This window comes from Lissotriton vulgaris, chromosome 7, assembly GCF_964263255.1.
Source record: "Lissotriton vulgaris chromosome 7, aLisVul1.2, whole genome shotgun sequence".
In the NCBI taxonomy this organism is placed as follows: Eukaryota; Metazoa; Chordata; class Amphibia; order Caudata; family Salamandridae; genus Lissotriton; species Lissotriton vulgaris.
Window position 1 is genome coordinate 1,131,289,548 of NC_141695.1, and position 144,179 is coordinate 1,131,433,726.

A 144,179-nucleotide genomic window follows, 5' to 3' on the forward strand; every position below is an offset into this window, starting at 1 on the left:
TTTGAGACAGTATACTGCATAGGAAGTGTTGCAGGTAAGGTATTTATTGATTGTTTTTGTTACTCCTGTATTTGGTATCTCATAGTTTTTTACTCTTTTGCTATGTGCACAGGCTTTAAAGTGGTGACAAGGATGAAAGCCCTTCAAATCAGCGAGTGTATTGGATTTCCTTTCAATTTTCTTTAAGTGACTTTGGACCAACATGTCTTTTAGAGACCTGGATTTCTTGAAGGTTACCAAAGGATAATCAGGAATATCATCTTTGATGCAACTGTCAGTCTTTAATATATGCCAATTCTTTTGGAGCATACGTTTCAAGAAGTTCGCTTCCGCCGAATATGGAGTTACCAGCCGGAATTTACCCATTTCGGTTTTCTCATCAATGGAAGTACGAATCTTTTCTATCAGTAGATTTTGTCTCTGCAATGCGTTAACTTAGTGATATGCATTTTGTAAAGTGTCCATTGCATAGCCTCTCTTTTGAAATCTACCAATACATATTGATGCTGCAATTTTAAAATCTGAGTCCCTCGAGCTATTGCGTTTGAGCCTGAGTAGCTCTCCGTAGGGAATACTCTGTATTAATGCAGTTGGATGGTTGCTTGTGGCGTACAATACTGAGTTTCCCGCTGTGCTCTTGCGGAAAAGAGATGTTTCCATTTTGTTGTCTATTATGAACACTTTCAAGTCCAAATATTCCACACTAATATTGCTGATGGAGCCACTGAAAATTAAATTCTTATCATTTCTATTGAGGACGTCAATGTAGGCCTTGGCAGTGTGTTCCGATCCCTGCCAGATTATGAACAAGTCGTCTATATTACGACACCACTTGATCACACAGCCCCTCTCACCATCCACTTCCAGCGACCTGGGTACCTGCTCCTCCCACCAGCCCACGAAAAGGTTTGCGTAGCTGGGGTCAAAGCAGGTACCCATCGCAGTTCCAGATATTTGTCTGTAATAAACGTCCTCAAATAAGAAAATATTATGTTTCAGGCAAAACTCCACAAAGATTGCCAGCATCTGATTATGTTCCAAAAATCTCAGTTGTCTCTTTTTGAGGTAATATTCCACCGCTTGGATGCCTTTATCGTGGCTAATGCATGTATATAGACTTGTTATATCTAATACTAGCATTCTGTAGCTTGGATCCCATTTGATTTTTTCAATTTTGGACAGAAAGTCCTTCGTGTCTCTTATATAGGAATCCAATCCCTGTACCAATGGGTTGAGAAAGTGGTCGATGAAGGTGGAAAGATGTTCCGTTAGGCTATTTTGTGATGAAATAATTGGTCTGCCCGGAGGGTCAGTGTTGCTCTTGTGAATTTTTGGAATGTGATAAAAAGTTGGTGTTGTCGGATTGTTGCTTCTTAGGAATAAATATTTCTCTTTGCCCAGCATGTCTTTGCGATACCAGCTGTATATCAGTTCATCATATTGTTGTATGCTGGCCGCATAATTTTCCTTGGATGACAACTCATAATTATCTGCATTTTGCAGTTGTTTCATCGCTTCTTTGCAGTAATTTTCTCTGGTTTGTAAAACAACGTTCCCGCCTTTATCTGAAGGCTTTATAATCACATTCTTGTCCTGCATTAAATCCAGAATTGCTTTTCTCTCATCCGGATTTATATTATTCCCTCTATTCTTTCCATCTTTTCCACTTTTCACTCTGTATTTCAATAAGTCATTGGTCATTGCTTCTGAGAATACATCGATCGCATCCAGTGTCAATTGTGGGTTAAATTGTGATCTAAGTTTATAGCCGCTCTCCTCTCTTTCTTGTTCTATTCCCAAAGTTGCTGCTCTTGTTGCTGCTTCTTCGGTAGATGACGGGAGCTGGCTCACGTATTCCTCAAGTGCTAGACCTTGCAGGGTCTCGACCGCAGGTAAGTCATTTCCCCTTAACGCATCCGTGGCAGTGGCCCTCATATGAATCCCAATGGGGCTCTTCAAAGATGGTCTTGTTTTAAAGTCTTTGTGTAGTTTTAATTTTCGAACGAAGTTGAACAGGTCTATACGCTTTTGCGTGTATTCTAAATGGCTTGTTGGGCAGAAGCTTAGAACTCTGTTCTCAGTTTCATTGAGGACTCTCGGTGTTAAATTTATTACAGTGATGTCTTCTGCTGTATCCTGAGGTATAGTTATTTCTTCCGGTTCACCCAATTCGATCTCTTGGGTCTTCCGCGTCCTCTTCCGCCTGTTGCCCCCACCTCCTCTTCTCGTTTTTCTTCTTCTCGTTCTGGGGGTTTGTTCTTCCCTCCCCGTAGCCATGCCTGTTGGATCACCTGAAATTCGTCCTGAAAAGGTGTCATCTTAGATGTACTTGCTTGGCCTGCATCCCTTATCGTTGTGTCGTCTGCGGATTCATTCTCTGTTGCACTGGATTCTGAAGTTTCTGCTGTCCGTGCTGGTGCTTGCCCACTTTTCTTACTCAACTCCTTCCTTAGGGCATCGAATTGTCGAGCAAACGTGAGAATCCGACCTTGGGAATAGTCTTTTTCATCGCGGTCACATTTTTCTTGTTTCCGCGTTTTAATCTTTTGCTCGTACTTGCCAAGTCTTGTTTTCATCTGTATCCTCATATTCTCTATGGTTTCTTTATTCTCCTCCATTTTAGCCAATTCTTCTTCAATGGTTTTTATCTCAAGTAACGCCTTTTCACGATCACTCCAGGCGTACTTTATCAGGAGACCCAGGGTGCCTTTACAATAGTGAGATGTTAGCTCCTCCCAATCCGTTAATAATTGCGGGTCGGGGTTCTCATACGATGGAACCGTATATACTCTGAGCCCCCTTGGTACCATCTGTTCATCCAAGTAATGTTGCAGGCTAGTCGCCTCCCACCACTTTCTAACCTCTCTTTCATATAGTCTTTCTAGGACGATTAACAGATCAGTCAGTTTATTTGGTGGGCTTGCTTTGGAGGGTGGTGTTCCTTCTTTATGTTTCTTGAACATTCCTTTAACGGCTTCATGCCGTAACGCTTCACTGAACATAGCGCCATCCATTTTGTTTTAATGCGCTCAGTTTTTATACATTGAGAACGTATTACCCCTTTGTCTTGCCTAGTATGCTGTAGTATAAAAGGGAAGAAATCCGTCGTCTCCACACCGCTATATGGTCCGTTGACAGTCCTCCCAACGAAGTCCTGCTCCGGTCCAACAAGCTGCGGCAGAGTCGGTATCTTTATCCTTCTGTCAGCGTGGCGGTGCTCTCAAATTTCAATTTCGCTCAGTCCCCTGCAGATTTTGAGAGCACTCGCAGACGGGTGCGGGATGCGGCTACAGGATCCGCAAAAATATGCAGCTCAGGGTTTCCACCAGATTTGCCCAAGAAACCACGCACTCCGGGGGTAGTTCTCCGATGTTGTTTATTTCACAATTCGCAACAGACGCGTTTCGGCGCTTCGCCTTCCTCAATGTTACAAACATTGATGGTAGGCGCCATGTTTTTTATAGAGTTCTCGAGTGATTACGTGGTAAAAACAAACAAGGGACTAAATTATACGCCATATTGGATGTTGTTCACAATGCACATCAGGTAATGTTTTGGTACATTAGAGAAACTGTGGTAACTTTTCTTTTTTAGACTTCGCCACTATTCAGGGTCAATCAGTCACATGCACAATGCAATCGAACTTGTTTTACACAAAGGTTAAAAATATCGATAGCGCGCACAATTACCACAATAACATTTCTACGCCGTGTATCGGCTAAATTATTTCGGCATAATTAGGGTTTGTACAGTTAAGCATATATTTCAACGCGGCTACTCCGAAATTTACGGACCAAAGCCACCAGTATCTTTTCTACTGACAATTTTTTCGCCATCTTGGAACTGCAGCCCAATTGTAAAATAAGCCGTTTAGCCAGGTGCTGGCGTAACCATCGTACTTTAACAGTACCAATGATATTTCAAAATAATCTTGATTATTTTGAAACATCATTGGTACTGTTAAAGTACGATGGTACTTTAACAGTACCAATGATATTTCAAAATAATCTTGATTATTTTGAAACATCATTGGTACTGTTAAAGTACGATGGTTACGCCAGCACCTGGCTAAACGGCTTATTTTACAATTGGGTTGCAGTTCCAAGATGGCGAAAAAATTGTCAGTAGAAAAGATACTGGTGGCTTTGGTCCGTAAATTTCGGAGTAGCCGCGTTGAAATATATGCTTAACTGTATAAACCCTAATTATGCCGAAATAATTTAGCCGATACACGGCGTAGAAATGTTATTGTGGTAATGTGCACGCTATCGATATTTTTAACCTTTGTGTAAAACAAGTTCGATTGCATTGTGCATGTGACTGATTGACCCTGAATAGTGGCGAAGTCTAAAAAAGAAAAGTTACCACAGTTTCTCTAATGTACCAAAACATTACCTGATGTGCATTGTGAACAACATCCAATATGGTGTATAATTTAGTCCCTTGTTTGTTTTTACCACGTAATCACTCGAGAACGCTGTTAAAAACATGGCACCTACCATCAATGTTTGTAACATTGAGGAAGGCGAAGCGCCGAAACGCGTCTGTTGCGAATTGTGAAATAACCAACATCGGAGAACTACCCCCGGAGTGCGTAGTTTCTTGGGCAAATCTGGTGGAAACCCTGAGCTGCATATTTTTGCGGGTCCTGTAGCCGCATCCCGCACCCGTCTGCGAGTGCTCTCAAAATCTGCAGGGGACTGAGCGAAAGAAAAAAAAATAAAATATATATATATATATATATATATATATATATATATATATATATATATATATATATATATATATATATATATATATGTATATATATATATATATATCTATACTAGTTGTGGTCGCCACTAGGTAGTAATAATTCAGACTTTCAAAAGGAAGAAGAGTTTTATGTTTTGCTAATAAATTTACCGCTGTTTGACGAATCTTTCCAAACTTTTCACCCCAGCTCCTATTTGGGATGTTTTAGGGTGAACCGTAGATGGGGGCTGAGAGAAAAGGCCATCCAAAAACACAATAGCTGCAAGCAAATTCCCACAGCTCCTTTAGGTACTGCTATTGCCTATTTGGCAAAAAGCTAGATATTTACCCTGATAGCTTGTTTATTGGGATATGGTGTAAACCCAGTCAGTAGTTTTTGAGTAATGAAGTTTAAAAATGGATGGATATCTGAATGGCTGGGTACGCAAGACACTTATGGAAGTCTTGCAGGCACAACACTTCAAATAGTAGAGCAACCTGAATGTGTGACAGTTTTTTTTCATTGGCCACCTTGCTCCCACAAGCCTGTGAGAGCTCACTCTCTGATTAGCTGGCCAAAACACGAAAAGATATTTTGGGCCTGTTAGAAATGGGAGTTTTGGTTGGCTTGGGCAAGCGCCTCAGCGAGGCAGAAAGCATCACTCTAGTCAGGACAAGGGAGTTAAATGCCAAAGATAACCCCTGCTCACCCCCTTGGTAGCTTGGCACGACCAGTCAGGCATATCCCGGAAGCAATGTGTAAAGCGTTTGCGCAACATAAACTCACAGCAGCAACACACTATCAACACCACAAAAGAAACTCCACACAAGGTTATATAAAAATAGCCTTTGTATTATCCATAAAACACATTAGAATGCAATCACGTATATATATATACACTGTGCCACCTGGCACTATGTATTACTTTACAGGGGATTATATACATGACAGGGCCAATCGGGCCACTGTCATAACCATCACATCACAGAATGAGTGAAAACAACCAGTAGCTACTGGTATTAGTATGCTAAGCATAAACACATTCTGCATACATCCTAACCATCAGCGTAGCACATTATACCTAGATAAAACATCATCCCCAGTGCCCCATAGCAACCACTGGTCGCAGAGCGCATAAGCACCTTATGCCTACAAAGACTTAGTTACTGTGCACCACAGTATTGCTTGCTGTCCACCTATCATGTGCACCTCCTAGGCATGAATATCACAACATCATCATCAGGGAGGAACACCACAGGTATCTTAACATCTGGGCCAAAGCTGTAGGGGAGACCCCTAAATCGCCGGCGGCCCAGTACTATGCGGATCACCAGCATATTAGTCGTAGTGTCACTAAGCCCAAAACCCGAACACACCTGGGGCTTTAACAACTGCAATCCGGTACTTAGACCAGTCCACCGCATAGGTAGCCACGGCCTCACTCATGGAACAATCTTTAGTTCCTACCACAAAAAAAATGCCTCCGTTGGCTGGGAGACCTCACGCGGTCCTTTGCTTCTGCAACTGCCACAAGGCTCAGCTGCTATCCGGGATATCCTAATCCCCACAGAGGTACCCCCACCCAGTGCCGTCACTCTGCATTGGTCTCTCCTGTGAGACTGGACATCCTTCCTAGTCCACCTCTCCCTCTCTGAAAAGGGGAGGCAGGATGCTGCAGAGTTTAACCCACGAGGCTCTGGAATGCTCCAATGTCCAAAGGAGCCAGCGAGGCTCCGGCTCAGTCGTTCCGGCCAGCCCCGGCCACAACCACGCCCAGGAAAACCACTGGGCTCTCCACTCCCTCATAGGAGTCCTGCCTGGGATCAGGTGTCTTCTACCTGACTTTCGCACTCAGCCACTGATCGTACTGGCTGCCGCCCGCCCAGCCCTCCATCAGCCATGGGGGGATGCTCTTCACTGTGGTATGTGGTTTCTGCTACTTGATGTGAGGCCAGACTCCTGGTGGCTGCGCTGGTGGTAGTCCTGGTGCGGTTGGGAGGCTCCTGCCACCCCTGGCCATGCCCGCATGCAGGCTCTCTCCACTTCTTAGGCACAACTAGAGGTGCAGCAGAAAAACAGACACATAGCTATCTGGCCACAAAGACCATGTGAAAGTCCCAGGCTGGTGCGACTCAGCATACACGCACCAGGTCTCTCTCCACTTGTCAGAAAAATGTGGGAAAAGAAGCATGCAAACTTGGCAGAACAAGGTATGTGCACCATTAGTTCCTTACAACACAGTCGGGCCACAAAGTTATGTGGGACCACAGGGGGCAAACCAGCAAAGTGTCCCCAGTATAAAGATTCCTTTAGGCAGGGTGGTAGTCCCTCCAGCCCCAAGAATAAGGCAGGAGGTCAGCCCTTCCTGCAGCCCAGCTCCATGGCGGTTCCTCCTGGTCTAACGCAGTCTTCTGCTCCAGTCAAGCTCCAGCAGACTGCCAGCCGCAGGCTTTAACACCTTGGCTGCTAAGGTAATTCCCGCTGGGTGCTAAGCTCATATGAATACCATTGTTTCATGACGAACTCAGCTCATCATAAGCACACGACCAGTGTACTGCATGACGAGCTGAGCTCGTCATGAGCAGCGAAGGGGTTATGTAAGCACCCAGCAGCACATTTTCATGGGGTCACAGCCCCAATACTTATACCCCTTTGTGTCTTTGCTCTCCCCCTGCCACAGGGCTCTCAATCAATCAATCAGGCGTTTGTGGTTCTGGGCATAATATTATGCTACGCTAACGGAGCATGCAAAGTTTGTACTAATTCACACTTCGCGTAGTACAGTACCAAAACTGAGCTTAATCACCTAGCGTATCAGCTAAATCAACAACATCTTCAGATGCTTTGAAAAGCAATTTTACATGCTTAAAAGTATATAACCAAATCACAAAAGTTAACTTTTACAATGAAAACAGTAGGCAATGAGAGAGCTGATGATTTTTGGGTCCAACCTAACCTAGGAGGACCAAGCAGATGCCATGAACACAAAGAGCAGAAACAAAAAGCAAATTTTTTTTACTTCAGTGGTGGTCCCGTCCTCTTAGGACCACCCCAAGCACAGTTATTGGCAAAAAATCAATCCCAACCAAAGGCCCTGCAAAGCTTTATGGGACGAGATTAGCAGTGGGCAGTGAATATTATAGTACCCAATATCAAAATAATTCTACAAAGAGCTGCAGTTCACCTAGTCGTTACTAGATGTCCCTCACGAGTCAAATGCAAAGCATTGAAATTATTCTTACATCAAGCTGCAGTTCCACTAGTCGTTACTAGATGTCCCTCACAAGTCAAATGCAAAACCGTTGAAACCCTTTCATCAAGCATTTTCATTTGACTCATGAGGGAGGGAGTCTGTCGAAGAGCCAGGTTTTGAGGTTTCTTCGAAGATGGGGTGCGATGTTGTCTGTCTGAGGTAGAGTGGAAGGGCGTTCCAGGCTCTGGCCGCGAGGAAGGAGAAGGAGCGGCCTCCCGATATAGTCTTTCTGGTATGGGGGACCACAGCGTAGGAGAGCTGGACTGAATGTAGGATCCTTTGGGGTGCGTGGAATTTGTGTCAGCTGTTCAGGTATGCTGGTCTGGTGTCTTGGAGGGCCTTGTGTGCGTGGGTGAGCATCTTGAAGGTGACTCTAGCCTTGATGAGGAGCCAGTGGAGTGTGAGCAGGTGCTGGGAGATGTGGGAGTGTCTTGGCAGGTTGCGGACTAGTCTTGTGGCAACGTTCTGGGGCGAGCGGAGCCATGTAGACTTTGAAGAGCGTAGGGCTGAGGGAGGATTCCTGGGAGCATCTCAGGTGATTGGTGTAGGGTCCGAGAGAAAAAGGGGGGAGTCTAACCCGCTGCATTCTGCCGGAGAGGAAGGAGCAGATCTAGTCGAGGGCCTTGTCCTGGATCCCTGCGTCATGGAGTCTGCGTATTAGGGTACGGTGAGAGACTGTGTTGAACGCTGCTGAGAGGTCAAGGAGAATGAGGGCTACTGTTTCTCCTGTAGGGTGCAGATGTTGCCTGTTGCATAGAGGAGGGCAGTTTCCGTACTGTGTTTTTTTTCTGAAGCCAGATTCAAAAGAGTCGAGGATGTTGTGCTCTTCGATAAATGTGGTGAGTTGGCTGTTGATGGGTTTCTTGATGACTTTAGCTGGGAACAGGAGCTGGGAGATGGGTCTGTAGTTTTTGAGTTCGGAGAGGTCCGCCGAGGATTTCTTCAGGAGGAGGTTGACCTTGGCATGTTTCCAGTCATCGGGAACAAGGCGGTTACCGAAAAGTGGTAGATGGTGTATCAGAGCATGAGTGCAATGGTGTCGGTGGCTCTGTTGAAGTTGTGGTGGGGGCAGGGGTCCGGTGGGGCCCGGAGTGGATTGACTTCATTTTCTTCAGTGTGTCTTTGGTGGTGAGGGCTGTCCAGTTGTCAATCGCTGGCTTCAGGGTGTCGGGGTGGTTGGTGAGGGTTCAGTGTGTTAGTTGTCTTCGTCAAAGTTGTCATAGATGCTCTTGATTTTGTGGTAGAAAAAGGTGCTGAATTTGTCACAGAGGTGTTGTGAGGGAGGGATGTCAGTAGACTTGCTGGTGGGTTGGGTGAACTCCTTGATGATGTTGAAGAGTTCCTTGCTGATGTACGCGTGTGTGTTGCGAATCTGTCTTCAATCGCTTTTTTCCTCTTTTTTCTGATAAGTTGGTGGTGGGCGTTGGTGGCTGCTCTGAGGTTGTTGTGGGCTTCTGTGGATTTGGTGTTCCTCTAGGCATTTTCGAGGCAGCGGCAAGTGAGTGTGGACTCTTGAAGTTCGGTGGTAAACATCTGGCTTTCTTGGCATGGGAGTTGTTGTTTTTCTTTGAGGGGGTATGCTGTTGGCGCTGTCAGAGATCCATCTGTGCAGGGCTCGGGCTGTTGGGGTCATCGTTTTCCGGGATGGTTGGGGTGGAGTTGCTGAGTGAGGAGGCGAGCTGGTCGTTGGTGATTCTGGTCCAGTTTCTTTGTGGGAGCGGTTGCTGGTGTCTGTGGATGGTGGGTGTTCTGAAGGAGAAGTGGACGCATCGATGGTCAGTCCATGGGAGTTTGGTGGTGTGGCTGAAGGTGATGGAGTTTCCTGTTGTGAAGAGGAGGTCGAGGGGGTGTCCTATTGAGTGCATGGGATCGGTCACGATCTGGATTTGAACCCGGTCCAAACCAGTTCTAGGGGCATTCACACCTTTCTCTAAAGGTGCACCACCACCTCCTTTGTCAGTGTAGGCTCTGGCCCCAGACACAACACAGGGGGCGGAGACAGAATTGTAAAAGGCAGGCACAGTCCCATTCAGTCCAAGGTGCTACTCCTTCCATCACTCCAAAGGCAGATTGGCCTATTCAGCCTAGTGCTGACTCACCCAGCCCCTGTCACTCCAGAGCCAGACATGCAATGCACATCAGTCAGGTACAAAGACACATAGCACACAGAAATGCCCACTTTTAAATGTGGCATTTAAAAAATAGTGACAATAAACTGTGAACACCATTGTGCAGCATTTATTACCACTATTCCAAACATACCAAACTTGACCACTCTCCACCTCTCAGATCAGGAATTACCACTGAAGCATTTATCAGGGAATCCCAAATGCATTCCTATGAGAAGGCAGCCTCACAGTAGTGAGAAACCAAAATGGCTGTTTGTCACTACCAGGACATGCCACACAGTGAAGGCACATTTCCTACCTTTTACCTACAATGCACCCTGCCCATAGGGCTACCTTAGGGGTGACTAATATGCAGTAAAAGGGGAGTCACAGATGTGGCACCCGCTTTATATGCCACATCACAGCAGCAGTAAACGGCGTGCATAGGTCCTGCAATGGCAGAGGCCTGGGACAGCTTTGAAAGGCTACTTTGGTGGGTGGCGCAATCAGCGCAACAAGCCCACAAGTACCATTTAATTTTCTGGCCCTGGGTATATGAGATACCACATTACTGGGGACTGATAGGTAAATTAAATTAGCCAAACAGGTGTAGACCAATATTACCATGCTTTACCATAGCGAACACATGCACTTTACACTGGACAGCAGTGCTAAAATGCTTAGAGTCCTAAAACCACCAAACACCATGTCAGAAAAAATACTAGGAGGAAGGCAAAAAGTTCAGGGGTGACCCTGCAAAAAGTGCCAAGTCTAACACTGCCTGCCCATACAGGGCACGGGAACTTGGTCTGCATGTCCTGAAAATGTAAAAAGTAAGGTATAAGGTGACAGGGTAAGGGTAACATGACCATTGGGCCCTGCTGGGGATTCCCAGAGGGGCTCCCTGTGATCCAAATAGAAAAAGAAATGTTTGTGGGGTTGCCACGATCTTGTGGGATTCCCAGTAGAGCCAGGGTGTCCCTTCCCCCATGAGAGACATGTGGGATCAAAAAACAATTTAGAACAAAATGTGGGGCGGTGTCCCTTGGGGCAGGCCCATTCCTATGGCCAACTCCACGCTAAGCATTGTGGAAGGGCTTGCTGTGGGGGTTTCTGCCCCCAGGGGATGGGAGTAGTGCCTGGCCTGCACCAACCTTATTTTGTACATGGTCGATGGCTGTTCTCTTTGGGGAATTGGCACCTTACAGTGCAGGCTGTTAGGTGCAGGACCTCACCTTCGTCTGTACCCGGCATTGCATATGGTAATAAAATATTTTATGTTAAAATAACGTTAGAGATTTACTGAAAAAAACAAAGGTTAAAGTGACTGTAATATGATTGGTTATCCCCATTCACATATGGCTGATGAAAGAAACCAAGAAAAACCCTTGCAGAGTGTTCCAGAAGTACTGACACTTCTGTCAATTACATCAATGAAGGGAAGCAGAAAGGGCAGCGACCAGAGGATCTAGGGAGAGAGAGGCCAGGTGAATGAGGTGCATGCTTGTTGGGTGCCTTGGGAGGGCCACGCAAGAACGAGCAACGCACAGCAAGAGGTGCGTCAACAACCGGGAGAACGGGACCCCGAACACCTGAAGAATGGGATGAGAGGTGCAAAAGGGGCCTGCGGGACATCAGCCACATCCAATGCAGGAGAGGGCAAAGGAAGGAGAAGGAAGACCAGCAAGACTGCACCATTATTCAAGAAGGCAAGTGGCTCCGAGATACCACGGCTCTGAGTATGAGCCGTAGCCAAATGCAAGTCCCACACTGGGGCTTTTGGGGTCGGCGGTAGGGTTATCAACCTGAAGGGGTACCCTAAAGGAATAGATTCTCAATGAGTCTCTCTCTGTGTTTGCTTCTGAGGTACCCATTTGGCTAAACCTGAGCATCTAACCCAAGAATTTATTTATTTATTCATTAGTATTTTGTAAAGCGCATGGTTACACTAGCAAGTGTGTCCCCGCGCTGAAAATGCTAAAAGATGTTTCCAATCGTTCATGCTTATTTCCGATCTTAGTCTTTGGGGAAGAGGATTGTTTTCAGGTCTTTCCTGAAATGTGGCTCAGAGGGTTCTGTACGCAGTTTTTCTGGCAACTGGTTTCATGTCCTGGCAGTCTTGACTCTGAAAGATTTTCCGCCCATTTTGGCTGTTTTGATCTTCGGGACTTGTACTTGCCCTGTGCCGCATGATCTCAGCTGGCGGGTGGGTTCGTACCATTTCAGAAGGTCATGCAGATATCTTGGGCCTCTTCCATGCAGGATGCGGTGTCCTACACATAAGGCTTTAAAAGTTACCCGTTCCCTGATCGGGAGCCAGTGAAGGGTTTTCAGAGCTTTTTTTGATGATGCTCTTCTGAGTAGTTGTAGGATCAAGCGGGCCGCTGCCTTTTGTATTCGTTGTAGTCTTGTGAGGCTTTTTTCCCTGGCCCCTAGATACAGTGCGTTTCCATAGTCTAGCCTGGATGTTATAAGGCTATGGACTAGGGTCTGGCGTACTGGTATGGGCATAAGGTCCAGCGTTTTCCTAAGGACCCGCAGTATCTCTAAACAGGTGCCTGCCACTTGTTTGGTTTGGTGGTCGAACGTTAGGTTTTTGTCTAGTCAGACCCCTAAATTCTTTACTAAATTGCTAGGTGTGGGCAGTTCACCCAGTTCTTCCGGCCACCATGCTGAGGTTCATACTGATGGGGATTTACCTATGATCAATACCTCCGTCTTATTTCCATTTAGGCGGAGGCAGTTGTCTGCCATCCACAGTGCCACCTTCTGCATACAGGACGCGAAGTTGATAGCGCTTTGTTTCTCTGGTTGCGTTAGGGTCACAATCAGTTGGGTATCGTCAGCATACGATACTATTTCAACCCCGTAAGTATCTGTGATTCCTCCTACGGGGGCCACGTAAAGATTGAAAAGGGTGGGGCTGAGACTGGAGCCTTGTGGCACTCCCTGATTTAGTTTTATTTCTTTGGACCTGAACTGGCCCTGGGCGACCTGGAAGGTTCGATCAGTTAGGAATGATTGAAGCCATTCCCAAGCTTTTCCGCTCACTCCTCCCTTTTTAAGACACTGTAGCAATGTGTGGTGAGCTACAGTGTCGAAAGCGGCACTGAGATCGAGGAGAATCAGTGCCGCCGTCTGGCCCTCATCTGCATATCTTCGTAGAGCTTCTGTTGAAGACAGCAGTGCTGACTCGGTCGAGTGAAGAGCTCGAAATCCCGACTGTGAGGGGTGGAGCAGTCCATTGGTTTCAGCAAATGCTGAGAGTTGTTTGTTCACTGCTTTCTCAGCAATGTTTGCAAAGTAGGGGAGTAGGGAGATAGGTCGAAGGTTGTCCAGTTTTTCTATACTAATGTTGGGTTTTCTCCTCAGGGGAAGGACAGTCGCATTTTTCCATGAGATGGGGACATGTCCTGTACTAAAGGAGAGAGCCAGGAGAAGATTAATGTAAGGCTCCAGGGTGGTTATGCTGCCATGGAGTCTTTTAGGGGTTGCTGGATCGCTCGGTGATCCTGATTTAATGCTGTTTGCTATGAGACATATAGTTTCCTTAGAAGGTACTAGGAATGCTAAGAGGCAGTTATTCTCCTGTATCTGTATGATGTTGTCTTCCTGTCCCTCGCCTACTCTGGCAGTGTCTGGGAAGCCCGCGTAGATTTTGTCCACTTTGCTGGCAAAGAACTCGGCTATTAAGTTACACGTTTTAGCTGATCCCGTCATGGGGGGGTGCTAGTAGGGTGAGATCAGAGAGTTCCCTATATACTAGGAACAATTCCTTCATGGAGTTGTCGGCGTCTTTGATTCTCGTACAGAGGTAGAATTTCTTAGTTTTTCGAATGAGTGCGTGGTATATCTTTAAATTATTCTTGTAATCAGCTCTTTCTGTCTCGAGGTAATGTTTCCGCCATTTCCTCTCTAAACTTTTACATTTTGCTTTTTGGTCTCGGAGTTCAGTGTTGAACTAGGGGGCGGATTTGGATCTTCTTGCCGGAGCGTTATGAGTCCATGGCGCTGCGCAGTCTAGCGCCTTTAGGATTCGTTGATTCAATTGTAAGCAGGCGGATTCTGTGTCTTTGCCTTCGGTGGGGCCTCCTGATGTTATGATTTTATTAAAAGCCTCCGTGGAGAATTTTTCCCATTTCCTTCGTTTATTAGTGGAGATGGGTTCCTTCTGTGATCCATTATCCGGGACTGTTACCCGGAAAGTGACTAAGAAATGGTCTGCCCATATTACCGGGGTGGGGGGCTCTACGGTTAGGGTATCCCAGTTGGCAAAGATAGGATCTAGGTGATGGCCCTGACAGTGAGTGGGTCTTTCTGATTTAAGCAGCATCTGGATGCCGGCTAGCTCCTGTTAAATTTCCTGGGCTTCAGTGTTCTTAGGATCGTCAAAATGATAGTTTAGGTCACCTAGGAGGAGGAGTCTCTCATGTTTTAGAGTGGAGAGCGTAAGGGTTTCCATCAGTTGGGTGGAAAAAGTGGCTCCAGTTCCCGGGGGCGGTATGTTAGGTAGCCCCTGATGCAGTACCCCTGGTTAGGGTATCCCAGTGCACTGAGATGGAAAAGAAACCAGTTTCACTGCTACCAAGATCCCTTCCCTCTAAAGTGCAAGCCAGATCTTGTTTGTGAATTATAGCGATTCCTCCCCCTTTTCCCTTTGGCCTGTCTATTCTCTTGATGTCGTATCCCGGTGAGAGGGCCGCCAGTATATCTGGTGCTGATGTGGTGTTCAGCTACGTCTCAGTGAGGAATAAGGCATCCACCAGACCATCCATTAGGTAGTCGTGTACCTCCATCTTATGTTTTCCTAGGGAGCAACAAATTAGAAGAGCAAGATTCAGTATCTTACCTTTGTGTCTAGACCCCAGTTGTCAATTGACTATGAAGGAGCAGTGTGCACACTTTTTCTCTTCATTATTTATGTTTAGGCTGTGCAGACAGGGATTTTCTAAAGGGGGACATAATTTGCGAATTTCTTAGGAGCTATAGCATTTCGAGCGCATGCACAGTGCGTAAATTACAAACTTTTTGAGCCTAAAAGTCTAAAAATCGACGATCAGTCACAATACAGTTTTAAAAGCTATAAAAGGTTTAAAATTGACTGTTAGCCGAAACACACAATTTATGCAAGCTAAAAAGTCATAAAATCGACAGTTAGCTTTGAACAGCAATACACTACGTGCCCCTTTCCTCCCGGCTTCCGCCTCAAGAGTGGAGAGTTAGCATTTTACCCAGCGCTTACACGTGTGATGTTTTTATGGGATTCGCCACAGGGTGGGCGTGGCCAGGCAGCAGCACCGCTCCCCTCACACCTCCCCCTAGATGGCGGCTGTTTGCTTGTTTTTTCTGCCCCATAGCAGCACCTTAATCGGCTGCGGGGGGGTCCAGCAGGGGTCTGAGGTAAGTGTTTTTCGCGCGCATGCACAGTGCGTAAATTACAAACTTTTTGAGCCTAAAAGTCTTAAAATCGAGGATCAGTCACAATACAGTTTTAAAAGCTATAAAAGGTTTAAAATCTACTGTTAGCCGAAACACACAATTTATGCAAGCTAAAAAGTCATAAAATCGACAGTTAGCTTTGAACAGCAATACACTACGTGCCTCTTTCCTCCCGGCTTCCGCCTCAAGAGTGGAGAGTTAGCATTTTACCCAGCGCTTACACGTGTGATGTTTTTATGGGATTCACCACAGGGTGGGCGTGGCCAGGCAGCAGCAGCGCTCCCCTCACACCTCCCCCAAGATGGCGGCTGTTTGCTCGGTTTTTCTGCCCCTTAGCAGCGCCTTAATCGGCTGCGGGGGGGTCCAGCAGGGGTCTGAGGTAAGTGTTTTTCGAGCGCATGCACAGTGCGTAAATTACAAACTTTTTGAGCCTAAAAGTCTTAAAATCGACAATCAGTCACAATACAGTTTTAAAAGCTATAAAAGGTTTAAAATCGACTGTTAGCCGAAACACACAATGTATGCAAGCTAAAAAGTCATAAAATCGACAGTTAGCTTTGAACAGCAATACACTACGTGCCTCTTTCCTCCTGGCTTCCGCCTCATGTGTGGAGAGTTAGCATTTCACCCAGCGCTTACACGTGTGATGTTTTTATGGGATTCGCCACAGGGTGGGCGTGGCCAGGCAGCAGAAGCGCTCCCCTCACACCTCCCCTAAGATGGCAGCTGTTTGCTCGGTTTTTCTGCCCCTTAGCAGCGCCTTAATCGGCTGCGGGGGGGTCCAGCAGGGGTCTGAGGTAAGTGTTTTTCGAGCGCTTGCGCAGTGCGCAAATTACAAACTTTTTGAGCCTAAAAGTCTTAAAATCGACGATCAGTCACAATACAGTTTTAAAAGCTATAAAAGTTTTAAAATCGACTGTTAGCCGAAACACACAATTTATGCAAGCAAAAAGTCATAAAATCGACAGTTAGCTTTGAACAGCAATACACTACGTGCCTCTTTTCTCCCGGCTTCCGCCTCAAGAGTGGAGAGTTAGCATTTTAACAGAAGGAGTCAAGCTTAAATAGAAGGACTTCTGTGCCACTGGGAAACCAGTTGAAAGATTTTGTTTCTGAAGGCCTATGTTGTTGTCTAATATTTCAGTTTTGTCAGCTCCACATTCTTTTTATTATATTACTCCACAGTAAATAATATATAAATCCATCAAACCGCTTCTTGACATCCTTACTCTTTTTATAGTGACTTTATAGTTCAGCTTTAACATAATATTTTACATTAAAAAAATACATAAATTCATGTGTTATATTTTTTTACTGAGGTAACTGTCACTTGCGCTCTACCCATGTTCTGCTTATGACCTCACATATTACATCACTCATGACATGTTCTATGACATCATTGATAATATCACTGATGACATCATTGATAACATCACTGTGATTGGCAAGGGTGCAAGTTATAATTAGTTCAGTTACATTTAAGTGGTGAATTTCTGTTTTTTTACTTAAAATGTTATTTTTGAACTGATATTTTCACATAACTATAACTTCAGATTAGACTTTGATTTTCCCCCGTAAAAATATACATTTATATATATTCACAGATAAGACCGGTTATATTTAGGTGAAAATGTCAGTTAAAACATAATATTTTAAGCAAATAAAACTGAATTTCAGCAGTTATACTTTACTGGGCTAATTAGAACGTGTGCACCGACTATGCCCATTGTTTTCATCAATGATTTTGTTTGATAAGCTATCAGTGATATCATCAAAGATGTCATTTGATACATTATAAATGATGTCATGCAATGCCATGTGAGGACCACGCACGCAACCTGGGCTTCATCCTGGACTCCTCCCTTTCGATGACCAGACAAGTCAACGCCGTCTCGTCCTCATGCTTCAACATCCCTCGCATGCTTCGAAAGATCTTCCGATGGATCCCCACCGAAACCAGGAAGACGGTCTCCCAGGCTCTCGTCACCAGCAGACTGGACTACGGTAACACCCTCTACACTGGAACCACATCCAAACTACAGAAGCGACTCCAACGCATCCAGAACGCCTCCGCCCGACTCATCCTGGACATCCCCCGTCGCAGCCACATGGGAGGAAGAACCTTCTCATACCTGTTAGCCAAGAGGTGGAACTCGCTCCCCATCCACCTCCATCAGACCCAAGACCACCTCTCCTTCAGGAAGCAACTCAAGGCCTGGCTGTTCGAGCAGTAGCAGACCCCCCTCCCCCTAAGCGCCTTGAGACCCTCCGGGTGAGTAGCGCGCTATATAAATTTACTGATTGATTGATTGATTGATTAATGTCATTGAAGATGTCATGAATGAATTTTTAAACAAACAAAAACAAAAACATTACACATTAAATTTAAGTGAATCAATCAACTTAAACAAATAAATTAACAATTCAAAAATCTAATTATCAAATTCAGTGAAAAAATAATTAACAAATTACAAACCCATCATTAAATATTGTAAGAATTAAATAATGTACATATCTAATAATCTAAGTAACAATCAAAATAAATATAATTAACAATTTACAAGAGTATTAATTAAATAATATATCAATTAAACAATGTAAAATTTAGAAATGCAACAGATGAATAAATAATTATAAATATATTTACAAAAGTCTTCCCACTCTACTCCTGTTATAACATAACAACCTGCAAATAATTTAAAGAATTAACAATCACAACTAATAACACACAAAATCATTGTAATCATATTTACCACTACAAAATCCTAACACTTTGCAAAATAATAACACATTTATATTATAAACAGCTATATTTAAAAAAAAGATGTTAAACACTTAAAAATAAAATATTCTTACTGGCAATATTCTGTCCAGCGATATTCTTGACATAACAATATTTATTGACGATATATGTGCCAAGATCATATTTTTTACACTATATTAATGTTGTGCTCCCTGTGAGTACTTTTCTGATTGGCCTTTTGTGAATTGGTATTGGCAAAACCATGAGGTAGTGCTATTATAACACTATTCTTTATGAAAGCAAAATGCTTTGTGAATCAGCTGTTTCTCTTTAAGCTAATTCTCAGCACATTTTACATACTTGTTGAAAATAGCCTTTTTAAATGCACTGACAAAACATAACTCTACTTCATAGGCCTGACGTGACTGCAACTGCTGGCAAGATCTATTGTTACTAAATTCTGTAACATACACAAAGCATGCGCTTTGGCCCTACCAAGAGGAATTTTACACCCTCATCACATACAATTGATTATTTGGGATACTTTTCCATCTTCTAGTAAGTGCTTCCTTTAGAATCCACATGAGACTAATTTACCTCTGGAAAGTTCAATCATCACGCTGTGTGTCGCTTTGAATTGCATATCATCTATATGTACTTTAGACAGAAATCAATAATTTTTTGCTACTTTTTCCCCGCACTGTCAAAGTCAATGAGCTGACTTTAATGTGATAAACTGCATTTGTGCATGCAACACAAGTAAACTGCATTTGTGAATGACTGATTACACATGTTGGCTCATTAAAGACAGGCTTCATGACATTTCCATTGCTTCTTAGGTTTAGCTTGACAACACAGTTGTCTGCAAGACATATTGTAACACATTTCTTTAAAAGGACATTGGCTCTAAATTAGATTACTGTCTTACCTCGGGCTATTGGCTGATTGGTTTCTCAATCCACCACATATGGATGACTAGTGTTATCTATACTACTATTATAAAGAGAGAACTGGGAACCTTTGAGGCGGGTAAACTCCAGAAGTACAGCACCAATCAGAACACCCAATACAGCGTTGTAAAGGGGAGTTTCAGGAGATGGACATAGGCTATACATCTGGCCACCATATACATTACAAAGGTCAAAAAACTTTAGGGGTAAAGTAGTCCCTTGTGGGCATTGGCATGGACGTGTGGGTGGGCGTGTGCGTTGAGAGACGCATGCAGCCTGAGAACGTTGTCCAGGTAAAAAATATTTAGGTGGGCGTGTGGGTGGGCGTGTTCAGAGACCACAATGCACTTGCCCACACACAACAACGCTGAACAGCACGCACACCTCACAACGTGCACTAACGCTAATTTCACTGTGATGAGATTAGCGTTCGTGCACGTTGTGATGTCTACGTGCCCTTCAGTGTTGTTGTGTGTGGGCGTGTGCATTAGGACGCCTGCTTCATTGTAAAGTGCGGAGGGGGGTAGGGGGATAGCGTTCGGTAACCTTTCCCATCCTTCACCTGCTTCATTGTAAAGCGCGAAGGGGGGGCAGGGGAGGTGAGCGTTTGGTAACGTTTAATATCCTTCGGCCGATTCCTGCCACTCACTGCTGCACAAGCGCACAGACCAAAGGACTCAAGTCTATGCACAAAAGGTAAAAGACGACGTGCAATATCTTTGTGGAACAACGCCTCTACCTCATTATACAATTTATAATAACAAACAAACACCATTGCACACATTCTCTTTATTCCCCGGACAACGTCGGGACGGGCTGCTAGTAATGAATGAAGGGCTGTTTTGCATCTGAAAACTATATACTCAGTAGACACATATCAATAATTGTATGCATTTTGTACTGGCTTTTTCGATGTTCTCCAGACCTGAGTGTGAGCAATTACCACCACCACCTTTGCTACCATCATTAATACAACCACCATCACCATTACCACCATCTTCTGTGTTAGCACCACTGTTGAGAGTGCCCTTTTTGCAGGGTTATCCCCAAACTTTTTTGCCTTTCTCCTGTATTTTTTCTGACCTGTTTTTGTTTCTTTTATGACTCTGAGCACTTTACCACTGCTGATCAGTGCTAAAGCGCAAATACTCTCTCTTGTAAACTTGGTAAGAGATCGGTCCTTTGTACAGTGGTATCCCATATACCTAGGGCCTGTAAGTTAAATACTAGAAGTGGACCTGTAGCGGCGCTTGCGCCACCAACCGAAGTAGCCTTTCAAATCTGTCTCTAGCCTCTGCCGCTAGTACGGTTTACTGCCACAAATGACGTGGCGTGTAAAGTACCAGTCCATATCACTTTGCCCAAGCCGTCAATGATTGCTTGGGTTTCCCATTGTACTCTATGTTTCTCTAGCGCAGACAGTTGTCTGTTATGAGTCACTTTTTCAAGTGCTTTAATGTAAATTTTTTCTTTAATTGTAGAAAAATATTTTGAGGTCTGAAGCCGAGACACTATCGTACACTGATGAATACATTTTGAAAATAGCTGGCGGTCCATCGCTATTGGGAAATAGAGGACCTGTCACACAATTACCTCATGAATCAGATCTTCATCAACTTGAGGGAGTAAAAAAGTAACTAGTCTGAACAGAACTTCATGCGAAGTTCTTAACAGATTGTTTGAACGCAAATATCATTCTGACTGGTTTGCAATTACATAACATCCCTATCATCTTTATTGATAATGAGGATTTCAAAGTAGGTTTCAACTTTTCAGCAAACAAGTGTTCAGGCACCTGGATGGTGCTCAGCATAGACACTGCACTTAAACATATAACGATTCTGACCAAAGAAATCGAGAGTTTAGAAAAAAAGATAACAGGGGACTCCACTATAACCAACAGCAAATTCGTTTTGGAGAAGGTCCAACAAACCATTAAGGATTTTGAGGAATCTAACGCGCACAAAAAAAACAGAAAAACTGCGGAAAGACATCAAGAGATACAACTGTACACCCCAAGGCCAAAATCAACTATTAAGAAAGAGGGCTACATTCTCAGATACCAACTCGGATACAGGCATTGATCAGTCCTGTGAAACCACTTATCGACAATACAATCAGTAGCCATCAACATCCCGTCAGGCTTTTTTAGGCCAGGAACCGAGGGGCTCGGGTCCTCCCCAGAGACAGAAATCAACCAAATGAGGATGGTATCGAAACCAGTACACGCCAGGGTTTTGACAAACAAGAAACCAATACTACGAGTGGTAGATCTGCCACAAACCATCCCCATCTTTAATCTCTCATCCCACATTCTATCGGAGCAAGAAATCGCCACATTATCTGCAGGTCTGTCCTGTGTACTGACTTATAAAAATTACCTTTTCCAAAACACATTGAAAATGTACACATTTTTCTAAGCAGTGAGGTTAAAAAGCTACTTCAGTAATAACATCTCAACACCATCTAGTGGAGTTACGGGACTGAAGAATCCATCAACTTTTCATACCAGTAATGCGATGATAGCAAAAGAAATAGTGACATTTGAAAACGCTATATTAACAGAGATTGATAATCTTTTCAAAGAAAAAATACAATATGAGTCAAACTTTTCTAAAGATAAACAGTTAGCACTTCAAAATCCACAATCTCTTCCCAATGCACTAAAATGCCGGCTGACAAAGGGGGTGGTATAGTGCTTTGGAACAAAGATGCATATGGACAAGAAATGTTAAAACAACTTTCCGTTACAGTGCATTACAAAAAACCAAGCAGTAACTCAACTAGCAGATATCGACACTTAGTAAACAAGGTTTAGATGGAGGCTGGCTAAATGAAAAAGAGGCAGCTTTCCTTATCAATAAAGCACCTACTGTACCTGCAATCTATATGCTACCGAAAGTGCATAAGGACCCCTTGCGACCCATTGTGTCAGGGTGTAATTCAATCCTTAAACCCTTGGCACAATATGCTGATGTCTTTATACGCCCTTTTGCAGTGGACCAACCGTCCTATGTTAGGGACACCATGGCTGTAATAGACCTAATTGAAAATCACGAACTTAATCCATCAAAGGAAATTTTTGTATTGATGGATATAGAAAGTTTATACACAAATATCCCTCAACAAGAAATACTCCAGATCTTAAATCATCTACTGGACACAAGACTGAGATCACGTGCAGTACCCACTGCTTTTATTTTAGAATGTACACGTATCTCCTTGTGTGAAAATGTTTTCCTTTATGAGAATACGTTTTATCAGCAGCAGAAGGTATCGCAATGGGGCAGTTTACGCCCTAGACATAGCGAATATATATGTCTCAAACTTCGAACATGATAACATCCTTGACACATCTAACCCTTTTGAGCAATGTCATTCGTTGGTTGAGATATATTGACAACATCTTTCTCATTTGGCGCAGTAGTAGACCAACTGCTAGCTTTCAATGTTTGGCTGAACACAAACAGCCCACATTTAAGATTCACTATGGAAACATACTGAAAGAATTAACTTTCTAGATATTACAATCAAGGTAGATATCAGCAACCATCTGTACACTACGCTGTATAAAAAAACAACAGCTAAAAATACTCTCCTTGATTACAAGAGCCATCACCATCAAGCCCTTAAGAATAGCCTCCCCTTTGGGCAGTTTCTGCAAACTGCTCACTAAAAGAGGACTATTTTACAGAAGCAAAGAAACTCAAAGATAAATTGAAGGCTTGAGGATATCCAGCAAAACGACTTAAACAATCTATGAAAAGAGCCTGGTATAATAACAGCAAGGCATTACTGACAGTTAAGTATCATCCAAAAGAGCCACACTTGGTTTGTGTGCGTCTACTTTTGGAACCCATACCAACTCCATAAATTTTTTATTATCAACAAGCATTGGTCCCTACTCAAAGGTCTACCTGACCTTGTACAAAGACCAATGTTTTCATGCAAAAGAGGCACAAATCTACAGGATAGACTAGTCCATGCCTATGAGGATACTGAGACCAACACTGTGACAACATGAGACAACTACTACCCCTAGTAGGCCACCATAAATGTAATATGTGCTTGGCTTGCAATACCACACAAACAACGAAGTCTTGTCTAAAAAATGGTGTGCCTATTAATCTAAAGATGCTTTCAAATTGCAACACATCTGATGTAGCATATTGCATCCAATGCCCCTGTGGACTCCACTACATTGGCAAAACAATTCAAGCATTAAATAACGGATCCTACAACATCAATCACGCATTAGATGCCCTGTAGAAAATGCCCCTTTGGTTAAACACTATCTTCGCCAAGGTCACACTGAACGAGAAATGCGTTGGTGCGTGCTTGAGGTTGTTAAACCAACCAAAAGACAATGTAACATAGATCAGACACTCACACTGAAAGAAGGCAATTGGATCTGTTGTACTGATTGTATAAACAGAGGCTTGAATTCTGCTACAGAATTGCACACGCTTGCATGTTTACAATAATGGTTGAGGTTGTTATGCGTCATTGCAACATTATAAGAACGTGGACAGAGTTGAATGTTTTGTGTAACTTTTCAGCAGCTATAATAGTACGAAAATTGCCAAGAAAAAGGAAAGTGCAGTTAACATAGATAATAGCTATGCTGTTTAATATTGCAATGCTAAGGTGACAGATAATCAATACTAATAAACATCTAAGGATTCTGTCTATATGTATGTAAAAAATGTTTTTAATTTGTTGCAAGTAAGACTTAATTCCCCTTGGGGATTTATGTGTTTACCTGTACTCACATAATTAATTTGTATATAATTGTTTAAGTTATCTTTGAGTTACAATTTATGCTGTGGATAATTGTTTATTAGTCATTTCTGTACTGTAACTTATGCAGCACCAGTACATAATAAATGTATCCAGATCTTTGTTTAATTAATAAGTGTGACTAAACTCGTTCCGTTCATTTATTATTAAATATTAAAAGCTCAGGATGTGAATTTTAAAATCATTTCTATTTTTATTATGATTTGTAAAGATGAGATTTGACATAACATTGAGGCAAGTTTGCCACTGAACAATATATTCCTTACCGATTAACTAATATTGATTAATTTCTTTTTTGGTGATGGTTTGTTCTTATTTTTCACTCGCTGAGATCAAAAGAAATAACCAGATATAGTTAGCACACTTTACAGGCAACATCACATATAATATTCAATAGGCTAAGATGGTCACAGTTTCTGAAACGCTTTCGTGAGTAAAGATCAAGCAGTCATCTTTTGTGCTCCAAACAATTCAGTTAATTGGAGTCGGAAGCCTCGGTCCAAACAGATGCCGAATCTCCGAGTGAGCGTGTTAATTGATGCAAACTCATCAATGCGATCCCACAACGATTAATTTCAGGTATTTATTTAGCAATATCGGCTCCACTAAATGCAGCAATTTAACGAGGTATGCAGTACAACAGCTACTAATTGTTTTTCTGTTTAGGCTTATTCCTGACGAGTTCACAATACTGGTCACTGTGAACTATCCATTTTGATTTGACTACAATTTAAAGGATTGGCAAAAACCTTGGGTACCTTTCTTTGAATAAAGTACACAGTAAAGCAAACGGTTGTTTACCTTTTAACTTATAGTTTACAATAAATGTAAGCACATCAAAAGTTTTCTGATGTTTTTCTACGTTTTACCACGATGTAAGAATAAAGCTTTCTGCTAACCACAAGAGATATGAGGTTCAAACATAGTTAACTACCCGACAGACTTTTTTTCCAGTGCGGTCTGTCACTATATATATAGAAAGAATACAGAGCAACAGTTTTATTACATGATGTGAACAGGTATTACTGTCCTTATTTATAAAACAGGTGTATACATTGCAACTGAATGGCCCTTCATCATATTACGGGAGATTGATGCTACTGGATCTCTCCTCAATATGCACAAACAGCTTAAGTCAAGTTATAATTCTTTTAAGGAAGTGAATGGGCATTAATTTGTCTATGACAAAGGGATGACTAATGTTATACCTAACATGTATTCACAGCAAGGTTGAAACTGTTCTGCGCTGTATGAGCAAATTAGTTACTCATATATTCTCAATGGTATTATTTATAATACATACTAGTTTTTCAGATAAGGACTGATTTCTCTTCTGCAATTTCTGTACAATATATACATTTGTGACTACAACAGAGACAGTGCGGACTTCACTGATTCTCGAGTAAGTGTGATTAAGTTACTCCTACAAATCTTAGAATCTTTTCTCCCCCACCCCAAACAACTAAGGATGAACGGGGCACTTCGACTAATTTGATCTGTCTCTGATCTATTTTTTGATAATTCATTAGAAAAATACACTATTTACTTTTTTGTCTACACACGGGTGATAATCTGATCTTGATTAACGAAAATAATACACAGTAATAATTGTTTTTCCATACTCTATTAGGGGGTCAATCATTGTAACTTGCATAGTCCTGAAGATGGTCTTACAGACGACAGTTTAAAGAACGAAACGCCGACAATTGCACTTTTTTCTGTATAATAACAAAATAGGCTAAATTTATCTGTATTATTCAGTTGATTCACCGGATTTGTATTTGAAAAAAGTGTACACAATTGTAACTGTGAAGGCAAACACATCTATATTTCACAATACCTTCTTGTTTCATTGTGTGTTAAATGAACCAGTACCCTTTTCTACTATTGTTTAAGAAAAAATCTGCTTTTTAAGATACACCTGTGTGTTTTGATACATACTTTGTTGTGATACAGTATTTTGTACTCTATACTTTTAGACGTAGGCATTTCTGCATGCTTATGACTCTTTGTGCCCTGCCTGGATGTGTATTTACCGTCTGGTTTAGAGTGACAGGAGAAAGGGAATGTACATTCACTCTAGACAGTCATAAGATGGATTGAGGTGTGTCCTGCCTTCCCTTGGTGACTCAGAAGTAGGCTGAATAGATTTTGGTTGCATGTAGAGTAGCAGGGGAGTTTCCCTTGCAGCTATATAGGCCTGGACTGCATTTAGAATGGTGGGAAGGGTACCTGCACCTGAACAGGGATGAGTCTGACTTTCACAATGCTAAAAGGTGTTTGAAGTGCCCCCAGAACAAAGACTTTTTCATCATAAGTAGAAGGGCTGTGAACCCATGTTTGAGAAAGTGCGTGGACTTGAAATCGAAAGCCTGCTGGCCTACCAGGAGGATCCACCAAGGGGCTGAATCATGCTATAGTATGGGCGTGCTACCCTGAGATAAGGACTGCTACTCTACTCTGAGGACCCCTCATGCTGGACTGCATGTATGCACCTTGGGGTGGAATGCCCCAGTGCTCAACAAACTCTAGCACCTGGTGAGCACTTTATTCGTTCTGTAAATAGAGCGTGGTGAGAGCTTTTGAATACTGGTGCCTGAGGCGCAGGCTCACACCGTGATACCACCAGGAGAGAGCACTGTTGGTTGTCCTGCAGCATGTCCAGCTGTGCACTTTCCCGCGGAGTTCTGAGCAATGGGAGGGGGTAGCTGAAGTGGTGGACTAGCTCTCCCTCTCCCTGTCATGTCCCCACATTTTGTCTTGTGTTGGTGATCAGCAGCCTGGTCTCTGCTTTGTGGCTCTAGGCTGCGGCGCACAAACCAAAAAGAAACCTCTGCACGGAATCCCCACATTGCCGCGCAATGCTGACATCACCTGCGGGCGGGGCCCAGCCCTCGAGGAAGACCAAGAGGAAGGAGCGCCTGGTGTCAGCAACCCGAACCCCAGGCTTGGGCTTGTCATGCAGTGAAAGGAAGCAGCGGTTGCGAAGAAGGCCGGGACCACCACAAGTCCCGGTGCGACAGGGATGACCGCAAGTGCCACAGTCACCATCACTGTCTCAGCTCCCGAAGGGCCAAGGCGGGCTGACCTCAATTTGTTCTGCAAGAGAGGACTCCTGTGCTTGAAAAGCTGCAATGTTGCTGCAGCTGCCTTTCTCCTCTTTCTCCGTGTGGGGAGGATCGGGTGAGGATTCCCCTGAAGCGAGGGTGCCCTCCCACCTTTGTGCACACATGTACTTGGCGGGTGCCGAATCTTGGTCTAAGGATGTAAAAAGGGCTGTGAACCCATGTTTGAGAAAGTGCGTGGACTTGAAACCGAAAGCCTGCTGGCCTACCAGGAGGATCCACCAAGGGGCTAAATCATGCTATAGTATGGACGTGCTACCCTGAGATAAGGACTGCTACTCTGCTCTGAGGACCCCTCATGCTGGACTGCATGTATGCACCTTGGGGTGGAATGCCCCAGTGCTCAACAAACTCTAGCACCTGGTGAGCACTTTCTTCGTTCTGTAAACAGAGCGTGGTGAGAGCTTTTGAATACTGGTGCCTGAGGCGCAGGCTCACACTGTGATACCACCAGGCGGGAGCACTGTTGGTTGTCCTGCAGCATGTCCAGCTGTGCACTTTCCCGTGGAGTTCTGAGCAATGGGAGGGGGTAGCTGAAGTGGTGGACTAGCTCTCCCTCTCCCTGTCATGTCCCCACATTTTGTCTTGTGTTGGTGATCAGCAGCCTGGTCTCTGCTTTGTGGCTCTAGGCTGCGGCGCACAAACCAAAAAGAAACCTCTGCACGGAATCCCCACATTGCCGCGCAATGCTGACATCACCTGTGGGCGGGGCCCAGCTCTCGAGGAAGACCAAGAGGAAGGAGCGCCTGGTGTCAGCAACCCGAACCCCAGGCTTGGGCTTGTCATGCAGTGAAAGGGAGCAGCGGTTGCGAAGAAGGCCGGGACCACCACAAGTCCCGGTGCGACAGGGATGACCGCAAGTGCCACAGTCACCATCACTGTCTCAGCTCCCGAAGGGCCAAGGCGGGCTGACCTCAATTTGTTCTGCAAGAGAGGACTCCTGTGCTTGAAAAGCTGCAATGTTGCTGCAGCTGCCTTTCCCCTCTTTCTCCGTGTGGGGAGGATCGGGTGAGGATTCCCCTGAAGCGAGGGTGCCCTCCCACCTTCGTGCACACATGTACTTGGCGGGTGCCGAATCTTGGTCTAAGGATGTGGTGAGACCTCGACGGAGGCCCCCGATCCCTGGATTCACAGGAATTTCAGGGAGTTATTGCATTCCCTGGTGTAGGCGAGCAAGTGACCTAGAAGTCTATGGGAAGGGCCCCAGGTACCATCATAGGAGCGCAGATGCCGTTCTTAGTTTATTGAAACGCATGGTAATTTGGATATGCTATGAGTCAAGTTATGGCCTATATATGGCTTATATTGATAGTGATATGATATCTATCTAGTGAGGGTGTAAGGTGTTCTGGTAGTAATGTTTTTTTTTATGACGTGTGCAACCCATAGCTAATTAGCTTATTGCACTACATGTACAGTTGTGACAATTGCATGTTGGCAAAGTGATGTATGTGATTGTGGTCTAATGTTTTTTATGAACAATACAAAGGATACTTGTACATAGCTTAGTGTGGAGTTTCTTTTTGTGGTGGGACTAGTGTGTCACTGGTGTTTGTGTATGTGCTGTGTAAACACTTTACACATTGTTCTGGGAGAAACCTGGCTGCTCTTCCATGCTACCACTGGGGTGAGCAGGCATTATCATGTATGTATAACTCCTTTACCATGGCTAGAGTGTAGGGGTGGGCGGAATTTGCGTAATCGCGTTACGCAAATCTCTGCGAAACGGTAAAAAATCTCTGCGAACACGCAGAAATTCCGTGAACATGCGGAATTGCTTGTTCGGGATGCTTTTATACTGTTCGCAATCGCTGTTTGCGTGCTCGCTGGGAAATATCTTGTGAACACACATTGGAGAATGCGAAAAAAACAAAAATTTCGCAAAGTCACAGAACGGAGAATTCTGGGCAATTTTGCGTTCTCCGCAGAACGCAAAATTTCCCAAATTCCGCTAACGGAATGGAATTTACCGCCCAGGCCTACTAGACTGGCGGGATCTGCCTGGCATAGATGCATACCCTAGCCAACCAGAAACCCAAATTCTCACAGCCATCATTCATACTAATGTATGCACCACTACCATAGCATTTGTGCATGCCTATATTTGCATGCTAAACAACTTTTTTTAAACGTTGCAACTTTGAATCTTTTACTAGCTGCTAAAAATGTATGTGATGTGCAACAGGAATGTTCTTTTCACATTGCTATGTGTGAAACTGTCTTGACTATTTTTTAGTCATGCTACGACTCACATCAGGGGCAGTCGCCTCAGAGCACTACTCTAAACAGAACATGATAACACACTTTGAAACAGGTGGATGGACTTTCTGCCACACTCATGTTCTAAAGAACACTTTCTTTAATCATTCACAAATATCATTGCCAATATTAAATTTGTATGTTTCAAATGTAAAGGATAATAGCATTAGCATTACAGTAGACAACCTTTTGAATTCATGTTTGTATTCTACAGCGTGTTGTTACATGACAGTTATCATTGAAAGTTTATAAATGTATGCAACATTTTTAAATGTATACTCATGTACCACTTTGAACAATAAGTGACATCAGAAACTAAGTCCTCACACATGTTTATCAGGTATATCATGATTGCATTTAAGCACATTATAAGATTTACCAATGAGACTTGGCGTCTGGTTTGTGCCAAAAAAGTGGCGCAATCCCAACGTAAAATCTGGGCCTCAACTAATATTTATTATTTTAAACCCTGTCACAAACAAATTAGCAACAGGGAGAAGAATGGCAGTAGATATGTTCTGCTTTAACAGCCGCACTGTGCCCATTCCAGGAACAGGACCATACTTGTGTTTCTGCATCACTAAACACATCCAGCAGTCATTATATTTTGTAGTGGTTGTTGGCCGCAGTTTTATTACTCATTACATACGTCGTATTTGTACAACTCCCCCGGACACCTTCTTGGGGCCAGGGCAATAAATCATTATCTTACATTATCACAAATTGGGTATCACGCCGTGTTATTTGGACATCATAAATCAGGGGTCATATATCATCGGGTTTCGTAAACGATTCTGCCACAACCAGCCATTATTTTGTTGTTTATAAATCACTCTGCCTGATCATCATAAATCAGCAGCCATAAATCATGATCATACATCATCGGATTGTCATAAATCATTCTGTCACAAATCTGTCATCATTTTGTTGTCATAAATCATTCTGCATGAGCATCATAAATCATCAGCCATAAATAATCGGCTTGCCATAAATCACAGGTTTGTCTGGGCTGAGAGGGCCGTCTCCGTTTGCTACCCCGATTTTTGTCAGGCATAGTCACCCAACCATGAGGCAAGCCAGAGTGAGTGGCCCTCCATTAGTAGAGGTGGGATCTGACCCCATGCCTCCAGAGAGAGTAGAGCCTTAACCCTCAAACATCGGTGGCGCCGCTCCCCCAGCTCCCTGATGTGAAGGTGAGCTGCCCAGGGGGAACATCGCCTTATAGCCCCCTCCCCTTCCTCTCTTCTCTTTGTTCTTGGAAGGGGGAAAGGGTCCCCGGCGCGTTTCGCCACGCGTCCGTTCCTGGCAGCGCAAACCAGCGCCAATCAGTTCCGTTCCTTTGTGTGCTCTGGAATCCGTTATGACGCTGGCCCTCGAGGCCCCCTTCGGAGCGGCCTTCACTATAACAGCCGCATTGTGCCCATTCCAGGAACAGAACCATACTTGTGTATCTGCATCACTAAACACGGCCAACAGTCATTGTATTTTGTGGTGGTTGTTGGCCGCAGTTTTATTACTCATTACATAAGTCATATTTGTGCAACTCCCCCGGACAAAGTTTTTGGGCGAGGGTCATAAATCATTGTCATACATTATCATAAATTGGGTATCACTCTGTGTTATTTGGACATTATAAATCAAGGGTCATAAATCATCGGGCATCGTAAACCATTCTGCCGCAACCGGCCATTATTTTGTTGGAATAAAACACTCTGCCTGATCATCATAAACCCGAAGCCATAAATCATGGGCATAAATCGTCGGGATGTCATAAATCAATCTGTCACAAATCTGTCATCATTTTGTTGTCATAAATCATTCTGCATGAGCATCATAAATCATCAGCCATAAATCATTGGCTGGCCATAAATCACTGGTTTGTCTTTTGCTCATTTGTATCTCCTAGGGTCGTAAATCACCCTGACAGCTCGTAGATTGTTCTTTGTTGTTTTCCACGCCCCTTTGCATGTGGAGGTAGCCTTTCCCCAGAGTTAGGCCCCAACTCGCTATCTTGCTAGTCTCTTTTGTGCCCTGCCATATGGCAGGGGCTGGGCTGAGAGTGCCATCTCTGTTTTCTACCCCGATTTTTGTCAGGCGTACTCACCCAGCCGTGAGGCATCCCAGAGTGAGTGGCCCTCCTTCTACACACTGCCCTGTCGGTGTGTTTCCTTTACCAAACCAATACACCTTTTGTTTCCACCTGGTTGAGATGGTGGGACGCTTCCTGCGATTATGATTCTTGGTTTGCCTTTTTGTCTTTGTCACCCTAGCTCTTCTAGGCCCTCCGTACTACAGCCTTGCTGGCTTGTGGATCTCACTCGACATCTCTGCCGGCGATCACCTTGCCTTTTTGGGTAGCATCATTCTGTTGTCCGGATTCATCCTCTCCCTCTGCCCTCTCTACTGCTGGCCTGCCAACCCAAGTGTTCCAACATACTTTTGGCAGTTTGCTGCCTCCCAGCTTCCTTCTATGAAAAGTCATTGGTTGAGGTGGTATCTGACCCCATGCCTCCGGAAAAAGTGGACCCTTAACCCTCGAACATTGTTGATGCCGCTCCCCCAGCTCCCTGATGTAAAGGTGAGCTGCCCAGGGAGAGCATCACCTTATATCTCCCTCCCCTTCTTCTCTTCCCTTTGTTCTTGGAAGGGGGAAAGGGCCTCAGGCATGTTTCGCTGCCCGTCCTTTCCTGGTGGCGCAAACCAGTGCCAACCAGATCCGTTCCTTTGCGGGCTCTGGCGGCTGTTATGGTGTCGGCCCTCGAGGCCCCCTTCAGGGGAAGCCTTTGCTAAATTGGTTGCAAAATCTGCATTTTAAAATATTTTATGGTTTAAGGCATCTGCTTTAAAAGGTGCCCAGTAAATCTCAGGAAATAATAATAACGGTGAGATAACTCTGCAGCTGAACGCATTTGTTGGAGAGACATCTGTTTTGTGAATTCCCTGATTTGAATCAAAGTAGCATAGTGTGTTAATGTGTTCCCTGCAAAGCGCATCACGTAACATGCAGATGACAGATTTTTATTTTATTTAGATAGTAAATTGAGTTACTACTTTTAACACAGAGATCCTTTTGTTTCCTGCAGTTCATAAATTGTAATCCGTGTAATATAGCACAGTGAGCTATGAAGGACATGTAACTCCTATACCTTGTACCCCTGTCTCATGTAACTCATCTTGTACATTGATTTACATATGTGCATGATTTGTCAATGTATAATGTGTATGTTACCTAAAGAGCTCTGACGCCCTGCATTGAGTTGCCGAGCGCTATAAAAGAAATAAAATAGTGCTATTGAAGTTGTTGTGTAAATACTGGGACAGACCAACACACCTGACATTCTTACAGTGCAGTGCATGCATCTCTTATATTCAAGGACTGAACAAAGGCAAAAAGACACCTCTCTCAGTACCTGTGAAGAGATAACATGTTGTGTGCCTTTGTTTTCCCTCCCTGGCATTTACATTTAGGTGTGAGGTTCCCGTCAGGCCATTCAAACAAAAGGAGTCCTGATGATGGCACCTTAACTTCGGCCCAGCTGGAGGTGAAAAAAAGCTCCATCACTGCCTGCTGGTTGCTGCTGGGAATGGAAAGCAGACAATGTACAGGTGCTGCTGAACGTGTCCCGGTGTCTGAAAATTACACTGGGACAAGTTCAGCACATTTCTGTTGGGCCCAACTTCTTGACAGGGGGGACAGCTTCCACTCTGTGAATATAGTGAGTGGACTCCGTGTACCAGGGGCGTAACACAGGCCCCCGCAGCCCCCGCATTGCCGGGGGGGCCATGCTCCAGGGGCCCCCTCACTCAGCGGGAGCCAGCAAGCGCGAAGCCACTTCACATTGATGAGGTTGATAAAATAAGTACTGCTGAGCTGCATAACAATAAATGTCTGGGCACAGATTTGCTATTCTTTGACACAAGGCAATGGTGCATCAAAGTTGTTTCACTGTCTTGTTTCAAAGGGAGAGAGAGAAAGAATGTGCTGTATCTACTAAGATATGGTGCATTTTTGTCTCTACCTCTGCTGGTGCACCTTGGGAAAGTAGCCCAGCTTCCATTGGTGCTGCAGGTACAGTGACACAGGCCCACTGAGGTCTGAGAGGCCTCTGAAACCTGATTATTGTTGTATTTTATCATTCAAACAATAGCCAGAAGGCCATTTCCTTCCTTGCCATAGTTCAAGGGTGTGTGTTCTCTGAAACATAGGTTTTCTACCTTCCAATACAAAAACTATGCTTTTAGGCTTGTTCCACTATGTATGTGTGCTGTACAATGCAGCTCACATGTAAAATGGGACAAACAAGGAGAATTCAAAAACCTTTCTCCTCGTTACACCTATCTTGAGGAGGTGTAAGATTTTGGCACAAACCCCTCTCTATCAATGATTTAGACAGGGAGTTGCATTAAAGCCCATCAGTGGTCACATGGGAACGCCCATGCACTAAACACAGAATGCCCCTTAGTCGGAAAGTAACGCAAAGCAGCGCATAGCACAACTTTGAGTTACTTTGGGATATTATCCAATGCAAATTACGGATAGTAAAGCACACCCTAACACTTTGTGAGCGGTTTGTGTCACAAAAGTGTCACAAACCCTATACATAGCATTAGTAAATGTGGGCCCCTGTGGGTGGTGAACGGTTAACTTAAAAAACATGTTATATTTAATACAAGAACCATTGTGCAAGGACATATTTGTTATTGACTAAACTGGCTCCTAAGAGTGTTGTATGACAGCTTTCAGGCCTGGGGCTTGCAGCAAGGCCAATAAGGCTGCCAATTGCAAAATGAGGGTATTTCATGAGTTGGAAAGGACTCACAGAATTCATAGTGAGATTGAATTTGAGGACTAAGTGCTATTTATTGACAATGATGCCTGCATGTATTTTTTTGGGGAATGCCTCCTTACGCCTCTCCTGGAGAGGCATAGGATTCTGACGCATTCCCAGCTTTACAAAATGTTGTAATTCTATGAATGTGTCAAGTTCCATGGAATTTTAGTGGGAACACCCACATCAACACCAATGGAATGCCCCTTTCATTCACACAGACTTATGCGTGAAAGGGTAAAAATATTTACAACGCCTTGAAATGTCATGCAGGATGACTTAACCTGGCCTTGTAAATATGGGGAAGCCCATTGTACTGACAGTGCATCAATAAACGTGATGCATCAGCAGCGCAATGGGCATGTAAATAAGCCCCAGTATTTGCACGCATATGCATTCTTTTATTTCTGGACTGACAGGCCAGTTTGGTGAGGGGTGGGCATAAAAATTGATAAGCCCAAGTCAAAAGGTAATTAAGGAGTTAACTGGAGATCAGATGGGAATGGAGCGACATATAGATACTGAGGAGTAGGCTGAGGACAAAGGAGGCATAGGTGGAGAGGACATTTTATAGAGGCAGACGGATAAGCTTGAAAGGACAAAGGTGGATGTAGGTCAAAGTGGGGGGTGCGCTCTATTAGTGAGGCTATGTGATTAGGCTGAAGGCAATATGCGTGGTGTGCAATTTCATGAGCGTGCACCTGCCAACGCGTTATTTTACACATCAGACCCATCATTTCGAGTTACTCAGAACTCGCAGTTTCCCCAGAAACAAAACATGACAATCTGACTAGGGAATTTATTCTTATGAGGTAACTCCGCCTTTGGAATTAGAACCTTCGGTGGTTCTGGGGATGCATTCACCAGATCAATAATGGTGGAATATGTCTCCAGAACAATGCCAGAAATTGGGGAATTAGTGAGGGAAACAGGTGTGGCAACCCCAGTTTTGATAACTCTTCATTCCTTGGGGGCTATCTCGAAATCCATAGGTGATTTGGCAGCACAAAATTACCAATAGCCATGCTTCCTGTACTTTCACGGTCAAAATTATCACATCAGGATTTTCAATATACTTGGAATTAGGGCCTAAGGAGAAAGTCTGTTGTGACTGTGGCATCTCCCCCAAAGGCACAATAGACCTCATTTACCATATTTTGACACACGTCAGAGCAGCAAGCCTTCCAGCTGGTCTGTCATGCATCAAAATAAAAAGGCAGGAATGCTCCGTATTTACAAGAAGTGGCCCATTCCTGTCCTTCTCCCCTGCGCCAGCGCACAAACAGCATCAATGCATCAGAGCAGATACCCTTACCTCATTTTGCAAGGGTGCCAGTGCTGAGGAGATGTTTGTTTTTGTGCAGGAAGGGACACCCTCCTGCACAAAAACAATCATTAGAGGCATTTTCCTCTTTCTATGCATGCTGCAGAATGCAGCACGCATAGAAAGAGGAAAAATACATATTTTTCTCCTCGTGCCTCCTTACGCCTCTCCTGTGGAGGCGTAAGATTCTGACACATTCCCAGCTTTAAAAATCTTGTAATTCTATGAATGCGTCAAGTTCCATGGATGTTGAGTGGGAATACTCACAGCATCACCCATGGAATGCTCCTTTCAGGCAGACGTATGCGTGAATGGGTAAATATATTTACAACGGCATGAATTGTCATGCAGGATGACTAAACATGGCCATGTAAATATATGGAAGCCCAATTGGTGTGTAAATAAACCCCAGTATTTGCACACATAATGCAGGGAAATGTGCCTGAAGGAAAATGAGAGGGGACTGGTTTCATAAGCGCCCTCTTCTTCAAGGGGACTCTCTTCCAAGGCTGGACTTACCATTTATTCCATTGGGCATTTTCCCATGGGGGTTGGAGCCATAGGATGCCAGTTTTTGAGGGCATTTCCTCAAGCTCACAGAGGTAATTACAGCAGGTACATCAAGCCCTTTAGAAGAGAGACAGTAAAGAGGAGACAAGGACAGAGAGATGAGAGAGTAGGGGGCTTAGCTGTTGTTGGTGCAGCAGGTGCAGTGGCACTCAATCAATCAATCAATCGATACACTAATAGAGCGCGCTATTCACCCTTGAGGGTCTCAAGGCGCAGGGGGAGGGGGGGCGCTACTGCTCAAAAAGCCAGGTCATGAGGTGTTTCCTGAATGTGAGGTGGTCCTGGGTCAGAGGTAGGTGAGCGGGGAGGGAGTTCTACGACTTGGCCGCCAGGTAGGAGAATGATCTTCTTCCGGCGGTGGTTCTGTGGATCCTTGGGACATGGCAAGGGCAAGGCTGGTGGAGCGAAGTTTGCGTGTTGGAGTGTAGAACGTAAGGCGGTTGTTGAGGTATTCGGGCCTATGTCGTGGAGCGCTTTGTGTGCATGGGTGAGGAGCCTGAACGTGATCCTTTTGCTGACGGGGAGACAGTGCAGGTCTCTCAGGTGGGCTGATATGTGACTGTGGCGGGGATGTCGAGAACGAGTCATGCGGATGTGTTCTGTATGCATTGGAGTCTTTTCTGAAGTTTGATTGTGGCTCCTGCTTATAGGGTGTTCCCGTAGACAAGTCGGCTCATGACGAGGGGCTGGGTGACCGTCCTTCTAGTTTCGGTAGGGATCCAGCAGAAGATCTTACGGAGCATGCGCAGGGTGTTGAAGCTGAAGATGAGATGGCGTTGACTTGCTTGGTCATCATGAGAGAGGAGTCCAGGATGAATCCCAGGTTGCGTGTGTGGTCAGTGGGTGCTGGTGCGGTGCCTAGTTCTGCGGGCCACCAGGAGTCATCCCAGGTGGATGGGGATGGTCCGAGGATGAGGACCTCCGTATTGTCTGAGTTCAGTTTCAGACAGCTGAGTTTCATCCATCCCGCAACGTTTTTCATTCCTTTCTGGAGGTTGAGTTTGGCGGTGGCAGGGTCTTTGGTGAGGGAGAGTATCAGCTGGATGTCGTCGGCGTATGAGATGATGTTGAGGTTGTGTTTGCATGCGATGGTGGCAAGGGGCCTCATGTAGATATTGAAGAGGGTTGGGCTGAGTGATGTGCCTTGAGGGACGCCGCAGAAGATCTTGGTGGCCGCGGAGCGGAAGGGAGGGGAGGGAGGCGGACTCGCTGGGTTCTGTCGGAGAGGAAAGAGGTGATCCAGTCCAGGGCTTTGCTTTGGATCCCGTTGTTGTGGGGGCGGGTTATTAGGGTGCGATGGCAGACTGTATCAAAGGCGGCTGAGAGGTCTAGGAGAATGAGGGCGGGGTTTCCCCGTTGTCGAGTAGGGTCCTGATGTCGTCGGTGGCTGTGATGAGGGCAGTCTCGGTTATGTGGTTGGCTCGAAATCCGGACTGGGATGGGTCAAGGGACCCATTGGCTTCGAGGAATGTTGTCAGCTGCTTATTGACGATTTTCTCGATCACTTTCGCCGTGAAGGGAAGAAGAGAGATGGGGGGGAAGTTTTTGAGGTCTGCTGTGGGTTTCTTCAGTAGGGCGTTGATCTCTGCATGCTTCCAGCTCTCTGGGAAGGTGGCGAATGCGAGGGAGTTGTTTATGACGTTCCCTAGGTGGGGAGCGATGATGGTGTTGGCTTTGTTGAAGATGTGGTGAGGGCATGGGTCGGAAGGAGAGCCGAAGTGGATGGTGTTCATAGCGTGGGCGGTGTCTTCGGTGCGGATGGGAGTCCAAGTGCTGAGGGTGGTTGTAGGGGGCATTGGTTCGGTGGCTGGGGGTGGAGTCTGGGCGCAGAAGCTGTTGTGTATATCGGCGATCTTGCGGTGGAAGAATGTGGCAAGGGATTTGCAGAGGTCTTGTGATGGAGTGATGCCGTTGCTGTTGGCGTTGGGATTGGAGAGCTCTTTTATGATGCTAAAGAGTTATTTGCTGTTGTGTGCGTTGTTGTCCAGCCGTTCTTTGAAAGATGTCTTTTTGGTGGTGTGGATCAACTGGTGGTGTTTGCAGGTGGCGTTCTTGAGGGCTGTCATGTTTTCTGCCGTCTGTTCGCGGCGCCAGGTTTTCTCGAGGGATCTGCAGGATTTCTTTGCTTCTTTGAGGTCGTCGGTGAACCATGTTGTTTTCCTGTTGCCGGGCTCGCCAGGTGGGTTATTCAGTGGTGCAAGGGCGTCGGCGCAGTTGACTATCCACTGTGTGAGGTTGCAGGTTGCGTCGTCGGTGTTCGTGGTGGTGATGGGTGGGTTCTGGCTCAACAATGTGGTTAGCTGGTCTGTGGTGATTTTGCGCCAGCATCTACGGGGGATCTGTTGTGGGTGGTGGTGGGATGTGGTCTTCTTAAAGGTGAAGTGGATGCCACTGTGGTCGGTCCAGTGTAGTCCGGTGGAGTGGCTGAAGGCAACGTGGCTGCTGGCAGAGAAGACGGGGTCGAGCGTGTGGCCGGCGTAGTGGGTGGGGGTGTTCACCAGGGCACAAAGCTCAAAGGGGCTCATTGAACTCTGATAATTGCTGTATGTTACTAATCCAACAGCAGTCAAAAAGGACATTTTCCTTGCTCTTACTGAACCTATTGTATCCTTGCTACATCACAGTTGAACTACCCTTTTCCCTCTATTTTGTTTGGATTAACATATAACCATTGGGTTTTGTACAGCGTCTTGCAGTGCTTCATTTGTAAAAGAATAAGTGCCAGGGCCCTTCTCGGAAGGCCATTGCAGCATGCATAGCTCCTGCCAGCGCTGGGACGCTTCCGGGCAGCCATGCACTATAGAAATCCAAAATTCATTCATTCATTCATTCAAAAATTCATTCATTCAGCGCTGTCAAGGACAGTACCAACATAACACCTAGCTATCGCACTCCTACAAGTATGACAATGCAGACTATTTCAGGCCACACAAAGCTATAACAATGGCGTGAGAGGCTGGTATCATTCATCCTCAATGCGATTTGACTTAATAAACAAGGAAATATTACCAGGTTGTCTCAGTGGTCTAACAATAGTCTCAACGCCTCCACAGTGAGGTGGTAGCCGCAAGCTTCAGGGGGCCCCCTCTGGCGCTGTACACAGGTGGGTCTGAGAGCTCCTGACAGGGTATGGAGCGTGGGGGGTCCCCTTCATGCACTTTGCAGGGGGCCCCAGCAAGTTTCGTTATGCCACTGCCTTGTACCCGACTTGGGCCATGGGTGAACGTAGACGCTTCAAAGAGTGATTTGGTCTTGTGAGTTTGGGAACTTCTCAGTTAGTGTGATAACCTTCACAAATATATTTTCGCACCCTAGAAATGGTAAGAAATGTGCTCCTGCCAAAGAGTTGAGTGAGAACCTTTTCATTGTGGAAATGGGAATGAAGAAACTCCCAAACTTGGTGGAGGTGTGTAGCAAGTGGATTCTCCATCACAAAAAAAAACGTTTTCCTGTGATGAAAAAAAGGCGCAAGTGCGTAATGGTGCTTTCATTTCTCTAAGTTGTGTTTGTACTCTATACAATTCCTCATTGTGGAAATGCTAAAAAATAAAAAGTCAGGTGGGTTTTCAGTCGGCTTGCCTGCAAACCTGCTACGGGTGCAGTTTCTAGGTGCACTCCTCGGAAGGTTTGTACGTTAGAAAAAAGTGCAAAGTTACATTCCAGGTGTAATTTGCCGCACATTCTTTTACACAATAACGAGAAATAGGCATCATGCATCAGTATGATCCCAATGAGTACGTAAGACCATCGGCCTTGAAGAAGCTGCTGTGTGGCCTGGACCCAAAAATTCTATTACGAATCCGGCTCCCCTAAGACCTGCTTTCATCGATTGTCTACAATACTTTGAAGAGTCACAATGAAGTGATGTGATAGGCAGTGAAATTACCAGCTTTGATGTTTTCATTGGTTAAAAGACGAAGGCGCAGAAAGAAACATCCGGCGCTATCACCAGTGTGCTTGGTTTACAAACCCAATTCCGAAGACATCACAGGCTGACCCTCCATCAGACCTTCAAAGCCGACCGCTGCCACCCTCCAGGTATATAACGGCAGCGCGCTGAGCTGTAATACTTATTGCTCAGGGATTGAAAGCTTCGCAATGGAAGGAAATTGGCTTGAAAGTCTGAGGCGAGAGCTGCCCAGCATCCGCCCCCGGGGCACTGCTGTGTTTGCTCGCGTTCTCGCTTTTCAGCGGGCCTACTTAATCCAATTGAAGGACTGCATCTGTCTATCAACTAGATTAACGGCAGGGAGGGGGCAGTGGCCAAGTGCTCTTACCTACAAGGGTGATCTCTCTGGGCTGAATTCGAGCAGGTTCCATTCATAGGATTTATTTATGCACGCTGGGCTCGCGGACGTGAACGTACCTCTCGAACTGCGTGCATTTTCCAAAGATAAGTTCCCCCTGCTGGTCCTAAGAGGATTGTTGAAGACATGGAGAGCCATCACAGACACTGTTTAAAGTTGACAACAGCCAGGTCGTTTTATTATCGAGGCAGGGTACATTTCTCAGTCACTCATTCTCGACCAATCCCTCTCCAAGCTGAGAAAAACCTAAACACCAAACTGATGTTCTTTCGCTCTACCTGCCCCAAGGTTGAAGGTGGAGAAGTGTAGCTCAATGATTAGAGATGCAGAGGTCTAGCCTGGGACCAGGGTTCAATTCCCCGCCTCGGCGGGTCTTGGGCTCAAAATTCCACGGACCTGATAATTCTCGCCTTGGTACCTATTCCAATCATGGAGTCCCACTCTGCAACTCTGGGCAATAGCAATAGCTTCTTAATCTCCACAACGGCCCCCACAACGCTAAGGATGCCTGGCCTCCACCTTGGGGGAGTGGACGCCTCACAGGGAAAGCCAGGATGGGTTCCACAGCGGTATTCGTACAAGCGCCTTGAGACCCTTGCAGGTGAGTAGTGCGCTATACAAGTATCAATTTACAATTTACAACTCAATCTCTTTTGGCTCTCAAGGCCCTGCTCCAGCTGTTAACAAAATCACCAACCCATTCTACTGCCTGATGGACCGGTCTTTCTTGAGTCTGGGCCTATCAGTCCCCAGTTGACCCAGCCTTCACCGGACCGGGCTGAGGTTCCTTACTGATCCCATTAGAATCTTGGCTACTGAGTAACTTAACTCCAAGTGATATCATTTTACCTTATTTTTTCTAGTGGTTTAAGAAGCGTCCATGGGGCCGTTTCTACCCCCCACCCCAGTGGCAAATTCTACCCCACATTTTTCAGCTTCCTACAGAAAATGAATTAAAAAGAGGGTATTTAAAGGCCATGTGAAATCATATTTGTCCAAAAGATGATGGGCACATGCACTCTATGGGAGGCATTTTTATAAATAGTTGGACATTTGAACCACTGAGTTCTGACGTCACTAAAGTGCAGGTTACCAACTGTTTGGAATAGTTAAAACATTTCCAGATTGCACCTCGAAATCTTCACCAGTCAAAGTTTTCCATGCATACTTCTGAAAACGTTTTGCGAATTCCTCTTTCATAGGTTGAAATATATATTGGTATATTGTTGGACATGAAAATGACCAGAGCACGTTATGTGCAAATGCACTTGCTATGTTTTTTTGGGGTTTTTTTTTTGTTCACTGGAGTTTTCTTTCCCCACATAGAGGATCCCTGTCCAATGAAACGCCACCAATTTTGGATTTTCTTCCCTACCCCAAGACCCTGGAGCAGAGAGTAAATCTTAGACCATTTCCACCCTTGAATATCCACTCCGCACTCAGAAGAAAACGTGCTGACATAGAATCCTCTGGCTGAGCAAATCTTTTTTACGAATAACAATCTGACTTCCGTGACTCGAAAAAGTCATTTTGCTGTTGTAAAAAGGCTATTTGGCTTGGAACCAAATATAGTAAATGGAAATCCAAATTCATAAGTGAACTGTCTTGCTAACATGAGACATCATTGAACAATGTCATTGACCAAGGTAATTGTTCATTGACTTATTAAAAGAAGGACAAAGCAGTGGAATTGATGAGTGGATACATAAGAGGGTAACAAAATGTGATATACAATACCGATGCTAGATAATGTCGACACTCGCTCCCATACCTACAGTAAATCGTAACCAATCTTTTTTTATTAGTGCAGCACCTGTCAGATGCATCAAGCAATTCTTTGCAAAATGATCAGCATTATCACCTGATTGGGGCATCTTTTCATCCGTTCAATATCAATAGGCATTTCTAGATCAGAATATCATTGACAGAAATATCCTTTGACATTATCAAAGCTTATTGTGTTATAAATATCGTTTACAAAGATATCGTCCCTGGGAGTCTATACTTTATATTATTAAAACCAATTTTGTAATAATTTTGAAAATAATATTTAGGACACCCTGGGCCTGATTTAAAGTTTGACTGATGAGTTTCTCCATTACAAAAGTGACAGATATCCTGTGTACTTTATTGCAATCAAGTGTCATAGAATATAATGTTTTTCTAATGAGGAGAGCAGGGTAGCCGTTACTTTTTGGGGCTGAGTAACCTCTAAATCAAGGCCATTATTTTTTTATATTTAGTCCACCATACCATGTAGCCCCCACCTGGGACCAACTTAAATCCTACCACCACTGAACTTTCACCTCTTATTCATACTTCAAAATGTGAGTGATCTTTTTCTCCCCATACCCATCAGTTTCCTCCTTCTCATAAATATTTGTAGGAAATGAATCTTTTTGCATGGTGTACCCAGACAATGTTGACCTATCTGTTTTTGCTGGTGGTAGAAATCTGTGAGCCTTACCCCTGCTAACCAGTAGTAAAGTACCTGTGCTCCCACTTTAAATATGATTGATTTGGTATATTTCATTTGCCTATAAGACACTAGGATATGGTGCAAAGTGTACCCAGAGCCTTGAAGTTAAATGCCACTAATTGACTGCCACACCTATTGTGCCAGGCACTACAGTGGCAGTGAAAACATGGATTTAGGTCTACTATTGTAGCTTGACTGAGCAGTATATATACTGCAATTCAACCTGTCAAAATAAACCCTTTTAGCAGGTCAAAACTAGGAGTGGGCAGAAGTCGCGTAAGAGACTTACGCAGAGAGGCACGGAGATTAAACCAATCTCCATGCCTCTCCGCATATTTCCCTTACGCGACGCTCGCCCGCCTCCCGCCCCCTCCCGCCCACAATATTACATGACTTTAAGCTTAAAATAAGATTTAAATAAGAACTTACTTTATCGCGGGGTCATCTTCCTTGTCCAGCTAGCCGTCTTCTTGGAACTGCGCATGCGCGGGAGCCTGCACATGCGCATTCCTGCGTGGGAGCCTGCGCATCCGCAGGCTCCTACACGTATGCGCAGTTCCAAGAAGACGGCTAGCTATACAAGGAAGATGACCCTGCCATAAGGTAAGTTCTTATTTAAATCTTATTTTAGGCTTAATGTCATTTAATATTGAAGGCGGAGGAGGGCGGCCAACTTCCGTTATGCCCCAGAGTGTGCAGAGATTTGCCTCGTTTCTCTGCCTTCATTGCGAAAGGCGGAAGGGGAAAATCTCCGCACATTCCGTGGGCAGAACGGAGATGTCCGCCCACCCCTAGTCAAAACCTTCTTTTTAAATATTAACAAGCCACCCTAAAATAGACTTTGCTTTTCCCAAGGTAGAGATATGTCATTTAAAAGTAATATTAGGATTTAGTTATTTATTTATTTATTGTGATAGTATTGTAGGTATAAGAGCACTTTACATAATTTCATTGTGCAGAGTGGTAAAATTAGTAATATCACATTTAATACAGATTCAATAACAGTCGAATGACATAGAGCCTTCTTTAATAATAACATACTGTCAGAGTTCAGGCCAGTGCAGATACCAGGTAGTATTGTGAAGCAGGGGGTGAAGTCGGTACTGCACGGAAGATCACATTAGGTAGCCAGAGATAATTAATTCTGCAAGCGAATAGGGGAGATAAGAGTCATGTGATGTAGTGAAGAAATGTGTTCATAAGGAATTGTTTTACTTCTTTCTTTAATGTTATGACTGGGGGATTCGTTTTGATTTCAGGAGGTAATGAGTTCCAGATTCTTGGGGCAATCCAAGAGAATGCATGGTTGTAGGTTTTGTTCTTTTGGAATCTCTGAGGTGTCAGAAGAAGGGTGTTGGAACATCTGGATGCACTGGAGCCGCCAGAGAATTTGAGTTGCTGGATGAGATAGTAAGGGGTGGAGGGCTTTATGCATCATGCAGGCAATTTTTTCATTGGATTTTTGCTTCATAGTGGAGCCAGCTGATGGATTTGAAATCCGTGTTGAAGTGACTGCATCTATTTGAGCCAGTGATGAGTCTAGGGGCAGAGTTGAGCAAGGGCCTTAGAGGAGCAGGTTTGGAACTGGGTAGTCCATATAGGGTTATACTACCATAATCCAACCTGGGAGTCACTAAGGCTTGTACAGCATGTTTGAAATCGTGGGGGAGAGGTTTACATTTTCTTAAGATAGTCACTCAGGGATTTGCTGCTTTGGTAGATTTTGCAGAGTAATTGATTTGTTGAGTGCAGTTGAGGGCTGTAAGCTGTTTTAGTCATTCGTTGATGGCCAGTGCCTGGTATGATGGGGCGATTAGAAAGAGCTCAGTTTTTGAGAATTTAGTTTGAGGTGATTTGTTGTTTGCCAGTTTTGAGTTTCCTTTAGTGTTGTGTTGAGGACACTAATGCCTTCTGAGGATGAGACTTTTAGGTACAGCTGGTTATCATTAGCATACTTGTGGTATTGGATCTTAGATGAGGTCAGAAATTCTGTTAGGGGCTCCATGAATAGGTTGAAGAGGGTGGGAGAAAGAAATTATCCCTGTAGGACCCGAGGTGTGAACAGTGTCGACTGTGATAGAGATAGATTAAGCTTGACTCTTTGAGATCTGTTAAGGAAGTAGGTGAATAGCTAGTTAAGGACTAGACCTGTAAGGCACATACGGTGTTCCAATGGGTTTAGGAGATTTGCGTGCTTAACAGTGTCGAATGCCGATGACAGGTTAAGGCTTGGTTCTTGTCTAGCTTTTCTAGTGCATCATCTACAATGTGTTTCATAGCACGGAAGCCAGACTGAAATTAGTATAATACATTGAAATGATTGATCTGGTTGCAGTGTTGAATATGAACACATCAAGTAGGAATGTAATGTTAACATGTCCTTACAGTGACTAGCACCCAAAACTATTTTTACTGTAGAAGGGCTGGTCTTTCCATAGAGAAACACTGGGAACCAATATTGAAAAGTAATTCAACTTTTTCAGGTTAGAGACCATCGAGAAAACTATTTTTATTATTTATTAAATGCCCAACTTAATAGTGAAGTCTGATTTTTAATAAATATTTATAAAAAGCAACTTTTAGAAAGTTACATTTTCATGTCTATGGAGGCTAATTTGTGTGAAAACTGCCCCCAGAGCCGTGACAACGGCCTGGGTGTAGGGAGATTTTTTTGTGTTAAAATGGCAGGATGACTGTGCCTACAATCTTAATTTACTTCAAATAGGCCTCCCCTGTCACAAACAGGTGTCAGATGACATCTGGAAAAGCCTCATCTTTTGTTCCCACAGTCCAGCAGGCACCAATCGCAGACGGAAGAGAACTGTACCCAGAAATAGGTTTGAGTGACCACAGAGTAAGGGCTGTTCTTTACCTTGCCCACACCTCTAGGTGTGCACGCAGGCTCTTCACAAGGGGAGATGGGTTTTACCATCTCGGATTTTAGGAGCAAAGGGTACACAGGTATTGTTTGCAGTAGGGCAGGCAGCAAAATCGGGTAGGGTTGCCCCAGGGAATTATATACTTCATAGATTAGGGAGGGGCCAAGAATCTCTATCACCCACAAACGAGTGCCAGGCATAACATACATGTCACATTCTCTTCCACCCTTTTCAGAATACTACTTTAAAAAAAGGAAGAACAGAAGAGTACTACACCTGCTGTCAGTGACCTCAGGGGAACCCTGAAGGACTGCATATGCTCCCTCATGTACCCAGGACAAAAAAGTGGACTTCAAGTGTCTTATGGCTGATCTCCTGTTAAATCTACAGGGACACAACAATTTACAAGCAGACTTTTACTGCAACTGTCCAGCTGATCAGTTTCAACTGGACTTGTCTTGGATCCTGCTGTTGGCCTTTGCTGGAGTGAGTCCTGACCCCCAGGTGTGCCAAAGCTGCTGAGCGGATAATCTCAGATTAATTTATGACTTTGACGGTTTGCCCTGACAAGGATTGTGTTTATTACTCACGGTGGGTAGTCACCCACCTTAACAAACAACCCAATTTCATAAATGATTCTAAACACTTTTGAAGTGTCTCCTGTCTTAAATAAATTAGCATTAACATTATTTGAATTCCTTTTCCTTGTATTCGCTTGAACTTGGTTATAAAGCAGTCCCTTGCTGTCCTTGTGAAAGTAAAACTGATCACAAACATTTTCTTCTGCCTATTATATATACATTTTTCCTTCAAGAACAATTCTGCTTTGTGAATTCACTCTAGACAGTCACACAGAAAGGGAGCTGAGGTGTGCCCTGCATACCCTGATGGGCCATCGCCAGGCTGATGAGCCTCCCTGAGCTAGAGTGGTGGGAGGAGCTGAGACTGGCAACTGAAGAGGGTGTGCCAGTTCCCACACAAAGAGCTGTATACCCCCCTGTAGTGGGTCTGGAGCCTGGACCAGCAAGGTCAGGGTTCTCTGCACTACAAAGACCTTTCTTTGTATCTCTACTTCAAAGACTAAAATGGGTACAAGTACAGTACCGCTGACACCTTTCACTCAAAACATTTTTGGACTGAGGGCATTCTGCCAGGAAGAAAAGCTGTTGTACTTCCAGGAGGGACTGCCAGTTTGCTTCTTGCTTAGATGTGTTGGCCTGCTGCCTGGTGCTTCTGTTCTGGGAGCAAGAGGACTGGACTTTGCTCTCTGCATCCTACTTTCTAAAGTTTCTCCAAGGGCTTGAGTTGAGCTTGCCGCTGTTGGAAGTCTCATGGTCATTTAAGGCTTCAAGTGCAGCACCTGGACTTTTCTGCTAAGAGCCCTACTCTGCCATGTGATGCTAAATCCATTACATGTCTCCTTGGAAGTGAGTTTCTGCACTAAAAAGTAGTGAAGTAGTGAAGTAGTGTGGCTCACTGGTTAGAGGCGGCAGACCCGAGAGCAGAGGACGGCCCGGGACCAGGGTTCGATTCCCGGCGCGGCAGGTTTCTGGACCAGGGTCAGCGGACTCGATAATTCTCTCGCCTCGGTGCCCACTCTGATCAGCGATCACACTCGGCAACTCTGGGCATTAGCTTGCCTCATCTTCACTAACGGCCCCACCAGACCGCCGGGGATGCCTGGTCTCACCCTGGAGATACCCATTAAGGGACCATCTCTCAGGGAAGCCAGGAAGGGTTTCGCAGCGGTCGAAGCGCCTTGGGACCCTACGGGTAAGTAGTGCGCTATATAAATGCCAATACATACATTTACATTTAAAAAGAAGAAAATTAGAACATCAACTTTGAGCGGTACTTCAGAACCGGTGTTGCTGCCTGCACCGAAGCCATGTTTTCTGCTCAATGCAACGTTTGTGACATACAACACAAGCCCAGACACCGCCGCAGTAACTCCAAAGAATCGTCACCATGTGACTCTCAAGTACTGTGTCACTGAAGTCCGGGACACCCGACTCCTACTCTGCCGTAGCACCTGTGGATCCATGGTGTGACAGCGATTCGTCAAAGTTGACACCTCGCACTTGACCCTCAACATTACAATGGCACTGCACCACCTATGGAACCAATGCCTCGCCGCAACTGCCACATCACTTCCCTTGCACCTCGAATCGTCCCCAGGCATCTGCCTCCAGAAACTGACACATCACTTGCTTCAGTGATGCTTCACCTCCATTAAGCATGGGCGAATTTTGCGAATTGGCAATTTGCGAATTTGCGAATTGGCAATCTGCAAAATTCGCGAATTCGCGCGAATTTGCATTTTTTTAAATTTTTGCGTGTTCGCGGGTGTTCGCGAGGCGCTTTGTGTGTTCGCGGGTGTTCGAGAGGCGCTTTGCAATTTCGCTGTTTTTTTTTTTGCCTGCTTAATCACTGCCACCCTCTTGTTTTTTATGCCCATCTGTCCTCTGTACCACTTGTTTCTGTGCCCTTGTGCCCTCTGCCCCACTCATTTTTGTCCCCTTCTGCCCTCTGTCCCACTTTTGTGCCCTTCTGCCCTCAGCCCCACTTAGAATGGCACTGGCAAGCTGCCAGCGCCATTCTAAAATAGCTAGAAATAGCTTCAACAGGAAGCACTAATAGATAAAGTAAAGCAGGTGCTCCAGTTGAAGGTCAAATTAAGTTACACAATCATTAATCACCCCAAGTTTGGGGTGATTTATGATTGTGTAACTGAATCTGAGCAGCACCTGCTTTACTTTATCTATTAGAGCTTCCTGTTGAAGCTTACTTTTGTAACCATTTTAGAATGGCTCTGGCAGCTTGCTGGCGCCATTCTAAAAGAGTTACAAAAGTCAGCTTGAACTTTTGACCCAATCCCTTCCATTCGCGGATTTTCGTTCGCGGATTTTGCGGGAAATTCGCGAATCTCGCGGATTGCGAATTTACCAAAAATCCGCGAAATCCGCGAGCGGAACGGATTTTCCGCCCATGCTTAACCTCCATTGTGCAATGCACCGTCCCCGAGCTCAGACGCACCAATGACATGTATTGCCCCACTTCCCTGGCACCTTGCATTGTCTTTAATGTCTCCAAGGTATTGTACTGTAGACTGCGTAACTCCGTAGCCAGCCTGCATTGGGTCGTCCTCATCAAGCACGTCGGGATAGGCCAGACCAAAGACTTTGTGTTTCTACGCGCTACAACTGTATTTAATCTTGAAAACTTCATATTTTAACCTATTTGTTTTGAGGGTTTGTCATTTTGGTCTTGTTAAATAGCGGCTATTTTTCTACTAGTGTGGAGTACTTTTGTGGTGTTTTCACTGTGTTACTGTGTGTGTGGGCACAAATACTTTACACAGTGCCTCTGAGGATAAGCCTGACTGCTCTCTGCCAAGCTACCAAGGGGGTGAGTATCCACCCTCTACATGTTTACAATTCGCTGTACTCTTTTAAAAATGCTAATCACACCTCCATGCATTGGAATTTTTAATTTCTGTCACCAACAATGACATTGTTTTGCAAAAAAGCAAACACAGATGTCACAGCTTTGCGCACACATTTAAAATGCCTGAATAAGTATTACACTAATGTCAATTCACCTCACTTCCCAGTGCCACATCCTAAATTAGAGCTCTCACTTTTTCTAGTTTATCCAACAGAAATCTGGATACGGACTTCAGCTCAATGTTCAAACATGTCAAAGTCATAGTTGGTACTTAACATAACATGTTTCCTACATGTTCTCAAAATATCTGATGTCTCCCACTTGTATCTCCAGTTTCTCTTCCGTATCCATTTTCTCTGACAAATGCCACCTCTTCACTACCTAGGCCAAAGAACAGCAGATCTTAAAGCTGCACATGTCACGAACACCCCATGTAGAAAGCACCATACGTGATAAATGGAATGCTCTTAGCCACTGGTAAGTGGTTTGTGGTTATTTCAATTCATTGTTTTTTAGCTCGTCTCTACCATTAGAGACAAGGACAAGCCATATGTAAATGTGTTAAGTTGGTGCTGTTGTTCATAAAATTACAGATTTCCATGCACATTATGTCCAAAGAGGATTGTCTCAAAAGTTACTACCGTATCTGCAGTTAAGAGGATAGGTTAACATATAAAGAATCTGTCATTTTTGTTGGATATGTTTCTTACCCTTGTTTTATTTTGGACCCATGAGTACAAACAAATAGTATTTGGTTATTTTAGACCTCTACTGCCCTTTGTTCAAAAATAGATTTCCTCTATGTGTACTATGCTCTCTTTCTGGTTTTGTGTATATAACCTTTTTGTGCAACCTCATCTATAAGCATGCCACACATGGTTCAGTATTCGTTTTGGGAACAGTTCATGCTTATTAGTAAGAGTGTCCAAAAGAAAGATTCTCTGGGGGCTGGGGGACTGCCAGAACAATAGCTGGTGAAGAGCACTAGTATGTTTTGACCTGCCTAATTTCTCTACTGTGGTATTAGTATTTCATTAATTTTCATAAATCATTAGATTTAGAGAGTAAACCCTGATACCTTTCAAAATACAGTGGGCACGACTCACAAAGGACCTCCGCACCAATGGCAGTGTCCCCACATTCATGCCGGGACCTGCGCACAGCAGTTTTTTTTTATTGTGGATGCCCACCATGAGTAAGGATCCCCCCATGAGTGTAGTTCCCCCCCACCCCCCACAACTGTGGTGCCCCCGCCACAAGTGTGGAGGCCATTTGTGAATTGGGCTAAGGTATGGACATTGCTTAATAAACAATTTGCAAAAATGCTGTATGGTGTCCACAGAACGTTTCCAAATAAAAATATATCATAAATGCAACGAGTTCAATTGAAAAGGTGACCTTGAAGGGATTTGTGTCACTAAAAATCTACCTATCTTTAAAACAGATCATGAAGAGAATTACTAGGTCTGTGGCAATGGTATCACTCAAGCCAGTACCATTGACATTTGGATAGAGAAAATCATTGCACAGGAAGAATTTGTCACTGTGGGATAATTAGGGGCATAGCTTGGTCAGTGAGATTGGGAGGGTGTAAACTTCAGATTTCCCAACAATCATGATGGCATATCTTGTTAAAATACATTATGAGTAACAGCACACAAGGAGGGATTAAGAGGCTGTGGAAAGGGAGAGAGGAGTGTGGATTGTTAGAGGTACTTAAAACAGAATAGTTTTCAAACAACGCAAGTTTTATGGCAGAGACGAGAAAGCCAAAAAATGTGTGTATTTTTGTCTGTGTGTGCATGTAAAAATTCAGGGTGAAATCCAACTGACATCCCACCATATCGCACTGAAAGCGCCTGAACCCAACTAGTCACTGCAGAATAAATTTTGTAGGGTGTTGTAACTCCCTGAAGCTACGCCCTTGGGGCTAATTCTGCTAAGCCTATGTTACAGTTTATAGATACTGTCTGTGGGGCCAACCAGCTGTTAAGAAAGTTTATAGCACTTCTAATGACCAGTCCTGGGGAATTTTCATTGTTGGACTCTCCAAATCAAATGTAGGTAGAAGAATTTTGTAGGATCGAATTTTTTATGTAGGCAATGTGTGTACAATGTGTGTTGGCGAAAGAATTGTTTTTGTCGTTAGTAAACAAAGATAGGTTAGTGGGTTGTATTTTGCTGTATTGTCCTTTTTCTATGAGCCACCAGTTATTTGAATGAATTGAAGAGTTTGTCCCCGTGATTTGATTTGATTGATTTGATTTTGGTTCATAGATTTATAAAGCGCAGCGAGTGCCAGGAGGCGTCTTGGCGCTGAGGACTCAGAGGAGCGTGCATGAGAAGGGTGTGCAGAAGTATATTTTAGAGATCTGCTAGAAATAACCATGTTTTTACAGATTTCCTGAATGATTTGAGATTTGGGTTGTTTTTAATTGTTAGTGGAAGGTTCTTAGCAAGAAGCTCCTGGCTCCCCACCGTGCCTGTTTAAACCTGTGGATATGCAACAGTTATAGCTAAGCAGATTTCAGGTTCCTGGACGGCAAATAGTATTTTATGCGTGATATCAGGAAAGAAGGGCCCCTTCCTTGGAGCGCCTTAAATATGATACACAGTGACTTAAAGATTATTATTTTCCTTACCGGCAACCAGTGCAGAACTCCTAGTTGTTGGGATACTGATTCATGTTTGGGAATGTCCAAAATCAGTCTTGCTGCTGCGTTCTGCAGACGTTGGAGTTTTTTCAGACGTTGTGTTTGAATCCCTACATAAAAGGCATTGCCATAATCTAGCCTAGAGATGGTGAGGGCAGTCACCAATGTTTTTAGAGCTTCAAGGGGGATAAAGGAGCAGATCTTCCTGATCATTTTTAATATGCCCCAGAAACTTGCAGTAAGACAGTTGATCTGGCTGTCAAAAGTCAGCCGACAATCAAAGGTCACCCCTAAATTTGTTTGCCTTCGAGACTGGTGTTGGACACTCACCCAACTCTGTTGACTACCATTTCGGGGACCAAGCCGAAGGATTGGCTCCCAGCAACAGTACTTCGGTCTTGCCACCGTTGAGTTTTAGACAATTGGATTGTATCCAGATGTTGACATGGGGCATACAGTTGTTAAAACGGTCATCAGTCTCATCCTTATTGTTAGTTATTGATATGACCACTTGCGTATCGTCTGCATAAGATATTACAGAAAACCCGCACTGTCTAATTAAAGCAGCAAAAGGGGCCACATAGACATTAAACATCGTAGGGCTCAGGGACGAGCCCTGCTGTACTCCGCAATGCAGATTGAAAATTTGGGAGCTGGCTCTGCCTATTTAAACTCGGAAGGATCTCTCCTTGATATATGATGTCAGTAGAGTAGTGGCAGATCCCTGTATACCCAGCTCAGTCAATCTAGCACTTAATATTTTATGATTGACGGTATCGAAGGCCACCAATAGATCTAACAATATCAGGGTGGCCTTCCCTCCTTCATCCAGTGATTTCCTGAGTTCCTCACTCGCAGTGATTAAGGCAGTTTCTGTTCTGTGGCCCTCTCTAAACCCATATTGCAAGTGGTCTGACAAATTATTTGAGGAGATAAAGGCAGTAGGCTGGATGTTGAGCAGCTTCTCCAGAACCTTTGGAAAAAAAGGAATTCTAGAGATTGGCCGATAGTTGTTAGAATCATTAGGGTCCAGGTGAGGTTTTTTTAACAGGAGTAGCACAGATGCTATCTTCCATGCCTCAGGGAACTCTCCATAGAGTATCATCTCAGAGAACAGTTGGCTTAATTGTTCACTGAGTATCACAAGGAAGAGATGAAATATTTTAGGAGGGCAAGGATCTGAGGAGCCCCAGATTTTGTTTCCTTTACAGTTTGGATGATCTGTTCCCTTAGGGGGGGGGGAGAAGGAGAAACTGGGCCGGGTCAAGTAAGAATCGCTCCTTATGGAAGGGAGTTTATTAGGAGGGGGATTTCTATTCGAGAAAGTTTTATATACTGTCTCCACCTTATCAGCGAAAGCCTGGCCCAACACATTGCAGAAATCTAGGTTGTTCTTTGTTTTGGCTTTGGCCAAGAGTTTGGTTAATTTTTTAACGGTGGCAAACAGCTCTTTGCTAGAGTTTCTAGCTGACGAAATTTTGGCTGTATAATAGCTGCTCTTTTCTTCAATACTTAGTTTTTATGTGTAGCCAATGACTGAACGTACTTCTTTTTCAGATCCTTATCATAGTTTAACCTCCACTGTTTTTTGATTCTTCTACATAGCTGTTTTTGTTTTCTCAACGTGTCAGAGAACCATGGTTCGGAAGGCTTTATCCTTCTCGAGGAAGTAGTTTTTAGGGGCGCCACTGTGTTTACAGCCTTAGTTATCGATGTGGTTAAGTTATGCACTGCCGTATTTGTATCGGCCACCATCTTTTGCTTATTTTCCAGTAATGATGTCTGAAAATAGTCAGCATCAATTTTTGTCCAATCTTGATATGTATATGTTACGGGTAGATTAGTCCCTGCCATTGATTGGGACAATGGTTTAATTGTGAATATAATGGCTCTGTGATCTGACCATGAGACTGGTAGGACCTCGTGTATTTTAAGCTCATGGTTAGAAGTAAATATGCCATCTAGAGTATGTCCTGTGGTGTGAGTGCCCTCTTTGACCAATTGCTCCATAGCCAAGCCAGACATGACATCAAGTAGTTTGATGTTCTTGAGGTCTAGGGCGGTCTCTAGATGGTAATTAAAATTGCCTCGAATAGTATAATTTGTGTGTTTGATACAAGCTTCCAGGACGGACTTAGTTTATCCAGCAAAGGGGTCTGGGCTTTAGGTGGTCGGTAAATTAGTAAGCCATTCAGGGAGTCATTCAAGTTAAGAAGTATCTGGAAAGATAGCAGTTCACAGTGTTGAGAGGTGCCAGAGGGGGATGCTGATTAAGTATGAGCGGAAAATCCGTTCCGCTCGCGGATTTTGCGAATTTTCGGTAAATTTGCGATCCGCGAACTCCCGCGAATTTACCGAGAATTCGCAAATCCGCGAGCGGCGGATTTTTCCGGGGGCAAAAGTTGAAGCCTGGCCTGTTGTAACTATTTTACGATGGCGCCGGCAAGCTGCCAGCGCCATCCTAAAATAGTTACTAAGTTAGCTTCAACAGGAAGCTCTAATAGATAAAATAAAGCAGGTGCTCGATTTTATCTATTAGAGCTTCCTGTTGAAGCTAATTTAGTAAGTATTTTAGGATGGCGCTGGCAGCTTGCCGGCGCCATCCTAAAATATTTACCATGCCCTTCCTGTGACTCATTCATCAGCTTAAAAACAATCATGAGCGTCGTCGAGGCAGGTGTGCCTTCTTCACAAATCTACAGTGGAAAATCAGCTGTGATGCTGGATAGAGGCTTTTGCATCCGTGACTTTCACGAGCGCAGTACCCGTGCTGTTTCTGTGACCAGGAGCTTATTTCTCTTCATCTGCTGAACTGATCTTTCTCTGACCTTTTATACACACTAGAAGCATGTGTGAACTCGCATGGTAGCCCTGCCCGTTTGGCCCCGCCCACACACTCGCGGTTTGCACCGTCTTCCCGCCATTCACCCACTATGATGGACAGCTCACTCAAGGGACCCCTGCGCCCTTCAGGGCGATTGCATAGTAACACACACATGGTCGCTCGAACTAGTTGATGCTCAAATTCAGTGACTCATTCATTAGCCCAAAAACAATCGTGAGCGTCGTCGAGGCTGGGCAGGTGTGCCTTCTTCCCAAGTCTACTGTGGAAAATCAGCTGTGATGCTGGATAGGCTTTGCATCCTTGACTTTCACGAGCGCAATACCCGTGCTGTTCCTGTGACCAGGAGCTTCTTTCTCTTCATCTGCTGAACTGATCTTTCTCTGACCTTTTATTCACACAAGAGGCACATACCCTACTGGGCACATTGTGTTCGCACGGGTTTCTGCAAGTTCGCACGCGTTTTGTACAATTTCGCAATTTGCAAAATTGTACAAAACCCTCGCGAACTTGCAGAAACCCGTGCGAACATAAAAAAATAAAACAAATCCGCAAATTCGCGGGAATTCGCGGATTTTGCGGATTGCGAGTTCGCAAATCCGCAAAATTTGCGAACGCGAGATTCGCAAAATTCGCCCATACTTAATGCTGATACATATACTCCGTCTTTGGCAATGATAGCTAACCCGCCACCCCGTTTATAAATTCTGTCTGCTTTGGTGATGTAAAAACCAGTGGGGAGTGCTTGTAACAGATCTGTGTCAGATGTGTCGTTGGCCCAGGTTTCGGTTACAAATACTAAATCGAGGCTATGACTCTCACTCATGTCTGCCATTTCAATGTTATGTTTAATTAGCGAGCGTGCATTAAGTAACATGGCTTTTTTCTCTTTGGTGGTGTCTAGCTGTATTGGTTTAATTAGAGGCGATGGCTGTTTAATTGTTTTGTAGCAGAGTTGCAGTTTACAGTTCATGCACTCTTTTGGCTCCGTCCGAGGGTCAAGTCTGGGATGGCAAGAAAATACAGACCTTGATCTCCAATTAACTAAGGGCCATATGTAGGTAATTTGTGGTTTGCGATTCTCAAATTGCGATTTTTAGGGAATCGCAATTAGAGAATCGCAAAACGAAATGTAGGTATGATTAGCAACATTTTTTGCGAATCCCACTTATTCCTTATTTGCGAATCGCAAATTGAGATTCGCAAATAAGGAATACCTTCTCATTCATTCCTTTGGGCTAGAAGGCCCATAGGAATGAATGGGAAGACATTCTCAATTTGCGATTCCTTAAATGCAATTGCAAAATAAGGAATCGCAAATTTTGCGATTCCTTATTTTGCATGTGGGTTTTTGTGTGCTACATAGCACACTGCCCTAATTGGGATCGTAAATGCTGAAATTCGAGCGCAATTAGGCTTCCTACATATGGCCCCATCTCCTCTCTGGAGTAACTGATGTGTACGGGGATTTGCAGGGCAGGGGCTCTGGCCCTCGTCCCGGGCTAGGCGCAGACAGGCTTGCCTTGAGCGTGCCTTTGGCATGCTGCCGGCGTGTCCTCTGCGCGTGCACATCACACGCTTCCTAAGTACTGCTGGGTGCGCGAATGCTGGAGTATTTACCACACTGGACGTAGTTTTTCAGCTCCCAGAGGCCCTCCGAACAAATGGCACTCACCGCGTCGGACCGGGGCTGGGGAGTACAGGTATGAAATAAAGTGCAAAATACAAGTCTTGTTTAAAATGAATCAGGTTAAAAACTATATAGCAGTAAGCATACTAGCGGTATGGTTCCAAGCAGCATATATGTTTCGAGCAAGCGCACTGCAACTAACAGCGTCCTCTCCTGTGTCCGCTGCGTGTGCGCATCAGGCTCTTCCTAAATACTGGGGTGTGCACCAAGGCTTGAGCGCTAACCTAACCTGAGGTCGTTTTTCAGCTCCCAGCGGCCCTCCGAACAAACGCCACTCGCCACGTCGGACCGGGGCCTGGGAGTACAGGTATGAAATAAAGTGCGAAATACAAATTTTGTTTAAAATGAATCAGGTTAAAAACTATATAGCAGAATGCATACTAGCGGTATGGTTCCAACCAGCATAAATGTTTTGAGCAATTGCACCGCAACTAAAAGCATCCCCTGCTGTGTCCGTAGCTTTAGTAGCCTATAAAATTCCTTGATCGTGCTTAATTTTAATGCTTTTTCCACAAATTACACTCAGGCCCCCAATGTTATTCAGGTGTTAGTGTAATTCTGTAGTAGGGGATCTCTGTGTATAGTCATAATCTAGTGAATAGTCCCGCCCATGTGCGTGGACCCCGGAGCCTACTCCTTCTGTAGTAGGGGATCTCTGTGTATAGTCATAATCTAGTGAATAGTCCCGCCCATGTGCGTGGACCCCGGAGCAATCAAAAATAATCTCTAAAGTGTCGAAAAAATGCAGAACTGCACAGACACTTAAGAGAGAATTTAAAGACATATAATGCAGCCTATAAAAGGCTACACTGTTCAGTACTTCAGCTAGAAATTCCACCAAAAATCCACAAAAACAGCAAAGCCTGTCCAGATTTCCATTGTCTACAGTACAAACCCCTCTGGAAGATAGAGAGGAAGGCATGGACAGACAAGCCCCATAGGCTGCCATTATGTGGCTCAGAATAGGATACTGTGCCTTTAAGAGAACTTTCCAGAACTTCACAGTATCCCAGAATGCCTTGCAGGTCTCTCTTACTTTCAGTTCTTTTTTCCGGCTCCTGCAAGCAGGACCCTGGAGCATTGAGCTCTCCCTTTTCAAGGGTTTTGTTGGTGTTTTTTCACTAAATTCGATTTTGTGTACTTTTAAAGTACTTTGGTGTCTTTCTTCTTGGTTTTTTGCACCCTTTTGTTGTCCATAATGCCTGCATTATTTGACAAATGCCCGGAGTGCTCCAAGAAGAAGGCCAAGACAGACCCCCATGAGGTCTGTATCCTCTGCCTTCCCTCTTCCCACATCCCTGAGGAGTGTGAGATCTGCCAAGGTTTCTCTGGCAGAACCCTGAAGGACAGACTGAAGATCAGGCTTCAGGGACTGGAGGAAAGAAGACAGAAGACTCAAGGTGGGTCTGGAGGGGCTTCTTCTGCCCATGCTGAGGCCCCTGGGGGGCTCCCCGGGGGCAGGAAGCCCAGCACACGTCCCCATTCTCCGTCTGGGTCGGTGGCACCCACCAAGACGTCGAGGGGGAAGTCCAAGGCCGGCTCCCCATCTCCCCAGGGCTCTGGGTCGAGAAAACGTTGCCTGTCGACGTCGAGGGACCTGCACAGGCCGCCGTCGAACACAGAGACTTTGTCATCGTCGCTGTCTTCGGCGTCGACGTCGAGCTCTCGGCGTCGAAAGGATCGGGGTCGACGCTCGCCGCCGAGGCGATACCGTCGATCGCCGTCAAGACACAAGGCTTCATCGTCGTCGAGGGGATCCTCGTCGTCGAGCCCGCCGTCGACGCAGAAGCACTCGCCGGCGAGAAGGAGGCGTTCGCCGTCGAGGCGTAGGAGGTCCCGGTCGACGTCGAGACGATCCAAGACGACGTCGAGGCGGTCGCCGTCGAGGCGCAAGAGATCGCCATCAAGACGCAGAGGGTCGTCGTCAAGGTGGTCCGGGTCGACGTCGAGACGCGGCAGCCGTTCGACGCCAAAGAGAAGGAGAAGGCCGACGCCGAGGGGTCGCTCGACGTCGAGGGACCGACGGTCGACGCCTGACCACCGGTCGGCGGTGTGGAAGGATCGTACTACGCGGCCTAGGGCTGTGGGGGGCTCCCCTCAGCCCGGGAAGGATGGTGGGTCACCGGGATCGGTGTACTCGGAGGTGTATACTCCAAAGAAGGTTGTTCCGCCTCCTCCTCCGCTACCTCGAGGCCCGCGTCCGAGGACTCCTATCCCTCCTCCTTTGCCTCCTCTGCCTGAAAAACCTCCACCGATTCCGCCGAGGTCGGTCTCGTTGCCAGATCTCCCGACCCCTCCTAAGAAGACTCCTAAGTCTAAGGAACCACGTAAGCCCAAGTCGGCCACCCCGGAGAAACCGGTGGACCGGCCGAGGCCCAGGAGATCGAAGTCTCGCACCAGACGGAGGGAACGATCGAGGAGTAGGCACAGGTCCTCCACCCGTTCCAGACGGCACCGTTGGAGACATAGATCCAGGACCGATACGTCTTCTAGGACCCGCTCCTATTCCCCTACTTTGTCCGATTCCCCGGAGACTAGGGTGTCTCCTATCGATGACATCGGTACATTCCAGGAGGTTCTCCTGAGGGGGGCCGCGAAGTTGGGTATCACGGTGACGGCTCCTACACCTACGACGTCCGTGATATTCGAGACTTTGCACAAGAAGCACCTGTCTCGCCCTCTGTTGCCATTGGTTCCGGGACTGGTTGAACCTGCACAAGAACTGTTTCTTACACCGGCGGTGGTGAAGGCCGCCCCGTCTAGACTTTTGAAAAAGTACAGGGCACCGGACTCGGACCCTGCCTTCCTGAGGATGGACCCGGTCCCCGACTCAGTGATAGTTACGGAGGCCAGAAAACAGCATTCTACCTCCCCGTCCTCCACCGTGCCTCCAGACAAGGAGAGCCGCTGGATTGATTCGGCGGGAAGGAAGGCATGTGGGACTTCTTCGACCACAATGAAGGCTTCCAGCGACTCGGCATTGCTGGGACGATATGACCGTGCGCTTTGGGATTCCATGGAGCAGTTCGCGGACCTTGTACCGCGTGAAAGGAGGGAGGACTTCATGGAAATTGTCAAGGAAGGGATGCTGGTCTCAAACCAGGCCATTAGTGCCGCGGCGGATATCGCCTTGCAAGCTGCACATGGCTACTGCCACGGTATCAACCAGCGCCGCAATGCATGGCTCAGGCTTACGTCTCTCAAGCCTGAGGCGCAACAGCGAGTGGCCAACCTGCCGTTTTCTGGGGACACGCTCTTCGGTAAACACGTAGATGACGAGATGGCCCGGATGAAGGCCGAGGCTGAAACCCTGACGGCGGTGGGCTTGGAGAAGCCCAAGGACAAGAAACCCTACCGCCAGTTCCAACGGCAGTTCGGCTCGCATGGGAAAGGAAGAGGTCAGCCTTCGGGACAACAGCAGCATCAACAACAGCAGCAGTTTCGAAGACCTTTACAAAAACGTCAGAGGGGTAGAGGTGGACAACAGCCCTCTACCGCGAACAAGGGCCCGGCCGGGTCTCGGCCCTGAGCGGTTACTTCCCCGTCATCCATTACCCACTCCGGTGGGGGGAATCGTTCAATCTTTTCTGGCAGAGTGGAGAAAAATTACTCAGGACAAGTGGGTGCTGAATATTGTTTGCAATGGATACAGTCTTTGGTTCATCAGCCCTCCTCCAGCGATCCCTCCGATCAACTACGCGAGCTCCAGGCGGAGGCCGATATTCTGTTAAGGAAAAGGGCGATAGAAGACGTACCTCTGTCTCAAAGAGGAAGAGGTCTGTACTCTCGGTTCTTTCTGGTTCGCAAAAAGGACAAGAACGAGTTCAGGCCCATTCTGGACTTGCGGCAGGCAAACAAGTGGATTCGCAGAGAAAAGTTTCGCATGCTGTCGTTGCATCAGATTTATCCTCAGTTGCAACAGGGGGACTGGCTTTGTGCCATAGACCTACAAGATGCGTACTTCCACGTGCCCATCGCGCACAAGCACAGGAAGTTTCTGCGGTTTCAAGTCGGCACCAATCATTACCAATACACGGTGCTGCCTTTCGGACTGAAGTCTGCACCCAGGACATTCTCGAAGTGCATGGCAGTGGTAGCGGCACACCTAAGGAAAGGCAAGGTGTTTGTCTACCCGTACCTGGACGATTGGTTGATCAAGGCCTCCTCCTTCTCAGAAGCCCAAGCGGACTTCCAGAAGACGTGCGTTCTCTTGAACAAGTTGGGGTTGCACATCAACATGTCCAAGTCTGTCCCGATCCCGGTCCAATGTATTCAATACTTGGGGGCCACCATCAATACGCTGTCAGCAAGCGTGTCTCCTTCGGAGGAGCGACGAAGATCGATCCTTCGGAAGGCTCAGGCTCTTATGACCGCTCCATCTACAACAGTGAGGACGGTGTCTTCTCTACTGGGGTCGATGGCCTCTTGTATCTTCCTCACTCCTCATGCACGACTACACATGAGACCTCTGCAGGAGTGCTTGGAGGACCAATGGGACCAGAGGAGAGGATCTTGGGACGACAAGATACGACTGTCTCTGCATGCTCTTCAGTCTCTGACGTGGTGGTGTTCAGCGGAGAATCTCCTCAGAGGAGTTCCCTTCCACAAGGACATTCCTACTCAGACGATCGTGACGGATGCTTCTCTCCAGGGCTGGGTAGCGCATTCGGGGGACTTACAGATCCAAGGCACGTGGTCTCAGACGGAGTCCACGTATCACATCAATTTCCTGGAACTCAGAGCTGTTCACTTGGCGCTGAAGGCCTTTCATCCGTCCTTCCGGACCAACTCTCTGCTTGTACAGACGGACAATACGACCACGATGTATTACCTCAACAAGCAGGGGGGGTCGAGATCGCGCACCCTGTCTCGAGAGGCGCAGACGATCTGGCACTGGCTTCTGGCAAGAGGATTGACGATAACGGCTACACATCTGCCGGGTGTGCAGAATGTTCAGGCAGACGCACTGAGCAGACTGATTCTGGAAAACCACGAGTGGGTCATAAACGACGACGTGCTAGGAGAAGTCTTCGCGAGGTGGGGGACTCCAGATGTAGATCTGTTCGCCACCGCCGAAAACAGTAAATGCCGAGACTTCGCCTCCAGGTACTACCAGCAAGGGACGCTGGGGAATGCACTCTGGATCAACTGGTCGAACAGCTTTGTTTACGCTTTTCCGCCCATCCCTCTGATTCCAGCGGTGCTCATCAAGCTGTCCCGGTCCAGGGCACGAATGATCCTGATTGCCCCGGAATGGCCCAGACAGTGGTGGTTCACGGACCTTCTACATCGGTCCCTCCTTCCACACATACGGTTGCCGTGCAGGCCGGACCTTCTCACGAAGTTCGGGGGGCAGATGGTGCACCCCAACCTCTCATCCTTGAGTTTGGCGGCATGGCTCCTGAGGTAGTGCAATATGGCCATTTGAATCTACCAGAAGATTGCATGGACATACTGAAGGAGTCTAAGAGGCCCTCCACTCGGACGTCCTACGCTTACAAGTGGAAGAGGTTTTGTATCTGGTGTGTGTCCAGGAACTCTGATCCTACGACGTGCAAGGAAGATGTCATCCTTCCCTACCTTCTACATTTGGCGTGATCTGGCCTTAATGTTCACTCTATTAGGGTTCATCCCGCTGCATTGACTGCCTACAGGAAAAGCCCTTCACAGACTTCCTTCTTTCAGATCCCTGTGATCAAAGACTTTTTGGAAGGCTTGAAGAAAGTGTTCCCTCCTGTTAGGCTCCCTTCGCCTTCATGGGAATTGAATGTGGTGGTGCTGTCCAGTTTGATGAAGGAGCCTTTTGAACCCATTCATAAGGCTTCGTTGCAGCACCTGTCCTGGAAGGCGGCGTTCCTCGTGGCCATTACATCGGCCCGCAGGGTGAGTGAAATTCAGGCGTTGTGTTGTAATGAACCTTATACTGTATTTCATGCTGCTAAGGTTGTTATGTGTACTCACCCTAAATTTCTTCCCAAGGTTATTTCTGACTTTCATGTCAACCAAACTATAACTTTGCCTACGTTTTTTCAGAATCCTTCGTCTCCAGCGGAAAGGTCCTTACATTCCCTGGATGTTCGGAGGGTGTTGAAATTTTATCTGGATAAGACTAAAGATATTCGTAGGTCAGACCAATTGTTTATCAATTACGGGTCAGTCAGGACGGGTCTTGCGACCTCTAAGCAATCCATTTCTAGGTGGATTGTGTCCTGCATACAACTATGTTACCAGAAAGCTAATAAGACCTTAGGGGGTAAGCCTAAGGCTCATTCCACCAGGGGCAAAGCTGCCACGACAGCTTTGCTCCGTAATGTGCCGATTGCAGAAATTTGCAAGGCCGCCACTTGGAAGTCAGTTCATACCTTTGCTAAGCATTACTGTCTGGACGCTGATGCCAAAGCAGATGCTCAGGTTGGACAGGCTTCGCTGCCGAATTTGTTCGCACAATAGTGGTGTTGGTTTCTTTTCTCCACCGCCGCTTTGGTGTGGGGATGGGCTTGCCATTCTATTCACTAGATTATGACTATACACAGAGATCCCCTACTACAGAAGAAGTAGTTTCTTTTCTGTAACTCTAGTTCTGTAGTAGGGGTATCTCTGTTATAGTCATAAGCGCCCGCCCTCCTCCCCGGTGGAGAGATGTTCATGTAAAGGATGCTACAGGTCGGGCGTGTTACGCCTTCAAAAAGAACTGAAAGTAAGAGAGACCTGCAAGGCATTCTGGGATACTGTGAAGTTCTGGAAAGTTCTCTTAAAGGCACAGTATCCTATTCTGAGCCACATAATGGCAGCCTATGGGGCTTGTCTGTCCATGCCTTCCTCTCTATCTTCCAGAGGGGTTTGTACTGTAGACAATGGAAATCTGGACAGGCTTTGCTGTTTTTGTGCATTTTTGGTGGAATTTCTAGCTGAAGTACTGGACAGTGTAGCCTTTTATAGGCTGCATTATATGTCTTTAAATTCTCTCTTAAGTGTCTGTGCAGTTCTGCATTTTTTCAACACTTTAGAGATTATTTTTGATTGCTCCGGGGTCCACGCACATGGGCGGGACTATTCACTAGATTATGACTATACACAGAGATCCCCTACTACAGAAGGAGTAGGCTCCGGGGTCCACGCACATGGGCGGGACTATTCACTAGATTATGACTATAACAGAGATACCCCTACTACAGAACCGGAGTTACAGAAAAGAAACTACTCCTACTCCTGAATAAAATTGGTCTGCCACACTACCTTATAGTTCCCAGATTACTTCCTAATATCGTTCACCCACCAGTTTTATATTGCAGTGCTGTAGGAAATGGGGGTTGCCCAAATCTCCAAGGGGGTAGCATGGCATCAAGCGGGCAGGCCAAACTTCGAGGACATGTGAAGCATTCACGCAGTACCCACAGTCAACACACCAATCACACCACAAAAGAGTCACGACACCACCTTTGGTTGGAAAAAGATTAAGTTTAGTGATGTCTCCAACCTGCAAAGTAAAAAGGAACAGAATAGTGGTAGTCACAACAAGGCGCCAACTGGCACCAGAGCCAAGTACTTCAGTGGGGGATTATTTACAAGGGACAAAAAGGGTTGAGTCCAAAGTCCATAGCTGAAATAAAAATGGTTGGTTAAATGACATTAGACCTGGGGCCAATCTGGTGGGGCCAACTCAGGCTCTCATCCTCGGGGAAGCTGTAATTTCAAAATCCCACATTAGCGCACATACATTTTATGCATTATAACGCCACTCCCCACCCCTGTAAGGGAAGAACAACAGAGCATCACAGCACATACCAGACAGGAGCACCTGTAAGAAATCAGTACGGCAGGCTCATTAACAAGGGGCATAAACAGGGGCCTGGAATAACTCATCAGGCCAGCATAGGGGCACCACTGCACTAAAAGGGCACAAAAGCATACAATCACCCATCAGGTGTAAAACCACAGTATACCTGGGCCTCAATAACCTTAGTGTAGGCATAACATTAGCATAACCACATTATCAGGGTAATCAGCAGACAATAAACACTAGGCGCAGTGGCGCATCACACCTGGACAGGTAACATGAAACGCTGCGTTACCCTAGGCAACCAGCATCCTGATCAGAAATGAACATGGCAAATAACCATTGCAGGGCTCAGGGATCAACAAGCCATTAACAACCAGGCTGAGTTACCCAGCCCTTCTCTGTGCAGGGCCTAACACCTAGCTAGGGGTTAACTTGTCCCTGTACCAATCCCGGGGGGCCTCAGTAATGTCCCGGCCCAGTCTAGAGGCTTTAAAAGGGGATCAATAGGGCCAATGAAACTCAGTACAGTTTCCAGGGGCTAGCACAAGTCCTGGGGCGAGCACCGACCCTGTGCCCCGACCTCCACACAGGTTAATTACAGCCCCACTCACCGGGCTACTCCGGGGGTCCTCTTCCCCTGCAGGGCTCTTTTCCGTGGAGGGGGGCAGGCACCGGCAATGTGCCTCGATGCCCCCTCCTCTCTCTCACAATGACAGCCGGGCCCCTCCTTTCTCACGGGGGCCCAGGACTTCACTGTGCCGGTGGGCGGGGCTCTCCTCACTGGCTGGGAGCCCCACAGGAATACAGACTTCCTCTGGCCGACTCCTGTGCGTGATGGCAGGGCTCCTCCACCACACGGAGCCCTGCAGGCGGCGCGCGGCTCTTGTGGTGCCCTGCCCGGCGGGGCGGTCTTGCCGCAGGCTTCTCGCCTTCACCCGGGCCCCTTCTCCCTCACGGGGCCCCGAATCTTCGCGGCAGCTTCCGCAAGGCTGCAGGCGCCTCGACCGAGCGGGGTTCCCTCCTCCGCTCTCAGGCCTCTTCCTGCTGCCTGGCTTTGTTTGGGGAGGCGGGGCTGGCACCGACAATGTGCCCCGGCCCCGCCTATCCTCCCGGCCCCTCACTCAGGGCATAGACCGGCAGGGTAGGCTCCTGCTCCGGTCAATCTCAATCGGGGCTCCCCTCTTGCGATCACGGGGCCCCGCAACGACTCTTCACCCGGGTCCCCCTCCTACCTCACGGGGACCCGGGGCTTGGATTCAGCTTGTCCGGGCCTTCCCGGCCAACAGCCAATCCCTGCGCGGCCTTCAGAGGTCACGGCCGCGCAGGCCAATCGGTGCGCGGCGGGGGCGGGCCGATGACGCGGCCAGGCCCCTGTCACATGACGCGAGTGCCGCGGCCTCAGGGCCTAGCGCGGCACCTTCTTCACTTCGGCGGCCCTCTCCTGGTACCGGGGGCCGCCGCGTCGATCCACACCACAGCGGGGGGCCTCCCTGACAGCTACCAGGCAGCGTGAGGCAGCGCGAGGCAGCGCCAACACTCCCCGGGCCACGACGGTGATAAGGGGTAGGCTCCCTTTATTTAATTATTTATATGGCGGACAGCGCGCCAAAACGAGGGTAGGCTCCTCCAGCGCTATTCCTCCTCACAGCCTCCTCAGCAAACGGCGCAATTCACAGCGCTCTGCTCCTTCCTCAGACCACGCAGGGGGGGGCAGGAATTCAGCACTTCTCCAGCGCTTCACCACACAGCGCTATGCAGGGCACAATTCAAGTTTCTAGCGCTTCACCATTATAGCGCTTCCCCAGCTGTACAGTTCAGTTCAACGCGTAACTTCACCCAGCGCTTTTTCCCAGTTATAGCGCTTGACAGGCAGTGCCTACAAGGGGGTGACAGTTCCTAGGGGCATACTCTTCCCCAGATGGCGCTTTGAAGGGGGCCACAGCCTCACAAGCGGGCGGACAGTCCCACAACAGTTCCTCAGGGGCACACTCCTCACCTCCTGGACGCTTCTTCACGTAGCGCTGGCGTGTTACCCGGTCCAAACAGCTTCAGTGACCTGGGTAGGGGCCCTCCCTTGTCAGGGGCCCATGGGGACAGCAGAGGGGGGGGTTTATAGGGGTGCAGGGCCCAGCTCACAGGCCCATGTGGCGGTAGCACCTCACAGCAGGTCCCCTCTCTTCCTTGTCCCAGCGCTGACTGACCCTCTGGTGACACTTCCCCCTATTTATACCCTCCTCCCAGGCAGTGCCAGGACCTTCTAGAATGTTGGCAAATCTGGCCTAATCTGGTTCTAGGGAAGGGGGTGAGCACCCTGGGTGCCAGGCTTTCCCTCCAAAAGCTAGGGGTAGCTGGGTAATATTAACTAGACCGCCAACCTAACGCAGTCAGGTGGTACTACCCAGGGCCATGGCATCCATTTTAAAATCACAGAGCATTTTAGTCAGGTACATTTTCAAAATGGGGGATATTTTCTGTACACCATTGGACAACATGTAATTTTACATTTTCAACAAGGTGTCTCACACCACTCATGGCCTATACAGGTTTAATCCCATGGGGGAGACATCCTAGGTAAGGGGGTCAAAAGCGAAAAATTTGGGGGGAAAAAGGCCAAGTCCAACAAGTGCCTTTCCAAAATAGTCTCAGTTTACCTTCAAAATCATGCCCACTGCTACGTCCCATCTAAGACGCTGCGCTCCACCAATTTTTGAAACAACTTATAACTGGACATACAACCAAAGCACACCAAAGCTGTTACAGGAAAAGATGACCATATCACAAAAGAGGGTGAGAGGAGATTTAAAGACCAGCAGGAGTTAACTCCCCAATATAACACTATACAATACAACGGGACACCTGGGTCTAAACAGAAAAGAGTTTTGAAGAACAGAGTAATCTAGCAGGAATGGAGAGTTCCTTTTAAACGACGATTTCCATCACCCACCATAGGTGGCATGCTTCATCATGGTGTGAGGACGTTTCTGATGATGAAGCATGCCACCTATAATAGGTGAGGGAAATCGTCGTTTAACCCCTTCCATGCTGAGGACGGAACGGTTCCGTCATCAGCATCGGTTGAGCTGTGCTGATGACGGAACCGTTCCATCATGACTCCGCCCGCGCAAGGCGGAGTCAGCACAGGCGGGGAAAACGCCCCGCATGCAAGGGGTTAAAAGGAACACTCCATTTCTGCTAGGTTACTCTGTTCTACAAAAATATTTTTTGTTTAGATGCTGGTGTTCCATTGTGCTGTATATCAGAAAAAAGATGACCACCTGGATGTTCAAGTACCAATGAATCTATATTTGCCTTTGATTTCAAGCCTCTAGTGACAGAATTGCCAATTTGGGGTAACAGCACACTTTAGAAATATCACTCATTCCTTTCACTTAATCTTCATGGATAATCAGTGTATTGAGCTCACAGGGAAACTGGAAATGACCTGGACTGATCATATTTTGTATACTTCAATAGGGTTGCGAAAAGCAATATATCAACCACAGCCAGTATAAAACTGAAAGAACAATGGGTTGAAAGTGTTTGGAAAGCGAATCACCCTGTAGTCTTTTAGTAGCAGGTTTCTACTAGGATCTAACTCACCTGTCCTTTCAACAGAGAGCACCAATTTTGAAACAGAGTTCTATAGTTTGAATGAGGCTACCTCATCTGTTCTAGATTCAGTTCCATTAAAAACAATTACCATCAACTGAAAATGTATTAATTGTCGATGACTCACACCTGAATTAAAGCAACTGAAAAGTCAATGAAAGAAGCTTGAAGTCAAATGGCATAGAAAATGTAAGCTGTGGGATAAAATTAGGTTTGTCTAAGTTGTGCACAAATCTATTTACATGGTCAGAGCAGCTAAGAAAATGTATTACTCTCAAAGAATCCTGAATGCTAAGAACATCATTAAGGAATTGTTCTAAACCTTTGAGAGACTGAATACCCCTGGGCCTTAGATAACAAACATGCATTCTCACAACAATTGTTTGTTAACTTGGCCAATTTCATCAATGAGATAGTTGTGATGTTGAGAGAGAAGTTTACAGCAGACCTAGTGATTCGTTAGGGTAGGAATCAGCTAAGGCTGCCCTGATGGCCATTGGCAACAGCAACCTTACCCCCAGGTCTCTCCTGTCCTCGTCCCATTCATAACAAAGTGGAGATAACCATCTCCCGACAGACAAAAAGACAAAAGAATGCTGGGAGCCTAACCCCGCCCCTCCCACTGGAAGTACATAAACAGTACTCGCCCAGCATTCCGCCTGTTCTGTTTTTTTCTGTCTGTCGACAGAATTGAGACTGGGTGCTGGTGCTGCTCCTGCTGGACTGGAGTGGCGTTTCTTCTCCCTCTTCCCATCCGGCTGCCTGGCTTTGATGGTGGGGAGTCTGCTGGCCTGCCTCCCAGCCTGGTGGGCTTGCTGGGAGGCTTGGTTGTTCCCGGCCGATTCTGGCATACCGGCCGGCCCTTTCCGACTTGTGCACTGGCCTCCCAGTTGCTTCCGGGTTGCTGGGTGTGTCTTCCTGTGGGGCCACGTTTGCCGTTTTCCTTGCCTTCCCTGGTGTGAGACCTGGTGGATACCTTGGGCTGGCATGAAGTGGGGGACTTGTTTCTTTCTGGCCTGGTGGTGTCCTGGCCCCCCCGGGTGACTTCTGCTTGGCGGTGTCTCCTTTTCCTCATTTTTCTTTTGCCACTTCACCACTCGCTATGCCCTGGTATGCTGTTTACAGAGGTGCCTGTGCTTGTCTATCACCCCTCCCCCAGCGCTCTGTGCTGCATTGCGGTTTTGCTCTGTCATGGCCTTTGGAGTCCTGGCAGGGGTCGCTCCTTTCCCCGTTTAGTGAATGAGTGCATGGAATCTGCATGGCTGTGCGGTTGGTCCTGCTGGCGGTGGCAATGCTTTGCAAGGGGGGGCTGACTGCTTGTTTCTCTCCCTGTATGCCACACAGCAGTGCCTACTGCTGAGGCCGGGTCGTGTCTGAGGCCTTTTCAGTCCGATGGACGTCGGACGCCTGCCCCTGACGTCTGCTGTGCTCTGCAAGTTCAGGGCCAGTTCATGCCACATTGACTTTCCGTCCTTGAGAGGTTGGTAGGTTACTAATCGTTACTATGTCTCATTCTGACACCTGTACTGTCTAGTCTGGGGCTGAACTGTGGTAGTGTGGACAGTGGTGTTATTATGGTCCCCTCTGCCAATTGTGCCTGCTTGACCTGCTCCGCTTTCCTCCTCTGCGTGCTCTCGTTGGGCGTTGTGGCGCAGGGCTGGTCTCTGTTCCCTTGCCGGTGTGCTTTCTGTATGTCCTGGGAGGGCCTCACTGATTACCACTAGGGTGGCGTTTCCTTTGCCCTCGTCGGCTCTGTTGCATCTATGGCCTATTGCTTCCGCTGTGGGCTGCTGTGTTTGGCCTCTTGGTTGGAGGTTCGGTTCCCTGCATGTCCTCTCTGCATTTTGTTGGCCTGAGTTTCCTTCAGGTTGGGGGGTCTTTGTTCACTGAGTCACCGTAACCTAGTGATTAAGGTCACTGACTCTTATGCCAGTGGTTTGTGTTCAACTCCTGGTGTTTCTCTGATTGTGAGATCTCAGTCACAAATGATGGCAGTGCTCCTCTCTTATCTGTTTTCCAGTGTCAGGTAGCCCTTCTGGGTGCTCTATACTTCCTACTGGGCCCCTTGGCTTGCGCTGGCCTGTGACATTTTCCTCTGACTTGGTTCCCTGGTAGGGATCTGTCTGGTCCTGCCTTGTGCTGGTGGTTCTCTTTGGCCAGGGTGGAATGCGGCTTCCCCTATTACCCCAGCATCCCGACCCCTTTGGCCCTTCTTGTCGCATGCGGCCTTTCCCCGCTGTGTGCCCCTGGGTGCGGGGCTTGCTCTGGCTTTGTTCTTGCCTGTGTGGGGGCCCTGGTGTTGTGTACCTCTTGCTGGGTCTGTCCTGCGGCTGTTGTGGCCCTGGCCCTTCGTTTGTCATGTTTTGGACCCCTGTGTTGTGCCGTTGGGGGTGTTTTCTTTTCTTTTCCTCTTGTGTGGTAGAAGGTCTGGGGGCTGTGCTCCTGTCGTTCCTGGTCTGCCGGCTTGCGGCTGGTACCGATTGACCTCTGGCTGTTCCTCCTTGGTATCGCCTGCTCTTCTCCAGTCTGTGATTTGGCTGGGTCGGGCCTGGTAGCGGCTTAGTCGGGTGTCCGCCTGGATCTCCTGGTGCTGTCTGCTCTGTGTTGCCCTGGCACTTTCTTGGGGCCCTACTGGGCTGTCTGGTGAGGCTGTGTTGGTGCCGGCTGTGCTGTGGGGTTTGTGCTGGCTCTCCCCTTTTTTTCTGGTGTCTGTCTACTGGCTTGCACGTTCTCCGCCTGTTGGGTGGATGATCCGTCTGCTATCAGGTTCCGGTACTTGCGGGTCTGGGGTGTTCTTGCCATTGTGGCCTCTTGGCTCCGCCTGATACTGTCTTTCCTGTGTGCCTGTTCTCACTGGGTGTCGCTCGGGAGGCGTGTCAGGGGTGCCGGTCCCGTGGTGGCAGTCTAGCCTCTGCTGCTGCCTGCCTGACTTTGCTGCTGGTCTACGGCTGTGTTTTTAGAGGGGAGGGGTCTTGTACTTCTGGCCGGTTGCCCTTCTGCCTGCTTCGCCTGTTCTATTTTCCCCCCGGCCACTTGCTCTCTGCCTTCTGGTTGTGTCTGGTTGGCCTGCTTGTGGCTCTTTCTCTGCTGTGGCCTCTTTTGGTCTCTCTTCCCGTGTTGGGTTGGGTGGCCGTGTGTCCTCCCTGTGCGCTGGTCTCCTGTGTGCTGCTGGGATTTGGCTCCGGCTTCTGTTTAAATTTGAGCCTGGCTATTGTTTTCTCTGCCCTGGTTGGTCCGGGCCTTTCAGCTGTTGCCTTGTTTGGGTTTCGGTCCCAAGTGGTCCATCGGTTCAGTGCCAGGGGTCTCTGCTGCCCTCCTGGCTTTTGCTTTGCCTATGCTCTACTGGGGCCTTCTCCTTTGTGGCCTTCCCCAGTTGTGGGTTGGGCATCTGGGTCCTTCAGTTCGGGTGGTTTGCTTGGCTCCGGCCCTGGCTTCCCGGCTGCTTTTGTCCTCTGTTGCCTTCATTCTACCCTGCAGGGTTTCACCCCTGCTCCTGCCCTCCCTTAGTGTGTGCTGGGCTGTGGCGTTTGGTGTGCCTATGCGGTCTTCTTGGCTTCCGCCCTGGCTTCTGTTGCCTCCGTGACTCGGCTTGTTTTGGGGGTTCTTTTTCCCTTGGGAGTTGGGTTTTCCAGACGGTGGCAATTGGTCCTGTCCCGCTACTTCCTGGCCTCTTTGAGCTCTGTGTTGTTGGCCCCCGGTCTGCTGGACAGTCTGTTGTTGGTCAGACGTCTGCCTGGTCTGTTTGGGGGCATCTCTGGCAGGCCTGTTCTTTCGACATTTCTGGTCTTGGCTCATCTGCTGCTGTTGGGGCTCACTTGGGGTTCCCTTGCCCTGGTCTTGGGTTCTCTTGGCCACTTCATCGGCTGCTTGTTCAGTTGGGGGCCTGTTCCACCTCTTCTCTGGTGGTTGGTGTGTGCCTTCTCCAGGTCTGTGGTTTCGTACTCCGGGCAACCCGGGTTTTCGGTTGGGTTGTTCAACTGGGGCTGTGTTGTTTGGGGTGGGGCCCCCCTCTTGTTCCCCTTTCTTCTTTGATTTATCCTGGTCTCGTTGCCCTTTGGGGTTGGTCTAGTTGGCTCTTGCTACTCTCTGCCAGGCCTTCTCCTTTCTGGCTCCTGTGGCCTTGTGGGGTGGCTTTCGGGGGTTGTGTTTATGTTTCACCGGTTCTGTTTGTGGGTGCCTTGGATTTCCCTCTTGTCCTGTCCCTGGGCTCTGTCTCACCTCCTAGGCTGGGTGCTTTGTGGTGGATGTCTGTCGGCTCTGCTGGTTGGTGCCAGCATTCCTTCCTGGGGCCTGGTGCTCTTCTGTGGGGTTCCCGGGGCTTGGTCCTCTGGGCTCTCTGGGTCTGGGTCGTTCTGGTGTGGGGGGCTTGTTCCTGGCCACTGTTTCCCTTTCTTTCTGGTTTGCTCTGGTGGTCCTGACCTTGGTTGGTTCTTTAGGTTTGTGCCCTTGCCCTGTTGGTTGGCCCTATCCTGGTTGCTGTTTTGGTTTGGTCCTGTGTGCCTGCCTTGTGGTGTAGGCTTCTCCACCTTTTGTCCTGTGGGCACCATTGGTCGTGTCCTGTTGGGGCTCTGTTTCCTCTAGCCCGCGGCTTGGTGTGTTGGTTGCTTTTGGGCCTGTTTCCCTTCGTGGGCTTTGCCTTTGGGGTCTCTTTGGGTGCCTCCTTTTCAGCTCCCTTTTTTGGCCTGGCTGTCTTTTTGTGCCTGCTTCCTGTCGCCTGCCAGTTTGGGGTTTTCTGTTTCTCATTTTCTGGTTGGCAGCCTCCTTGCTGTCACTGTCGCCTTCTGTTTTCCTTGGTTCTGGTTACAGTCCTTCGTTGTGTCCCTGCTGTACTTAGGTCCCATTCTACTTATTCCACAGACTACCATTGACTCGTTGGTCAGTTTGGTGCTAGTTTCACTTAAATGTTTAGGAATTCATGTCTCCTGTTCCCTTCATTGAAATGTGTTTATTTTGGTGTCATTTTGCTTATAAAATGTGTCTTGATTTTAAACCCTGGAGTGGGGTTTTAACTGTCCTGTGTTTTTGGCTTTTTCATTGCTTTGATACTTATAAATGCTTTAACCTTTTCCTTACATTAAGCCACTCTGCTCTGTGCCATTGTTAACAGGGGTTGAACTCAGGTTTAAATGATTGAAACCTTTGTCTGGACCTAAAAGGTTGGTGACATTATTACTTGTAGTGGACGATCACCCACCCAAATTAATAATTCACTTTAATACAGTGAATAATTAAGGTATGTATTTAGAATTGACTCACATTATGTTTGAAAGTTGTGTTAATAGGTTGCCATCAGCGGAGAGATATGAGTTAGGGAATAGAGGGGCCAGATCGGAGGGTGAGTTAATTGGTTAGTGCTAGAGAAGTGTTATTTGGACATGAAAGTCTCCACTTTACCAGGAATTCCTGCAGTGTCTTCAGTGTGGAGTATGGACAACCAGGTCATGAGGTTGTGGGGCCTGGGTCTACCACCACCCAACAGGTGGCATCTTGGTGTGCCATGGAACAAGGTAATCTACTCTCCGCCAAAGATCATTCTAGTGCTTGCGGGTGTCTTCCTGTAGGCACCTGCTGTTGGAGACTGAACTCACCTTATCCACTGTTCGGGCATACATTGTTCTGCCTGCATTTGAATATCTAGGGGCTCTTGTACTAGACATTGTGGCTGTTCCTACTGGTGTCAGATGAAGATGGTAAATGGTTTGAGTAGTTAGAGTAGTTGCTTTTGTAGTGTGAGATGCAGGTGTGATTGATATATTAATGTATAGAAACTGTTCTGTTGATGGACCGTCAAAATGACAGACATGTCTGCAATCGAAAAACACGCCTGATATTATTGTTGATCATGATGGCATTAACTTGAGGCAGGCCCAAAGGCTTCCCTCAAGATGATGAGCATCCCTCAAGGTGATGCCCTCTTTTCTTTTCAACAGTTCTTTTTATTGAACACAAAGTATGACATTTCTAAAAGATATTATACACAAGGAAAGGCAACAAAGTTATAATACAGGGGAGACACATAGCAAAATAATGGCAACGCAACAGTACTATAATCACAATTGTAGCATATTAAGATCTTGTATGATAGTTTCTTCTCTCATCTTGGGGGGGGGGCACACATATTTCTCCCCTGTGAGTGTTCCATTTGTCCCAGACCTGAGACCACTTGGCGGGGCACCCACTAGCTACATTTATGGTCTTTTCAGTGACCATACATCAGCCCATATAATTACCTAAGTCCCCAAAATTTGGCAGGATCTGGGCCTTACACAATCTTGCAATATTCCGCTTTGCCACCATCAAGCCCAAAGTTACCCATGTACGCTCTTTGGAATTTAGGTCAGTTGGGCCCCAGGCATTTAGGACAGCAAGCTTTATATTACAGTCAATCTTCTGTCCCAACACCCTCTCCATGAGTCTCACAACTGCCGTCCAATACCTTTGAATAGTCATGCATCCCCAGAGTGTATGGATAAAGGTACCCTCTTGCCCACATTGCCTGGAGCAACCACCATCTGTACTGTACCCCATACGAACCAGTAGTGGACCAGACAGGTAGGACCTATGCAGGGGCTTTAGCTGTATAAGGCAGAGCTTCGAGGAAATGGCCACCTCACGAGGAGAGGCGACTGCTGCCAGCCATTACTCATCATTCAAACCTGCTACATCGTGGTCCCATTTTGCCCTTAGCTGGACCAGGGGGTCAGGAATGTTACTGATCAGCTTCTCGAGGATTAATGATATGGCCTTCTCTAGCAAGTTACAACTAGCACCCTATCTTCGAGCGGGGAGAACTCAGGGAGTGATTCTCCTCTGGGGAGCACAGCGAGCAAAGCATGCCTAATTTGCAAATACAGAAAATATTCAGAACGTGCCAGTTCGTATTCCTGCTGCAGCAGCCTAAGATGATGCCCTCTTGATGAAGCTGGTTACTGACAACACTAACTGATTCCAGCAGGTTCTTAAGTGGCCCACAAAGATAAAACCAGATCTGCCAAGCTCCAACCCTTATCCACTTCAGGAAAGGCCTAAAGACCCTACTCTTAAACTAAATGTAATCACCACCAGGGTACTCTGCGTCAGTAAATTTACTCCCATCTCTACTTACACCCCTGCCATCGACCCCCATACCAGACCTTGAACTTCAAGCGATTTCTCAACGTAATGTAAAAATCTCGTTATCACTACCCCCAGCAAAGAGTGCCAACTTCCCTTCAATCCAGTATGCCTTTCATCCTAACCCCCTCCAAATCACCTTTGGCAACCCCTGTACTCTCAGGTAGCAGCATGACCCTCATGATCTGTCTTCTTTATAACTGTTCAACACATCACCTTCCAAGTCCAGCTTTCCCTGCTACGTCTACCACACTCCGCTTTAAGCCTTTGCTGTATCCCTCCTTGTATGTACCTTTTACTCTACCGCCCTTGTTCTTATGGTATTATGTAATAGACCTGTCTTGTGCAGTGTGGCTTTACTCTGCAGATAGCGCTACACTAAATATGACACCCACACACATGCTCACCATGCTTGTTCTGTGCAATCATTAAGACCAATTTGATATATCTTTTTGAATTTTTCTGCCATTGTTTCTTGTTTTATTTCAACATTTATTTTATTTTTGTTATTGCAACTGGCAAACTGGGAAACAAGGGAAATTAAGTAAATAAGTAATTTTCCCTCGTGGTCATCTCTCGAAATCCCTCCAGCCAGCCCCACCGCTCTTACCTGCAGCTGATGCTCAAAGTTAATAAAATGAGTAATATCTGAGTAAAAAGATGAGCAAGAGAGAGAGTGTGAGTGAGAGAGAGAGAGCGAGAGAATGAGAGAGAGAGAGAGAGAGAGAGAGAGAGAGAGAGAGAGAGAGAGAGAGAGAGAGAGAGATAGAGAGAGAGAGAAGATAATACATTCGATCAAACTGTTGGGACATATGAACTGTGTCACAAATTCTTTCATGCTTTTTATTTAAAAATATTGGCAGTATTTGCTTTGTTGCTGCTATTATTATATGTTGTATTATCGTTTTGTTATGTGATGTGAAGTGATGTTATGTTATGTTATGTTATCCACAGTTGTAGCCCATACATATACCTTGTTCTGTGATACTATAGTGCTTTCGGACTAATTGCCTTTTTCATGTACTTTTGGGAACATCATCAACTGGAGTTACTTGCTTTGTGTGGTATTGTTTTTTAGTTAGTACAGACAGTTACATTGTTATTTTCTTTTTCTTCTTCTACTAATTATTATTATTATTACTAGTAGTAGTAGTGGATGGAGTAGTAAGAGTACTATTGCTAATATTATTAATATTGTTGCTATTATTATTATCAGGGCCCTTACAATTAATAATAGAATCATTACACCTGTTCATGATAGTAGAAATAAAACTAAAAATAGTGGGGTCTTTGCAAAAATAATAATACAAATGCATTTTCTTATTTGTAGTAATACAAGCAGTAATAGTAGCATTGTTTCTAGAAAAATAACAATACCAATAAAAACAGCAATCTAAAAATGTGATTCACAACCCCTGCTGCACACTGAGCCGTCTTATAAAGTGGTAATGTGCTCGCGCTGTGAAATGGTTTGGCCACTGCTATGAACTATTCCTGCAGTATGTGTCACGAGGGCTGACTTATTGCAAGTCAATATGGTATCCATGGCATTAAAATCAGAAAGAGCCCCGCGCTAGACAACATTAATTGGGTACAAACAAACAGCCCATCAATTACGAGTTAGTTATCGAGGGCCCCGGCAGTACTGTAAAAGTCATTGAGTACAAACAGGATTTATTTACGAAACTACAATGCTTGTAGATTATGTGTGCTGAATTGGATTTTCTTTGGGGCGGTTTGCTGACAAAGAAAATTAAGTGCTATTGCAGCCCAAAGAATTCGCATTGTTGTGCACTAAATGGGAGAGTGCTACGTGGGTATAGTGCGCTCACAGCGTGCAAATCGCTGCCCCCTCACTGAAACGACTCCCAAGGAGATAAACAACTGCCATTAGGGTGGTTTAACCAAGGACGGAACCTTCACATAATCCCATAGTAACATCCAGGAATAATAACCGTGGTTAAGCAGACATTATTGTTATGAGAATACATGACTTAAGATCAGCCAAAGACATTATTGTAATAAGAAAACAGAACGTAAGTTCAGACAAACAGCTCAAATATTGTGCACACAATAAAACAGTTTTCTCCACCCCTTACAGCACAGCCCTTCAGAATGCACGTGTAAGATCAGCCAAAGATGGTATTGTTATGAGAATACAAGACCTAGTATCAGCAGAATAGCTCAAAGATTTTGCGAGCAATAAAAACAGTTGTCTCCGCCCATTACAGCAGAACACTTCTGAATGCAAAAGGGCCAGCAGACCCCTTTTCCATATCCATCGCCCACACCCTCCACCAAGGGCTTCCGGGGTATAACTCAATGGCACCTTCCCTGCCATCACTCGGAGGGATGGGCAATGCCCATAATTCCACATATACCAGGACACTGAATAGTGTTAAGTCCCTGCTGGGGTAGCTGTCACCAGGCAAAACTCCAGGAATCCAGGGGAAGGGCAGAAAGGTCCCAGACCACCAACAGGTCAGTCCCCCCCTCCCGCCTGACCAGTCCAAACTTTGGGTAGCACCATTTTTCTGCTGCAATAAATTCCACTAATTCCTCCTTCATCTGGGAGTGGTTGGGTGGGTGCTTGATGCAGTATGTTGGCTGGCGCACTGTGGAATGAAAAGAGGCCAATCCTTCGCCTCGTGGATCCTTATATACTACCTCGGGCGCCCACAGAGAATGTCATGGGGGATCCTCTTCATGACGAAAACAGACAAGGAACTCCCCGCCTTGGCTCCTTCCCATGGAATGACTAAGTGCGCCCCTACTGCAATTTGTAGGGGGCACCTGGTCATTGTCACACCCCAGAGAGACACAGTTTATTGAAATTATAGATACAAGGAGGAAATTATAGTTACAAGGAGCTAGCCAGCAAGGATGTCATGGGCCCTCATGCATGCAAGGAAAATAGGGCCTGTGCACCAATTAGGGATAGTAATGGACAGCCATGTTTTTCATGCAGCCAGCCCCCACCCACCCCTGAGCTTCGGTTCTACTGCACCTGCTGTGGTATTGTTAACAACACTGCTGGACATGGGTCATCCTATAATTTGGTGCTGCATGGTTATCGGATTTATGAATAATGCATATTTTTGAGAAGCTAATCACAAAATGGCTTTCAGTTAAAACGAAACAGAATGCAGAGGTGGCCTAAAGACACAGGGGCAGATTTACAATAACTGGTGCATCCCTTCATATCAGCAGGGATGAACTAGTTATTTTGAGTGACGGTTGAAACCCCTTGCGCCACCATGGATGCACCGCATTTACAATGCTGCACACCGCGGCGCAAGGATAGAGAGATGCGTGACGCATCTTACGGCGTAAAGGTGACGCAGTTCTGGAGTTGTGTCGGAAGCGCGATGCAACTCCAGCACTGCTCAGGGGTGCCCGATACTTGCTGTGCTGTGTCACTACTTGGTTTTGCTGCAGCGGGGACGTAACAGTGCCTCAGTGAAATCTTGTAGATTTCACTGCGTCACTTTTATGAGGCTTCCTTGCGACGGAACGCCCACCCTGCATACATTAAACCTGATGCAGGTATAATGTAGTGCAGGGCTTTACAACGTGACGCATCACACTAGATGCATCACGTTGTAAATAGGTTGCATAGTGGTGCATTGTTTGCGCCGCCACTGCATCACAAAAGTGGCGCAAACGGTGGCGTAAAAATGTCGCAAGGGGCTTGTAAATCTGCCCCAAAGTGCTCTTGCTCCACACTCTCCTCTGCCTTCAACCCAGATGCCTCGACAGCGGATGTGCTAACATCATGTTGAAGTCGGGACTGATGAAAATTTCTTATTTTGCCGCCAGTGCTCCTCTGGCACAGAGCGGCTAGAGCTTCCATTGTCACCTGGCCAGCTGGCAAGCCACTGTACATGGAGTCTCACATTCAGCTCCTCCAAGATTGAGTGTCCTCAGTACCTCAATACCAATACTATTCTTTGATTATGGCAGTATATGCGGACAGGGTTGCTGTGTTCTCACCTGCAGCTGATTGCATATCAAAAACTGTAGCACAATCTGCTGAGGAATTTGGCCTAATTTCAAGTCAGAAACTGAATAATAATACAATTCAAATTATTCTGCCTGGAGGAGCAGAATTAGCTGGCGAAAGATTGACTAATACAACTTGGTATGGAGACATCATGAACACTTCCAAATTACAATGTTGTTTTGAATTTAACTATTCAAAAATACTGCTTTAAAAAAAGATGTTGGAGACCTGGAAATATGTACCTTTAACTTTTTTAGGGTGAATTCATCTTGTTAAAAGGAATATTTTGCCAAAATGTTCATCTTTATTCTTCCAAATCCATTGTACATACCCGACATTTATTTGAAAAAACTCAACACTATTATTTCGAAATTCACATTGAAAAATAGATCACCTTGCAGCTCCATATAAATTCTCAAACTACCAATTACTGAAAGTGGGGGGGGGGACTTCTTACCAGAGGCTATATTCCTATGCTTGCTTATGGAATGTTTATATTGTAAACAAATATCTCCCACTGTCTGAATTAAATGCTGGTTGAATTGCACTATGAGAGCCAGGAAGTGGTGGTCTGGCAATCCCAAATTCTTCAATCAAGTTAAATTCAAAACTCTGAGCTATATCAATAAACTTTTGTACGATATAAAATATTACAATGACTTGAATACTCCGATGTAGCTGCTGAAACTCATACAGGAGTATGCGAGTTATATGGCTAGCCTAGATCTCAGTGTAAATGTTTTTAAATCCTTTGCTTTAATTGCAGGGGCACGTCATAAGAAATCTTTTGATTTTTATATCAGAAACTGGAGGTGGTTGATTCATTCGCTTATTTGGGAGTAATATTTGATAGCATGACATCCTGGATGGTGCAAAGTAGAAAGGCCCTTTTTGAATTTGGGATCAGGGCTCTTGCCAATCTCTCTACAAAATTGGGTTGCAAGCCTTTTCCGGAAATGACACATATTTACTCACGAAATATGTTGGCAAGGGGAATGGCAAATCTGACTCTGCTTCAACATGTGGAGGATGACTTTTGTAAGAACTTGCTCTCGCTCCCCCATTTATGTGCAAATTATCTACCACATGCAGAACTGGATTTACCCTACCTTGAGGATGTAATCAGACTGGCCACTCTGTTACTATGGCTCTCTATTTGGACCAGTCAATGTTTACAACTAAACCAGGCGAACCTAAGGGATTGCTTAAAACTGGATTATACCCATAGGATCCCATGGATAACTCACGTTAAGACCACTTTGTCTGAGATAGGTCTTCCACACCTATTTGAGTCGCCACTACAGTGCATACCGTTTCCAAAAGCAAAACTAAAAAAGACTTTCTTGGAAAAAGCGGCAAATAACAGATGGGAAAGGAATACACATAAAACAACCACAATTGCATAGAGCCTTCTCCCCCCCCCCCCCCCCCGTTAAAGAATTATTACATTCATATCTCATTTGTACGGAACCCTCAGCATAGATACATTTTGATCAGATTTATGATGAACTACATTCTTTTAATGTTTAGTTTTCCAGCTAACATTCATTCGGTGAACGACTTACCTCCTTGTCCAGGTAATGGAAGAGCACCTCAAACAATGTTACATATTCTTTTTTTTTGCACTTTCAATGGCCCCCAAAGGAAAGCTCTGTTAGTTCCAATAAAATCGAAATATTACTTTAACCAATGTAAGCCTGCACTGCACTTTATACAACAGCTTCCAGATCCCTATGTGTGTTATTCCCTTGCCACCTATTAGAGGGCAGTTGATAGTCGAAGGTCCCTATAGTTGCTTCTTAAATGCAGTGTTGTATCTGGTAATGCTGAAATTAAGAAACTACGGGTCGATTTTATATCATGTGTGTTTTAGAGTGGAAGGTTTTTAACTTGTTTTGTATTCGCACTTTTTATGCATTGAAATAATGCAAAATAAAGTGTGTTTGATTGATTGTTTGATTGACTTGAATACTCTGATCTTTCCACTTAATAACGAGGATCTGCCACACATATCTATTGACAAACATTCTTTCATTGATGGTATGTGCCTGGGATCGCATAAACAGTTGATGTATTTTAAGAATTAAGCTTTAAATCCTTTGATCAATTTAAAAATGATTTCGGATTACACCAGCATAAATCTTAAATATATCTACAAAGTTATTACTTTCTTATGAATAAAGAAATAGACACTCTCTCATCAAATCCATATTATTATACTCAGCTACTTTTTTGTCTACTATAGTTGAAACTAAAATGATGACATTTAACACTACGTGGATAAATGATTTCCTCTGTAAATTAAAACTATTGCCTCTTATCGCATTCATGCAGTCTTACAGTGCCGGCTCGCCGATGGAGTGCTGCAGGGTGGTGAGGCAGATGGAGGAGAGGCGGAGTGAGGGGGTAGTAGATTCTGACATACGGTGGAACGGAGTAAACTAAGTAAATAAATAAATAAAACAATTTACCTTGCGTGCGCTGCATCGCCAAGTAGGCGATGCAGCGTGCGCAAGGCAAATTATTTTATTTATTTATTTACTTTACTCCATTCTGCTGTATGTCGGAGTCTACTACCCCCCCCACCCTGCATCACCCCCCCACAGCACTCCCTCGACGAGCTGCCACTGCAGTCTTACAAAGACTCTGAAAACTTATTATACCTACTAGAATAAGGGCCAGATGCATCATGCATTTTGCTCCTCGCAATCAGGCCAATTCACAGAATCGACCAATTTGCGATCACAGAAAATGCATTTTTGATGCAGCAAACCCAATTTTGCGATTCAGTAACCTGTTACCGAATGGCAAAATGGGTTTGCGATTTGCTATTTGGAAGGGGCGTGTTTAGGGTGTCCTTTTCAAATAGTAAATCCTAACGGTATTCATGAATGTTTTGTGACTGTGAAAAAGCAATCACAGACATGGTGGTCTGCTGAGCCCAGCAGGCCACCAACCCTGTGATTTTTGCGATTCCTAGGGGGGGGGGTCACAAATTGCGACCTACCTCATTATTATTCATGAGGTAGGTTATTTGCGAATCACTAGGAATCGCTAAAAGTGTTAAACACACTTTCATGCATTCCTTTTCGCGATTTACAAATTGCAAATCGCAAAGATTTGCAATTATGAAATCGCCAAACAGGGCCTTCATACATCTGACCCGGTGAGCCCAAAGATACCACACTCTGTGTGATTTTTATATCACACCACAAAAATGATCAGAATAGTTTCATAAATCCAAACTGCATCATAGATGTACCCACACTCAAGAAGATATTGTATATATGTTCATTAGATGTCTCAAACTTAATTAATTTTGGACTACCATCTTTTACAAACTTAGTCAAGTCAAGTTTACTTTCAGTTCATTGAATCCACAAAATAAAATTTCTAAAACCAGTGATTGCATCTGAGTATTTAACCCCTTCGCTGCTAAGCCTCCCCAGCGCTAAGTCTTTTTTTGGGCTATTTGGGATAGTTTGTGCTTAAGCCCCTGTAACTTTTTGACCACATTAGGTATCCACGCCAAATTTGCGTCCTTTTTTCCAACATCATGGGGATTTTAAAGGTACCCATGAATTTTGGGAAATTAGCCAAAATACAGCTAAATTTTGTTTGTTTTGGGAAAAATGTGAGAAAAGGGCTACAGATGACAGCATCTAGTTTTTTCCCTGCAAATGGTATTACAAAGGAGTTGTTGTTCTGAAATAAGCATCTTTCCAGCTTTCAGGAAAAAGCAGACTTTTGTCATAAAACCCAACATTTCTACACAGTTTAGGCATTTTTATGGGACATAGCCTATTTTTGCTATTATTTGTGCTTTCAACCTCCTTCCAGTTAATGGTAGAAATGGGTATGAAAGCAATAATGGGTCATGGAAAGCTATACATTTTGAAAAGTAGACAGAATTCTGAATTCAGCAAGGGGTCATTTGTGTAGATCCTTCAAGGTTTCTTTATAGAAACTAACGGTTAAATATAGGAAACATTGAAAATTAGTTAAAAAAACAGGCATTTGTGTCATCATTTTCACCTGTAACTTCTTCTAATTATGACAGCTGTTTGAAAGAAATATACCGTTACATCGGGTGGTCCTTTCTGGTTGTGGGGATATATCGGTTCACCAAGAACCAGACGAACCCAGAGCCAATAACTGAGCAGCGTCTTGCAATGGTTTTTTATTATGTACCGGGTATATAGCAATTATTCCGGGAAAATGTATACATGGAAAAATCGGTATGAAAGACACCTATGTATTTCTGAAATGGGAACAAAATATAGAGTTTAGAAACAATAGATATTTTCACATTTCCAAAATTGGAAGTAAATTAATCAAAATGAAAAAAGGACACTTGTTACACTTTTCAACCTTAGATTTAAGGAAATTAGAATACCCTCAAAAACTCAATGTTAATCGGAGTGCGGTATATGTGTTACATCCGCCCCACATTGTAGTTATGGCAGTTATCATAGGGTGTTCTTTTGTGTGTTGGCTGTCAGCCTCATCCAGAGGCACCTCTGGTTTCAAGTGCAGTGTCCAGAGATTGAGGGTTTCCCCACAAATAACGTGAAAAACAAATAAGTGAAAAATATTTAAAAATGGAAAAGTGCCCTAGTAGTTTATTGAGGGGTAAATTCCCGGGGGCAGAGTCAGCACCAGTTGGAGAATAACCTACACGCGGCTCTGCGCTTAACGAAGCGGATCCCCCGAGCAAGCCTACAAGCTCTACTTATTCAGAACCTGGAGAGTTGATCACACCTAGAATAATTATTCTATGGAAATGGATACTACACAAGTCGTGTGAGTACCTGTACTTGTGTGTAAGTCCTGACGAAAGCTCCACAGACCCCTAGGGCCTAAGGAGCTGAAACATGTCGACAAATTTACAAAAATATATATACAAACAGACCCAGTAACTTGGTCTGTTGAAAGTATTACGTTATTTTTTACCTATTGGGAATTTACCCCTCAATAAACTACTGGGGCACTTTTCCATTTTTAAATATTTTTCACTTATTTGTTTTTCACGTTATTTGTGGGGAAACCCTCAATCTCTGGACACTGCACTTGAAACCAGAGGTGCCTCTGGATGAGGCTGGCAGCCAACACACAAAAGAACACCCTATGATAACTGCCATAACTACAATGTGGGGCGGATGTAACACATATACCGCACTCCGATTAACATTGAGTTTTTGAGGGTATTCTAATTTCCTTAAACCTGAGGTTGAAAAGTGTAACAAGTGTCCTTTTTTCATTTTGATTAATTTGAATTCCTACCCCTGGGAAAGAAACGGACACTTCAATTCTTCACCCCTCCCTGTTGATAAATTACATTACAAAATTGGAAGTACCCATACTAGCATGAGAATTATAGGTAATTTTTTAAAAAATGACTTCTTTTTTACACATTGTCTTTCATTTGGAAGGCAGAATGCATCGGAAATCAATAGGTAATAACAATTGCTCTACAATTCTGTATTACCCTAAGTCTCCCGATAAAAATGGTACCTCACTTGTGTGGGTAGGCCTAGTGCCCACGACAGGAAATGACTCAAAACGCAATATGGACACACCACGTTTTCACAATGAAAAATGACCCTTTTTTTGCAAAGTGCCTAGCGTTTTTCTAACCCTAGCTCTGCCGGCACCTAGGGAAACCTAGCAAACCTACAAATTTTTAAAAATTAGACACCCAGGGAAATCCAGGATGGGGTGACTTGACTGGCTCCCACCAGGTTCTGTTACCCAGAATGCCTTGCAAACCTAAAACATTGATAAACAAAAAAACACATTTTGCGCACATTTCTGTGGTTCCCCAAAGTCTTCTGAGCAAAATAGTACCTGACTTGTGACAAGCAAGGGCCCAAAACATATTTAGGCAACATCAAAAGGACCTAGCACAAACCAACCTGGTTTTGCAAGGAGGTCCCATGAGTTTTTGGGCCCGAGCTCGGCGGCCATCCAGGAAAACCTACCAAACCTAAGCATTTCTGAAAACTAGACATACAGGTCATTCCAGCGAAGTATGGGATTGGGTCCCCCAACGTTTCCCTACCCAAAATCCCCTGAAAACCTCAAATTTAGCTGAACATTTTTGTTTTCTCAAATTTCTGTGTGGGAAAGTTCTGGAATCTGCGTGGATCCACACATTTTCTACCACCCAGTGTTCCCCTAGGTCTCCCAATAACATTTGTACCTCACTTCTGTGGGTAGGCATAGTGGCTGCAGCAGAAAATGGCCCAAATAGTACTGTGGAGATTTCAAAATTACCTATAACAAAACTTCCTGGTTTTGGGGAGGTCACCTGGGGTTTTGGACCCAGGCTAGCCACCATCTAAGGAAACCTACCAAACCCACACATTTCTGAAAACTAGACACCAATGAGGTATGGCTTGCGTGGATCCCACAACATTTCCCTACCCGGGACCAAGTCAAGTACCTGCTACAGGCAAGGGCCCAAAAAGTATTGAGGGGATATCAAAATGACCTATCACAAAACAGCCTGGATTTTTGGCCCCGGGCTCAGCGGCCATCTTGGGAACCTACCAAATCCATACATTTCTGAAAACTAGACAACCAGGGGAGTCAAGTGAGGTATGGCTCGCCTGGGTCCCCCAACGTTTTCCAATGCAGAATCCCCTGCAAATCTCAAATTTAGCTGAAAAAAACACTTTTTTCTCAAATTCTGTGTAGGAAAGTTCTGGAATGTACATGGATCCACAACTTTCCTATCAACCACTGTTCCCCCAGGTCTCCCATAAAAATGATACCTTACTCACGTGGGTGGGTCAAGTACCCACTACAGGCAAGGGCCCAAAATTTATTAAGTAGACATCAAAATGACCTATTACAAAACAACCTAGTTTTGCACAGGGTCAGCTGGGTTTTTGGCCCCGGGCTCGGTGGTCATCTTGGAAAACATACCAAACCCACACATTTCTAAAAACTAGGCCCCCTGGTGAGTCTATCGAGATATGGCTACATTGATCCCCCAACGTTTTCCTACCCAGAATGCTCTGCAAATCTCAAATGTAGCTGAAAAAATCACTTTCTTCTCAAATTTCTGTGTGGGAAAGTTCTGGAATCTACGTGGATCCACAAACTTCCTACCATCCAGCCTTCCCCCAGAACTCCCGATATAAATGATACCTCACTTGCATGGATGGGTTAAGTACACGCGATAAGCAAGGCCTCAAAACGTATTGAGGAGACATCAAAATGACTTATCACAAAAAAAACTGATTTTGCAAGGGGCGTCACCTGGGTTTTTGGTCCCAGGCTTGGTGGCCATCTAGAGAAACCTACCAAACCCACACATTTCTGAAAACTAGAGACCAGGGGGAGTCAGAGAGGTATGGATTACGTGGATCCCCAACGTTTCCCTACCCAGAATGCCCTGCAAACCTCAGATTTATCTGAAAAAAACACATTTTCCACTTATTTTTGGGTGGAATCGTCATGCCGCCACTAATGTCCTACCCCAGAGCATTTCCCTTAGTCTCCTGAGTAAAATGATACCTTACCAGTGGGAGATAAAGACTTTAATTGTGGCAGGGCTGAGGACATTTGCATGCCCGTTTTGGGCAACGCCGCCCTAATAAAATTGCCCTAAAAAAATCCCTGGCATCTCGGGGGCTTTCTGCCCCCCCGGGGGTGCAGATTGGGGGCTACTGCCCCATCTGCCCTCCTGGGGGGGGGCAGAAAGGCTGCAATTTTGGCAAGAGAGTGGGGCATTGGCGTGCCAGTTTTGGGCAGCCCCCACCCTAAATAAATATGGTAAAAAAAATCCCTGGTGTCAAGTGGGTTTTTTAGCGCCCTGGGGGGCAGAAAGACTAAATATGGCCAATTTTATTGGGGGGAGCAAAATCCCTTGCCCAAGGGGCTGCTCCCCCCTCCCTGGTGTCTTAGAGTTGGATCCCTGCTTGGGGATCGCCCTCCTGGGGTGATCCCCAAGCAGGGATCAACTGGGGAGGGGTAGCATTGGGAAGAGGAGAATCACCCCTTTCCGATGATACCTCTCCCATCTTTCTACGTGCTCAGGGGGCTGAAATAGCACACTGAGCACGTAGAAAGTGAAACTGAAATGAGCCTATAGGGTCATTCCAGTTTCGGTTTCTGTGAAACGACGTGCGCGCTGATCGTCATTTCACAGAAATAGGGGGGGGCTCGGGACCAGAGGGATTTCGTGCCCCTGTCCTCATGATGGAATGGTTCCGTCATGAGCACAGGTGAAGGACTGGGCTCTTTAAGACCCAGCGGTGCCAGGGCACAACACCTGAAACCTTCGTGGGTAACCTGCTCCGGCGTACGAATGACAGAGACACGGGACACTTCCTTCGGCGTCAAAGATTCAAGGTTTATTTACTGCAGGGAACACAGAAGTCACGACAAGTACAACACGTGCAACTTGGGGAGACTGCTTCAAATTGGTTCTGTGGATCGCTCCTTTTATACAGAATTTACCCATAGGACAACATGATACACAAAGGTTTACAACCCGGTTCCCACAATTATCCCCCAGAGGGGTCACTTTGGTCACTTTGATACACACAAGGTCCGGAACATAAGTGCGGAAACATTTGGCGGTTCCCAACTGTAAAAACCCATCTTCCCAACATTAGTGCATTCCAATCGGCAGTAAAACAGATCAAAATAGGAACAAAGACAGGTGCAGAGGAAGATGGAGACAGTGGGGAGATCGGAAAGGGTGTAAAAGGGGAGGTATCGGGAAACACGAGATACAGGCATCAAAGGGACGTGCCTAATGAGATGCACGGCTGAGACAATAAACCGGCACGGCAAGATGAGCCTCGAGCGGGGCCATCTGCCTTACAGTATCATCCCCCTCGTCATAAAGACACTTACAAAGAACATGTGTCTTCCGCAAATATCTTGGGAGTCCCAGGGTCGCGAAGCGGACAGCGTCCGTTCGCTGGCTACTTGAGGGCAAGAGACAAAATGGATGCCGTATCTAAGATGGAACCCGTGGGTACAGATGAAAAACCCACATCACAAACGAACGGTTTAAGTTAGCACAGCGAAACTGCGCACACTTACTAAACTCGTCATTTGCGGTTCATAGATACCAGACTCGACCATATTCGTGCGAGTCGAAAACATCACTTACAATTGTCACGGAACCTCAGACGCTCCTTTTGCCCTCATGTAGGCAAGCACTAGTCGGAATCATACTCGATATTCATCAGACCATCTAGATGTTGCTGTAGCATGGCTCTGTCCAACCGGGTCCCCTTGGTAACAGGTGGCTGTCTCATACACGTTGTAGCACAGAGGCCACATAAGGTAGGACCGCACTGCACACAAAGGCAACACGTGAACAGGAACGCCACAACGACTCCGATGATCATCAGAATCTTCCAACCCCAAGTCGACATTAGGCCCCAAAACCATCCAAGTAGCGTCCAATCCCCTACATCCACGTGTATGGATTCGGAGATCTTATGCAACTTCGAGATGGCTTGATAGACAGTCGGAGCGTTATCAGGAATGAAAATACAGCAGCTCGAATGGATCACCTTACATACCCCACCTCGATCTGCTAAGATCACGTCTAAAACCATACGGTTTTGTAACGTCATAAGTCTATCCGCCTGAAGTTCAGTGGTGATATTACCAAGGGCACTAGCAGTAATATTAGCTGTCGATTCTACCACTCGAGTCAACTGTCTTAGGTTCCTACTATTAACCATAGGTCCCCAAAACGGGAGGAAACCCTTGAAAAAGTCTCCTGCCTCTTGACCGGCAGTATCCTCTTCGCTAATTACGCCTCTCACAACTCTAGTCTCGTGATAATCTGCATCTACAGTGAACGTCGGAGGCAACAAGTTTGCGATAAAACATGAGCCCATGAAGTCAGAGGGCAACCATGCATACGCACGATCATGACAGATAAAGTATGTACCCTTGGCAGCCAGGAACACAGGGGACGAGACCATCGGCAAAATGTAATTTTCAGTGCAAGCACTCTCTCCAAGTCGGGCTTTCGATCTTCGGCCACGACCTATTAAACAAAAATTACCAATGTGGGGTACGACCCATATGGGAGGCGAGCTTTTAAGCTGTTTTTCACTAGTGAACACACTATATTCGCCTCTACTTAGGACCCTATAGGCTTGTACCTCTTCTTCAGGAATAAGTGAGGGATCATAGATATCGCTATCTAAATCCTCTATTGCTATAGACAAAGGTTTCTGATACGAGGTAGGACCAGAGTAGGGGGAACGTGGTTCTCGAATGGGGTGGAAACCCAGTGCGCTTCGAAACATTGTTTGAAATGCTCGAGCAGACCCTTGGGAACTATACGGTAACACCAGATATGGAATTCCCTTATCCGTAGTGTGTGGCATCAACCCACACACCCAACAATTAGTAGTGTTAACCACTAACTGATGCTGATGAAGGAGCTGAATAAAGGAATTGTTGCGGAATTCCGCACGTCTAGCCTGCTCGTGTTCAGGTAAGATATGAAAAGAATGAGGAGATGCAGTGGAGGTGAGTTTAGGGTCAGGGGTAGGAGTAGGTATGGCAGAAGGTAAGAAGTAAGACATCGTGTAATACACCCCACCCGCCAATAATGCAGAAACAGTCAAAAACAATACGAACATTTGGAATATAAAACATTTGGTACGACTGAGTTGCTGCAGCTTGAATCTTTGTGCTTGAGCTCCTTCCAAGTCCGTCAGCTTCGAAAATGCCATTCCCTATGACCGTCCGCAACGTTTCTTGATGCACTTCGTTCTGTGTAGCAGCAGTCAATCCCTAGGAGTTCCCAGGAACCGACGGTCTTTAACCTAGCGTCAAGACCTACTAACCAGAAGGAAGTACGCGCGCGGCCCTACGGTCTTTATTTCACAAATATATATATATATGCGAAAACAATGTTTCTCAGCTGTGGAAGCAAAAAGTATAAGGAACGAAACTCAATGAATACATACAAAAATAATTACAGTGATACGAGTGTTCAAACTGATCGTGAAAAACGGGATAATGCGCTTGTCAAGGGACAGAACAGGATCTTTTATTAGTCTCTGGTGCTAGATCGCAAAAAGTATCGGGTTTTCCCAGGACGTGTCTGTTCGTCAAACAAAGGATCCGTTGAAGAGACAGCGTTCTGTTGATCAGTTGAATGTTCTGGTCTTGAGTCTTTTGATGACAAATGTTCAACAGTGTCTTTTTGCTGGACTGAGGATTCTCCGACAGGTTGTGCGTCACTGAAAGGTACAAACGCCGACAATCCTTCGGTTTCAGTTGATGCAATGCCTCTCCTCACCCACGAGTCTGCCGGTAGCGGAATAGGGACCTTCTTGGTGTGGGTGGCGTGCACCCAATTCTTCCGTCCCTCGAGACGAACTGCAGTTCTCGTGGCAAGGAGGACCTGGTAGGGTCCAGTGAACCTGGGATTCAAATTGTTCTTGCGCGAAAAGTTTCGCGTTACCACCCAATCTCCGGGCTGGAGCTGGTGGCCTGGACCCTCCGTCTGCGTCGTCAATGCTTCGTGAACCTGTTGGTGAATTAACCTCAGTTTAGCAGTCAAGTCATGAAGATAATCGATCAACATTGGATACTCAAGATCACAGAAAGTACCTGGCCTAGGAACCCCCCAAACATTGGCAGGACGACTGAACACTATTTCATAGGGGCTGAGCCCTACTCGGGAGTGTACAGTTGCCCTTGTTGACAGTAATGCTAAGGGTAAAGCGTCAGGCCACGAGAGACCAGTCGTAGCCTGAATCTTTGCTAGCTTTAGTTTAAGGGTGCCATTATACCCTTCAACCAAACCAGCTGACTGAGGATGATTGGCACTATGGAATTTCTGATTAATTCCAAGGCCCTTACACACACTCTTCATCACACACCCCACAAACTCACTTCCGTTATCGGACCACACAACTCTAGGCATTCCATACCGAGGAAAGTATTCCTTCAGTAGGATTTTCGCAGTGGACAAAGCAGTATTGTCTTTGAGAGGATAGGCCTCGATCCATCGGGAGAATGCGCAAACCACAACTAAAACGTATTTCAGGTTATTGCATCGCTCCATATGGATGAAGTCCAATTGAATCACCTCAAAGGGACATGAAGGGGGAGCAAAACTACCAGGAGGAGTTGGGGTTCCCTTACCAGGATTGTACAACATACACACCATACAATTCTTAACCACGCGTTCAGCACATTTCGTAATACCGTCATTCTTCCACACAGGGGACAGCAACTTGCAAATACCTTTCGCACTAATATGCGCTAACCCATGCGCCATAGTCACAACAGCTAGCACATACGCATCAGGCAACATCCATCTTTTCTGTTCCGGTAAGTCAATCCAACAACCATTCGCGTCCAACTTTCCCGTACTTTCTTTCCACTTCATCTTTTCAGTCTCGGTGGCCTCGTTCTGAATTGCTTTCACACTCTCGATAGTGTCCTCACACATACTCGATTCTGTAGGCCACCTAACCGAACTCGTCACATACATTCGAGTGCTAAGGTTTCGGGCAGTCTCCTTAGCAATCTCATCCGCAAAAGCATTACCACGACCCACATCATCCATCACCTTACGATGCGCACTACATTTGACAATCGCCACTTGCTTAGGCAACGTAAGTGCATCCAAAAGATCATTCACAAGCTGGCCATGCTGAATCTTCGTACCATGCGATGTTAGAAAACCTTTCTCTCTCCACAACCGTCCAAAACTATGTGCGACGCCAAAGGCATATTGGCTGTCGGTAAACACATTCACACGTTTCCCTTTCGCTAACACACACGCTCTAGTAAGAGCGATCAGCTCTGCAGCTTGGGCAGAATTCTGATTTAGTCTCGCAGTCTCAACAACAGTATTCAACGTTACAACAGCATAAGCAGTAGTCACATCGCCATTCGGCAACTTGAAACATGAACCATCTACATACAGTGTTCCATCTGGGTCTTCCAATGGGGTGTTTTTAAGGTCCACTCGACCTTTTGTTTCCTCCTCTGTCCTCAAATAACAGTCGTGTTCTGTTATTTCATCTGACTCTGAGCTAATTGGTAACAAAGTTGCCGGGTTCAGAACATTACAACGTTTTATTTGAATGTGGCTTGCCAACAGCGTCAACTCGTACCCAGACAACCTCGCACTCGTCAAGTGCTGAGTTTTCGTACGATTCAGAAGAGTGTCGACTGCATGCGGAACCATCACCGTAAGCATATTATCCATGACCAATCCTGCTGATTGTCGGATGGAGACCGCAGCTGCCGCTGTTGCTCTCAAGCAACTCGCCAATGCTCTAGCTACCGGGTCCAAGGTCGAGGAAAAATATGCACATGGACGTTGCTTACCACCAAAAGGTTGCGTTAAGACACTCAACGCACAACCTTCTCTCTCGTGAACATATAATGTGAACGGCTTGCTATAGTCAGGAGTACCTAACACAGGAGCCGAACACAATGAGTCACGCAATTCAGAAAAACTTTTCTGACATTCTTCCGTCCATGGTAAAGGAGTCGAAACATCCTTGCACATAAGAGCCACCAATGGTTTCGCTAGCAATGAAAAATTTGGAATCCATTGCCTGCAATATGACGTGATACCTAGAAAGGCACGCACATCTCTTTGGGTTGTTGGGACAGCCATTCGCGCAATTGCTGCAATTCTCTCTGGGGTCAACCGCCTTCCCTCCTTTGACAATAAGTGACCTAGATAGGTTACTTCTTGACAACAATATTGGAGTTTAGAAGGTGACACCTTGTGATTTAACTCGCAGAGATGTTGCAGCAGCGATACCGTAGCAATTTTGCAAATGTCCTGAGTATCTGCAGCCACCAATAGGTCATCGACGTATTGGGTTAAGGCCGCACCAGCCGGCAACTTAAACGCATCCAGTTGACCCTTCAAGGCTTGACTGTAAATCGATGGACTTTCACAGTAGCCCTGAGGAGCGCGTTTGAACCGGAAGCTGCGTCCACCAAGAGAGAAACCGAAAAGGTCTCTGCTCTCTTCTGCAATGGGAATGCTGAAGAACGCATTCTTCAAGTCAATCACCGAAAACCAAGATGCAGAAGCTGGAATCAGAGTCAGTAATGCCGTGATGTCAGGCACAACGGGGAACTGAGGAATCACAATTTTATTCACCTCCCGTAAATCGATAACAAAACGATAAACAGGGGGTTTCGAAGGATCAGTACGTTTTAGAATGGGCAATACAGGGCTGTTGCACACGTTTCCCCGTGTTTCCTCAATAACGTCTTTCTCGATCAAATCATAGATGATCGCTAACAATGCTCGTTCACCATCAAGAGAGATACGATACTGGGGAATACGTGGCAATCGCACATTAGATTTCAACTGAACAACATAAGGGGAGATATCAAGCAGGCCCACATCATTGGGACCTGTTGCCCACAAAGATGCAGGAAGAGAACTCAATTCCGGTGGAAGCTTATCGAGAGACAAATACATAGGAGAGACAACCCTCTCTCCCAACGTAAGCTTTACACCCGCAGGAGAACAATACAAAGTTGCATACAAACGTTTAAGCAAATCCAGACCCAAAAGATTTTCACCACAACCCGTGGTTAGAATCAACGGGGCTTCTAGCTCACGCGGCCCAATTGTAAGGGGCAAAGGGCGCGAAACTGGATTGCTAACGGGGGCGCCAGAGAATCCAACGGAAACATTTGTTAAGCCAGACAAAGGTGCGCCAGGGAGTTTCGAATGCTTAATGGAACTTTTCGCTGCACCAGTGTCCAACAGAAAAGGCTCAACGACGCCCGATGTAGCAACTGCGACGTAAGGCCCTCTCTGATCAACCGGAACTGATACCACTCCCTCTCCTTGTCTATGGCTGTCCTAGTAATTACTGTCGTCAGTTCCCTGATCGACGTAATAATCGTCTACATTGTACTGCGCAGATCGTCCTTGCGATGATCCACGTTGATCAAAACAATTATCGGAATTTGATGAGTTATCTGAGCGATCATTCTGAGCACCACGACCTCTACCACGTGGTGCCTGCTGTGAACCACCGCGACCTCCTCTAGACGAATTACCACTATTACGTTAGTTTAGAACAGGACAATTGAATTTGATATGACCTTCCTGTCTACAATAAGCACATTGATTGTACCCTAACGAGGATCTTTGGGAAGAGGAGTCATTACGAAATTGTGATCGGTTCGATTGCGGCTGCGATCTACTTTGTTGCGAAGTATTCTGATTCGAACGTGGAGGATACGCTTGCTGAAGCAATACTTTAGTTTTAAGATCTTTCGTCTTTTTATCAGCACGATCGTTTTCTTCTTTCTCTCTATTCTCATAATATTGTGCTGTAGCCAATATTTGAGCTGAAGTAGAAACGGCCCATGCACTTTCTGAATTCTTTAATTTATTGCCCAAATCGGGCAATAAGTTCGAGACAAATTTATCCACGAACAACCTCTGACCACCCTCAGTGCTCATATCCTGACCACTATGATCAATGAATGCCTCCTCGAACCTCGTAAAGAAGTCGGAGACACTCTCGTCCTTTTTCTGTTTACAAGCTGACAATTTGTCCCAATTTACTCTCATAGCTGGCATAAGAGTTTTCATTAACGTTATTATTCTTTGAGGGAGAGCAGTAATCAGTTGTTCAGGCTTAGCCCCACCAACTTGTCGCGTATCGGCCGCAATAAGGGCAGCCCAATCACCACCTAATTCATTTGGATGATTCTCCTGACGAATCTTAGCCCATACCGGTTGTGGTACGACATTGCCAAACAGCATATCAATATCGGCAAGATTCATTATCGTAGCGTCTACGAGCTGCGATAATTCTTTATAATACCCTGCAGGATTTTTGCGAGGGTCAGGCAAGGATTGCTTTACCTGTAACACTTCCGAGCGTTTCCATGGGAGATGTATCCATACTCTCTGGAAATGTGGCAGAATAATAGGAATAGCAGTAGCATCACCTGGCATCCATACCGGTGGAACTTCCCGCATGGGAAATTGACCAGACTCATCTGGCTGTCTTTCAATATCCTCAACAAACAAGGCTTGAGGTATAGGAGTGGGACGGAAAGATAGCAACCGTTCAACAGCACGTCGAACATTGGTATCCACTATCAGTCCAGCCGAAAACTGAAGCTGTAGGTCAGACAAAGCGGTCAGCACCTCGTCAGGTGCGTCGGCCGATATCTGATCACGAAGAACCTTACACATTTCCTCGAACACAAATCTTTGGGTTGGTATATTGAATTGACAAAACGTATCGAGTACGACACGTGGTGGATTTCTAAGAGGATGTGTCATCCAACCCATCGCCATATTATATAGCGAAGCGCGTTCCCTGTTACCAGGAAGCTGACTACGTCTCTGAGGACCATCGGAACCAGCGGACCCAAGAACAGGTCCGAGCGAATGAAAGAAGCTAGCCACAAGAGGAGAATTACGACTACGAGTAGAGGGAGAAGTATAGGACACAGGACTAACAAGTGAAGGAGTAGAAACAGAAGCAACAGCAGGAGTTAACAGAGCAGGAGCAGTAGCGTGAGCAGGAGTATGTGGAAGCGGAGGAGCAGTAGGGATAGCAACAGGCAAAGGAGCAGGAACAGTCGGAAGAACGGGTGCAGATTGAGGAACAGGCAAAGGAAGAATAGGTGCAGGAACAGGTACAGGGGGAATCACAGGGGCTGTGGTACCCTGTACATACGGAGGTGGCGACTTCATAAGATAGGACATTAAAGGATCCTCAACTGCCTCTTCCTTCTTTTCCGATTCCGTAGGCAAAGTAGGATAGCATTTATCAATAGTCATACGCTGTAATCTATCAAACACTTCCTTTTCCTTAACCTCCTTATCATGCTGAAACTGCTCTGCTTTCTTTACAATAGTAGCAACATGATCTCTCTGATTTCGTTTAGTCTGTCTGATTTCTTTCTGTCGGGCTTCTTTACGCCACAACCGAAAGGCATCAAACATGGCCGGCCTTGACTTTCTCTCGAACAATTTAGCCTCTAGGTTATCTAAGATCGGGGTCTCAAAGCTACCATGAGGTGGCCAACTAAGGACACCGTCCTTCTTTGTATAGCGAATCCAGTAATCGTTAAAGGTAATCGGGCCTAGCCCATGTTTACTGTACAGTTCATAAGTCGGAGTTCCAACCGGAGGTATCGGACACGAGTCCTCCAATCGGGAATCCACACCACAAGGTCTGAAACAACTAAACAAAGTACTACGACCAGGCATCTTGCACACTAGCCGAGTTTCACAAACTTCAAGGGTTACGGGATTTACCAAGTCCCAGCAAAGAGCTAATACCCTCGGTTTTTGGCGTCTGCAGGCGTCAAATAACACAACAAAGTACGCTAGCAAAGTGTCACCGACAAAAACACTCACACAGCGTCAACAACAAAAACACTCGCTAAAGTGTCAACAACCAAGAACTCTGGGAGCGACCCACAAATACTTAACTCAAAGATCGATGGCGTCACCAGGAAGGCCCGTCAATCGTCTCGCTATACCAAGGTCTACGCCAGGCGCCAAAACAGGTCTACAGTCAGGGCAGCAGTCCGTCGCAGCCGTCAGGAGGCGGGAATCTTCGCGGAAAAAGTCTTCGGGCCACTTATTTCGACAACACGATCGATGAAGCGGAGTGCACCTTCCCTCGGAGATTTCACACGAAGTTCCTCACGATCGTCGGGCTTGGACCGGTACCACTGATGCAGCCCCACATTGGGCGCCAACTGAAGGACTGGGCTCTTTAAGACCCAGCGGTGCCAGGGCACAACACCTGAAACCTTCGTGGGTAACCTGCTCCGGCGTACGAATGACAGAGACACGGGACACTTCCTTCGGCGTCAAAGATTCAAGGTTTATTTACTGCAGGGAACACAGAAGTCACGACAAGTACAACACGTGCAACTTGGGGAGACTGCTTCAAATTGGTTCTGTGGATCGCTCCTTTTATACAGAATTTACCCATAGGACAACATGATACACAAAGGTTTACAACCCGGTTCCCACAATTATCCCCCAGAGGGGTCACTTTGGTCACTTTGATACACACAAGGTCCGGAACATAAGTGCGGAAACATTTGGCGGTTCCCAACTGTAAAAACCCATCTTCCCAACATTAGGGCATTCCAATCGGCAGTAAAACAGATCAAAATAGGAACAAAGACAGGTGCAGAGGAAGATGGAGACAGTGGGGAGATCGGAAAGGGTGTAAAAGGGGAGGTATCGGGAAACACGAGATACAGGCATCAAAGGGACGTGCCTAATGAGATGCACGGCTGAGACAATAAACCGGCACGGCAAGATGAGCCTCGAGCGGGGCCATCTGCCTTACAGTATCATCCCCCTCGTCATAAAGACACTTACAAAGAACATGTGTCTTCCGCAAATATCTTGGGAGTCCCAGGGTCGCGAAGCGGACAGCGTCCGTTCGCTGGCTACTTGAGGGCAAGAGACAAAATGGATGCCGTATCTAAGATGGAACCCGTGGGTACAGATGAAAAACCCACATCACAAACGAACGGTTTAAGTTAGCACAGCGAAACTGCGCACACTTACTAAACTCGTCATTTGCGGTTCATAGATACCAGACTCGACCATATTCGTGCGAGTCGAAAACATCACTTACAATTGTCACGGAACCTCACAGGAGCACAGATGCTCATGACTGAACTATTCCGTCATGAGCATCGAAGGAGTTAAAAAGAACATACAAAGCCATGATATAATGATATCAAGCAACTGGATGGAAGCAAATAGCCCGACAGAGAAACAATTTCAATGATGCTGACAGTGCAAAGAGACTGGATGAAATGGAGTTTAGAAAGTGCAATGTGCTTCAGTAACTATGAAAGGAGTTAAATTAGGTGGATTTACAGCATGGGCAAGATACCAGAAAGAGGCTGGTATGCTGATGAGAGTCACTAGTTGTTTTGTGTTGAAAACAATAACAAAACACAATTAGTTGGCTAATATAAGCTTTACATAATTATTGCAAAAAGCAGTGTTGTCTTATGTCTTATGTTGTCTGGTGCTACAGGCAAGATATATTTTGGAGCCTTCTGTTTATAATTTGACTGCTCATTTTCTGCTAAATGAAGCTCACCGGATGCCAAACAAACTTTCAGAAATAGGGTTTCCACAACAACAATTGAAATATGTCTTTCCAGGGTCCCCAGATATCCTTAAGATGACTGGGAGTAGCAATAGAGACTCAGATGTAAAGCTAGGCAGAGAGGGTAGAGGCTGATTATGAAAATAGATAGAAGTGGGCTAGATAAAGACAGGGGGGCTCATTTGCGAACCTTGTGTGCCACCGGAACGTTACTTTTTGTGATGTTCCAGTGGCGCACAGGTCTTAGCCATATCTACAAGGCCATGTAAAGCCAACCTATGAGGCTTCTCATAGCCTTGTAGATATGGGGTGAGGAAAAACAGCGCAAGTCGCTGCATTGCCTCATACTATGATAGGGAGGCCTGCCATGGATATTACAGTGGGTGTTCCTATGTATCCTACACGGCGATGGTTGGAGAATATCCCGGAAGTGCACCCACCTTACCAAATGTTTGACTACAGGGGATCACTCCCAACACCTTGCTATTTCTAGCAAATCATTTGGTGAAACTTGATTACAGGGTGTGTGTATAATAGGGTAACCCTGAGCTGCAAGGCATATATTCCACAGATACCTGAGGCAGGATCAGAAGGCTCCTGATGAATGCCAGAGTGACCTGACACTGTGGGCACGATTTCTACTGCAAAAACATGTCAACACCTTGGCAGTATGGAGGGGTGAATAAATCCTAATTTTCTCCTTTCACCACCATCCTTCACGTTTTTAAACCTAGTTGGATGGCCCAGGAATAAAATTTGAGAGGGTACACACCTGAGCTAGTTTTTATCTTTCCTGCCTGCACTTTTCTTTGGTGATCCCAAAATGTCATTGCTTGGCTTGTCTTCCCCTCCTTTTTGTTCCGTACCCCAGGCGTTGGTCTGCGCAGGGGTGTTAGTAATCTAGCCCAATGATGAAGCATGTCACAATTTTGTGAGTGAGGGCAGTTTTTTCACACTGAGCATGTGCCACTATTTTAATGTATTCTTTCCTACTCCTTTGAGTGTGTTGCATTTATTGATTGGGAGGTCGGAGTAGGGATGTTACCTCTGCCCCCTTCAGGTTGTGTAACATTTTTAAAAGTTCATAAGTAACACCCATGGCATTTGACACACTCCCTGATTTTCAACAAACTGTAAAGTCTGGAATGCATCAAAAGCCTATGCCTCTTTCTGTGTGTGCTGCTAAAAAGAGAAAAGCACCTACATTTGTAGATTTTGTGCAGGAAGGTGTGCCTTCCTTCACAAAAACAATCATCCATACAACACAGACACACTTGCACCATGGTGCAAGAATGCCTGCATTGGCACAAGGCAGCCAATTGAGTGCCAGTGCAAGGAAAGAGGACAGGCATGCACCAAATCTGAGAGATTTGGCGCATTCCTGCCCTACTGCAAAGTATTGTAAATCAGTTCCAAAGTTTACATTCCCGAGAGTCCCTTGGAAGGTGTGGGGGTCCTGGCCAATTGCCCACTTTGCCCATGCCATAAAACGTCTCTGCCGAAAAGAGAACGAGTTTAAAAGAAGCATGAATAAGGCGCAAACAATAACTTAGATAAGAAATGTTCAGCGCAGGACATATATTTTATGCATTTGGTGACAACCGACTCGGATCCTTTCAAGCAAAAAAATAACAGAATGAGGACAGGTGCAAATGTTAAATACATTTTTAAAAAACGCAAAACCATGTATACCTATTTAGGACTAGCCAGTCGTGGCTTCACCTTTGAACATTACTTCATCTTCTTGAAATGAAAGGTGTCTTGTGCTTTCTTATTTATTTCCCTTTTGAGTATTGAGACCCGGATGTCAAATTCCCACAGGTCATGTGTCTGTAGCGTTTCTAATGTAATGTTAGTAGAGCGACATACATTTTTCGGTGCTTTGAACTCAGGATTCATTCCTGATCAATGGTGCGATTTCAAAGGATCTCTTTCAGCTTTTTTTAATTTACTTAGTTATACTTCAGTATCACGGCTTTCAGTCCCAGGTATTGATTTGCCAGACTACAATCGAATATGTGACTGAGAAGACTTCTGCAGCGGCATGAAAAGCTAAAACAAGCAGGCACGTTCTTTTGTTTCTGTAGCCTAAAACTTGTATGATTTACTAGAACTTGAATTGAATTTTGAATTTTAAAATATTTATTAAGCGCACTTATACCGGGACGGTTTCATGGCGCTAGACGGCGGTGAACCAGTAGAGGCAGAGAGGGAAGCTAGACTGCTGGGGATCTGGAAAACAGGAAGGTCTTGAGGTGTTTACGGAATTCCAGATAGGAGGTTGAAGCTCTGAGGGCAAGAGGAAGCGAGTTCCAAAAAGATGGAGCTAGAACCGCAAATCTCGCCCCCCCGGACTTCTGCTTCCTGAAGTGGGGGACTGACAAGAGAGCCTGGTGAGAGGAGCGGAGCTCTCTGGCTGGAAGATAAGATGAAATAGCTTCACAAAGGAAAGCGGGGGCAGTCCCCGACCTAGCCTGATAAGTGATGCAGCCCAACTTGAAAAGAACCCTCTCCTTCACCGGTAACCAGTGCAGAGACTGCAACAGAGGGGTGGCATGGTGAAATTTGGGGAGACCATAAATTACGCCATTGGAGTAAAGCAGTAAAATGATAGATAGGGGGCCTATTTTGGTTGGGTGGGGGTCAGTAGCGTCAAGTTGAAGACTCAATTCTGCAATGTACAGGGTGAAGAGCAAAGGAGCTAAAACTCATGCTTGTTTGAGGACACGACTTGTGTAAATCATGGAGGAAAGCAATTGATTTGGGCTTAAATCGATCTTCACAAAAGTTGCCAAATAGAGGAATTGAATAGCTCAGGAAAAACATTATCATATAAATGTTCAGCAAACCAAGAGTAAAGGGATAGTGATCTAAAATAATGAATTTTACAACTAAGTGTATGTTTTACATTTTTTCGTTCTTATTATGTATTGAATTGTGTTTTTATGTGTTTTTATGATTGTCTAAAAAAGCATTGAATAAAGTTTTATTTGACTTTGACTATAGGTGAAATCTATGAACTTGGTCACAAGCCACGCTAAAGTCAACAAATCAGGTGCACAGTGGTAATTTCTTTGGAATTGACTTTTCAATCAGCAGGGCAAGAGTCACCAAGTTGTTAGTAGTGCTCACAGCAGCGTGGAAGCCTGATTGATTTAACAGGATTAAATTAAGGTGGCTTGCCCCAGCCTCCAAACCTTTCAACTGCAATTTAGCAAAGTGCTTTGACTCAACATCTATCAGTGCTATTAACCTGGAGCAGCTCGGGACTGATAAGGAACTCTTTTTTATGTATTCGTTCTAAAATCGAGCATGGCAAGAGTGTAAAAGTGCCATTGTGGCCAGACGTTAAGACAATAACCCGTGGTAAGTTACTCCCCAAGTCTATATCATATTTGCATAGGGCAGGTGGCAGGACCCTTGGACCCAGTGCACCATCAGATCTATTTTTCCTAATAAGGGCTGTGACTTGTTGCAAACTGCATCCCAAAGAGGGGCGGGGGGCACTTAACTGTATACTCTTGCTTCCCTTAGGTGGAGTCAGGGCACCCTCACATTGCGTGACAATGTGGTTCATCCATGCCTCCTGGGACCTTTATTCCCATAAGATTGAGCCTGACCTTTATGTTTCCTGTTTAGTAGCTGCCAGAATCTTCTTTGGTTTTTATGTGTGCAGGCAGTAAAAAGATTTGGCAAGTCTATCCTCTTCACTTTTTTGCCTCCTGAATATCCTTTTTATATCCTCTACAAATGTATTTTATTTTCTCTGCTGAGACTCATCTTCAAGGCTTTCTGAAAGGGATCTGATCCCTTTATATTAAGGTTGATATTTTGTTCCGCAACAATTTCAAGTACTAGAAATTTGCTCATTTAAGTAAGCTTCCCTTTTATGTCCTACTGCAAACGAAAGCTGGCTAACAGTTGCTTATGTATTTGCTTCCAAGACCAATACAGGGCTAGCTAAGATGTTATGTTGTTTCTCTGTTTTGTACTGGTTTTTAGGTCTTGCATACGTAGCGCGCATGCGCTCCATAGGCATAAAGACCTATAGCTATAGCTTTGGCTTTTCAGCAAAAAACATGCACGCGTTCCATTGCCTTCAATGGCAACACATGCATGTGAGGCGATTCACTTGCGGGAGCGAGCGCCGCCATATGGTAGCAATTATTGCTCCCCAAGTGAATCGCGCAGCCCCACTCCTCCCTTATGCTGCCACGCGAGGTGCATGCGCACCTCCCCCTGCTGCCGTCAGCCTGTAGGATGTCACAGGAAATGGATTTGGCAACATTTGTGTTCTCCGGTGCAGCGGCTTCCTCCTCCGAGGGAGAGTAAATTTGGACAGGAGAGTCCAGAAGCTGAAGTCCGACATCTCCAGTTCACGCACTGCCCTCTGTGCTGGCGGTGGGTGGAAGGCTCCCTTCTAGCATATTTATTGCTCCTCACAGCAAACCTGCCGCTCACGAGACCCTTGCACACAGCAGCGCAGCTCCTGCCAGACCCCACACTCCTTCGCAGTGCTTCTCTGGGTCTGAGGTTCACATCACAACACGCTCTCAAGAAGCAACTACTGCGCACCAGCCTGAGCACTCTGCAAACTCTAAATGAGATCTACCATTCAGCACTCTCCAGAGGGGGAGGTGAAACGCCTCGTGGGTGTTTCTCAAATGAATCAGAGAGGTTCTACTGTGGTTTCTATTCCCCCATTCTCAGGGAAATCATGTACTGTATCAGACAATACCTTGTTGGAGTACACCGCAAAATGCTCAGTTCTAAAATGTAAGTGAATAAAGAGAAACACTCCCTGCAATTACTGAATCAAGCAACTTCCCGGAGTTCCTTTATAGCTCTTAAACCTGCCACCTTTGAGCTCCTATGCTCTTTGTTTCATCATGAGGGTATGACGGCAACGCAACAAAAAAATTAAATATTACGCGAAAAGGAAACACGTGCAATGTTCACCGTATTTTCACTTAATGCCATAAAGTGCACAGTTTCTCAGATCTATAAGAGTCTTATGAAATACTATGGCTGTAACAACATCTTACAAGTTGCGACCTGAGTACCTACCCAGCCTGTGACAAGCTTTCTGAAAACGTAATAAACGAAAACAAACACGGTGAGGTAATTACTGCGTGGCTGTCACAAATGTAATTTAATTACCAAATATAAATGTACGGGTAAATGTTTTAGGGGGAACCTGTAGTTCAGTTCTTCCTGGGTAATCTTAGGCAAGTCACTTAGCGTCCCTGTGACTCTTCAATAGCGCAATTATTTTCCGGTTACAAACTGGTTCAGCCACTCGGAGCCTGGAGCAAAGGGCTGTCTTGATTATTATGGTGGCTAAGAAGGCAGACATAATGGGACTGACTATCCTGCCTTCGCAACCCATTTCCCTGTTTTATGACGTACAGTATTTATCCAACCAACACCGTTGGCCATGGACTACTAGTACTTAGACAGGTCAACTTGCATATCGTTTTTTGGGATGATAAAAGTGTCATTCAGGTCGGACATGGACTGACGACCTCTCGGTGGAAAATGTACCTCCTAGTTCTGGTTGGTTTGGCTTTAGTGAGTTTTGTGTCTTGTGCGGACACCGCACAGGTGCTGTACCCCTATCCTGCTCCCCCTCCCTTGAGGTTGGCAGAGGCCCATATAATTGCGAAAGAAGAAATAAGTGTGAGAACTTGGAAGAATCTGGTGCAGCCTGGTCAACCTGAGGACCTCAAGTCGTAGAGCACTACTCACAGGTGTTGCACATCATATGCCAGACAAGTCCAGGGAGGCTGGTGCTGTTTTAGGAGGGACAGCGCTGCGCTGCGTCCCAGGAGCCTGGATTCCTGTCTGGTGCTGGACACTCACCGCAGGCACACAGCCCTGCAATCCATATCTACATTAAGAAACATTACCTTTTAAAACTTTCCTTAACTCCTTGCGTGCTCATGACGAGCTCAGCTCGTCATGAAGCACGGTGGCCGTGAGCTGATGATGAGCTGAGCTTGTCATGACACGCACGGCGCTCACACGCTGGGCTAACTCCCCCGCGGTGCTGATCGTTCTAAAAAACGGGCGTGGTCATGACGAGCTGAGCTCGTCATCAGCACAGCACCACCGTGCAACGTGACGAGCTGAGCTTGTCACGAGCACCCTGGCGATGCGCGTGCCTCCCTTTCCCCCAGCGGTGTTAATAACCAAGGTTACAGAGACATTTTAGAGGTCTTTTTAGTGCTGGTACCCATGACAGACTTGTTCAGCACGGTTCTCTGCAGTAGGTCTTTTAACCCACTAATGTAACTCGCTAGGATTGGAACTTGCCTAACCGATCTCTTCAACTTAACTGCTCAGGGAGAACGAATCAATGCACTTCCACTATTTGGGGAAGCAGTCTTTCCCCATTGTGTGCTATGCTAAACCAGGCTCTTCCGATTTACACTGTTAGTCAAACTTTAAGGGCAAAGATCAGGAGACATTTGTTTCAGCATTGCAGAATCTCTTCAATGTTTGCATTATTTAACCATATATTTTCTCACATTTCTATGACTATAAGGTTAGTGTTTACCTCAAGCGCAGCCCAAAGCTTGTGATATTTCCCAGTATTGCGTCCAGCGATTGTTTAATGCTTCCTTCCACTGAGCTGATTAGCTGTTGTTGCTGAAGCAGTGTGCTCACAATAATCTAGAAGTGGATAGACTGTTCTCCTATCCTAGTGCGTGTTAAAGAACCTAATACAGCATGATCTAACATGCAAATAATGTTGTTTCAATCTACATTTGTGCACCCTCAGATGGCGTTCTCCATCCAAGGGCCTGCCCTGTATTCTCAAAACCCTGCATGAAAACTCTCCTCCGCCTGTCTTTCCAATGATTCTCTCCTTACTTTCCATCCTCTGCAAGACTCCTCTCTTAGTACAGCCTACATTACGTCGCATGCATGGTTCCCTTAATCTTTAATACTGCCATAATTTCATTCCGTAAATTTCAAAACATCGCTTCTACTTTGAAAGCCACACCTGAAAACCTAACAATACCTAATCTCCTCTTGCACAAATTAATCCCACAAACCATCTGCATGAACTCATGCACTCTTCGGCCCATGATGATGCTTAACTCCTATAGAAACTGGAATGGGTTTCCTGAGAGCCACAGGATTAAGCACTAGCCCTAGCCTCGGTTTCCCGGAGCAGTGTGGAGCACTGTATATAGTGCTTCAGTGCCTCGTCAGGGGCAGGCTGTATACATGGACACCTATAATACAAAATACACTGGGCCTCATTTATGTGGCCGTGCGTCACTTTTAAGCCGCTGGTGCGTCACTTTCTGTGACGCACCAGTAGCGTAAAAAATGCGCCTTGTTGCGCCATATTTACAAAGTGACGCATCTAGGTAGATGCATCACTTTGTAAACCCCTGCGCCACATTATACCTGCGCCAGGTATAATGTATGCAAGGGGGGCGTATTGACGCAAGGAAGGGTCGTAGAAGTGACGCAGTGAAATCTATGAGATTTCACTGCGTCACTTTTAGGACGCCGTCACGTCAAAATCTTGCGCCTGCCTCACAGCAGGCGTAAGACTGACGCAGGCCCTTTCACATGGGGCTTGCCCCATGTGAAAGGATGCATTGCTGGAGTTGCGTCACTTTTGTGACACACTCCAGCAATGCGTCACTTTTGCGCTTACAGATACGTCAGAAATACTGACGTATCTGTAACTTCTTGGGACATGATGCGTCATACATTAAATATGACGCATCAGGAATGTCGCAAGGAGTGCGTACTGAGAAGTGGCGCATCGCTGCTTTCACGCAGCGATGCGTCATTTCTCATAAATGAGGCCCACTGAGCATAAAATGGAGTCTGTCCCGGTCTCGCAATAATGCTCCGCCTCATTTCTGGATTCACACAGCCTCAATCCCTGGCACTACTAGCTGTTGTGAAAGCGGCTGTCACATCCTGTGCCCCAAGGTCAGGACGCAAACTTCATCTCTCTGGGGCATGGCTGAGATACAATTTCACAGAAGAACATGGAAGGACAGCAACTCCACAGGGGCAAAATTAAAGCCCCTTGATAAGGAGCTCCTTGCCACAGTGGCTTGTATAAAAGTGGCAGGCTTTGATAATCCAACCCCTTCATGGAAGATCTCGTCACTGTTCTCTTATTCTGAAAGGCGATGAATGCATCAGACGCCTTGTATTTTTGAAGACTTCTTTTAACTAGGTTTCAATACATTATGCTACTAATGTGGGTATTTTAAAGTGACAAGGGAACCCAAGTGGTCTGGAAGCTGTTCCACATTTGCTTTTTAAACAAAAAAGCTAGAACAAGATTTTCAGTAGCACACAATTCATTACTTTGTAGTGGTGTTTCGAAACACAGTTATGCTATAAAAACATTGCCATAGCCAATACGTCTGGCCTTTCAGGACATACAAGTATTTAGTTATGCAGCACAATATCCTTCGTGAAACAACATCAACTGTTGCATAGCTAAACACTTATGAGGTCCGAAAGGCGAGACCTCTTGGCTATGCCAATGCTTGTTAGCTTTGAAATTCCATCATATTATCTTCAATTATTAGTCTTCTTCACTGTGGCCAACAGCTAATGCGTATTCTATATTGATATAGGAATTTTTTATAGAAAATATTTGTGGAAAAATATTTCTTTCATAGCGTTTAGTGGTGGTGAAATGAATGATGTGAGAAAAAAATCTGGAGAGATGTAAAAGTTTAATCCAGTACAGCAGAGCTGTTAATTGTGTAGTGGGTATAAGACATTGGATGGTGGCTTGAAAAACAGCCATTTAAAGCTGAGAGACCCAAACTAGAGACGACAGGAAGGATTCACCAGCTAGGCTAATTCTCTTGTGTCTAATTTCTTGTGGGGAATCCCCCAAAGGTGTCCTCTATATGTTGCTGCATGCCTCTCATTGCGATCAAATTTAAGTTCGAGTTTAATTCTTCAGTGATTAAATGTGAGTTTCATGTCCATCAAAATGGCCAGGATGTCTTTTATCATTTTTGTCTTGCCTTTGAGTGAGAGAATGATGTAGAGATTCATTAGTAAGAGAGGGCTGGTTTGCAAGCCCAAGATCCAGGTTTCAATTAAAATCACCAACAGTGAGGATTTTTTTTATATTGGTTCTGTTTATTTTATATTCGTGTGTCGCTTTAATGTGGGTGGCTTAACCTCTACTAGCATGTCCCTTTTTCTGCATTCTCTATGCTGGAGTGTAAGATGTGATATAACCTGGCTTTGGCAGTGCTGTCTCTGTCCAGGATTCCAGAATTACAGATATAATTGTGAGTGTATAAACAAGAGATTGCCTCAGGATCTTGAACGATCTTGTTAAGGCCAGCAACGTTCCAGGACAGAAAAGAAGCTTCAGAGATCAGTTTTTTCTTTGATGGGCAGGTGAGGTTGGTGGACATTTTGCCCATTCCTTTCTTGCCCTTACTGTTTCATACTCATGCCAGCCAATCCTAGTTGCTCTATTCTTACTGATCTTTCAGAGCCATATTTGTTGAAAGTCCTGGAAAATTGTGATTGAAAGATTACTGTTGTGAAGAGTTCATTCGGAAAGCTTGAATTTCTTGCAGTGGAGGGTCTTACTCAGCCAGAGGAGGGTTATGGATTACCCAGAGAGGTGAGAGCCTTTGGACAATCATCTTACAGGATCGATGGCTAGCATTCTGATAGATGACAGTGAATCCCCATTCTGCAGCTTGGAAGGATGTAGCTGGCTATCTCCTCTGAAGACCATGTGATTAGAGTCATTTATTTTTGTTAATGAAGTGGGAGTTCAGAACTGAATGGCTAAGATGTGAGTAGAGTTAAGCTGTTTTAAATCATTGTAGGCTGCTAAATATTTTATTATGTTGCCTCCGTTAAGAATATTTGTCATACTCCTGTTGGTGTATACTATATAGAAAATAGTAATTGAAAATTGTTTACTGCTTGCAGCTGCAACAAGGACTTTATTAGTGGCTTGAGATGGAGCTGCAATGATTGAAGCTGAAACAGAAGTGCACTGGTCTAAAAAGCAAGTAGCATTTGGTAGTTCTTGGGCCTGGATATATTCTGCCAATTAAACTTTAAATTGGGAGATCTGTGCTGGGGGTGCTATGTGGCAACTTTTATTTTCATTTTCCTTGGCTTTCGGATTGGCTATAGATGGGGGGTGGGTCTAGGCTAGGTGTGCTTTGTGGCAACTTATGTCTTGATATTCCATGGATGGTGGATTGGCACTAGAGTTCAAGATTGGTTCGGAAAGAAATTCGATAGAAAGTTTTTCCAGCCCAAGACTAGGAAGCAATTAAATATTCTGTGGTAAATCATCAGGTTTGTTTAAATTGTTGATCAGGCACAGGAGTGCGGTGTCTTTTAGTTTCTCCAGGGGAGCGATGGCATCATCTACTCTATGGTGTTTTTTTCATTTAGTTTTACTTGCCCTCTTACCAGTCGGTTGAAATTGAAATTTGGGTAAAGGTTTTTTTTGCCAGAAATTTTGTTGTTGGAGTTTTACTTCATTTTTTAATCTCCTGTATAGTTTTCTTTGTTACTTTCTTTTCCTCTTCAATACACAGAGATTTTCACAGTCCTCGCTAGGGATTGTTTTTGTATTTGTATCTATAAGTTTTGAAGGCTAAGGGGTCTATTATCAGATCGCCCCAGCCCGTTTGGCGGCGGCGATCCGCCCGCCATTATTCCCTGCCTACCACCCATTTCCCCCCGCCATATTAGGATGCCGGGGGGACCCCGGCAGACGGAAAGACCGTCCGCTGGTTTTCTGCCGGTCACACTGGTGACCGGGTGAAAAAGGGGCCTGATGTGTTGGCAGTGTCTGTTAGACACCGCCATCCATATTATGTTGAATGCCAGAAGCAGCCTTTTGCTGCCACGGAAAGGCATGCAGTTTTCTCAGTTGGGGGGATGTTGGGGGGGTCGGGGGTCACATGGGGGATACCTATGGTACCCCCCTGCATTTGCATATAGGACGTGGCATTCACCACGCAGTGCCTGCTACGTTGTGCATGCAAATGCTCAACGTGTATTTCCAGCATTGTGGCGGACGGTGCTGTGAGTACCGCTCACTTCTTGTAGGTATCAAGGACCCCCTGATTGAGGATGAGACTCCTGGGTCAGGGACAACAATTTCTTGTAAAGGTAAACACCCAGGCAGGCTAGAAATACAGAAGCTGGCTGAATATAGAAACAATATTCAAATACACAAAAGATGTAATAAAATGATTAATGCAATGGACTGTAATGATATCAAAAAAGATATATTTTAATATAAATATAAAAAATAAACGTATACATAGAGTAAAATAAATTACACAATAAACATATTATAACATGTAGTTCATTTGATTATTCTTAGAGTGTATGAAAGAATTCATAGAATTTAAAAAAGTTCTTTGTCTTCAATAATATTCTCTGATTGTGGAGAATATGGCTGTGTGTCGTGTGTCAACGCGTTTCGACAAACTTATTTGTCTTCATCAGGACAGAAACGGATATTCAGCCAATTTTTCTAAAAATGATTAACAACCAGAAGGATACCAAGTAGTCGTAGGGAGTAAGGCACCTTTCCTTCTTAAAGTTCGGAGTCGGTATGTGATAACTGATTAGTCAGTGTTCACTGCCTCCATCTTACTACCACCTATCGCTATTTTTCGTCATCTCTTATTAAAACAGGGGAGGGAGATCTCAAGCGTTCAAATCCATTGCAATCGTCATATGGCAGTTGGTACACCAAGATGTTTGTAGTTTTGTCACGACAGACGTGATCCTAAAACAGCTATGATCCCGAAAAGCTGCTGATGGTGCTTTAAACGTGGCGTGGCAATGAAAGCCGTTGCGTGTTTCTATAAACGCCCGTATTCCTTGGGGACTGTTGTCGTGCGCCTCTGATGTTTACTTCGGTCACAATACGTTCCCTTGATTGCGGTTCTGTAGCGCTTTGATCTCTCTCAACTCCTCGTTTCGGCAGGAATGGTCCATTCCTGCCGAAACGAGGAGTTGAGAGAGATCAAAGCATCAAAACATCAGAGGCGCACGACAACAGCCCCCAAGGAATACGGGCGTTTCGGAAAGGGACTTTGGGGGCCCCTAGCAGGGCCCCCCTTTTCAGCCACCCCTGGTTGGGGGCCAAGGGGGGGCACCATCCCTGCACCTTGTCGCAGGCACCGTGAGCTGCCTGCTACATGGTGCAGGGATTTACAGTGACTTCTATTTCTCTATGTGAGCTTGTGCTGCGGCCAGTTTCCGACCGCCTCACAAACTTCCATAGGGAAATGGGAGTCTGCGAATGCAGTGCGTGCGGTCACATTTTAATTGTGGTGTTAGACCTTCGACTCGAGGTCGGTCAGTCTCGGAAACGCATGGATGTTGGTCGGATGAAACTCCAATTTAGGACCATGTCTCTTGTCTGTGATATACTTGTAAGCAAAGCGGTTCCATTGCTGATTTATTTAGTTTCTTCCTGTCATATGTATAACACTGCTGCTGAATGAAATAAAAAAGAGAGATGAAAGCTGTAGTCCTAATTGCTTCCTCTGAACTTGTTGTGGCAGAATCCACATGTCTGATTTGTTCATTTTGAAAAGTTACATCAAAGGCACTAGGCCCAACTTATTTGTTGTGAAAGCATATGTTAGGACCGACCGATGGTCCTTCAAGAGTAGATTGGTATTACACTGTGTTAAAGCTTGCTGGTAGGTATTTTGTAACAGTCTCCCCAATTATAATAGCAGGCAAGGATTGTAGTGTTGGATACCTCCTATGAGAAAACCTGGTGTAGAAGATTTACACTGTCAGAATCCTTGCTAAACACTTTTGCGAATGGTTGTACATTTTCTGCCAACAGTAACTTTGTGTATATTTGTAATTTCATGACTGTATGTCTGATGGTTGACTTTTGGAAAAGTGCATGCTCAATGAAAGTAGGCCTGATTTGGTTATGGTGTCAAGATGATGACAAAGGATTGTAAGCCTGAAGGGTGCACTAGAAAAAGTTATGTCACATGCCATAAGTCTACTCTGTAGATTAAGGAAAAGAAGTTACAACAAAGGCTGTAATCCTGACTTATTTAAAGATATTTGCTTGTGTTAAGCCAAGTAGACATATATTTTGTTACATAGAACCTCACAGCTTACTATAGTAGGCAAGGGTTTTAGTGTTGGACACCCCCACTATCATACCTTAGCAGATGACGAGTTGCTCTAATTCAATGGGAAATTATGGGCCATATGTATCAAGCCTTTTTTGATTCGCAAAGGCCGGAATTCGGTGAATTCCGGCCTTTGCAAATCGCAAAAGGCTGTTTTGCATTTTTTGATATGTATTAAAAAATCGCATCATAAGGAATCGCATAATTTTGCGATTCCTTATTTTGCTATAGCATTTAAGGAATCGCAATTTTGCGATTCCTTAAATGCTATGTATGAAGCATTTTTCTATAGCGAATTAAGCTTAAGAAATCGCAATTTACCACCAACTTTCAATTGGTGGTAATTTGCGATTTTTTGTAAAAATGCAGAAATTGGCATTTTTTAATGTGGCATGTGACGCACATACATGTCCATAGGGCATGTATGTGCGCCATATGCACACACATGCTGATTTCAGGGGTGCAGCAGGGTGTCCTTGAGACACCCTTGCACCCTTGAAATCAATTTCATTTTGCGATTAGCAAATTGCGAATCGCAAAATGAAATCCATTTCACAATCATTCCTATGGGCCTCCTGGCCCATAGGAATGAATGGGAAATTATTCCTTATTTGTGAATTCGCAACTTGCGAATTCGCAAATAAGGAAGATTAAGGAATCGCAAATTAAATGCAATTTTTTTTCATACATACCGTTTTGCGATTTCTAAATAGCGATTCCTTAACAATCGCTATTTAGAAATCACAAAATGGAACTATGATGCATATGGCCCTAAATGTTTTAAGCTGTAGATTTCATTTGTTTTTTTATGAAAAGTTATGACTAAAGCAATAATCTTGACAAACATTGGGAAAGACATGATAAAGGCAATAGGCTTTTAAGGACGGACTGCCATTACACAGGGCTAAAGCTTGTAGATGGGTATTCTGTTACACAGAAACTCATAGTTGACCATAGTGATCCTCTCTGACAAACCCTGGGAGTAGACAATTTGCACTGTGATTCTTCTTAGGACGCTCTCTTAGGAGGAATTGCTTTGTCAGTTATAATGTTGTACAGACTTGTAATTTTGTGACTTTATGGCTAATGGTTGACTTGAGTGAAAGAATGTGCTTAGCTTAGCAGAGCTGAGTTTGTTATAGTGATAAGCCAATATTAAAGGCCTTTTTGGTTCACTGGGAAAGTTTATGCCACATTCCATAGGTCTAATCTATTTATTTTGAAAGGGTATGACAAAGGCAGCAGGGCTGACTTATTACATACATTACAGCCAAAAGGCATTCAATCAATCAATCAATCAATGCATTTATATAGCGCACTACTCACCCGGAGGGTCTCAAGGCGCTGGGGGGAGGGGGTCCGCTACTGCTCAAACAGCCAGGTCTTGAGCTGCTTCCTGAAGGCGAGGTGGTCTTGGGTCAGGCGGAGGTGGGTCGGAAGGGAGTTCCAAGTCTTGGCGGCCAGGTAGGAGAAGGACCTTCCTCCTGTGGTGGCTCTTCGGATGCGGGGGACGGCGGCGAGGGCGTGGCTGGTCGATCGGAGCTGACGTTTGGGAGCGTAGAAGTTGAGGCGGCTGTTGAGGTATCCTGGGCCTTAGTTGTGTAGGGCTTTGTGTGCGTGGGTGAGGAGCCGGAAGGTGATTCTCTTGTTGACCGGGAGCCAGTGCAGGTCTCTCAGGTGTCCGGAGATGTGGCTGCGGCAGGGGATGTCCAGGATGAGTCGTGCTGAGGTGTTTTGGATCCGCTGGAGTCTCTTCTGGAGTTTGGCGGTGGTTCCAGCGTAGAGGGAGTTGCCGTAGTCCAGACGGCTGGTGACGAGGGCCTGGGTGACCGTCTTCCTGGTCTCGGTGGGGATCCATCGGAAGATCTTATGTAGCATGCGCAGGATGTTGAAGCACGACGAGGAAACGGCGTTGACTTGTCTGGTCATGGAGAGGGAGGAGACCAGGATGAAGCCCAGGTTGCGTGCGTGGTCTGTGGGTTTGGGTGCGCTGCCCAGGGCGTGGGGCCACCAGTAGTCGTCCCAGGCGGAGGGTGATGATCCCAGGATGAGGACTTCCGTCTTGTCCGAGTTCAGTTTCAGGCGACTGTTCATCATCCACTTGGCAACGTCTGTCATCCCTTCGTGTAGGTTGGCTCTGGCGGTGGCGGGGTCGTTGGTGAGGGAGAGGATCAGCTGGGTGTCGTCGGCGTAGGAGATGATGTTGAGGTTGTGCTGGCGTGCGATGGCTGCGAGGGGGCTCATGTAGACGTTGAAGAGTGTTGGGCTGAGCGAGGAGCCTTGAGGAACGCCGCAGATGACTTCGGTGGCCTCCGATCTGAACGGGGGGAGGCGGACTCTCTGTGTCCTTCCGGCGAGGAAGGAGATGATCCACTCCAGTGCCTTCTCCTGGATTCCGACGTTGCTGAGGCGCTGTACTAGGGTACGGTGGCAGACAGTGTCGAAGGCCGCGGAGAGGTCAAGGAGGTTGAGGGCCGCTGTTTCTCCGTTGTCGAGCAGGGCTCGGATGTCGTCGGTGGCTGCGATCAGGGCAGTCTCGGTGCTGCGGTTGGCCCGGAAACCAGACTGCAAGAGGTCGAGGGATCCGTTTGTCTCGAGGAAGGCGGCCAGCTGCTTGTTGACGGTCTTCTCGGTGACTTTTGCCAGAAATGGGAGCAGCGAGATGGGGCGGTAGTTCTTGAGGTCGGTGGGGTCGGCTGATGGCTTCTTAAGTAGGGCGCTGAGTTCGGCGTGCTTCCAGCTCTCCGGGAAGGTAGCGGTGTCGAAGGAGGTGTTGATGATGTCCTGCAGGTGGGGTGCGATGACAGCGTTGGCCTTGTTGAAGACGTGGTGAGGGCAGGGGTCCGTCGGAGATCCGGAGTGGATGGAGTTCATCGTGTGGACGGTGTCTTCGGTGCTGATCGGGGTCCAGGCGCGGAGGGTGGTTGTTGGGGGCGGTGGTTCGGTCGTGGCGTGCGTCGGTTGAGTGCTGAAACTGTTGTGTATGTCCGCGATCTTGTTGTGGAAGTAGGAGGCGAGGGAGTTGCAGAGGTCTTGTGTAAGGGTGATGTCGTTGTTTCCGGCGTTGGGGTTGGAGAGCTCTTTCACGATGTTGAAGAGTTCTTTGCTGTTGTGTGCGTTGTTGTCCAGTCGTTCCTTGAATGCGGTTTTCTTGGTGGCATGGATCAGTTGGTGGTGCTTTCGGGTGGCGAGCTTGAGGGCAGTCATGTTGTCCGGAGTTGGGTCTCTGCGCCAGGTTTTCTCGAGTGCTCTGCAGTTCTTCTTGGAGCTCTTGAGTTCGTCGTTAAACCATGGTGCTTTCTTGCTGCTGGGTCTGCTCGGTGGGGTCTTCAGAGGGGCGAGGTCGTTTGCGCAGTCGCTGATCCATTTCGTGAGGTTTGTGGCCGCTTGGCTGGGGTTCGTTGTGCTGGTGGGAGGGTTCTTGCTCAGGGAAGTAGCGAGCTGGTCTGCAGTGATCTTGTTCCAGCTTCTGCGGGGAACCTGTTGCTGGTGATGGTGGGACGTGGTCCTTCTGAAGCTGAAGTGGACGCAGCTGTGGTCCGTCCAGTGGAGTCCCGTTGCGTGGCTGAAGGCGATGTCCTTGCTGGAAGAGAAGACCGGGTCGAGTGTGTGTCCGGTGTAGTGGATCGGGGTGGTCACCAGTTGCTTGAGTCCGAGGTTGTCGAGATTGTCCAGCAGGGTGGTGGTGTTATGGTCGTTGTTGTTCTCCAGGTGGAAGTTGAGGTCCCCGAGAAGGATGTAGTCGGCGGAGGGGAGGGCGTGCGGGCTGATGAAGTCGGCGATGTCTTCGCTGAATTGTGTGCGTGGTCCCGGGGGTCTGTAGATGAGGGTGCCTCTGAGGGTGGTCTTGGGGTTGACGTGGATCTGGAAGTGCAGGTGTTCGGCGGGTGCGAGGGTGCCGTCGGTGTCGGTCGTGACGCGGATGGTGTTCCTGTGGATGATGGCGATGCCTCCTCCTGTCTGGTTGACTCGGTCCCTCCGGATGATGTTGTAGCCGTCCGGGATGGTGATGGCGATGTCGGGCGCTGAGGAGGCGTTCATCCAGGTTTCCGTGAGGAAGGCGACATCTGGGGCTGTGTTGTCGAGCAGGTTCCAGAGCTTGACGGCGTGTCTGTGGATGGAGCGGGTGTTGAGCAGGATACACTTCAGGTGGTTGCTGCTGGGGTTCGGCTTGGTGGGTGCTGGTGTGGTGAGGGTCCGGTTGCAGGTGAACTTGCAGGAGTGACAGCTGAAGGGTCCGTGGGTGCGTCTCGGTGTGGCTCGGTAGCAGCCCGGGGTTCGGCCGGTGTTGAGTGCGTTGAGGTCGGTGGCGTTGTAGGTCCGTCGGGTCGGCTTCCGTCAGTGAGGGCCAGGGGTCCTGGCACTGGGCGCGATCCAGGCGCGGACGGGCGCAGACGGGCTTACCTTTGGTGCACCTTCGGCGCACAAACGGCGCGCCCGCTGCGCGTGCACGCTGCGCGTGGGCCACTCTGCCATATGTGGAGAGTGGGGGGGCGGAGCGAGGGAGGGGCAGCTGGGAGGCGGGGAGCGGGGCGGCGAATGGGGAGGGCTGCAGAGCGGAGGGGCGGGGAGGTGGCGGGAAGCGCGGCAGGGGCCGGGGGCACCGAAAACACAGGGGTACAATATTACAATACTCCAAAACTACAATACTAAACAGAACGGGGATACAAAAAATAAACAGGGGGCTGACAGTACACCGGGGGATACAACAAACGGAGTCACAGGGGTACAACCTTACCAGGAGCAGAGAGCACAATGGAGAGACAAATGGAACGCAATAACAGCGCGGCGCAGGCGGGGTAAGAGCAGCAATCAGCGGGTCACAGGGTCACAGCTAGCAGGGTCCCGGCTGCGGGCAGCGGCGGCACTAGAAGGAACAAGGGGCAGCCTGGTCGTACTCACGAGGAGTGTGCGAGGTGCGTGGGGGTGACCGGCCCAGAGGGACAGAGGTCAAGGTGGATTAAGGGTGGATTGTTATTACACCATGGTCAAGCCTTCTGACATGTATTTATGTGACATGGAATCTCACAGATTACCTCACTTGGCAAGGCCTTTGGTGCTGATTACTCTCTTTCAAAAACTCTAGTGGTAGACAATTTTCACTGTAATAGTCCTTACCAGGCTCTCTTAAGAGTGTCTGACAGGTTTAGTTGTCAGGCACTCTTGTAATAAAATTAAATTCCTAAAACTCCATAAATGCTTATGCATACATACATAAACAAACATAGAGAGTCCATCCTCTTCTACCACTGGTCTCCTTAAAATGCATTCAACGTTACATCCTTGGCAAGCAGCTTACGGCTGAGAAAGTTGGTTAGCTGACTTCAGCCATTGGCTCTAATGCCTTGTGAGTGACTCATTTTTCTACCTCAAAAGTCAACTTCCTCCTGAAAATTGGTGAGCTTTAGTGCTGGGGGGTGCTGTTACAGCTCTTTAGTTTTCAGTGCTCTGCTTTCTTTCCTTTGGTCTTTTCTTCTCCTTTCTTATTTTGTTTGCTGCCTTTCGGCGAGTACTGCAGCTGATCAGACAGTACTAAGTGCACTGCTTGCTTGCTGCTCATTTCACTTGTAGAGCACCACATCGCCATTGACCACTACTTTTAAACGAGATGGTCACCTTGGAATGGTGTTATCCCTGTTTAATCATTGTTCTATTGTTTCAAGGTGGCCAGACAGTTTCCATGATGAACTTTAAAACAATGATACACTTTGTACAAAACTGTTGTAAGATGGCCAGCCATTGCTATGTCTTATTAAATTTTTTCTTTTTTCTGCATCTTGTATATACGAGTTGATTTTGGGTGTTTTTTATTGATGGCTATGTGGATGAATGCAAGAATAAGACTGTGGGAGCATGAATACATTCACAAGTGGAAGGCTAGGTGACAGAGTGAGTGCATGATGAATTACTTAGTGCTCGAACTCAGTGGCCGGATAGGCACTTTCAGTTATAAGCCAGACTTATTGGCATGGCTGGTGCCTGTTAAGTTATCATGATCATTGTGTTGAGAAGAATCATTTGCATTGGACCCCAGTTATTACATCTCATCTGCTTTGTTCTGAGTGCTTAAGCTGTGAAGTGGATAAGTTAATTGGAAGGTTACTGCTGATGATTAAACTGGACATGATTTACGTTATTTCTCCTGGACTATCTACTGGGGAAATCTAATTTAACTTTTAAACAGCCTGATAAATTGTATTTTATATTGCCCACTTGTCTGAAATTTCATAATGCTGGAGCAGTGTTAAGAGTAAAATTGGAGCTTTAAATATTTTATTGGAAATCCAGTATTTTTAAAAGATGATGAAACTAGTATATTTATAAAGTGGATACAGTTCCAATTATTTTATCTAAACTACATTCCCCTTTTCATTGCAATGTTTTAACTTTGAATGGCTATATTTTTGTCATGAAAGCATTTAGTAACAAAATGCGTATGCAAATGTAAGTATGTTTTGTTTGTTGAAAACTGCCAGGCTAGGCAATTGATTCAAAGAATATTGTAGACAAAGGCCCTCATTATAAGTGGCCCAGTGTTTTGTGTGATATTCATTGCACCAGACAAGCAACTGAAGATAGTTATTTATTGGGTGCAGTAAATATCTGATATTACAAATTTCCAGCGAACTCTGGGAAATCAAATCCGATCTTCAGGTTCGGTTTCAGCAAACTGGTTCATACGGTTACCTTCCTTTTCCCTTCCTACCCCAAGTATGCCAATCAGCCTTGACCAGGCATTCACTGACACATGACCAGTGCTTAATTTGGGCCAGTGGTTTCTGGTGCTCAGCACCGGCCCTTAATTGGTTTTCGGTGCTTACACTGGCACTTAAGACTGTCTGTCACATGGTGGTGCTGCTCATCTAATTTGGAGATGAGCAGAACAACAGTTGTTTATGAATACAATGGGGCAGATTTACGTATCCTGGCGCATCCCTGCAAATCAGCAGGGATGCGCCAGGAAAGATGCGTGATGCAAGTTTACCCTTGCGCCTCCACAGATGCGCCACATTTACAATGTGGCGCATCATGGCGCAAGGATAAACAGATGTGTGTCGCATCTGCTGGCGTAAGGTTGGCTCACATCCTTAACATGGTGCGTCACGACTTATGCCTGCTTCAAGCAGGCGCAAGGTTCTGACGCAGCGGAGTCGGAAAAGTGACTGAGTGATTTCACTCAGGCACTTTTCCGAGGTGTTCCTGAGACAGACCCCCCCCCGCCCCCCGCACCGGAACGCCCACATGAAACCTGACGCAGGATTCATGAGGCGCAGGGCTTGGTTTACACCGCCGCTGCATCACAGAAAACGGCGGTGCAAATGAGGTGCAAGGGGCTTGTAAATCTGCCCCAATATACATTCACATTTTTTATATCTGCCTCCCCATCGATTCCTTTAGCTTTGGGAACCTGGAATAATCTGAGCTTTCGCACTTGCAGGTGAGACAGATGTTTAGTAGTTGTTTTGGCAGTGATGACAGGGGCGATGGGTGGTGCAAGCTACAGTGGCCTCCTGGTCAGAGCCCTGCCACTCATTATTTTACAAGGTAAGCACTGGACGGCACATGACAATGGATGGGACACGACATACATGGCACAGGAATGGAGAGAACCTTTAAGGAAAACAAACTGTAATACTTTCCAATAAGAACTGAAACCGGACTTGAAGGCAGTTACCATTTCTCTAGAAAATACTGCACTGGTTTGAAGTTGTGAACTTTATAGTGCGGGAACATAAATTAGCATGCATCTCTACCTCTGAAATTCTCATAAACTTGTCAGACTGCCCTGCAGTAGTATAGTGCTGAATTTTAGCCAGTAAACCCCTACCGTAGAGAATTATTACAAGTAACTGACACAAGCATCATTGTGTACACAACCCACATATCACTATGCCTCGTTTGCCTTTTGGCTAAGATTGAATATTATACAATCAACAAGCAAACTGAACGCTCCCAGGGTGCATCATTTATACAAAGTGAACCAGATAGAAACATTTCTCATTCTTTTAACTCTCATGCTTTCTCGAGGCCCTTTTTTAAAAATTGTTTTTGATATGCATTATTTAGGAGTCACCGGGGGTCCCAAGTGTGACCTCTGACTTGTACCCTTGCAACCCTGCTGTTTCGATCCCTGGCCTCAGGAATGGGAAAACAAATACCAAGAACACAGGGGAGGCTTCACATTCTTTATTTTCTGTCCATTTTTCAATAAATTACCAGTGAATGATATTGTATTATTCTCTAGTATATTATACACTATACTAAATATGGTGCACATTTAGCTTGAATTGGACTTTTATTTCAAGCTGTGGTAAGTAAGAGAGCATGTGTAAGTGTGAGCATGTGTAACCATGTGTTTGTGAGTGAAAGTGAGTGGGAGTTAAGGAAAGCTTTATTAGACTGCATTTTTTAACAATCATAAAGCATGAGACATTCATGAAAAAAAAATACAAACAATACCTAATATTACACATATACAAATATCCAGGTAAAGAATTCAGTAAAAAAGTTAAAAACAACAATGGTAAGAATTGATCTAAAAACCGGCGAATGCCAAATCAATTGTAATTCATCCCAGTTATAAAGCATCACATTTCATACTTTTTCTAAAGTGCTGTGTTCTCTTCAGGAACCTTGCTATGCGCCAAGCTACGCGTTCGTTCTCCAAAAACTGGAGTTTGACCAAGGCCGGGTGACATTGACTTAGCCCCTGTTGTTTTAAAAGTGGTAATAAACACACTTTCCTTAACGCAATATAACATTTACACAAAAAAAACTAAGTGTATTGTGGACTGCTCAGCCTGGTTGTCACATGGACAGAGTTGCAATGTCCGTGACCAATCATTCATTTTTGGAAAAGTCACTAATCTATAAACAGTACCCAGCCTGAACCAAGTTAAAAACCGCCTGTCAAAACTACCTGGTACAAATGTTAAATACAGTTTAATGTCAAAAGACGTTAAAATTAACTGATGTTGTTTCACAGTAGACTTAAGACACTCTTCTGACATTCTTATTATATCCAGGTGCTGGAGACTGTCCTTTCTTAGTTCCTTTCTGGGGATTTCTTGCATTGTGTTCGGGTCGGTAAAATATTCAGCGTGCCCTACGTTGCTCATAAACTTTTGCACATACCTAACCCAGGAAACTTTTAAAACCCCCTCAAGTTTAAGGCAATCTTGGAGTATCTCTCTGTTTAACCTGGTTTGCTCCTTTAACCATTTTCTATGCCATAACAGTATAAGTTCAAGTTTTATGAGGTCCGAAATATACGGAAGACTAAGCTCGTCATGGCAGACAAAGGAAGCGGTGTTAGCTGGGACTGATAAAAGGTATCTTAAAAATGAATTTTCCACTACTTGGATTGGCTGGACATCAGCAAGACCCCACACTCCCACCCTATGCATTGCAGATGAGATACATTTGGCTTTATAGATCTGTATGAGCTCTTCTGGGGGTTCCCTGCCTAGCTTCTTAGAGAAGGAGGTAAGGCTACTTTTACCAAGGAGTCCAGCAGTGATATTGGCCGGTAGCATCTGGGGTCATTACGGTCTCCTTTTTTAAATATTGGAACTATTATAGATTCCCTCCAGGTCTTTGGGATTTCTTCCATGCAGCTTGCATTACAAACCTGGGTTACTGTAGACCCTCAGAGATCAATTTTGAACTTAATCAAGTCCACAGGTACTCCATCGGGCCCGGAGCTTTACCTCCCTTGCTCGCTGCAATTGCTCTCCCCACCTCCTCCAGTGTGAATTTCAGGTCCGCTTTATCCCGCTTCTCTCTTGGGGTAACCGTGTGAGTTACGTTAGTGAGCTCCTGCTCAGCGTAAATCTTTGAATAATGACTAACCCAGGATTTATCAGGTTATGGCAAATTTTAAGGAGGGCCCCCCCTGGTTGTAAGAATTTAGTTTTCAATGCTCACCAAAAGGCAGCATTATCATTCTGTAATGCCGCACCATGGAGGGATTCCCAGGCTTCCTTTCTCAGGGCACATTTTCTCTCATTGAGAGCCCACCTATAATCCAGTCTTGCCTTCTTAATGTCATCAGGAATTCTGGGCTGCCTGTTTGTAACTCATTTTTAAGGATGGTATAAGCTTGCATGCATTTATTATCAAACCACCCCTGGCTCTTAGCGTTATTCTGATGGTGGATGAGTAGTAACTCCCTTACCCCAGCTGATAATGTCTAAAACTAGGCTAGTATGCTATTTGGTGGTGCTGACTCACTCAAGCAAGTGTCAAGGGAGATTTTATACTTACTTTCTAGTTGTTTCGTAACTGCTTCAGGATCTACCTTGGACCACCGCAATGAGTAACCATTCAATTTATCCAATTTTACCATTCCTGGATATTCTGTGGGATTGACTACCCTTTGTGCTGGCAAACTAATCATTAGGCAAAGGGGAAAGTGATCACTCATGGAATTATCCCCTACTTTGAAGGAGTGTATCCTCGATGTATAATTATGTGATGCAAGGATAAAATCTATAGTCAATGATAAACCTCTTCCATTAAATGTAGGGGGCATGGAAATTAGGTTAGGCAATAGGTCGTTCACAAAGCCCAACTCATTACTGACCATCAGGTTATTAAGCAGGTTCCCCAACGTTGTGTGACAGAAGTGAGTGTAACATAAACCTTCTTCATCGCTAAAACTACAGATTCTGTCGTCCTGATGGGAGCATGGTGGGCAATTAAAATCCCCCGTTAGGAGTATCGTGCTACCTGTAGCGCTATCAATGCTGCCCGCAAGGAGGTCACTAGCAATATTTATTACTACATTTCCAAACTCGACTGGTGGGATGTTGTTATAAAAATGAATCAAAACTTGGAGTGGCTTTATAGATCTGAATGATCTCTGCTGGGTTTTCCTGCCTAGCTTCTTAGAGAAGAAGGTAAGGCTACTTTTACCAAGGAGTCCAGCAGTGATATTGGCCGGTAGCATCCGGGGTCATTACAGTCCCCTTTTTTAAATATTGGAACTATTATAGATTCCCTTCAGGTCCGTGCTGGTAAGAGCGGTGGGGCCGGGTGTGCAGGTATTTTGACGGACAATGACGAGGGAAAATTAGATAAATGATTAATTTTCCCTCATCATCGTCCATCCCCCCACTCCGGGCCCCACCCCTCTTAACTGCACAGGCCGCTGCTCCAAAATACTTCCACTAGCACACTGAGGGAAATTCTTTGCACAAAGGTCAGCAATGGTAAAATACTATTACTGTCAGACTAGAGGAAAATATGTGGGACATAGGGCATCTGTGAAAAAAAACTAGCAATATTAATGACATTCTCGGCATGTGGATATCAGTGGCACCTGTTGATGATAGCAGACTGGAGGTAATTCTTGGCACAAAGGTGGACAATCTGGCATATGGGAGGTTGGCAACCATGAAAAAATGTTGGCCCTGACATACTGAGGTACTTTTTAACATAAGGTCACCTTTGGAATATCAACAATATAAAATGCAAAGTTCTGGCACTGACAGATGTTATGTCATTTTTTATATAAGGCGACACCTATGGAATATAGGGGGCACCCATGACAAAATGCTTGCCCTGGCACAATGGAGGTCATTTTGACATATGTGAACATTTTGAAAAAATGGGGTCAGCTCCTGGGTTCATTGGCTTTGGTTACCATGAAAGGAGTTGTATATTTAATGAGTGCCCTTTCAGCCCATTTTGCATTTTAATAAATGTATGTGAACATTGTGCTTCAAAATACTATTCATCCAATTCTTTTCCTTAGGGGGAGAAACCTCTTACAACAGGTCTGGCTTACTTACTTCGCTCGCTCACCACGATTCAGGTCAAGTATCATGCCCCAGAACTTTCATAGATAAATTTAGCACCATAATATATGTGCTATTTAAAGTAGACATTTGTCTATGTAATGTTGTTTCAATACTCATGCAGCTATTATGGAACTTCAACGATGTCATGTTGTGATGCTATGGTCATGTGCCAAATCAAGATTCAGGATCATATCATGTAATGTCACCTTATGAGATGTCATTTAGGTCAAAGGGTGTGTGGTCTCCCTTCTGCTACCCCTGACTTTTTGGTGAATCAATGCTCATGACAACATAATATGAATGTTAGTTTACACATTACTACAAAACAAGAATCCTTGATGTATGGCAAAGTCCACTTTGTATATACAGACATTAAGAACAAACGTCCACTAATATTAATGTCAAGATGAAATACATAAACATGTAGGGCCATATTATCAAGACCGGCGATAAAATTATCGTTGGTTTAGCAGCAGGAAACTGCCGCTAAAGCGGCGATAATGGGCTTGATAATATGCCCTTGAGAATTCCCATAGAAAACCATGTTAGCACCACAACATGGGCTTCTATGGGAATTCACAAGGGCATATTATCAAGCCCCTTATCGCCACTTAAACAGCAGTTTCCTGCCGCTAAAGCAGCGATAATTTTTATCGCCGGTCTTGATAATATGGCCCTCAGTGTTTTCAACCAAAGAAAAATTAATAGTTGTAATCATAATTTCTCAACCTAAAAAGTTATGTTACCAAAAATTGGTTTATGGTGGGAATTACAGTTTTTAGTTATGTTACCATGGGTTTGTAACATAATCTAAACAATTCAATAATATGTATTTTGACATGCAAAACAACCTATAAACAATTTTGTACTCCATGGATGGTTGCTGGTTAGTTTGATTGTTTTGTTTGTGCTTCAGCAACCTTAGGGTGCACAGTCACAGTGTCCAAAGGTAGGATAAAACAAAAGCAAAGAATAACCAAACATTCAACAGAAAGATTGTATTCAGTTAGTATTCCCTTGTAAGTGTTACATGGAAAGCCTTGAGAAAAAAAGAGCTTAACTAAGCACCAAAATAACGCAGCGCAGTTATCCTAATGGTAACTTCCACTAAAACTAGTATCAGTAAACATGCAACATCTTACTATAAAATACTGTGTAGAACAACCAGCATTCCAAGGACCCAATCACAATATCATCCACATTTTGGGAAGGTAAATCCCAGGTAAATATTGATTAGTGGATGGAGTGCTCCCCTAGGCTTTCCTACAAGTCCCCTAGTTCAGTTTCCTAGTTAGGAACGAACTGTGATTGTTTCCCCCCTTTCAGTATAATTTCTTAGACTTGCTTTTAAGCATATCAGGCCAGATGTACAAGCATGTTGCATGCGCAAAATCGGTCGCAAAATGACTTGCACATGCAAAAATTACAGTACACAATGTATGAAAGGCACTAACAAATCAAATAATATTGTGCTTCGAGTGAATACCGACTTGCAGAAAATGTGACCACTTTTTGCATTATCTAAATTGCGACTCGCAAATTGGGGGTCACAAATTACAATGTAGGGAGCAGTCGCAAATTGCGAGTATGCGCAATTCGGTCCATTTGCGCATGCAATTTACCACTAACCTGAAACAGGTGTCAACCAGGCCCAACCTATAAAACCAGCCCCAGAATGCATCAAAAACCTACCCACAATGGCTTCCCTGTATGTGATAGTGAGGAGGATGTGGATAGTGCCTGCCCAGCAGAGAAGGAGGAGGAGACAGGAGAGGATATTGATAGTCAGGTTAACATTGCTTGATAAGACAGAGGAGGAGATATATGATCAGTACAGGCTGAGTAGCACTATCATTCTCAACCTCATCGACACCTTGAAGCCACACCTTGAAAGCAAAACCATGCGCAGCCATGCAATTCTGATATATGTGCAGGTATTGTGCTCCCTCCACCTCATGGCCACTGGTAGCTACCAGGATGTCATCACAGTGGCTGGCGGTGTGTCGCAGAGTGCGCTTTCTTGTTTTTTCAAATATTTCCTAGAGGCCATGCTGCACCACATCCATCACCACATACACATACATGCCCAGGGATGATGAGGAACTTGATCAAACAAAAGTTGATCTTTACAGATTAGCAAGCTTCCCACAGGCAATAGGGTGTATAGATGGGACCCATGTGCCCATATGTCCCCAACCAGCATAGAATACATCTTCCGCAATAGGAAAAGCACTCGTTCCCTCAATATCCAAGTTGTCTTGGAGGCCAAAAACATAACATACATGGTAGCATAATTTCCTGGTAGCACCCATGATGCATACATTTTCAGACACAGTGGCATATACCAGAGGTTATAAAGAGGTGACTTTGATGATGGATACCTCCTAGGTAATGATCTTTCCTGTCCCCAGATGAATGCATTTTCATTTGTATGTCTGTATGCCTGTCATCTCACCATCATATATCTCACAACAGGTGACATTGCGTATGCCCTGCGGTCATGGATCCTCACGCCGCGCACCTGTCCTCAAACAATGTCTACGAAAGGCGGTACAACAGGGCACACAGACGCACCAGGGCTGTGATTGAGTGCACCTTTGGGATCATGAAATCATGCTTCAGATGCCTACACAAGAATATCAGAGCTCTGCGGTATGCACCAGAGACAGTCTGTAAAATTGTGGCAACATGTGCCATGCTGCCTAACATGGCCTGCAGGGGTGGGTTGCCCATGGAAGTGCCTGACACAGATTCATAGAATGGGAGCCAGGTCCCCCTGCCCTACAGCAAAGGAATGGTAGTGCTGCAGCAGAGGGGAGAAGGCGCAGGGACCAGATTGTCAACAACTATTGTTGAAGGTACTCAAACATTAATTACCCACTCTTCTATACATAAGACAGAACAAAATATGATTTTCAATTGGTGCTTTATTGTGCAAGCATTCACAAGCAAACTAAGACCAACCTGTCCATCTGAAATGTAGGCCTGAACATAGAAATTATATGTGGCCCAACCATTGTGCAGTGACCTTACACAGATCATGTTTTGCCTCTCCGTCCAGCCTGGGCAGGGCTGCCACTTCTCAATACAAGGTGCCGGCTGCTGCTAGGGCGCATTACAGGTGTCTCCGTAGAGGAGACACTACTGCTGCTGGACACCTCATTATCTGTGCCACCCATAGCACCTCCACCAGCAATAATATTTGTTTGCAGTGTTTCCACTGCTGCAGTGATTTTTTCCAGGCCACGAGCAACATCCCCACTGAAGTGGCCCATTTCCACCTGGAGCCCCAGGGTGCGCTTGCTGTATTGGCTTGTCGCATGGGCAAGCCTACAAATGGCCGTGCTCAGAGTGTCCAATTTTTGCCCTCTGCTGCCCTCCATGTGCCTCAGCTGTGCCCTTTCTTCTGCCCATTCTTTGGCTAGGTTAGCGAGGGCATCCATTTAGGCTTCCAGCCGGCTCTGATTTTCTGTCAGTTTCTCTGTGATGTTGCGGAAGCTCTGTCTCATCCTCAATCTCATTTGCTTCTGTGTCTTGTGTTGCAGGCACTGTATTTTCAACATCGCCTGTTCCAGGCCTCCAGACACACGCTGACTGGCCTCTCCACCAGAGGACAGACTTCGCAGACGCCGTAGGGACTGCTGTGTTGGTCGTGAAATCCGCACCGTGTTGGCCAGAGAACGTCGGGATGTTGGTGATTGCTGTAAGGCTGTTGTCCCACTGGCAGTAGCCTGAGGTGTTGATGGTGCATGTGTTGCTGGGACTTCTGGACAAGTGGATCGGCTTGAATCTCCCCCATCCTGCCCATCCACCATCTGGTCCAGATTCGGGCTACCCGCAGTGTCATTGTCACCGTGATCTACTCCAAGTGGTGTGTCTATGTGCCAAAAGATGGAAGAAGAAAATAAAATATGTGAGTCACTGTCTCAGTGGTGTTGCAATGTTTATCAGCTCAGTCCAATACTTGACTACACAGTATATGTCACAGACTACATCTCCCATGATTTAACATTAGTGTGTCTTGTTTGGTGGAAATTGATTTTTGGTTGTGAATGATTAGTACCAATGCGCAGAACCGGCTTTAGTGGGTATTCACACATCACAGACAATCTTCTCACTTACCTGGGTTTGGTGCTGGCTGTGAAGTGTTAAGGCTCCCAAGACCTACAACATCCACCGTGCTGCCACCCTCTCCTTGGCACTGGAGCACAGATCATACCAGCGCTTCTATATCTCATCCTAAGACATGTTTGCCCATCCAAGGGCATTGATGTGCTGCTGCATACGACTCCAGACTTTCAGTTTTTCTGCCTCTGGAACATGGTGTGATGCACTCCCCAATAGCTCCTCATGGTGGTTGCAGCATTCCTCTGTAATGATGTCCAGCTCCTTCTCAGAAAACATGAGCTCCCTAAGCCTCCCCTGTGCACCCTTCTTTCTGGCCTTGCTGCTAATACTTTCAGTCATGCTCACACAGCAGTGTTGAACTGTGCTGCTGCTCCTGGACATATGCCTAGGATCTTGCTCAGGAGTATCTTTGGACACCACTTCCTGTTTTGAGGTCCTTCATCTCATCCATGTTTGTTTTTTTTAAATCGAAATTTGCAAAAGCAAATTTGGCATGTTTCTGCTGCACTCGAAAATTGTGCATGCAAAAAGTATTTGTTTGTATTGAGCCCTACCCTTTTTAATATTTATATGCAACCTCTTGCTGACATTGTGCATTCGTTCGGTCTGGACGCTGTGACCTATGCCGACGATACACAATTGGTCGTATCCATGAATCAGTCCAATACCTCCCACCCCAATCTCAGTAATTGCCTGGTAGCGGTCACCCAGTGGATGGCCACCTCGCACCTGAAGCTCAACAGCGAGAAAACGGAGCTCATGATTTTGGGCAATTCAACTATTCCCAGCCCTCTGCCGGACTGGCCCCCATGCATGGGCATCCCGCCCCAACCTAAAACCCAAATAAAGAGCTTGGGCATTTGGCTGGACGCAAATTTAAACTTCACACAGCAAGCAACCATTTTGTCCGCCACTTGCTTTGGCCTTATGCGCATGCTTAGGAAAGTGCTGCCACTCCTCCCTTCTCAAGCCCGTAGAATAATGGTGCAAGCCATTATCTTGTCCCGCCTGGACTACGGGAACTCTTTATACCTCGGGGCTCCTGCCTCTACAACAAGGAAGCTCCAGGTTACCCAAAATGCGGCAGCCCGCCTTTTGCTGGGCCTTAACCGGCGGGAATCAGGCACAGCGGCTCTGAAGAAACTTCACTGGCTTCCCATCAAGGCCAGAGTATTGTTCAAATCTATGTGCATTATGCACAAGGCCATGTGGAAGACCGCACCAGCAATGATCTGTTCTTTAGCGACCCCCTACCTCCCCCATAGATCACTGCGATCTAGCACAGCGTTCCTGGCTACCATGAACAAAATCAAACGTACCAGATGGGGCGGGCGCTCTTTCTCTTGGAACGCCGCCAAGGCTTGGAACTCCTTGCCTGCTACCCTTCGCAGCGAACCTAACCTCCTGAAATTCCGGAAGGAACTGAAAACTCTTCTTTTTATCTAATCCTGGTCTTTTCAGCTCACATTAGTCAGACTACACTCAGCGCTACGAGGCCTCCGGGTTGTTTGCGCTTAACAAAATACAATTAATAATAATAATATTTGTAAGCGGAGGTCGCTATTTGCGAGCCATTTGAGACTCACAAATAGCGTGGGCCAAAATAACGCTGCGAGTAAATAGCAACTCGCAAAATTGAGTTCCCTTTCGTTCATGGGTAGCCTTTTGCTACTCGCAATCTGGGACTCGCAGTTTATCGCAAATTGCGAGTCGCAATTTTCCTCGGTCATACATCTGGCCCATCATTCTTTATTTACCTGCTCTGTTGCTGAAATGCCTGGAGAAGCAGTGTCAATGTGTAGCAGCTGAAGAACAGGCACGGCCGGCACAGGTAAGAGAGGTGAGGCAGGGGGTAGTGAATAGACAACTAGATAGGTAAAATTAAATAAAGAAAACAACTTACATTGCGCTCGCCACATTGGTGAGTTGGTGATGTGGCGAGCGCAAAATAAGAGGTTTTATTACATTTTTTTATTTAATTTGATCTATCCCGTTATCTGTTCTCTTCCCCCCACCCACCCCTCCCTAACGCTCCTACCTGTTCCAGCCGCGCCTGTAGCCCAGTGTGATGGGGGGCTGGAGCTTTGGAATAGCTTCTGTGAAGAAAAGTCAAGCTTGTTTCTACCAGTTGCCAACAACCTTTTCAACATTAATCGCTCTTAGTATAGCACAAAATTGTTTGGTTAACTACTACACTGTTGTGGCACCTTGAAGTTCTGTTTTGAGGAATAGTGGCTGAGCGAGAAAGGTCAGCTGCAACCCAGTGGCGAAGAAGATGAAACACTGTGAAGACGTGTCCCCAGTGACAGCACATCCTTTTCAATGGGTACAGGGAAAACTCCTAATTTTTCAGCATAAGCAGTTATGGGAATAATTTCCAGTGTGAATTCCACACCTTGAAGCCCGAAGATGCAACACGGTTCAACACAGACCAATTTTGTATGTATGTATCCGGTATTTGTAAAGTGCAAACTAATCACCCCAAGGGGTTTCAAGGCACTGGGGGCCATGGGCAGTGTTTCTTTCAATCATGGGCTAGCATGAACAAAAATATCACCATTAATAACAGATCTGTGTTCAAAACTGAAGACAGATGCTCCTTCTGTCTGAAACAGTTTCCTTTCAGTGTAGGGCGCAGGATACTAGCCTTAGAGGCAGGTAGGTGGCAGGTGGTGATCTCATTTGAAAGGGAGGTAATTGTAGATTCAATGTAAATGTTAGAGAACATATAGACGTATAAAAAGATCAGGAATAGCTGTTGTTTAAAATAAAAATGCACAAAAATATGCACCATAAATAAGTAAACGGAACAATATGCCAAGTTCTGTTACATGGTTGAACGTTTGTTTAAGAACTCAAGAATGAATTATAAGAAGGCGGGGCTATGAAACTTATCACTTCCTACGACCTTCTTACTTCTAGAGTGGTCAGTATTGAGTGACCTAACAATCCTATCAACCTTTAATGACACCACCAGTAAATACACGTACTTCCTTTCCACTGGCTACTACTAGGGTCGGAGCTGGAGGCAGTGGCGGATCCTCCATGGGGGCGTTTGGGCGCCGCCCCTCTGCTTTCTCGCCGTGCGAGAAGGCAGAAACAAATAGTAGAGAACTACCATTTGTTTCTGCCTTCTCGCACGGCGAGAAAGCAGAAGTTCCTGCTTGAGAGAGTGGGAGGGGTTACTCGAGGGCAGGGGGCAGTGGCTTTCCCCACTGTTGTTAATACTGTCTGTTTGGGAAGCCTGAGAGTATTAACTGTATTAATAACAGTGGGCAAGCCGCTCCCCCCTGCCCTCAAGTAACCCCTCCTTCTCTCCCTGTTCTCTGTATGCTGCAGCATACAGAGAAATGACGTGGTGTTGGGGCAGCCGGCCGAACCAATCACAGCGCTGTGCTGTGGTGGAGGGGAGGGAGACTGCCTGGCTTCCTGCGTGACGACGAATTCAAGAACAGGACGGCGGGCGGGAGTCGGGACGTCTGGAGTCGGAACTAACTTGAAGGCGGGAAGGTAAGGTAAGTTAAGTTTATTGACTTTGTTTTATTATTTTATTTAAAATTATCCGGCTTCCCCAAATCCCTCCCCTCCGCAGCGCGACAACACCATATCCACCCCCCCACCCCTATTGCCGGCCGCGACTGCATTCTAATTGCCACATGTTCGGCTTGCTCATTAATTAGCCTATGCATTGCAGTCTCACAAATTTACCGGTTATCGCATATATCAGCAAATGCCCTAGCCTCTGATAGCAGTCTCACTAATTTGGTCATCGCCGTCATTTCAATTCAATTCCCCATTGTTGGTCTGCTCACTAACTGGTCTATTCCTTACAGTTTCATACATTTTCCCATCATTGGCAGTCTAAGTAATAGGTTTCTGATGATAATTTGACCAATTAGCCTATAGTCAGTGTAAGTAATCAGCACCAACATACAGCAGAGGACATTATCGAAAACACACAGAAGTGACGTGGATAATACCTTTCCTCACAGCCAATGAACTGATCTTTACAAGCAGAAATAACTTGGGAAATAACCGTAGGGTGGATCTTACTAAAGTTAATTCTGAGCACAGAAAAACAAAAACTAAATTACTTCATAGAAAATGCTAACTTTAACTCTGAACTAAATTAGAAAGACAGATGGTGCGCGGAGCATGCTCAGGTTGAAGCTGCCTTCGATTATTACACCTGACCAAACACTGTATTGTATTGTATTGTATTGTTATTTATATAGCGCGGTTGCTGCCCAATGGGCGTCCAAGCGCTGAAGTGTGGAGACAGAACTCAGAGGACAGAACTGGGAGTGACGGAGGGTTATGATTCGATGGATTTGGCAAACAAGTAGGTTTTCAATTGCTTGCGGAAGGAGAGTAGGTTTGGGTTAGTTCGCAGATGCAAAGGAAGTGAGTTCCACATCTTAGAGGCGTTTAGGGAGAACATCCTTCCTCCGGACCTAGCTCTTTTCACTCTGTTGCCAATCATCCCCATAATCGCAGTACCGATGCCTATATTTTACGCCTCGCCAATTTCAAATGTCACTAGCCGCCACTGGCTGCAGGGGACAGAAAGTAGGTACAAGGGTGCTTGGAGGTTTTGCTGCTGAGTAGAGGTTGTGGGCTCTTGTTTTTTTTTTTGTTTTTTTTTTGGAAAACCTTTATTTATAGAAAAAGTACACCGCTATTCAGCCATACATCCCGGAGGCCAGGCAGCATTGTGGTAGCAGGTTGGATCATGTACGAAACAGTGCGCAGAAGCGATCAGGTTTAATTTTCAAGAGCACATAACCTGGAATAAATAAACCAAAGAGTAGAAGAGCCTCGAAAGGCCAAAAGAAGAGGACGCGCCTAGGCACTAAAGAGAGTAGAAGAGAAGGAGAATAAGGAAGTGGCTGAGGGCAGTACAAAAGTATGAAAGGGGCGCAGCGGGAGGGGCCGAGGGCCGCACACCCAAGACAGCACAAAATACCAGTGACAGCACGGAGATATAGGGGGGTAACACACCAGGATAGTCGTCTGGAACTACGGGAAGGGGTCCAGTCTATGGGGAGGGTTGGACTTCCAAATCTACCTCTATCGGGGGTTCGCAGATGTCGCCCCGATATGAGTTCCAGGCACCCCACACAGACCTCCACATTTTGGGTTTGCCCCTGGCCACATACACCGTCTTTTCCCGCAGCATACACCAGTCCATGTTGGTTTCCCAGAGACTAAGGGAGGGAGGAGCGGGCGCACCCCACTTCTGGGCAATGTCCCTCTTGGCCACCATATTGCCTAGGGTGACCCAACGGGTCTGGGCCACACTATAATCATTCGGACACCACACATTGAGGAGGCATCGTCTGGCCTCGGCCGGCAGGGCCACCCCAGTCACTTCCTTCATCACCTCATGCACCCGCATCCAGTACCGGGCCACACCGGGACACTCCCAGATGATGTGCAGGAAGGTAGCAAGCATACCACAACCCCTCCGACACAGGCCGTCCGTGGAGAGCCCCATATGGATGAGTCGGGGGCCGGTGACATACACCCTATGTAAGATTTTCAACTGAACCAGGCGGAGTCGCGCCGATATGGCCACCTCCCTGGGGGAGGAGGCCGCTGACTGCCACTCCTCGTCGTCCATTTCTATGCCATCATTCACCCAGTGCATCCGCAATCTTTCAAGCAAGTCCACCCTCACGTTGATAAGTTTTTTGTAAGTCAGGGAAATAGCGCTGTCCGGCATATGGCCGTCCAGCACCCGATCCTCCAGAGGCGAGAACTCAGGGATAGCACCACCGTCGGATACGTGGGGGGAGAGGGCATGGCTAAGCTGGGCGTGTCGGAAGTATTCCGTCGACGCCAGCTGATACTCAGACTGTAGCGTATCAAACGACTTGATCCTCCCCCGCGCAATCATATCACCAACTTTGGATATTCCGATGGTGTCCCATCGGTCAAAACCTTTAGTTTTCCACAATTTCCCCAGCACATCCGAGTCATACAGGGGTGTGGCCAGAGTGACCCTATCTTTCCAGCCCAGGGTGTCGGTGACCGCCCGCCATATATGCACCATCGTTCTGGTGGGGCCCGTCAGCTTGCGGTCCAACGACCTGGAATAGAGGGCTCTGTAGTAGTTCCCGTCGTTAACGAGCCACCGATCCATGGCGTAACCCGGGCTGACCGCTGGGCCATAAAGGCCATGATTAACCGCCGCCAGTTGGGACGCCCAATAGTACCGTCGCATATCTGGTAGTGCGATACCTCCGTCATAGCACGGAATAGTCAATTTGAGCAACGAAATTCGTGGCCGCCCATCCCACAGTAGTGCCCGCTGCAGGGATTCGATCTCACCAAAGTATTTAGTCGGGACCGGGTCTTGGGAGTTTTGCAGAGCGTAGAGAAAACGAGGCAACGCCATCATTTTGAATAGTGCGGCTCTACCCATCAGGGAGATAGGCAGTTTCTTCCAAATCTCGACATCCCTCCGTAAGCGCGCAAGCGGTGGCAAAAGATTGTGTGAGTATCGGGCGCGGGGGTCGCGCGACACGTAGATGCCCAAATACCGAAAGCCCTGTTGGGCCACCTGTATCGAGCACCCACGGGGGAGGCGCGGAATGTCCCCACACAGCGTGTACAGAGAGGATTTAGACCAATTGATCACCAGTCCGGAGTACGTCCCGAAGGTGCCCAGCAGGTCAAAAACCACAATAAGCGAGCGGCAGGGGGAGGTAAGATAAAGGAGGACGTCGTCCGCATAAAGCGACACTCGGTCCTCAAACCCAGGCGACCACGTGATCCCGGAAACATCGGGGTGCGTCCTAATCCGCGCCGCCAGGGGCTCCAGAGCTAAAGCGAACAAGAGCGGCGAGAGCGGGCAGCCTTGTCTGGTGCCCCTGTGCAGCGTAAAGGAGGCCGAAAGTCGACCATTAACAGCCACAGTAGCCAACGGTGCGGAGTATAACAGTCGGACCCACCCAATGTAAGAGGGCCCAAAACCCAACTTGGCTAGAACAGCCCACAAGTAATTCCACTCTAAGGAGTCGAATGCCATAGTGGCGTCAAGCGAGGCCAGGACCGCCGGGTCGCGAAGCAAGTGGGCGCGCGCCATAACTGCGTGGAGCCTCCTCAAATTGAGCGCTGTGTTCCGGTGCGGTATAAAGCCGGACTGGTCCGGATGCACCAGATCCGTGATCACACCCACCAGCCGGTTGGCCAACAATTTAGCCAAGATCTTGGGTTCGGCATTTAGCAGCGATATGGGCCTGTAGGACCGGGACAAATTCCGTGGCTTCCCCTCCTTGTGGATCACCACAATAGTAGCAAGTCTCTGGTCGGGGGGAAGTTCCCCCATCTCGAGGAACATTTTACGCAGTGGCGCGGCCAGCGCGTCAGCCTTTAGTTTATACAACTCGACCGGGATACCATTGGGGCCCGGAGCTTTGCCAGAGCGCAGTGAGCGGATCGCCAGGGCGATCTCGTCATCCGACAGATCCCGATCCATGTCCTCACGGTCGAGATCCGAAAGGCAGGGAAGGTCAATATCCTCCAGGAAGGAGGCCGAAGCGGATTCCGGGAGGGGAGTCGCGGAGACATAGACCCCTTCAAAGTATTCAGCGAAGGACTCTGCTATAGCCGCCGGGTCCGTCAAGGTTAAGCCATTCTCCCCCATCAGTTCCGGGACCACCCGGGACGCCAGTTCCCGCTTGTCCAACCATGCCAAGAGCTTGCCCGCTTTGTCGCCCGAATCATAGATTCTGCCCTGCTGCTCCCTGCACAAGGCCCTCGCTGCGTCAGTGGTGGTCGCCCGGAGTTCGGATTGTTTGAGCGAGAGGGCATGGATCAGGTCGGGAGATGGACCCAGTTCCAGCCGGGCGTTTAGGTCAGCGATATCTGACTCAAGCCGCACCACGTCCTCGTCGCGGCGGCGGCGAGCCTCCGCAATCAGAGAGAAGGCCTCGCCGCGAAGCACAGTTTTAAAGGCCTCCCAGAGGGAGACAGCGGAGTCAACGGAGCCGGTATTTTCGGCGAAGTACCGGTCTATAGCCTTGGTCAGGAGAGATCGGGTCTTCGGATCGCGAAAGTACCACGGGTTAATGGGGGCCACTCGTGAAGATGCGGGGACCTGGAAGTCAAATGAGACCCAGACCGGGGAGTGGTCTGAGATGCCTCTAGCTAGGAGACGCGTGGTGGAGACAGAATGTGCCTGGGCCGCCGGGGCCAGGACATAGTCCAGCCTAGAAAAGCTACCATGAGCACCCGAGAGGAAGGAGTACTGCCGCTGTGTGGGGTGTAGCAGACGCCAGCAATCAATCATCCCCATGGAACTCACAAAATCAGGCATCCAGGACTGGGAAGGGCGGAGATCCCTGGGAGGAAAGCGGTCAAGCTCCCCGGAGACAACAGAATTAAAGTCCCCACCCACCAACAACAGTCCCTCGGGAAGACCTAAAATGGCGCCACCCAGGTCCCTGAATGTAGTCTCCTGCAGCCCCGGGGGAACATAAACCGAAACCAAAACTAGCGTGCGGCCCTCCCACCTACCCACCAGTGCCACGTATCTGCCTCTGTCATCGGCCAGCACAGACTCCACCTCCAACGGAAGGGACGTGCGCACCATGATGCCCACCCCTCTGGATCCCGAAGAGAACCCCGCATGTGCCACCATTTTGTAACCCCGTCTATTCAAGGCCTTGCAAGCATGTCCCACCAAGTGGGTCTCCTGTAGAAAGGCCACATCAGGCGAACAGCGCTTGAGCATTTGTAACACAACACCCCTCTTAATACGGTCCCCTAACCCGTTAACATTCCAGCTCAACAGATGAAGCAATTTACCCCCCATCGTCAAGGACGCTCCGCGTCCCCCCCCCGCCCACATCAGCGCCCACAGCAACAGAATATCAGTCCAAAAGTACCTCAGCCAGAACAAAGAGCGAAATAGAGAGAAAATACGAAGAAACACACCCCAACTACCCCCCACCCTGCACCCCTGCATCAGACTATAATCCACCCCAACTAGCAGTGTGCCTGTCGCCCCTTAACTAACCTACAAAAAGCCCACGGAGGAGAAAAGAGGCATCCCATCCCCCCCGTCATCCCCCATATCAATAACAGAATGAGTCAATCAAAGCAGCAATGTCAAAAGCCGAAGCTCCTCACGGCAACCCAGTTCTCGGAAGACAAGTAGCCAAGTAATCATCCCTGCGCTGCCGCTCCTCCGGTGGCTTCCTCCGTCTGGTCGGTAGATTCAGGACGTTCCTGGGGCAGGGTGTCGAGCCAGTGTCCCACGTCGTCTGGAAAGTCAAAAAAGAAGGTCCGATGGTCTCGCTCAATGCGGAGCTTGGCAGGATAGAGCATAGAGTATCGCAGGCCCATTTCCCTCAGTCTCCGCTTCACCCCGGTGAAGCTCTGGCGCTGTTTCTGAACGGCTTGGTTGAAGTCTGGGAAGAAGTTCACTTCAGAGTTCTGGAAACGGAGAGGGCCCGCAGTCCTCGATGCTTGCAGGATAGCGTCTCTGTCCCTATAATTGAACAGCCTCGCGATGATGGGGCGAGGGGTAGCTCCCGATTTTGGCGGCCCACCCGGGATCCTGTGGGCCCGTTCCACAGAAAAGAATTTGCTCAGGCCCCCCGGTGTTAAGTGTTTCACCACCAGATCCTCCACGAAGAGCTCAGTGGAGTCCTCCTCAGCCTTTTCCGGTACTCCGGTGATGCGAACATTCTGGCGCTGCGCGCGACCCTCGAACTCGTCCAGCCGACGCGCCAGCATGCCGTTTGCCTGTTTCAGGTTTCGCACCTCTGACTGGATGTCAGATACATCTGTGACCAGGCTGGATGTCTTAAGGTCCAAAGATTTCACCCGGTCGTTAGTTTTCCCGAGGTCCGTCCTGATGAGGTTAAGCTCAATTTTCAGAGAGTCGACCTTGCTGGACAGTTCCTCGCGAAGTGTGTGCACCTCCGTCCTCACCCCCGATATCGCGCCCATGACGTCCCGGAGCGTTATCTCGGAGTCGTCCGGCGAGTCATCCCTTCTCGGGTCCTTTGTGCGGACCACCAGTACCGGTGATCCTTTAGACTGGGAGAATCGCTCAGGAATAGTGGACTGGGACTGAGATGGCTTCCTGTTGAGCCGCTGAGCCTTGCCTGCGTCCGAGCCACCCTTGCCCGCCATGTTGGCAATCACGGGACAGGGGGGACACCAGGGGCGAAAAAATCCAGTAGAGTACGCCCAATGCACACAGCGGGTTCTCCAAGGTCCAGAATTGAGGTCGCCCAGCAGGGCGCTCGGGGATCAGGAGCACCCCTCGGGTCAAAGTAGTGTAGGCAGGGAGGTACCACGTGGGGACACCGCTGCAACCCACCCCGGTCACAAGCGACGCGGGAGGAGCCTCCGGGAGCCGTCGACACAACTGAGGCTAGGAATGTCCGATTTCCATTCCGAAAGCGGGTGCCGCATCAGGACCGGCTTAGCAACCGATTCCCACAATCGTGGGACAGGATAGAGAGCAGGATTATTTCGGAAGATCGGGAGGTCTTCGGAGCTCCGAGCTTACGCGGCCATCTTGGTTGGCAGCGAAGCTCCTCCCCTGTGGGCTCTTGTAAGCACCATTGCAGAAACAGTATTGGTGAACCCAGAGGACAAGCCCCCATGTTGAAGACCGCACCTCTAAGCACACTACTTTCACCTTGTTACCCCCATATATCTGGTGCTATACCTAACTGGTTATCAGAGATGCAGCTTCATGGGGGGTGTTTGGGGGTATTACATCCCCTAGTTAATGTATTTTCTGATAAATAGTTGGGTACAGGTACTTTCAGTTGGGTACAGAGTGGTTTCTCTCGGATTTCACCTGGAACTTTTACATACACACAGACAAGAACGTACACACACACACTCTCTCCCTCTCTGTTTTTAAAGTCCTCGAAAATGTTGGTTATTTCACAAAATATCGTGTTTTCTCTCGCTGAAGACTCATACCAGTTCTCATTTCTTTCCCTTTCCACTGCCCCATTAGCCTTTCTCATGTGCGCAGCTTGTCATATAACGTATTTTACTTACTAACCAATCTACACCTCTGCTGGTGATGTCCAAAAAGAGAAGCTTCTCCTGTCTCTTGATGCGTTTTAAAATAGCACATTTCTAAGACAGTAGCTGATTTACAAGCGAAATATCGTATGAGGAAGTAGAAGTTACAAATAGTTATCGTAGCTGCATTTATATAGCGCTTACTACCCCTGGCGAGGAGTTTATGGCGCTGGGATCCTCTGACTCTCTTCCGAATGCCATCTTCCTTTGTCAGCATTGTTCAAATAGCACCTTTTGAGCATCACTAGTATTGGCCAACCAGGGAACTTAGGCTGCAGGCAATTTCCTCTGTTATTTGTCCTTATTCAATTATCCATTTTGGAAGGTGGGTGGGCATGGAGCAGACTGAGCTAGATGGTTTGTTTCTCTGCGTGCACGGACTGACACTGGGAAGACAAGTTCTACAAGCCTTATTAACATGCTTCTGCGTGCTAAGGTCTGCTAATTACCAGCATGCAATTATTGGTTTGTGCTAAACTGCTACTGTGGGCAGTAAAGGCAATCCTGTTTTTTTTTTATTTATTGCATTTTCAGGATGCTTTTACCAGAGCACACAAATAGGGTGCAGGCTAGGTAATTCCATAAGCCATGATCCAATGCAAATTGAATTACAATGAGAGAAAGGACAGAAGGAGGTGGAAAAACATAAACAGATCGAATGATTTAAATCAGTGGAAGGGCGACGGCTTTTCTGGTGAAAAGGCAGAAGAGTAAGAGAAAAGTGTGCATGATCAAGAGCGACAGCATTCATAGGAGAGGAGCAAAGAGAGCAAATGGGTAGAATAAAGAGAAGGTACAAGAAAGAATTAAAGTTGAGAGACAATGCGAAGAGAAAGAAGAAGGCATTTAGAAGACAAATAGATGGAACAAGAAAGAACATTGATTTAAAAGCGATGCAAAGGTATTTGAATGTTATCATCGTGGAGCAAGGTAAGCAGTAAAATCGGCAGGAGTGTGAGAATAGGAGAATCTAGAAAGATTACAGAATGTTTCGTGTTTTAGAATTTCTGAAAATCCAGAGGAGGTGAGTGGATAGACGAGGATGCGAGCAGGAGAAAAGGCAGCATTTGAGACATAATAGGATACAGTGTGAAAGAGAAGAGATGTAATAAAATGAAACCTAATTTGACAGAAGAAGGGTAGAAGTTGAAAGGAAGATGTTAAGGGCAACAGTAGGAGGGGAGAGGTCATCTGCCCCCGCACCATCACACCCACACTCAGACACGTTTAATTCTTCAGAAAGCCAACACTTCCGGCCCCAATTATCTCTGAACAGGGAGATTACTGTTTATTCCATGGTGCTAGCACGTGCCAGCGGGGGCTAATGGTTTGTAAAATAATTATTCTGTTGTATTTACTTTATGAGGATCTTTATAAAGAGATGTGAGGTTAAAATAAAAATCCAATTTTGATTGAACTTTTCTTACACTTGTGGATTCTTTTCAAAGATAACACTGTGTGTGGGTGGAGGAGTTTGAGGAACACTCACACACGTGTGCCCTCTCGTCCTTGTCTGTCCCATGTCCCCGCACTACCCGCTAACTGTAGAAAGGCCTTGAATTCAGATAGAAAGATGAGATGATTTCGTACTTCTAAGATGCTTGATTACCTGAGACCATCTAACCATTCTATTGTAGGTACTAATTAAAGGTTTTTCATGCAGGGGATGATGCTATTATCCCTCCAATCCCTCGTAGTTAGGGGTCCAAGCCACTGATGAGGAACAAGGAATAATTAATAACCATTGTACATCTACAGGTTAGTGCAGTAAGGCTACCGGCATCCACCCCATCCAAGATAATGAGCACTTCAGGTGCAGGAGTGGATTCTGACCAGAAGCGATGCACCCTGTATAGCTTACAGGCTGGAAGTGTTAAAATGGCTGCTATGGCCAGGACACACTTCCAACCTCCTCTCCACTGAAAGCAGAACAAGCAATTCTAGCTACACCCTCTGCTTGGTTGATGGAGCATCCCACCAAAAAATCACAGAAAAATAGAAAAAAATTAAAATACTGGCACATTTGTTCATTTTTTCACTGACTCTTTGGCAATTAGGCTTCAGCAAAACAAGAGATAGGGCTGGGACCAGTAGTGGCTCCTCCATCAAGGCAGAGGAGCGTCGCCCCCCCTGCAGAAAGCCAGCAGAGGCAAGGACATAAATAAAATGAATAATAAAGCAGTACTATTATCACTTTATTTTGCCTCCTGCAGGCGGCTTGCCAGCCAAGCCGAGGGAGGGGCGGGGCAGCCACAGTGACGTTTCAGCAAGCACCAGGGAGGAGGGGGGAGTTTTGACCACTGCTAAGTGCTCATGATGGTTTGGCTGGTCCCAGAGGGCCGGCCAAACCGTCATGCACACTTACCCTTTCTCCACCTAGCTGTGTTTTAAGGCTGGGTGGAGAAACCAACACTCGCTCCCAGCCTATGTCTGAGCGCCTATAGGCGAAACCAGTACTTGATAGTTTATGTTCCATTTCAGGGATAACATGACCTCGAGGTTCAGGTTGGACTGTTAACCTGGAGCGTGGTCTCAAGGCTGATTTGCATATTGCTGGGTCTAAACTGAGGTGGCCTGGAGTGCAAAAACAATGGACTGGGCTGTGGCTGCGAGTAATTACCAGTGGCTGAAATTAATTCAGCGCTTCATCCATCGCTTTTTGTATATTTTAGTGTGTTACCCTAAGTGGGACGGGTATGCCCAGGCATGGGCACCTTTGCACATTGTGTCACTGAAACCAGCCTAGATGAGCCTTAACTAGAATGAAACTGCTCCGGGGTTGTTTGTGTGCCCGTTCAGGGAAGAGGTGGCCTGGAAGTTTGGGCTGGATTGTTCCCATTGGAGAATGGCGAAGACTGATTTGCAGATGGATAGAGCCAAACTGAGGTGGCATGGAGTGCAAAATAAGAATGGGCTGGGATGCAGCCCTGAGTACTTAACGTTGGCAGAGAGTAATCAAGGTTTCCATCCATCACTTTTCTGTACTTTAGAGTGTCGCCCTAAGAGTATGCACAGACTTGGTTCCCATGCACACTGTGTCACTGGAACCTAGCAATAGCTGGCTGATGAGCACCAACTATGGTGAAACCAGTACTCGGTTACCTGTGTTCTGGTTCACGGAGGACCTGGCATGGCAGTTTGGGTTGCATTGTTCTCATTAGACCAGGGCCAAGACTGATTTGCATATGACTGGGTCCAAACTGAGGTGTTTTGGTGTGCAAAATAACGATGGACTGGTATGCAGCCTGATTAATTACCTGTCGCTGATATTAATTCAAGCATTCCATCCATTGCTTTTTTTCTGCTTTAGTGTGACGCCTTAACTGGGACGCATTTGTTTAGATTTGGGTCTTGTGCATACTGTGTCACTTTTAACCGAGATATACTTGGCTGATGAACCCCAACCAGGGGTAACCGGTCCTGGGTTGCTTGTGTTCTGGTTCAGAGACGACCTGGCCTAGCAGTTCGAGCTGGACTGTTTCCATTGAAACAGGGTGAAAACTAATTTGCACATGAGTGGGGTCAAACAGAGGTGGCACAGTGTGCAAGACAATAATGAACTGGCATGCAGCCTGAGTAATTACCAGTGCCTGAGATTAATTCGAGCATTCTATCCTTCACTTTTTGTATACTTTACTTTTGCTAAAGAGGAAATAAAATATGAGCTGCAACACGAACAATGTCTGGAGGGACAGGGTACTGGAAACCATTGAATGCTTCCTGAGCTGGACTGTAATAGTTATCAAATTCCAAGTAAGCATTTTAATTGGCTGGCCATTTCTCACCCGTCTACTCTTGGTGATATTTAAACACTAAGGGTCTTATGTAGAGTTTGGCGGACAGGAAACTCTGACCAAAACATGAGGCATAATCCATCTGGTGTATTACAAGCACAATAGGCTATAATGCGCTTGTAATACAGGCCACCTGCCACATTTGATACAGTGTATCTTGTTCTTTAAACTCTAAGTAAGGTTTTTAATCTATCTGTTGAGAGTATTAACAGCAGCAGCGGCAGGTCCTCCGCTATGGTGGAGGAGAGTTGGCCCCCATATCAGCTTCAAAACTTTAAAAAGAAAACGATAATAAAAGTGTTTATTATTATTTTGTTTTTCTTACAACAGCAGAGGCTTGGGGGCGGGGATGGGGAGTCATGGAGGGAGAGTGGTGGGCAGGGCACTGTTGTCAGTTTGCATTATGGTTTGGTTAGTTGTTTCAAGCTGGCCAAACCATCATGCACTCTCAGGCTGTCTCCAACTTGAGCTGCGTTGCCGGATTGAAGAGACCAAGCACAGGCTCCCATTCTCACTGGGAGCGCAAATCAACAGAGCTCAGACCAATCCTGAAGCTGCTTTCAGCATCATGAAAGCAGTGTCAGGATTGGCCGCAGGGGGTTCTGGGAGCCTTGGCTGGTGAGTAAAGAGCAGAAGAGTGGCTGATGGGGCGATGCAGCAGGTAAGTTATATATTTTTTGGGTGTGCCCTTTGTTTGTAAACCGGCCCCCCCCCCCCCACCCACCCTGCCCTGCCACTCTACCAGGACACGAGCCTCTACTGAACAACAGTTTATTACTGTTCCAGCAATTATTGACCTGAGTAGATGGTTAAGATAGAAAATTAAGAGAATTCGATACCCCAGGCAGTAGAAAGCAACTTGCCTAATTGTCTACTCACAAAGATGTAATTCATTTTTTGATGTAACTTCAGAAGCCAATATAATAAATATCTATATGGGACGGAGCTCAGATGCTGAAAAGCATAGCACTGTACCTGGAACTTTGCTGGAAATGACGGCGGCACTCATGACTATTATAGGATAATAGATTTGTGTAGGATTGATCATTGTCCAAAACAAATCCTTATGAGGCAACATGTCATATTCAGCCCCCCCATGTATTTACGTATGTTTCTTGTGCCCACGATTTTTGCAGATACGTCTTATTTATTTATTTACTGACTTATACCGTGCTAGGAACTCGACTCCCTGAGGAGTATCTCCGCGCCTTTGATAACATCAATGAGCAGAGACCCTATCCAATGTATAACAGATTCCCTATCAGGATTAATGATTGAACAGGAAAGTTTTTAATTTTTTCTTCAGTACATATAGGCACTCTCTGTTTGCATGGTGTCAGTAGAACCGTAGAGCCAGCTTGAGTGCCTTTTGGGGGCCTTCTGTGGTAGAAGCTGCTACTCCTGGCTGGCCCTTTGGGACCCCCAACACTAGTTTTCTCCCTCTTGTCCTACAGGTCATGAAGACAACACCAGGTATAACATTTTTAATGAACTATTTTTACAGCACTGTTACTGTTCACTTTTATATAGTGTTCATTTTTCCCCATCAATATGTCATCCACTCAATCCGCTTACCATCCTATATACCATTTTAAAGCACAAAACTATACAGTGCCCATACCTTGTACCACCTTGAACCACTCAGAGGCATACAGGGAGAGGTAGGAATGGCAAAAGGAATGGTAATGCCTAGAATGTTTCCTCACTTTGTCACACCACAGAGAGGAAAAAAAGAAAATCATGATTTAGATAAACTGCAAATAAACTTCTGGGTTCACTCCGTGAAGGTGAGTACGAGGAGAGCTGTGAGTGAGGTGAAGGCAATTGGAGCCGTACGTAACAGAACAGAGGCCCCCTCTTTGGAAGTTAAGCTCTCCAAGGTAATCACACCCAACATATGGTGATCCACGCACATTTTGTGAATTTAGGAGCATATTAGCAAGAACCTCGTTGAAATTATCGCTGTTTTATCGGCAGGAAACTGCCACTAAAATGGCGATAATGGGCTTGCTAATATGTGTTATAGAATTCGAATAAAAGCCCAGGTTAGATGGGCAGTTTCCTGCTGCTAAAACGGCGATAATTTTAACAAAGTTTTTGCTAATATGCCCCACAATTATTAAATGAATCACTAATAAATCTTCTTTACAGATGTATCAATCTA